Genomic DNA, 144179 nt, shown 5'->3' with positions numbered 1-144179 from the left:
TGACTGAACATTATGGTGTACGATAGCAAACTCTGGGTATTTAGTAACTTTAGTGGAAATGGTTTCTGATTCTTTATCCAATGGCATTTCTAATACAGCACTTACCCTAAAAATTTTCAGTACCTTTCTTGTGTATGGCTTCTGTTTTCTGGTGGCAATCAGTAGGTTAGTTAACTTCTGGAGCTTGTATAAGTTTTGCTTCATCCACATCTGACCTCTTCAGTTTAAACCATTTCGTAATTTTCGTTTGGCTGATGACTTGATTGTTTGTTTCTCACCTAATTGGTTTAAACCACACTGTTTGGCAGATGGCACAGCTTGTAACTTGTCTAAAGCACTTCTTAATCTCCGTTTGTTTGTCACTTATACTTTTTTCTTCACTCTTCTTTGAGATGCGAGTACATATTTTTTCAGCTAGTAATTTCTTTCCATTAGTCGTCTACACGAGACATGAGCTGACTATGTTGTGTATGTTGCTCCACAGCTATAACCTCTGTGACGGCAGAAGGTGAAAACAGCTGATGCGGCTTTGTGAAGACTTTTTAAGTACAATTTTTCTCAAAAAAATGATCGTCTAACGATACAATCATCAAAATTGGTTACAGTGTTTATCATTTTAGTAAAAACTGAACAATATTATTAGTAAAAAATGTAGTAACAACCAGATTAACTTCAAGCAGAAACCAAAATTGCTATACTTGATTGACAACTGCTTCTACTACATAGAATTTAAAAAAAAATGTAAGTTTATATTTTGTGTGTGTGTGTGTGTGTGTGTGTGTGTGTGTGTGTGTGTGTGTGTGTGTTTTACTGTAGTTGAATGTAAATCACTGTGTGTAAAAAAGAATTACTTATCACAATTCTTTAAAATTATAGTGGTTGGGGGGAGAGATGATGTGAATTGTCCAGATCTGAAGTAATTATCATTTAGCCGCAACAAAACTTGTCCATAAATGCGCACAGGTATAGATGCGTACACGTTAAGAACATTGTGGCATTCAATAAATGTTAATTCCTGTTAGTTTGGGTGCACGTCGTGGTATTTACCTTTTCTCCCCAACGATGTACAACAACATGGCTGCGGCGGCTATTCTCTCTTCAGGTTGACTTCATCTCCAAAAAGGTCCATTTAAAAATGCAAGCCCTTGTCACATTGGGAAGTAGAAAATAAGGTGTAGCTAGGTACGAGAATGAAAACTTGTGTCTTCTGCATATTGTAACTTTTAATTAAAAGAATACTGGTAGAGTGCAATTACATACGTCTTTATTGCACCAGCTCAAAAGACCAACAAGACACCGAGATATATATACGAGGGCGGTTCAGAAAGTAACCTCCGATTGGTCACAGTGCGGGTTGTGGGGGGAGTAGCGACGCCATCTGTGCGTTCACGCACTCAACAGGTCAGTTGGCATCAAGCCGTGGTCGAGTGAACGCCGTACCTGCGCTAGTTTAGTTTTTGTGGCAGTTTGAAATGTGTGCTGCAATAGAAAACCCCGCCAAATGTGAAGTGCGTGCTGTCATAAGGTTTTTTACAGCCAAAGGATATTCTGCAGCAGCTATTCATCGTGAGCTTTGTGCCGTGTACGGACCAAGAGTTATGAGTGAAGGAGTTGTCCGTGAATGGGTACGTTTATTTAAAAGTGGACGAGAAAACGTTCATGATGAAGGGAGGAGTGGTTGACCATCATTGGTGACTGACGAACTCGTTCAGACAGTTGATGCAAAAGTTCGTGAAAATCGACGTTTCTCAATGTCAGAGTTGTCTACTGGTTTTCCACTGATTTCTAAGACTCTCTTGTACGAGATAGTGACAGCAAGATTGGGTTACCGTAAGTTCTGTGCACGATGGGTGCCCAAAATTCTTACCGACCACCACAAAACTCAAAGAATGGCCTCTGCATTAGACTTTCTGTCACGTTATGAGGACGAAGGAGAACCATTGTTAAACAGAATCGTGACCGGTGACGAAACCTGGATTAAGTACGTGAACCCTGAGACTAAAGAACAATCAAAGATGTGGGCACATTCAAATTCACCTACCAAACCAAGAAAAGCCTCGCAAGATTTTTTCTGCCAGAAAACTGATGGCAACGGTGTTTTGGGATGCCAAAGGGGTGTTGTTGGTTGAATTCATGGAACGTGGTACGACCATTAATCAAGACGTGTACTGTGAAACAATAAAAAAGTTACGACGGGCTATACAGAACAAACGCCGTGGTATGCTGACTTCCGGTATCGTTTTTTTGCACGATAACGCCCGTCCTCACTCTGATCGCAGAACAACGGCCCTTCTTGAGTCCTTCAAGTGGGACGTTATCAACCATCCACCTTACAGCCCAGACCTGGCGCCAAGTGATTATCACCTCTTCATGCATTTGAAGAAATGGCTCGGGTCACAGCGGTTTGATGACGACGAAGAGCTCAAAGATGCGGTGACAGGCAGGCTCCAGGCACAAGCAGGTGATTTTTATGCAGAAGGAATTTCAAAGCGTGTGAAGAGATACGATAAGTGCCTCAATCGCTATGGAGACTATGTAGAAAAATAGTGCAAAGATGTAGTTGTAAGATGTATATATTAAAATATTTTTATTTAACTTGGTGTATTTTTTTAAATCAACCGGAGGTTACTTTCTGAACGGCCCTCGTATATATATAAACAAAGATGATGTAACTTACCAAACGAAAGTGTTGGTATATTGATAGACACACTAACAAACACACACACAAAATTCAAGCTTTTGCAACCCACAGTTGCTTCATCAGGAAGGAGGGAAGGAGAGGGAAAGACAAAAGGATGTCGGTTTTAAGGGAGACGGTAAGGAGTCATTCCAATCCTGGGAGCGGAAAGACTTGCCTTAGGGGGAGAAAGAGACAGGTATACACTCGCACACACACATATCCATCCGCACATATACAGACACAAGCAGATATATATACATAAAGAGGTACATAAAAATCGATAGTTTTGTTTTTAAATTTTCTGTCAACGTAGATGTAATCATACCTCCCTATGATATCTCTGCCACGTGGGGATGGTGCGACTTTTTATTGATATGTGTAGGTCATTTAAAGAACCTACACAATTGCAACCCCCCCCCCCTCCCTTGTCACCCCTTACCCCTTACCCCTCCCCATTTATTGTATACTGGAGTGATCCATATCACTGGTCGCTGGATGTCAGTATGCAGTGGTGGTGCATTAACACCATTTAACTTTTCTGTGCCTTAAACTCTTGGCCTGCCATTGTACTGAGACCTTCATTTGTGCCCAAGTTTACCTCATGTACTCTCAGAACATGCCATTACATAATGTTTGTATCTAATTTTGTTTAATGTACACTTTACACATTATTACTACCGCTATTTACAAAATAATAAATGAATAAATAAAGGTTGCATCAACAGGCACATTTGAATTCAGAGTCTGTAGTTTGATTATTGGAATTTAACTGCTGCTATTGCGGCATCGTCCAGAGTGCTCACCTCACATGAAATATGGTGCAGGCGCACTTGAGTTTGTTAATGCTGCTGTTAAGTTGAACTGTCCATGAATGTGCTACAGTTTCACTTGTTTACCAAAGTCAATAAAAGTGTTCATCCCTTTGCTGGAACATGGTGTGCTGAGGCTTGTGCATAGTGGAACCATTGATACTGTGGTGAGGAGGTTCATCATTTATGGCCCAGGCATTTGTTCCTCTCATAATCCACATGTTTCAGTGGTTGAACCAAGCTCACGCTGTCAGCATTCTGAGGCAATTGAATGGATTCAACGTAAGTCTCCAATGCCCTTATTCTTTTCCATACCACGTCTGTGGTAGAATGCTTTGTCGATACTCAAGTCCACTGATGATACTAATGTTTGATACTCTTCAGCACTGGCACACGGTTTTTACAGGAACACACCATTGAATTGCGAGTTTCAAACTTTCATAAAATGTTCGTTGCATATTTGGTGTTATATTCAGCTCTACATTACATCACAGGCTGCCACGTAATCGTGACTTATTTAGTTTCATAATCGAAAGCAGTCTTTCATGCATTTATGTTGATCAAAACATTGTTATCACGTTTGCAATCTCATTATATGGACGTGGAATGTTGAGCTTCGGGACAGTTTCAACACAGATGGATTTGGCTTATAAACGGGAAATACGTTGCAGATCGATAAGCTCCATCTGCAGTTGCCCAGGGGCGCTTTAAAATTAAATGCAAAACGGTCTCTAAAAGAGATCACAAGGAAATTTAGAACTGGCAGTGCGCTCAAATGTTTGGAAAACTATTTCTGTAATTCGTTTAACGAGACAGAAGTTTGTTCAAATTCATGTTTTCTTTAACACCAGTGAGTTTAGGGAAATGGACGGTGTTTTTTTTTCATAATTTATCACCCGCACAATGCTATTTTTTTAAACATATCCCCGTCATATCCAAAATAGATTATTTCTCACCTTGCAATATCTTACTGTGGGCAGTGTGCAGTCAAATCCACGTAAAATGCAAAGTCTTCAGCCCATCCTGGGTGTTCCAATTTTCTTTCCTCCTTTCATTTTTCTTTCATAAATTTAACAATAGCGGGTTTCAATTTGAAAAATCGTTTCAGGCATGCCCCTTGACTTAACCAACGTACTTTGAAATAATATAGTCCAGTTACAAAAGACCTGACACCCCTTTAATTTCCTGAACGGTTACAGATATCGAAACGAGGTTTCGTGCAATTGATAGTACCCTGAGGGGCACTGTTTTGTATGGATAATGCCCTGATATCAGGCATCAACCGAGATGTTGATACAAGTATGATTTTTTTTAATGGAAATGTATACTTTTCATAACTATATTCAGTAGGTCTTGGAAAGGCAGTTGCGATGATATAGCGCTTTTATTACTGACACTGAAGCCTTTCGCAAGAGAATCCGAGAAATGCACTAAAACTGGGAAGCAATGAGGCGAGAGTAGGCCATTGCTGTGAAATAACACCAAGCTCTCAGACCAGACTCAGCCGTTATATGCCGATGCAGCAAGGCACGCCTTCGCTACTAAAATAAAACCTCATTTTGTATACGACCTAGAAACACCTACGATTTTTTTTGTGAGACTATGGCATATGCTAGTTTCTGGCGTATCAGATGGGACTAAGGAAAGCTGTTTCAATTGTACATACTTTTCCAGGTTTTTGTTGGAACAACTACAGTTTTTCGAGCAGTTTTTCATTACTATTTTCACAGAATTTTCTTGACATTCGTCTCATAATAGCGTGTCTAACTTTTGCACATTGGTGTACATGTCAGCATGCAAGAAATTATGAATCATAAATGATCTGCTGACAGACAACACAGTTTTGTTAGTTCTGGGGCACAGAGAAGTAAACAGTCGAAAAGCTTAATACAACGATGTAGACTGGCATGACCATGTTTACAATGTAATATCTGATTCCGGATGACTCAGTTTTAGAATATTTCTCTCATTCTTTTGCAAGGAGTTTCTACTACAAAATTAACAAGCATTGTATCACTGCAGTCGTCTTCTCATGCGCTTTCGGATGCCGTTAAGAAAGTATATCATTCTCTTTAAAAAATTATACTTGCCTCATAATCACGATCGATACAAAAGTGAAGATTGTGTATTACACACCAAATTACGTGTCCCTTAGCGTGCTATCATTGGCCCAAAACCTAGCTTCGGTATCTAAAATCATTCACGAAATAAAAGGGGTATTACGTCGTGCATGACTCATCCTGAATATACTCCCTTTGTCAGAAATGTTACAGGACAGATTAAAAAAAATATAGAAAATTGTACTTCAGTTACCAACGTTTCTGGAGGTCTTGAAAGAAAGCAGGGAAATTTTCAACTTCTATGCTTGTAAGCTCATTTGTCACAGGCTGTCGTATGTATGTGATATCTTGATGGAGTTTTCTTTCAGTTGCATTCTTGAAAGGGCCTCGCTGCAGTTGCTTAATCATCGTCCACATTTCACTAGGGTTTTCCCAGCTTAACGCATATCTTATTTTTCACTCTTTGCTCAGAATCAGCATCGATTGTGTCACCAAAACTAATGCGCCAAGAATCCAGACAGGGTGTTGCTAAGCACAGCCTTGCCACATAGTGAGTTTCACGGAAACACGTGCAAGGTCATTTCGAGGACACACACATTAACATGAAAGCAACATTTGTTCCCTTTTGGTATTGCAAGCTCAGAAATAAAAAAAAGCCTGTCCTGGAACTTTTTCTGCGAAATGGATTAGTCTCCATACTCTTCGTACAGTTTCACTGAAACAGTTATACCTGACGGCATAGTAATGTATTCTACTTCCGAATATTTGCTACTTGATCCATCAATGTCATCACGTCAGCTACGTCTGCTAATTTAAAACAAAGTGCTTTTTGATGTACAGAACACAGAATCTCGTCTGCTAATCTTTGTAATTTCTGGTTCTTTCCTCGTCAACTAAAAAAATGGTTCAAATGGCTGTGAGCACTATGGGATTTAACTTCTGAGGCCATCAGTCCCCTAGAACTTAGAACTACTTAAACCTAACTAACCTAAGGACATCACACACATCCATGCCTGAGGCAGGATTCGAACCTGCGACCGTAGCGGTCCCGCGGTTCCGGACTGTAGTGCCTAGAACCGCTCGACCACCCCGGCCAGCCCGTCAACTAAATCTTTAAATTCTATCTGAGTGGTGTGTAATGTTCCATAGGAAATTTCTGCTACTCATATATTACTGCGACTGCATTATGGATATGGAGAATTTCAACCTTCTGTTCTCGTTCCCATCCACATCTTGTGACGATAGATCACTAGACTGCCTGTTTTTGTGCGAATAACCACTGGACCAACTTCCTTTATACCACGAACAAATAGCGAAGGATAAACAGTGCTTACACCAAGACCCTGGCGAGCTGAAGAAAGCCGTGTCGATCAAAAGAAGCCTCATCAAATGCTGGAAGGAAGTGTCGCATCGCTCTGCTGTATGAAATGTGGCGCTATACCGAGAGGGACCGAGCAAAGGCGAGACGTACCAAACTGTGACGAGACAGACCGAACCTCGGAGCGCTTGGAAGCAGCACATTGTGCAAAAGTGAAATTTTGCACGACTTGGTCGACCATGGTGTATAACAACTGACGCTCGGAAAACCGATATTTGATCAGAATAGCAGAGCCGAATTAGACAACGTGTGAATATGATAGTGAAAATGGGCCTCCGATATCTGGCGAGCTATGCGGGCGCGCGCGGGCCGCTTAGCGCTTACCTCCTCGCGGGACAGCGTCTCGTGTGGCCAGCGCGTGTCCAGGTCCTGCAGCAGGCGCAGCAGGATGCGAGTGTCCAGCGGCGAAGACAGCGCCTGCCGGCAGTAGGACGTCCAGCGCACAGCGGCCAGCTGCAGCTCCGTCACGTCGCCCTGGATTGCGTGTTGGTGCTGGATCGTCTACGCCACATGCGGCAGCTCGCCGCTCCACTCCCACGTCGGGCCCTGCGGGCACATCGCCGGCACCCGTCACTACAGACAATCTCACAGGACAAAATATCAGCCACCCCCTCAAAAAAGCTCAACTCGTCGCTTTGGAGCTCTGAAGGTGGCAGGGGTAAAATACAGGGAGCGAAAGGCTATTTACAATTTGTACAGAAAGCAGATGACACTTATAAGAGTCGAGGGGTATGAAAGAGAAGCAGTGGTTGGGAAGTGAGTGAAACAGGGTTGTAGCCTATCCCCGATGTTATTCAATCTGTATACAGAGCAAGCAATAAAGGAAACAAAGGAAAAGTTCGGAGTAGGTATTAAAATCCATGGAGAAGAAATAAAAACTTTGAGGTTCGCCGATATTGTTGTAATTCTGTCAGAGACAGCAAAGGACCTGGAAGAGCAGTTGAACGGAATGGACAGTATCTTGAAAGGAGGGTATAAGATGAACATCAACAAAAGCAAAACGAGGATAATGGAATGTAGTCTAATTAAGTCGGGTGATGCTGAGGGAATTGGATTAGGAAATGAGACACTTAAAGTAGTAAAGGAGTTTTGCTATTTGGGGAGCAAAATAACTGATGATGGTCGAAGTATAGAGGATATAAAATGTAGACTGGCAATGGCAAGGAAATCGTTTCTGAAGCAGAGAAATTTGTTAACATCAAGTATAGATTTAAATGTCAGGAAATCGTTTCTGAAAGTATTTGTATGGAGTGTAGCCATGTGTGGAAGTGAAACGTGGGCAATAAATAGTTTAGACAAGAAGAGAATATAAGCATTCGAAATGTGGTGCTACAGAAAAATGCTGAAGATTAGATGGGTAGATCACATAACTAATGAGGAAGTTTTGAATAGAATTGGGGAGAAGAGAAGTTTGTGGCACAACTTGACTAGAAGACGGGATCGGTTGGACATGTTCTGAGGCATCGAGGGATCACCAATCTAGCATTGGAGGGCAGCGTGGAGGGTAAAAATCGTAGAGGGAGACCAAGAGATGAATACACTAAGCAGATTCAGAAGGATGTAGGTTGCAGTAGGTATTGGGAGATGAAGAAGCTTGCACAGGATAGAGTAACATGGAGAGCTGCATCAAACCAGTCTCAGGACTGGAGACCACAACAACAACAACCTGTGTAGGACTTCTGCCAAGCTGTCATGTTACCCTCCACCGCTCTGAAGTATGTCATGCCGGCCAAGTGGTGGGTACACCTTCTGATCAAAAGTGTCCAGCATCTAGTAATGGACATAAAGGGCACTGCGCACACACACCAACCGACCGACCAATTTCCTGTACAGCCTACACACTTTACGACCTACTTTACTGAGTGACTACAGGGACAAAAGATGAACTTCTGTTGGTCGGCTGGCAGGGCAGCGCTACACATAACATAATTTTTTGGGTGGAGTGATTGGGGGAGGGAGGGGTTGGGTGAAATTGTGACGGAGATCATGCGAAGGGCTGGTGGGTCGGCTGTTGGCTGTGTGTGTGTGTGTGTGTGTGTGTGTGTGTGTGTGTGTGTGTGTGTGTGTGTGTGTCCCTTTATTACTCATGGGATATGACCACCCTTTAATTTATGATAGCTGGAATTCTGCTGGGGACATTTCCAGTGAGGTGCATGAATGTCAGTGAGGGAATGACAGTCTGTTCTTCTTCAAGTGCTGAAACCAGAGGTGGTAGTGATGTTGGATTCTGGAGCGAAGTCGATCTTTTAACACTTCCCAAATGAGTTTCATTGAGTTCAGGTCGGGACACTGGGCAGCATAGTCCATTTCAGGAATATTGTTATTCACAAACCACAGATACTGCCGCACAACAGGGTTTACTATCACGCTGAAACAATTATAGTCTCCGAAAACGTCCTGTGCTGAATGCAGCCTAAAGCTCCACAAAATGTCTTCATATACTTCTGCATATAGCGTTTTCCTAAGTGCAATGAGGGAACGACACCCTAAGCACGATAAACAGCCCCATATTGTAACATCATCTCTTCTGTACTTCTGTGTTGGAATTACGCATGATGGCAGGCATTCTACAAACCCTTTCATTGGATTTCCAAAGTATGTAGCATGGTTCCTCACTTCAAATCACCCCTTTCCAGTGATACACTGCCCAATGGCGTCATTCTTTACATCACCCCATGTTTTGCTTAGCACTAATTACAGAAATTTGTGGCTTGACAGAAGCTGCGTGACCATCGTACTCCATTCCATTTAACTCTCATTCATTGTGCTAGCTGGACTACTGGTAGTACTTTGGAACACACGAGTGATCCCTTCCACTCATTTCGTGTGGTTTCTTACAACCACCGTCTGCTAGGGTTGGAGGTCCTGTCCGTCAGTACATGATGTCTGCTTCATCTAGGTTTAGCTGTTAAGTTTCCTCTCCACTTCCACTGCACACTCCCATCGCTAGCAGTCGACTTGGGCAGCTTTAGAACGTCTGAAATGACCCTGATGGATTTGTTACTCTGGTGACATCCAGTCACTACGTTCGAGATCACCGAGCCCTCATGAACAACCCATTTTACAGTACTGTTTCTCTGCTAATAAGACAATGGCTCCCACCTCCAGTTACCCTGTCAAGTCTACCTCTCGTGACATATAGTCGCCAATTCCGCATCACATAGCGGTGTCCAGATACTTTTGATGAGATGGTTTATGTGCCAGTCAGTTATAAGGAACACCGCAGTAAGAAGGCTCTACATGGAGAAGTGACAGGATTGCAGTTAGTAGTAATCGTGTTTGGACTCTCCTGTGATCAGATCGTGAGTGCAGTCCACCGATTTGTTGATGTATCAAGACAGTAATGGTAGATCTCTCGCAGCCATGTAGTACAGCGTAGGAGCAACACTAGTAAGAAGACTTTAGCTGACATGGACCAGAGACAATTGTCATACACTACCAGATACAATCGGTTTCAAACATGACAAGGAATTGCTGCTCACAGCGAATGCTTTGGATCACTCTAAGTCACGTAGAACTGATACCAGACGGTTGTGTGACACTCCACTGCTGACCTAATTCAGGACAGTGCCTCTTTACAATGAAATTCTGTGTATGTGCCACTCAATTATCCGAAATTTGCGCTGTAAGATAGGTTGACGAGGTAATAGGACATGTACATGTGTTAAGACATTAGGCAGTAACTTGGATGGTACTAGAGGGAGCTGTAGAAGGTAAAAACTGTAGGTGAAAACAGAGATTGGAATATATGCACCAAATAATTGAGGACATTGTTCTTCTGAGATGAAGAGGTTGATTGGTGTATCATTGTGGATTGTCTACAAGGAATGGTGGACCACTCACAGTCATGTAACACATGTTAAGAGCAGCCATTGTTAAAACACCCTAACCGACAGTGACTAGTGACGAATGTCACACCTCGCCAATGACAATATTTTTCCAACCCGACAGAAATTGCTGCAGTCATTCAATGCAGACACGGATCCACAGTAGGATCCTAATGGGGGGGGGGGCTCTCAGTTTCTTACTTTCTCACCTCTCCCACCGGAAGGATCCAGGACTGAAAGAATGCAACAAGTTTCCAGCGAACCAACGTTGCGAATGGAACTGCATGCCATGGACTTTCGAAACGAGGTACTTCGCAAAAGGTCATTGCTCTCAGCGGCATGTGGAGTTGGACGTCTTTAATTGGAGAAACAACACAGTATCTGGGCAGTAGTTGACTGGAGTGCAATCATGCCATACTGAAGAGTGGAAGTTGTGGATCAGGCCGGAGGTGGTTCTGTGATGTTTTGGGGCAGTTTTCGCACCGTGACTTGCGACCATTCATTGCCATGAAAATAAACCACGATATTCATCTCTACATTATCTGTAATTAAGCATTACCCCTCTACATTTTGATATGGATATGCTGTGGACCCTCCCGTCTTCCAGGATGACAGCAGCCATTTTCACAGGGTTGTATTCTTATGTTCCTGGTATGACAAACACTCTCACTCCTCTCTGCAGATGACAGCTCTTGCAGGGGTGGATTCGTCAAGTGGATGTGGCATACCTGAAGAAAGTTCTGGAGCACATCATTGTGTGGAACTGAAATATATACCAAGCGAAAATTTGAGAAGTATAAATTAGAAGGACCGAAGATTTGGCTTCCTTTCAGCATCATCATGACTAGAGACTGTGCATAAACTGAGATGTGTGAAGGGTGTGAAGGGAAATCGGTGTATGCTTTTCAAAGGATCTATCCATGCAGTGACCTGAAGTGGTTCAGGGAAGCCACGAAAATCTGATCTCAGTGTGGAGCGAGTATTTGAATCCACCGTCCTCCCCAGTACGAGACCCTTACCTTCATCACTACGCCACTTCAAACGATCAGAAGTTGGGGAGAATTTGATCCTTTCAGATGAGGTACTATCGAAGAAGGTAGTAAAGTAGAGAGACGGGATACGAAACAAGGAGGTACTGAAAAAACAGCCGGCCGCAGTGGCCGAGCGGTTCTAGGCGCTACAGTCGGGAACCGCGCGACCGCTACAGTCGCAGGTTCGAATCCTGCCTCGGGCATGGATGTGTGTGATGTCCTTAGGTTAGCTAGGTTTAAGTAGTTCTAAGTTCTAGGGGACTGATGACCTCAGATGTTAAGGCGCATAGTGCTCAGAGCCATTTGAACCATTTTGAAAAAACAAATAGGCCCTATATTAAATCTATGGGAAAGCCTTACCAGTAGAATGGTTACGTTAATGGAACATTTGCCACGCAGGCCGCTAAAATTAATTTTGCGCTGGAAGGAATTAGAAATGGAAAAAAGTAATGTAGGTGTAGACAGATACTAGAACACGTGTCCTAGTACAAAGAAATTATAAACTTGGTGTTCTAGATACGTTGAAACAGACTTCGAGCGGTTGTAGATGGTATCTTGAGGAATACGTTGCGGGTAGAAACCCGTGTTGGGGAACGTCGTTCAACGACGCTAGAGCGCGCCGATGTTATAGGCGCTGGCAGCAAACGTGACTTTGCACGCTGACGGACGGTAGGCAGAAAGTCTCTTAATGTTGTTTGTTTATTCACTGATCGACTGATTACCGCGACCTTCAGTGGAGAAGGTGGAGCTAGCTGCTGCTTAGAACGGCTTTGTTTCCTATGAATACGATGCTCTGGTGCTTCGGTTGGTGGCGGTTTCTGACACGAGTATCCACCCGCAGTTTATTTTTCTCCTGGAACCCTCTAAAATACAGGAGAAAAATAAACTACAGATGGAAACCCGTGTCCGAAACAGTCATCCACCAAGGCAACAGAACATCGCATTCATTGGAGACAAGGCCTGTCTACGCAGCAGCTAGCTCCATCCTCTCCAATGGCGATCATGGCAATCAGTTGCGATCACTGAATAAGAAATAACATTGCGAGGCGTTCCTCTTACATTTCGTCAGTGTACAATGTGAATTTGCTGCCGAAAGGGTGCCCTAGTGGCAGACATAGGCTTCTATGACTTCGACGTTCTGTAGCTTCGTTGGATGAAATTTCTAGACACGTACTCCTATCCTCCATTTGTTCCTCAAGACACCCTCTACAACTCCTTGAATTTTGTCGCAACATTTCGGGGACACCCTGTAGAGATGAAAAGTAGTGCAGAAGATAGGAAGCGATGTAGGACTCCAAACCAGTCGAAAGACAGATGAATTAAAAAAACAGACAGTACTTTGGATACACAGCTGTACACCAGGATAAACTGAAGCAATACCACGTGGGAAGACTGTGGCTAAGGTCCTAAATTCTAAGCTTGTCAAGCAACGTACAACTGGTTCATGAATCAGTACTGACAATGTTTCGCGTCAATTGTTAAATGTGTGATATAATAACCAGAACATGTTTCGGGACTATGTTATTACTTTATAAAGTGGTATAAAGTAAGGAAGCAAATCGAAGATCGCAATACTACATACACTGAAAACCATGTAATTATATTGTCCTGCATTATACCATACCCTGATTGAGCCGTGCGCGGCTCGTGTTAGTGCCGTTTATTGCTTAACATCTTGTCTTTGCGGTACTGCCGTCCTGTTTCTTATTAGATTTACTGGCGTCACTAAGTTGCTGGCTTGCCTGCCCGTGAGTGGCACCAGTGGCGCTTATCGATAAGAGGACTGTCGTACTATCTTTAGAGCGACCGCTAGTATTTCCGGGTCGTCGTGTGTTGGGACGGAGCAGCAGTGAGGTCCGGACAGCCATGTACCTGTTATTGGAACACAGCATTCTGGACAGCTCAGGAACATATTTAGATAGTTGCATGTATTCTCTGTGGTTATCAAGATTAGTGCTGAACCATCTTTTTTTCTGATTCAGTGCTGGCAGACAGTAATTAACTTAGTTTCATGTAAGTACTGTGTGAATTATGAAATTTTTCCACCACACAGTGCTGCCTGCATATTACTGGATGTTCTGTGAGTAAATTTTCCACTGTAACTGCGAGAAATGCATTCGATTTTCCCCAGATAGTAGCATAGCTATATTGTTAAAATACTTTCCCCGGTTTTCAGAAAGCATGGGTGGTTTTTCAGGAATTCCATTTCTAATCTGTGCAATCGCATTTGAGCAAACTTTTTTATATCCTATTTTGAAATTTAATTCATAGTGTGTCGCACTTCGTAGATTTATACTTAGTCATAGGCTACAGAAGTGGGGGGGGGGGGGGGGGGAGGGAGGAGGGGGACGTCAGGGGACAGACAGCAAGGAGTTGCACTTGCCACCAACCCCCCCCCCCCCCCCCCCTCCCTCCCCACCATGAGCGTCTGCGATAAACTTCATCCATTTAAGAATTCTCACTAATTTCTGGATGTGTCCCGCATGTAATTCGTGACAGACTAAATATTGAGTGTCCTGTCAGTTATTTGTGCAATGTTTCATTCGTTATAATAAATACATCATTTGCCTGTCGTTTCGGAACACTGCTGAAACAAAGTACCTTGTGTTGCTTCTTTCGCCCCCTCATACAGCTGGAAATTAGTTGCGGTAATGGACAGTTCCGACTTAGCACCGTGTATACCTGTCTGACAACTGTCCGAAATTTTAAGAACAGCCCTTTCGTTTCTGGACATCGTGACCTTAACAAAATGTCTGAACTTTACCTGTTAAGGCTTGCTGAGACTTTAACAGCAGACAACTGGATTTCATATCCAAAGATTTATTTCATTTGCAGTATGGACAACATAACATCCTATACTATGTGTTTCTTTACTTTTGGTTTATCTGAGGGCAAACAATAATCCTAGGCTAAACACGATGGAAAATTGTGAATATTGAGGTTGAAATGGTGTTTGGATCTTTCTCAACTGCATGGTTGAGAATTTATACGCTGTATGACCCTGTCTCACTTCTAGTCACATAACTTGTGTACTCGAGTTCACGCATGTACACATGATCACTCCAAACCGAAGAGACGAAGACCATTTTGTTTGCATCATTGGCCTTTGATACGTGATTATGGGTATTCATGTCGGCTCTCCAGCCAGATCAGATGATGTTTTGAATCTGGAGCCCCGACATGAATACAACCAATTATTACGCCGGCAGAGATTACGGAATCACATGAAGATCCTCTACGGTGAGGGGACGTTTCAACTTTCAAGGGTATTTCATGAACTTCGTAAGAAGGGGAAATTACTGAGCAACCTCGCTTTTTGGCTGAGATGCTGGAATGAAGTTTTAATACCTAAATTTGCCAGAATTGTTGATTACATTGAGACAAGAATGGCCAACACCATTAAGAAGCGTGCTGGTTTTGCCTTACTAAGGGAGCGCAATAGTTTTATACGCGCACAACTGGATTTCATATCCAAAGATTTATTTTATCTGCATTTGGCAGTTTCAGCGCTGCTTCCGCTGCATCCTGGAATTGGGTCGACAGTTCGTCCTGGGCAATATCAGACTGGGTGTAGGCAAACGCCGTCAGTAGGAAATCTTCGAAAATTCAACGGTTTTCTTCGCAGTCTACACTGATAACACCCGTCGACATGTGATCAGTCTCACAACGAAAGAGTGAACGATGCTATGCCTGCAGTATTGGAACAGGAATTCAATTTTACCCATACACCCAGTGATGTTCCAATTACGGAATACATTTCTGCCGTTGAACAAGTCGTGTCCAGGTTTCCCGACCATCTAGCTGATGAGGTTAGGTAAGAGGTGTCTCAGCTGTGTCAGGTGCCACCCCCGCGAGGTAACATCTCGCTTTAAAGAGCCGCAATCCGGTCCTTCAGAGAAGATTTCGTAATTCCTCCAGCGGACAAGGCCAGTTCAACGGTTCTTCTTTTGCGGGACAATTATGTGCTTAAAATTTATCTCTCTCTTGCACACTTGGCATACCAAAGATTGCAGAACTATCCAACTCACCGTATAAAACCCAAGACTCTCAAGACTCTTCCAGTCATTAAAAGAGACTTCATTATCTGATGAAGTTCTGGGAAAAACGTCGACCTGGTTCTGCAGTCCAGCCGAGATTATACGGTTTGCCTAAGGTAGACAGGAAGTACTTTCTCTTCGGCTTTTTGTTAGAAATTTGGGCACTCCTACTTATAAGTTGGCTAAGTATCTAGCGTCCATGCTCAGTCCCCCTGTCGGAAATTGCTATAATCTTATTTCCAATTCTCTGGTTTTTATTCAACATATGACTTCTGAGTCTCAATCCCAAGAATTGGCTCTTTAGTTTTGATGTTGCGTCTCTGTTTTCCAAAGTTCCTCTTGAGGATTCTTTGCAGTTAATTTGTGAAAAATTGGACGAAGAAACAACAAGCTTTGTCGCCATGTGTTGATGTTGACGTATTTTTTTACTTAATGACAAAAGTTTTAAACAAACTGAGTGGCTATTGGGAGTCCATTATCCCCCGTGGTCGCCAATTTGTGGAAGATTGAGGACATTGCAACATGGTTCTTTAAACCAACTTGTTCATGGAGATACGTCGACCATACGTTTATGGGATGGCCATTTGGGAGGGATGTTCTGGATCGTTTTCTGTATCATTTTAATTGTGTGCATCCCAATATTGAGTTCATTATGGAAGTCAAAGAGGACGGCGAACATCCGTTTTTAGGTGTCTTGGTCCACAGGAGGGGTGATGGGACATTAGGACAGTTTATCTGAAGCACACGCATACGAACAGATATCTTTATCCATCAGGCAGTTATCAATCCTACCAACGCAACGAGGTCCTACTTACATTGGTGAAAAGGGTTTACGCTATCTGAGATGCAGACAGTTTGACGCAAGAACTGGAGACTGGACATTCGCGGGAACTAACAGAAGATACAAGCAAATCTGCGGAATTCCTACATTTTGCGGGGAGCATATCTTCAGAAACAGGAAAAAGTTTAAAGAAGTTTGATATTCAAAGTATTTTCCGTCCACCGCCTGAGACCACAGCTCTGCTGGGCTTAGTGAAGGATAACTTTGGTTCGAGAAAGCCCGGGATCTACACAATTCCCGCAGTTGCGGGAAAGCCTGTATTGGACGAACTATTCGTACGCTCCAGTATCGTTGCGTGAAGCACGATCGGCACGCACATTTAATTCAGCCAGAAAAATCTGAGTGTCTGAACATTGTCTTACTGAAAAATATGAAATGTTGTACGATGAGACAAGTGGTTGACCCTGCGTCGCTGTATTGGGACTGTGTAGTGGAAGAAGCCATTGGAATGCCGCTATCTAACAATACTCTGAATTGAGATAAGAGGTACCCTTTAACTAACAATTAGAACCTTGTTCTGTTTGATGTTAAGAAACACAATGGTCCCTGTTTCGGTCATCAGAAACTGTCAGTTTTTTATATCTATTGTTCCCACGAGCTTTCACCACCTGTGCGCTGTTGTGCCTGTCGCTAGAGGGCAGTTGTGTTCGCGCACGCGCGGTGGACCCACGGTCGATGGATATTTGTGTTCCGGCTGATAGTGCGACGGCTCACAGCCATAGTATTGTGACCAGATGACGATGTGTTCCACCTGGAGACCTGACATGAAAACAACCAATGGGGACGTTTACGGAACCTCAAATGGTGATTCTGCTGACCAATTCTATAGTTGTTTTTAACTATTATTCTATGTTCACATTCACATCAAGCATGTCAGAAGATGTACTGCTGATATACTCATGAGGTACGCTTACTTTCAAGGTACAGCTGCCATCTACATTTGAATAATGTTCGCTGTGTAGCTGTCAAGCGTTTGAGACAGGATAGGCTGTGTGTACTTCATGTGAAACTTATTTCTGCTGCCAAGGGTATTTAACTCCACTGGACGCTCTTTGTTGCTTCCGTACAAGGTAAAACAAAATTAACCACTCTGGAGCAACCCATACTCTAGCTACGCTACATATAAATCTGACCACAACCAACATTTCATTGGGGAGTTGGCAGTATTTCTAACTAGTCAAAATCAGCCTCTGATTATCACAAGAAGCAACTGCATGGAAAAAAGCGGGAATTTCAGAACATCCTTTAGTTACATGATTTGGCCTCACCAAACACCTGTAGTACTTTACTCGGAAGAAACACAGCAGTATGATGAATCTCACAGGATACTGAGCTACAAGCATGTGAATTGGGCATTGTTCAAGGAAATGCTTGAAAAGTCGTATCCCACAAATTCCCAAAATTACACAAAGCAGGAAACTTGTTGAAGCTGTCAAAGCCCTTACCACCGCAGTTCAGGATGCAATAGCAGGTACCATTACAGTACTTATACCACAAGAATGCTCAATGGCCCTGCTCCCAGAAATACAGGGGCCGATGTCAATGAGAGATCATCTCGGGAGATACTGGCTGTACAAACAGAATATTAGCAGGCTCCAGGAGATCATACGGGCTAAATTAAAACTTTTAAAACCACAAACTGGGACAATACACTCGCAGGGCTGCACACCACATGACCTGGAGTGTGGCAAATAGCTGTCCACTCCACCAAGAAGAAATACTACACACCAAGTTTACAAATACCTTACAGACCAGCATACTCCATGGAGGAGAAGCATGAGCTGATGACCAGAACACTAGCAACATCATTCACACTGAATCTGGCTCCTTCCAATCCAGCACTGCTACTTGAAATGGACCAGGAGGTTACATGGCTTGTAACCCAGCCCAAGTGCAGTGTAACAATACATACTGCTACACATGAAATTACACAGGTTATTAAGCACAAAACAGCTAGAAAAGCTCCTGGTCCCAATCACTTTCAAAACCGTGTCACCCAGGAGTTCATGAATAAAGCTATAGAGCATCTCACACATATGACGAATACCATTCTACAACATCAACACTTCCCTGTCCTGATGTTCAGGAAGCCAGGGAAATACCACTCCCTACCACAAAATTACGGAGCCATCAGCCTGCTGAGCTCCCTAAATAAGATTGTTGAGAAGATGATTCTCAAACATCTTACTATGCACTGCAACACCAATGACTCGCTGAGACTGGAGCAATTTGGATTCAGCAATCACCACTCCACAACACAACAACTCCTCCGCGTAGTAGAACATATTACACACACCCCCAACACCAACAAAGCTACAGGAGCGCTGTTCCCGGTCTTCAGTCATCTACAGCACAATCGTCTCATTCGCAAACTCTGCACTGCTAGTCTCTCCGACAAGCTCATACATCTTACACACTCATATCTCACCCACAGAAGCTTCAACACCGACGTTCAGGGCAAACAGTCAACACAACACAGTATACAAGTGGGAGTACCCCAAGGCAGCATCCAAGGGCCCCTCTTGTTTAATCTCTACGTCAATGACTTTCCAACTGAACAAAACACAATGGCAACCATCTACGCAGATGACACTACCATCCTAGTGCAAGACTGGAAACCATCAGGCATAATTCGCAACTGCAAGCAAAACTGCCTAGCTGGAATGACAGTGTGTTAAAGCAAATGCTGACAAGTGTGAAGCAGTTCTGTTCATTGACAAGCCATAACAACTGCACAAACATTAAGTGTTCTGGCATACCCACAAGCTCTGGAATGAAAATTAAGATCGCAAGAGCAAAGAAGGCAGCCAATAGCCCATTGGCAAGGACCACACCACGACGGGAGCAGGCCCCTAGACCAAGGGAATATAAGTGCCGCTCCTGCCAGCCTCGGCCACTCAGTATTTGGACAGGATTAGGACAGTATACGGACAGGCCTAGCGCAGAATGCTACAATAACAGTTATTAGTGATCCACAAACTGTGTGTCAAACTTGCACGAACATTGTATATAGCAAAGGACTCTGATTTATACTGCATGTCGCCTATTGCTTGCGACACCATTGTAAATTCCAGGTTAAGCATTGTCAAGCTTCTTATTTGTAATAAAAACTATTAATGTTGTTTGCTTGAATTGTTGTATAGCATTTTGAGAATGCAGCATCCTTTAGGCACCCTATACGAGATGAGTGGGCAGGACCCCACATTAAGACTGCAGACGAATAACACTACACACACGCCCGATACGTTTCAGTGTGAAAGTCAAACACTTCAGTGACAGGCCAACTGAGCAAATGCAAGGCTCAAACAGTGTTACTCTAAGCTCAGCAGGTAAAGCACACTGAATAGGAGGGTATCGAGGTCCGTGTACATGATACTGATTAGACCCATGATGATACATGCAGCTGCAGTCTGGGGTTACGTGGCTCTGACCGCCTGTGCTGCCTACAGGTGATACAGAACGAAGTGCACCACAGTCCACACACACACTGTCGACCTTCACAGAGAATACTGCCTTGAGACTCACACACAGATATTCAAAAAACTCACCACACGACTGTACAGGAACTTGAGACACTCTGACAATCACTTCATTCTTAACCTGGGAAACTACGACCACAACCATGGATGAAAACACAACTGCTGAAAAACACTTCTATCTAGGGACAATTAATCACCTGTGGACAGCACAAGCTCACAGACAAAATAAACACTGGTGAATCCCTGCATTACAGCAAAACTAAATGGCATTGCCAGCTGCAAATATCTAGCTGACGAACTGGCAATACGGGAAAGCAGTATTGCACACTAAACATAAACATATCCAACCAAACCTCTTTATGGCCAATTGACCACTTGTATAATGACCTTGGCATGTTACAAGTACAGATGCTGCAGGTGGCCCAGGAGACACTCAGGTGCACAGCCCAGGAGTACCCCTCCTCAATAGGACTGACACTCGTAAAGAGTGTTTTAAGCTGCGACAGTGGTATTGAGCATCGCACGATACCCAAAACTAACGACAACCTCACCCTTGCAGACAGAAAGAAACTGCTATTGCTCTTACTATCTGTCCAGACTATTGCAGAAGTTCTTTTCCTTTGGTGCTTGCCTCAGCACTTTTCTCCCTCTGCCCTTAAAACTGCTACGTTCTGCTCACTTCTTGACCACTTCTATCGCCTCAAAGTACCTGTATTAGTGGGTAATCCTACGGACAGCATCATGACCCCACATCCTGTGCACTTCTCAATTGTAACGAAGCAAACGGAGGTGATGGTAGAACTTTGGTGATGGTCACCATGTCAGTGTGGGTGTGGAGTAGCTTCGCCCTTTAAAGAAAAAGGCATTACCACGAATTGGACCTGGGTCCTCCACATAGCAGCAAGATATGCTGACCTCTGAGCTGCTCAAATGGACAAGAGAGAATTTAGCATTAATTGCAAAGTTTGCAACCATAACAATCACAATATAAATAATTTCCATAGAGAATATGCATTGAAGCTTAGGGTTAAGAAAACTGTTTTATATTCAGGTGCAACACCCTTTTAACATCTGCCAGCCGACATTAGGAGCAATCTGGAAATCCCCAAATATTCAAAATTAAAGTAAAAAATGTTTTATTAGCCAGTCCACCAATAATTTACCTGGATATGTGAATTTACCTATCTGTCCCACCTCAGATACACAACGCACAAACACTTTCTAACAGAAACCATATTTAGCCATGCAACATATTCTCTAGGAGCAGACAGGAATGGCAGATGGTTTATTCCACAGAGGGAAGCTGGCAGCAGCTTTGGAATGCCTTTTGAAGTGGTGATTCCACCTTAGTAATAGCCTATGTGCAGGTACGGTTGGTTCTCCACGGAACAGAAACTACTGTACTGGTCCCAACGTGGCATTGACAGCATAAAGGGCAGCAGCCCTGTAAAGTTAATTGTTTTGGTATCATTTTAGAAGTGTCAACTACATTTCATTTTTGATTATTTTATTTTTGTGATTTAGGAGCAGAAAACTATAGTGGTAAGTATATTTCCCACTGTCTTTAGTAAGCTGTTATGAGTTACTACTACATGTGAAAAAAAGGAATTTTCTGTTTTTATTTGACTATCTATTTTACAATCCTAGAAACTTCATTCAACACTACGTAAAGAAACGAGCTGAGACAAGTCACAATAGCATATATTGCAGAATGAAACAATGTGTTCTGTTGTAACAAGTGACAAAAGCACTGATGTCATGACAAACAGACACCAGTTGTTTAGCATATTATCACAAAAGGTCAACCACATCCAGAGGAGGTACAACATTTTCCCAAGAGCATAGTAAAACAACTAAATTAGTGGTAAGTATGGTCAGTTGGTGGTAAGTATCCTTTCCGCTGTCCAAAAAAGAAATTAATTTTGTGGTAAGTATATTCCCCTTGTATCATGGAAAAATTACTTTGGTAATAAGCATACTTCCCAGTGGCCTTCAAAACAACATTATTTGGTGGCACATATAGTTGCAACTGCTTCTGAAAGGAACAAGTGACATTTAATGACAATTAAAAGCTACATTTCATAACAGACAGAGAGTTCAGCTGGTGCAGCAAACTAACATCAGGTGCCAGGTGCATACAGAGCTCAGGAACTTCTCTCACAATATATCGAGCAAGGTGGCACAGTGGTGAGCTCACTGGACTCACATTCAGGGCGACTAACAGTTAAAGTCCATGCATTACTCTCCTGTGGCAACCTGTTCATCTCAGAGTAGCCCTTTCGACCTACAGCCTCAATTATCTGCTGGATGTATTCCAGTCTCTGTTTTCCTCTACAGTTTTTGCTCTCTACAGCTCCATCTAGTCCACCCAGACTTGGGTTTCCTGAGCTTTCTCTAAATCAGTATAGGCAAATGCCGAGATGGTTTCTCTGAAAGGGCACAATAAATAGCCTTCCCATCCTTGAAACAATCAGAGTTTGTGCTCAGACACTAAAGACCTCAATGTTTATGGGACATTAAACACTTATCTTCCTTCATTTCTCCTTTCTCAATATTCTTTTGTCTACCAGAAATCACTAAGTACAACTGACTGTGTAATGTAGGTGAAAGCGAACCTGCACTCTCATTTACCTTAGCAGAGTGCACTGTGTCTCCATTCGTTAATGGGACAGTGTGACTCACGTGGGCCGTACAGTCTGTCGACCTGCTGCAAAGAATCACTTAAGGCTTTTACTGGTCATGAGAGATATACTTAGCAGTAGCTGTGTTTCTTTACTGCATTTATGGGAATACATTGAACCACTCTGCATGCTCCTGGCATCCAGTGATAGTCCGCTGCACCAGTTTACTTTCTTTTTGTTATGAAACATAGCTTTTAGGGCTGTGAGAAGTATACAGCCCACCAAATAACAGTGTTTTAATGGCTCTTGGAAAATATGCTTTCCATCAAAATAGTTTCTCAAAATGGTTTGGGAAGTACACTTACTGTATTTACCCGAATCTAAGCCGCACTCGAATCTAAGCCGCACCTGAAAAATGAGACTAGAAATCAAGGAAAAAAAATTTTCTGGAATCTAAGCCGCACTTGAAATTTGTGCCTCGAAATTCAAGGGGGAGAAACGTTTTAGACCACATCTCCAAACCGAAACAAAGTTGGTCCATTGTAATATGAGACAATTTAGGTCGAATGAATGATGATACAGCTACAGTAGTTTGGTGCGTGTGGTAAACTTAGCAGTTAAGCTTTACCACGTAGTCATTGCTATGCGTCAGGCTCTCTGTCCGTATTTATACTAGAGAGCCTTTTTCACGTGCTTCGTCTGGTTTGAATTGATTGCTTATTTTTCTTTGATCTGATAAGTGCCGTTCTCTCTGTTATAGGTGTTTCCGTCAGTCTAAGCTCAAAATGCATTATCATACTGTGCCATGCATTGTTTGTCGCATTCTGATTATGCGTGTTTACAGCCTGTCACCGCTCGCGGGATGGCTTGCTTTTGCGCACGCTACCGCCGCTTACAATTAAAAAAAAAAAAAAGAGAGGAATCGTCTCATCAGCAAAACAATGGGAAGAGACTGCTATTTGTTGTTACTTACACTGCCACTTTCTTTGATAATGATCAACAAGAACCATATAATAGACTGCATATGATAGATGTTCCAAACGAAAGTTTAGCGAAAAATTTTCTCCGTTTGAAAATTTTTGCAGACGCCTCTTTAGTGCATTACATTCTGCACAGAAATTAGATCCATCTTAGGTTTAAAAATCTAGTCAGTTGCCATGCTTCATTTCCGACTGTATCACTATTCAGCATAGGAATAATACGAATATAAACATGACATGATATATATATTCTTCCGCGTTTGCTGTTGTCTCTCTCTAGTTTTGTAGTTTATTAGGAAGACAGGATTTAAATGAGATAGCAGGAAACACGTAGGAATACATGGCAAAATGTTTACATTCGAATTATTCTTATGGTGAAGAGAATACTGCATGTGATTCACAATTCATAAAAATTGCTATTAACAACCATCTCTTGTCACAGGTGGGACAAAAATTCAGAACGTAGACTTGGCCATATTGACAAACATCCCAAACACTCTTCCAGTTGGATTTTCGTAGTACATTGAAAGGCTGCAACATTCGGAGATGAAGAATACGGAATTTGTATTTACTTCATTGGATAAAGTATGAAAATGCAGTGGTCGAAACTTGGGGCAGAGAAAAAAGCTCGTCTTCCACCCCCCCACCCCCGTTTTTTTTTAATTTGTTTACTGACGCAGAGGTTTTGGCGCCAGTATTTATCTTTGTGCCTGCAAAGCATGCCTGTGTAGTGCTACAAATATTCGATGGCAGAAGTTAGTTGTGGCGGCACCTACCAACATTTTTCAGAACTTCCGCTTACTTTGCACTTGATTCTAAGCCACAGGCGGTGTTTTGGATTACAAAAACCGGAAGAAAGTGCAGCTTAGATTCGAGTAAACACGGTATTACACAATTATGTCTTTTGTGAATCTCGGGAAGCATACTTGCCAACCACTTAGTGGTTTTACGAAGCTTTTGGGAATATATATTACCATCTGTAGATGTACCTGGTATCTTGTGATAGTACACTGTACCAGATGCATAAAAATTGCTACAACAAATAGTTTTTGTTTGTTGTCTGATCACTACTATCGTCACCTGTGTAGTTGGAAAAAAAATTGCCTCATTTTCACAGTGGGAAATAGCAGCTCACAAAAGGGCTTTAGGAGAAATACACTACCACTACAGTTTTTGTCCTAAACCACAAAATAAAATTACAAAAATAAATAAATAAACAAACTGATCACATCTCCAATATAACATCAAAAAATTTGACTTTGCAAAGGGATTAAAGCGTTAACGCTTAAAGACTGCCCAAGCATCGTTACTTTACAGTAAGAATGTTTGTCAGCATGGAAAGTTACCACACAATTGGCAAACACTACAGCGACGTCATATGAACATTCCACAGCCTTTGCAGTAACAAAATGTTAAAAATCGGCACTACAGAGATTGCTCAGAGCCAACAACAACTGACGACTGCTAACTTCAAATTATAGCTGACAGGTAGTACCTCGGGAAATTAATGTAACTGCACTGTGACTTTTTTTGCAGCTAATGGGGAGAGCTGTGTTGACTCACACGGTACACAACCATCTCGACCCATTGAGTGGGGTCTCTACGTGTCCATTATGTACTACAGTACAAACCCCCGGGCAATGTAGTGCACAAAGAATCGTGGTGTACATGGAAACCGATGGATGGAAAGCGACATTCTTTTTAAGGAGCACTAGTGAGAAAATTTAGAGAAATGGCTGTTGACGCTGACTGCAGAACAATCTACTGCAACTAATGTACATTCCATGTAAGGGCCATGAAGACAAGTTTAGTGAGATTAGGGCTCATTCAGAGGCATATAGACAAGTCATTTTGCCCTCACTCTGTTTGTGGTACAACAGGAAAGGAAATTACTAGTGGTGATACAGGGTGACCTCCAGCGGAACTTGGATCAGTGGTATTGTATTCCTTTCACAATAAGTGAAGCATTTCTTTGATACCTGATGATCCTTGTAGAAGGGTGCGGAAATGACCAGGTACCAATGCATGTCTGAAGTGTGAAGACCCACAGATTCAGCACATAGTTGAGTCAGCCTGGTTTTGGTCTGGTGTCACCTATGGATATCAAATGCCTCTAATAACTAGTAAGTATAATTTGAGAGCTGTGCAGTATCAGAACTGAATCCTCCAGCCTACTGTCTAGCCAACATAATGTCAAAATTTCAGCAATGGGTCTCTCGACAAATAGTGCACTATGGCATAGGTCCTGTTCTTAGCATGCATTTATTGTAATTTCCTGCTTAATACAAAGTCCTAAGCAATTGGAAAAAGCACGGTAATTCCTGTATATAAGAAGAGTAAAAATATGGACCCACAACATTACAAACCAATATCCTTAACATTGGTTTGCTGCAGAATTCTTGAATGTATTTTCACTTTGATTTCCACGAGACAGAAAAGCTTCTGTTCACAAATCAGCACAGATTTAGAAATCATCGTTCGTGTGAAACTTGACTTGCCCCTTTCTCACAAGATATCCTGCAAATCACGGATGAAGGGAACAGGCAGATTCCACATTGTTATTTCCAGAAAGTGTTTGCCACAGTGCGCCACTGCAGACTGTTGATGAAGGTCTGAAATTACAGATTAGGTTTCAAGATATGTGAATGGCTCGAGATGACTTCTTGTGTAGTAGAAGCCAGAATGTCGTCCTTGATGGTGAGTGTTCATCAGAGGCAGGGGTATTGGGGTTATTCTCAGGAGTGCCCCGGGGAAGTATGATAGGACCACTCTCATTCTCTATACAGGGTGTTACAAAAAGGTACGGCCAAACTTTCAGGAAACATTCCTCACACACAAATAAAGAAAATACGTTATGTGGACATGTGTCCAGAAATGCTTAATTTCCATGTTAGAGCTCATTTTAGTTTCGTCAGTATGTACTATACTTCCTCGATTCACCGCCAGTTGGCCCAATTGAAGGAAGGTAATGTTTACTTCGGTGCTTGTGTTGACATGCGACTCATTGCTCTACAGTAATAGCATCAAGCACATCAATACGCAGCATCAACAGGTTAGTGTTTGTCAGGAACATGGTTTTGCAGTCGGTGCAATGTTTACAAATGCAGAGTTGGCAGATGCCCATTTGATGTATGGATTAGCACGGGGCAATAGCCATGGCGTGGTACGTTTGTATCGAGACAAATTTACAGAACGAAGGTGTCCCGACAGCAAGACGTTCGAAGAAATTGATCGGCATCTTAGGGAGCACGGAACATTCCAGCCTACGACTAAGCGACTGGGGAAGACCTAGAACGACGAGGACACCTGCAATGGACGAGGCAATTCTTCGTGCAGTTGACGATAACCCTGATGTCAGCATCAGAGAAGTTGCTGCTGTACAAGGTAACGTAGACCACGTCACTGTATGGAGAGTGCTACGGGAGAACCAGTTGTTTCCGTACCATGTACAGCGTGTGCAGGCACTATCAGCAGCTGATTGGCCTCCACGGGTACACTTCTGCGAATGGTTCTCCAACATTGTGTCAATCCTCATTACAGTGCAAATGTTCTCTTTACAGATGAGGCTTCATTCCAACGTGATCAAATTGTAAATTTTCACAGTCAACATGAATGGGCTGACGAGAATCCGCACGCAATTGTGCAATCACGTTATCGACACATATTTTCTGTGAACGTTTGGGCAGGCATTGTTGGTGATGTGTTGATTGGTCCCCATGTTCTTCCACCTACGCTCTATGGAGCTTGTTATCATGATTTCATACCTGTGCAGCTAGAACATGTGCCTTTACAAGTACAACACAACATGTGGTTCATGCACGATGGAGCTCCTGCACATTTCAGTCGAAGTGTTCGTATGCTTCTCAACAACAGATTTGGTGACTGATGGATTGGTAGAGGCATACCAATTCCATGGCCTCCACACTCTCCCGACCTCAACCCTCTTGACTTTCATTTATGGGGGCATTTGAATGCTCTTGTCTACGCAACCCCGGTACCAAATGTAGAGACTCTTCGTGCTCATATTGTGGACGGCTGTGATACAATACGCCATTCTCCAGGGCTGCATCAGCGCATCAGGGATTCCATGCGATGGAGGGTGGATGCATGTATCCTCGCTAACGGAGGACATTTTGAACATTTCCTGTAACAAAGTGTTTGAAGTCATGCTGGTACATTCTGTTGCTGTGTGTTTCCATTCCATGATTAATGTGATTTGAAGAAAAGTAATAAAATACGCTCTAACATGGAAAGTAAGCGTTTTCGGACACATCCACATAACATACATTCTTTCTTTGCGTGTGAGGAATGTTTCCTGAAAATTTGGCCGTATCTTTTTGTAACATCCTGTATAGACTGGTGGTCCAAGACATTATGACCTGCTTAATAGCTTGTTTGTCCATCTTTGGGACAAAATACATCACTGATGTTGCGTATGAGGGATCAGACGGCTTGTTGTTAGGTTTGAGGAGGTATGAAGCATTAGATGTCTGCACACAGGTCTTGTAATTCACGTAAATAACATTTCACTGATTTGCATACGTGGTAATGACGCTCGATAGTGATCCAGATGGGTTCTTTAGGTTTACATCATGCAAATTTGGCCACCAAGACATCAATGTGACGTCACTATAATGCTTTTCAAACCTCTGTAGCATGATTCTGGCTCTGAGACACAGACATTTACACTGCTGAAAGATGACATCGCTGTCGGGGAAGACATCAAGCATGAAGGGACATAGGTGATTCACAGCTGTCGGCATGTCTTCGATTACTACATGCAAGTGCAGGAGAATGTCTCCCAAGCATAATGCTGCTTCCACCAGCCGGCATCCGTGGTGTGCTGCACATTTGGAGCCGCCATTCTCCTCAATGATGGTTTTTGTGGAGACACCTATCAACCTGGTGTAGCAAAGAGCCAACAATTCCATTGATTGATGGTTTAATCCGAATGGTCCTGTGCCCATTGCAATCACAACTGATGATGTTGTTGGGTAGACATGTGAACATGTAGGAGTGGTCTGCTGTGGAGCTCCGTGTTCCAGAATTTACAATGAACAGTGTGCTATGGAACACTTGTGCGTGCACCAGCATTGTGCTCTTTCAGCAGAGTTGCTACAAATCACCGTCTATCCTACATTGCAGACAGACATGCCCTCAAACCCCAAGTACTGTGAAGCGTCATGGATGTCTAACCATTTAGCACCTAGTGATAGATAGCACATGAACATTTGACCAGCATTGCTGCTTTTGAGATGTGTGTCACAGGCTCAGCATAATAATAATCTGCCATTTATCATAATCACTTATCTCAACTGATTTTCCCATTTGCAGCCCATATCTTCCCTAAAGTAAGCCCCCATCTGTGTCTGCTCTATTTACATATTTTTGTTACCGCATCACATGCCCGCAATGCCACCAGGCAGCATCCAACTCGCAGTGGGCAGTGGTCATAATGTTTTGGCTAATAAGTGTACATTAAGGATCTGACAGCCAACGTGGCCAGCACTATGAGGCTGTTTGCTGATGACGCTATTGTGTATCAGCAAATGTCGCCATTGAGTGACTATAGGAGGATATAAGATGACTTAGACAAAATTTGTGATTGGTGAGATGAATGGAAGCTTATTGTAAATATAAAAAAAAATGTAGCTTAATGCAGATGAGAAGGAAAAAAAATCCCATGATGTTTGAATACAGCATCAGTAGTATGCTGCTTGACAGTCATGTCAATTAAATACCTAGGCATAATGTTGCAAAGCAGTAAGACATGAAACAAGCAAATTTGGTTGTAGGGAAGGCAAATGGCCAAACTGGTTTATTGCAAGAATTTTAGGAAAGTGTAGCTTATCTGTAAAGGACACAACACTAGTGTGACCCATTCTTTAGCATTGCTTGAGTGTTTGGGATCTGCATGACATAGGATTAAAGGAAGACATTGAACCAATTCAGAGATTTATCACCAGTAAGTTTGACCAGCACATAAGTATTATAGAGATGCTTCATGAACTCAAATAGTAACCCCTGGAGGGAAGATGATATTCTTTTCACAAAACACTATTAAACTATTTAGGTACCTCGTACTTGAAGCTGACTGCAGGACGATCCTACAGCCACCAATTTACAATTCATTTAAAGGCCACAAAGACAAGAGAAATTAGGGCTTGTACAGAGGCATATAGACTGTCGTTTTTCCTAGCACTATTTGTCAGTGGAACAGGACAAGAAATTACTAAGGTGGCTTGTGGGGTATGTACGTAATTTTAATCAGCACGATAGATACATTTTTGTACATGTTTACTTTCAAGGAACTTTGTTGTGCTGTTCTTTTTTAATAAAAACAAATACGAAGCACGTGCTTATTCACTCCATTCCTGGCTGATGAAAGTGTCTATTGCAATTATCATCTTTCTCATGTTCCCAGTACCTCGGAAACTCTCTGTCAATTGTATTTCTTTTTATTTGGCATTTATGGTGTAGACATCTTGGAATTCACGAGCATCTATTCTGTTATCAGAAACATTACATTCTCTTCAGACCATTATGCTGCTCAAAGATCTTGAGTTGAAGACAAAAGTTCACTGATGAAACACCAGAATTTAGCTCTTTCTCTCCTGCTCTCACCAATGCAGAGATAATGGAGACTTCGTTTGACAGTTCATCGAAAGACTGATAATGGGCAGAACACGAGTGAACACCTGTGAATGCTAACCAAATGCAACAGAATGGTGTCTGCTTGTGCTCAGCTACTGTTCAGAGCCACAGAGAATTCTTGTTCATTTGTGTCCGCTCCAGTGAAAAATGAGTTTCAGACCTGCAGTCCAGTCTTTTAAGTTTAGCAGGCAGATGGATCGGTCATATTTTGGGCCAGTATGGTATACAGATGTCTGACACATCTCATTTCGAATGAGGCTATTTGAGGGCTGTGCAATGTGATGATAGGATCCTCGAACCTACTGTCCTGTCATATAGTCGACGTTTGGATGATCGTTGGCTGTGTTACAAGATGACAATGCACAAGTACACCATGGGATACGAATGATGGAGGAAATCAAAGTCAAAATGAGGGCAGCTCAGTCTGTATTATTGTAAAATATTAGGAGAGAGAGAGTCACGGACATGATATGCAAGTTGAGATGGTAATCACAATAAGAAATACTTTTTTGCTGTGGCAAGATCTTTTCACAAAATTCCAGTCTCCAACTTCATCCTCCAAATGCAAAAACATTTTCATTTTCATAGCACTCACCTTCATAGGGAAATATGATCGTTATAATAAAACACAACAAATCAGAGATCACACAGAGCAATTAAAGTGTTCCTTTTCCCCACACATTGTTCAAGAGTGGAACGGTGGAGAAAAAGTATGAAAGTGGTTTGATAAATCCTCTGTCAGGCACTGAGCTGTGAAATGCAGAGTAGTCATATAGATGCAGACATTTCATATCCCATAAGCACGGTGGTTGTGGTGGTCTAGTGGGTAGCGCACTAGTCTCCAATCAGGGGGTCCTGGGCTCAATTCCCAATAAAACATAAAAGGTGGAGATTTTTCCTTGTTCCAGTGACTGCAGGGTGGCCCCAGGTGACGCCAACCTGTTATCAGATGACTCCTGGGGATATTTCCCAGGGGTAAAAGGAAGCTGGGGTGATAGGCCATAACCCTCTCCCTCCTAGTGCCACGGTGAACAAAGGCTGCACCCTACCTGCTGTCAGGACAACAGCCCAGTCACTGCCTGCCATCATAGACCTTACTTTAACTTCTATGTTGTATGCATCTGAACAATTACTTTAACACAGAACAAATACGGAAATGAACAAGACCAGAATAATTAACATATTCTGTTGGATTTTCTGTTGCGGCTATATCATAAATTAAACAACAACAGAAAGACATCTTCAATCAATTTTCTAAAATTCATGACATAAAAGTATTGTATAAATCATTAAAACTCTACTGTACTCTATCGAAATTGTAATACTCCTGGGTAGATGCCAACGTTAGCATGCAGCTAGAGCCAGTGTGGACATAGTTTTTAGGTTGTTGTCCACATCCGACTAGATGAATAGCAGACTGGTATGCACACCCCACATCAGTTACATGATCCTCAAACATTTTGAAAACATTCTCACACTTTCACACACGATAATATTAGATACATACAGATACAGGGTACATAACTTTCATCCTGGTGTGGGTTGGAAGGGGGGGGGGGGGGGAGGTGGCACGGAAAGGGCATCTGGCCACAATTTACCACTAATACTACCAAATCCACATTAACATGCTGAGACTGTGATAGCAGGGGATAAAGACTAAGAAAAAGTAAAATGTATCAAAGTTGTGAGGTAAAAGTCTGTGCCCACTGCCAGAAGAAAATTCACTCCAGATTTAATGTTGTAACAGTGCATATGGAGTACATGAAATGATCACATTTACATATCAATACTGCAAATGCTTCTCAGCTAGCATGTATCGACCCGTGCTAAAACACACACATTAGTATGTGGTGTAGCCCTCACTGGTGACAATGCAGGCACTGACTGTGGCATGCAGTCGATAGTACAGATGGCAAATACTGTCCTGAGATAAATTATGTCACACATGCTCAATCTGTTCACATAGTTATGTAAGAGTTGTTGGTTGACAAGTTGCACGAGTCACTTCTCATCCCATGTTCCCACATGTGCTCGGTTGGAGACAAACTCGTAGAACATGCTGGCCCAGGAAGTCACTGCTCATCTTTCGGAGAACACTGAGATTCGTGGGCAGCGTGTGGGTCAGCACTGTACTGTTGGAACAGTACATTACCTTCCAGTTGCAAGAATGCAAAAATAACGGGTGTAACATCATTCTGCATGTACCAAGTGCAGAAACACAACAGACGAATGAGAGTTGTAGTTTATCGCACCCCAGACCATAAGGCCTGGGGTGGGGCCACTGTATCTTGGACGAATGCACTCTACAAGAGAGTGCTCACCAGATTTATGTCATTTGCTGATACGACCATCACTTGTGTGGGAGCAGAATCTGCTTTCATCACTTACAACCATGGCGTGCCATGCTATCCTCAAAGAGATCCTCTGATGGCACCACTCGAGCCATGCATGTCAGTGCTGAGGCACGATTGGAAGACGGGATAGATGTGTGCACGTCCGTAACGCAACTGGCAATAACTGCTTCGCAACAGTTTGTGTTGACACATCTGGGGCTCACAAGACCTTTTATCTGTGCTGTGGTAGCCGTACGATCTGCAACTGCTGCCCTTTCAGTACAACAATCCTAGTGAGCATCTGTGCTGTGTGGATGTCCAGAACCTCGACTACGTGTGTGAGAATGTTCACGTGACTACTGATACTAGCAATGTTGCATAATTGACGCAGCACATCCAACTTGTGTGGCAATTCCCCCGAAAGGACCATCCTGCCACTCGGAAGCCCACAATTTGACCACTTTTTAAACTCACTCGTTGGCTATAAGAATCACAAGTGTGCCTTCCTGGCATGGTTGCCTGCTTGCTTCACATGTCTGCATCACACTGGCTGTGAGCATTTCATATTAAAGGGTAGACACATATAGCACTCTGATAGCTATGCCATTACACTATCTGTTGGCGGATGACACTGAAACCATTGCCAGTACATCTACTATTCCCAGGTGACATGTGTTGTCATCAGAACAAAATTGACATTGTATTGCCAGGTGTACAATATAAGCTGTATCAGCAGAAACATGTGACTAAAAAGATGCTAGCCTTACATTATTCTTGCACATTATCATTATCTTTGATGTTAATATGACAAGAAACATGAAAAATGCAATATCGAAAGTGAAGTTCATGGGAGAGATCTATGAACCGTTCAAAGTAAAGACAGGAGTGAGGCATGAGGAGAAAATAATCAGGACATGGGACAAAAGAGACAGATGGGTGAAGACTGAACCGTCGCCCTCCAAGTGCCGTGCCAAACAAAGACTGCACTCTACGTGTAGTCAGATCATGTCACACACCACACCATGGCTTGCGGAATATATATGCACATGTAGATAAAATGTCTGGCCTTTGCTGATGATATAGCCATCATAACAAATAACAGAAAAGAAGACAAAAAAGCTCTACAAACTACTTATCAAATCTCAGTCAAAACGGGACTACAAATCTTACATGAAAAAAACTTGTACATTGACACAATGTGAAGAGACAGACACCCACTAGTAACAAAGTATGGAACGATATCACATGAAGAAAGTTTCCAGTGCCTGGAAGAGATTACACAGAAAATGGGACTGAACTCAACATCCAATGAAAAAAGAATCACAAAACTACATAAGGTATTCAGACTTATATGGAACAATTATAACAAAAGAAGTTTTTCCATCAATGCCAAATTAAGACACTGTAGTACAGTAGTTACCACAGGCCTTGTACACCTCAGAACAACAGCCATGAAGGGAAGAACAAAAATCAAAGAGATGGAAAAACAGAAGGAAAGATCTACAGGCCAGTTCAGAGAGAGGGGATCTGGATAAACATATTGACAAAAGAACTGTACAAATACAAACAGAGGATTAAAAACAACACCAGGTAAAGAAGGACAAAGTTCTAGAGACACATACAAATTATGCACAAAAACAGACTTACCAAGAATATTTTTAATATAGTTATGACTAATAAAGTGAAAACCAACTGGGTATAGGAAACCATGGAGGACCTCAAGAAACTAAACATCTCCGCAGAAGACATCACAGACAGGAAAAAATACAGAGTAAATAACTGGAAAACAGAAATTTCAGCAGATATTGAAAGAAGGAAACGGGGAAGAACGGTACAGAAGAGAGGAAGAAGAATCACAATGAATATATGAGAAGTTTTTGAAAGACAAATGAAAGAGACAGAAAAAAACCTTGAAAATTGATGGTGCTTTACTGCTCTCCTAAAGGGGGTATTAATTAACAATAATTCAATATAATAATAATAATATTTGTTGTACTTTAGAAAACATCAAACAACAAGTACAAAAAATACTGGAACAAAATAATGTGCAATCAGAAGAAGAAGAAGAAAATACAGTAATGGACTCAAACATCCCAGAGCAAACAAACAAAGAACAACACGCATCAATTAAACAATCAGAGGAAAACGAAATCTTAAGACAGCCACCAGAACAAGCACAAATAGAACATGAAGTGACACACATGTTAGATATAGAAGAAAACTTTCAGCTGACATATATAGAATACAAAGACACAAATACAGACATTAGACCATTCTTGCAAAGACCGCCAAATAACCCACAAGTCGAAACAACATTAAAAACTATTAACACAATCATACACAACAAAATAGATGAAAACACAACTATGGAAGAGTTACAACTACTGGTTTATACAGGAGCACTCACTACACTAAATATACTCACTAGGCAGAGATCAGAACCAACCAACACACACAAGAAACCCACAAAACCAGCATGGCAACACAGGCTACAGATCAAAATAGAAAAACTGAGAAAAGACATCGGACAGCTAACACAATTTATAAGAAATGAAATCTCGGAAAGAAAACGAAAAAGGTTGGGTAAAATCTCACAACAAGAAGCGACAGAGCAATTAGACGAAAAGAAGCAGAAATTACAAGCATTAGCCAAACGACTCAGAAGATACAAAAAAAGTGAAAATAGGAGGAAACAAAACCAAACATTCAACACAAACCAAAAGAAATTTTACCAGACAATAGATAACAAACACATTAAAATAGACAATCCACCAAACATAACAGACATGGAACACTTCTGGAGCAACATATGGTCAAACCCGGTACAACATAACAGGCATGCACGGTGGATACAAGCAGAAACAGACACATACAAGATGATACCACAAATGCCTGAAGTGATAATTTTGCAACATGAAGTCACCCAAGCAATTAATTCTACTCACAATTGGAAAGCCCCTGGAAAAGATAAAATAGCAAATTTCTGGCTAAAGAAGTTCACCTCAACACATTCACATCTAACTAAATTATTTAACAGTTACATTGCAGACCCATACACATTCCCTGATACACTTACACGTGGAATAACTTGTCTGAAACCTAAAGATCAAGCAAACACAGCAAAATATCGCCCCATAACATGCCTACCAACAATATACAAAATATTAACTTCAGTCATTACACAGAAATTAATGACACATACAACACAGAACAAAATTATAAATGAAGAACAAAAAGGCTGTTGCAAAGGAGCACGAGGATGTAAAGAGCAACTGATAATAGATGCAGAGGTGACATATCAAGCTAAAACTAAACAAAGGTCGCTACACTACGCATACATTGATTACCAAAAAGCTTTTGATAGTGTACCCCACTCATGGTTACTACAAATATTGGAAATATACAAAGTAGATCCTAAATTGATACAGTTCCTGAACATAGTAATGGAAAATTGGAAAACCACACTTAATATCCAAACAAATTCAAATAATATCACATCACAGCCAATACAGATTAAGCGTGGAATATACCAAGGAGACTCATTAAGTCCTATCTGGTTCTGCCTTGCCCTGAACCCACTATCCAACATCCTAAATAATACAAATTGTGGATACAATATTACTGGAACATACCCACACAAAATCACACATTTGCTATACATGGATGATCTAAAACTACTGGCAGCAACAAATCAAGAACTCAACCAATTACTAAAGATTACAGAAGTATTCAGCACTGATATAAATATGGCTTTTGGAACAGACAAATGTAAGAAAAATAGCATAGTCAAGGGAAAACACACTAAACAAGAAGATTACATACTGCATAACCACAGCGACTGCATAGAAGCGATGGAAAAAACAGATGCCTATAAATATATAGGATACAGACAAAAAATAGGAATAGATAATACAAATATTAAAGAAGAACTAAAAAAAAAATATAGACAAAGACTAACAAAAATACTGAAAACAGAATTGACAGCAAGAAACAAGACAAAAGATATAAATACTTATGCTATACCAATATTGACCTACTCATTTGGAGTAGTGAAATGGAGTAACACAGACCTAGAAGCGCTCAATACACTTACACGATCACAATGCCACAAATATAGAATACATCACATACATTCAGCAACAGAAAGATTCACATTAAGCAGAAAGGAAGGAGGAAGGGGATTTATCGACATAAAAAACCTGCATTATGGACAGGTAGACAATTTAAGAAAATTCTTTATAGAACGAGCAGAAACTAGCAAAATACACAAAGCAATCACTCATATAAATACATCGGCTACACCATTGCAATTTCATAACCACTTCTACAACCCCTTAGATCACATAACATCAACAGACACGAAGAAAATAAATTGGAAAAAGAAAACACTACATGGCAAGCACCCGTATCATTTAACACAGCCACACATCGATTAAGACGCATCCAACACATGGCTAAGAAAAGGCAATATATACAGTGAGATGGAAGGATTCGAGATTGCAATACAGGATCAAACAAAAAACACCAGATATTACAGCAAGCATATTATTAAAGATCCCAATACCACAACAGATAAATGCAGACTTTGCAAACAACAAATAGAAACAGTAGATCACATCTCAAGCGGATGTACAATACTAGCAAATACAGAATACCCCAGAAGACATGACATTGTAGCAAAAATAATACATCAACAGCTTGCCTTACAACATAAAGTTATAAAACAACACAGTCCCACATACAAGTATGCACCACAAAATGTACTGGAGAATGATGAATACAAATTATACTGGAACAGAACCATTATAACAGATAAAACAACACCACATAACAAACCTGACATCATACTCACCAATAAAAAGAAGAAATTAACTCAACTAATCGAAATATCCATATCCAATACAACAAATATACAGAAGAAAACAGGAGAAAAATTGAAAAATACATCCAACTGGCTGCGGAAGTCAAGGATATGTGGCATCAGGATAAAGTTGACATTATACCAATTATACTATCAACTACAGGAGTCATACCACACAATATCCACCAGTACATCAATGCAATACAGCTACATCCAAACATATATATACAACTACAGAAATCAGTAATTATTGATACATGTTCAATTACCCGAAAGTTCCTAAATGCAATATAACACATACCATACAGTTGAAAGGAAGTGACGCTTTATCAAGGTCCACGTCACTTTCCATTTTTAACCAGACTTAACGTCTGAGGAAGTAAAGAATAACAATAATAATAATGACACTGTCTCTGTCTCAAGAAATTGATCTTCAAAGATCAGCTGAAGTTATCTCCCATGTCTTACTCTGCCTCTGTCCATGTGAATAACAGTAAAATTTAGGCTTATTTGGGAAAACAGCATCAAAGAAATTGTTTATTACAAATGGAACAACAGTATTATAGATTGCACATGACAAAGATTTATTGTCACAAATTGATGTTATCACCACTCTTGATAAATCCTGTTAATACAGTCCAATAAAAAATAACAACACCCGATAAATCTCTGTACACACGCCACATTACCACAAGTGAAAACTACATGGAGTGGAAACAGAGGGAGATACTACGACGCAAAATTGTTTCCATCTTATGACCTTCTTGTTGTTGCTGTGGTAGTCTGAAGATTGGTTTGCTGCAGCTCTCAATACTAATCTATCCTGTGCAAGCCTCATCACCTCCACCTCTACATATCTATTACAACACCCACCCATTTAAACCTGCTAGTTGTCGTGAAGTCTTGATCTATTTCTACAGTTTTTATACCCCTTCCCTTCCAACACACACACACACACACACACACACACACACACACACACACACACACAAGCCACCAAGGAAGAGCCTACAGCTTTGATTCAACCTCCCCCCAGTCATACCCTCATACCTCCCTAACTATGCTTTGTTCATTACTCCATCTTCCACAATCACTACGAATTCCTCCATCCTCCACGAGATATATACATCCTAAGCACCAATCCTGTAAAACTGTTGTCAACCTTTCTGCCACAACTCTTAGCCCTGCAGAAGTCTTGGTACTTTCTAAAGGCCCACCTTTAGCCCAAAACCTAAATTCAAGTGTGCTGGACTTGTAAAGGACCTTCTTTCCTTACCTAATCTCTGCAGCTGAAATTTCTTCAATGTGCATTAGAGAGGTATGAGGGTATGACTGGAAGAGGGGGGGGGGGGGGTGGGTGAATCAAAGCTGTAGGCTCTTCCTTGGTGGCTAGTGTGTGTGTGTTGTAAGGGAAGGGGTATAAAAACTGTTGAAATAGATCAAGACTATGCTCCAGACTGAATGCGGAAAGGCATAATCAGTCTTAAATGATGATGATGATGCATCCCACTAATAACAGCCAACAAAAACCTCACATAGAACCTTGCTTAAAACAGTTCCAGCCTCCCTCCCACCCTGAACCTCCCATTCCAGCCAGTCATCTCTTGGTTATCTTTCAGGAATTCGTCACTTCTAACCCGGCCTTACTTTCCTTTCCTAAATTCTCCCTAGTGAGACCAACATCACTCCTATGTAACACACACCTACCCATATCCTGAAAATCAATCCGTGCCTTATCATCTTCCCTACAGATAAAAGCTTCATCACAGTGTTCATGAATCATAGTGACTATGTGGCTGAGAGTCTTCACCAACTTTCTAACACCTCTGCATACAAACCTTACAACCATGATCACATCCTTGAATTCCAACAAGACTCCAGCAGCTCTCCAAGACCTTAAGTCCATCCCATAACCTGACTCCTGGATCTATCTCCCTCCTCACACCACTCCTTCCTTTTTACCTATTCGCCAAACTACACAAACCCAACTACACAGGTCTCTCCACTTGTCCAACTGTGGCTGGGTACAAGCCTCCCACTGAACATCACATGCAAACCATTGTCTGTAACCTCCCATCCTACAGTGAAGACAATGCTCACTTCCTTCACCGCCTTTCTGCATTTCCTGTTTTGCTACCACATGACTCCTTGCTGGTTACTATGGATGCAACATCATTTTACAACATCCCCCATGCCCATGGCCTCACTTTCCAAACATCCTCCTGATACCAAACCCACCACCTCTTTCCTAATCCCCCTACCCAATCACATCCTGGCCCACAATTATTTCACTTTTGAAGACCAAGTCACAGGGTGAAATGCCTAAAGCTCGCACCACAAGTATGAAGTGCTATTGATTTGCGGCTTTGACAGAATGGATTGGTTGTCAGGGACTCATTATTGTTACCCAATCAACAGATTGTAAAAATCCTTTCTTGTGCAGATGTACACTTTTTAAATGAAACTGTGCTTACTGACATTAACAAACTAAAAATATGGTAAATCAGAATGTCAGTGGGGTTTGTTGCAGGATTCTAGTACAAGTTGTCAATGAGATACAGTATTTTTAAAAGTTTCCACACCTATACTAGTTTGTGCCACTCAATCTGGGTAGTTGCTAGGTATGATGTTATCAACCTCTTCAACCAGTTATGCGGAAGTCATAGCCTAACTCTTAGCAACATAACAGATGAAACAAGTAGTTGATCCACATGTTACCTCTTGCACAATCGCATGTGGAAATGGCATTAATGGGGCAAGTGTCCTATGCATTCTCCATTGATATAGGTTTATCCCTTTCTATAAAGAGATGCATGGAATTGATCAAGAGAATTGTGTTAACTTCCATACATGGCCATTAAGACAGGATACTCCAGATGTATCATGTATCTTGTTTAGTGGTGAAGGAAATATTAACAATCGTGGCCTGGTAAAGTGCTGAAATAAGCACAATTGGTCTGTTAAAAATTCTCTTTGGCTGTGGCAGGTGGAATGTCAGCATCCTTGGAGTGTAAACGTGTGGTGTGGGGCAGTGAACCATCAGCTCATAGGCCCGTTTTTCTTAGAAAGAACACTGGATGTGCACGAGTATCACAGCCTCCTAACAAATCATCTTCCACGGATGCTAGAAGAGATTCCTCTGCAGACTAGGAGCAACTTGTGGTACCAATACGATGGCTGTACAACCCACAGTGCACGAAGTACAACATGGCTTCACAAACTGTTTACAAATCATTAGATTGGATGTAGAGGACCTGTATCTCGGTTGATCCATTCGCCAAATTTCATGCCTGCAGACATTTTTCTATGGGGAAAGCTGAAAGACTGTCTACAAGGGCATACCAACTACATCTGATGATATGCAATGATATATTACTGCAGCCTGTCGGATTGTCCCTGCTGAAATACTGGTTTGTGTGCAGCAGTCTTTCCATACCAGAATGGGAGCATATACTGGTGCTGCCAGTGCTCATTTTGAACACAGCCTGTGATGGTCAATTGTCTCATTACTGGTCGCAATCCACATAACTAGTGTATGGACTTGGACTGTTCTTTAGTGTGTGCTACCGCAGTACATTGTTGTACCACACATTATGGTTTTTCCCCATTCAATGCTCATGTGGAGTGTGGGAAGAATGATTCTTTAAATGGTTCTGTGCATGCTGTAATTAATCTTGCCTTCATGGTCCCTATAGGAGTGATACATATGCGGTTATTGTATAATCCCTAAATACCTCACTTAATACAGGTTCCTGAAATTTCATAAGTTAGGTTTTGTCATATATTTGGCGTCTATCTTCACTTGTCTGGCATTTCCAATTTTTAGTAGCTTCTTGATGCTCTCCCATGCATCAAATAAATCTATGATCAATCATGCTACACTATTTTGTATACATTCAATGTCTGCCATTAGCCTTATTTGTTATGGGTCATACTTAAGCAATATTCTAGAATGGGCCACACAAGTATTTTGTAAGCAATGTCCTCTATAGACTGATTGCATTTTCCAGTATCTTACCAATGAATTGAAGTCTGCATTCTGCTTTGCCTACAAGTGAGTCTATGTCACCATTTCATTTCATCCTGATATTTGAATGAGTTGACCAATTAAAACTGTGATTATTTGATAATGTAGTCATACAATACTGTCTTTTATTTGTTTTGTGATGTGCTCCAATTTACATATCTTTGGATGTTATGATCTGACTCAAATTTGTGCAGATATTTTTCGGGTAATAATTCATTATAGACAACTCTATCATCCAGGAAAAGTATGAGGTTCCTTATAATATCGTCTTCCAGAACATTAAGGTACAACATTAATGTAATGGTATAAATTACTATAACTGTATAAATAAGTTTATAAGTGTGTAAAATACATTGAACTATTTGTTACAACAAAATATTGTACCGGTATACTCAGCAAGATGTTAAATCAGCAGATAGCTACATTTTATGTTCAACATTTTGTGTACAGCATATATGCTGGAAAGGATTTATACCCAAATTAAATAAATCTGAAGAAATGGTAGTGTGTATCTGGAAAAAAAATCTGTAAAAACTCATACAGTCCAATTTGCTATTATGTCACTGTTACTGAAATATAATACAAAGTAACTGAATTCGATGAACATTCTCAGAGTGCAATATGCCTCAGAGTGAAATGCACAGTAATGTCAACATTATTTTTCAAGGCTATGTTTGTGAAAATGGATGAAAGCAAACCACACATTTTGTTCTCAATCTGCGGAAGCATTATGCACTGTGAAACACTGTACTGTTGTTATACATAAAAGCTGTCTCATTGCCAACATCTTTCCCCTGCTGGCTGTTCTACACTTCTCATCACTGATTCAACACATTGTAAGATATTTTATGCTGTATGACACCACAGTCCAATCTGGTTAGGATAGCATAAAAATAATATATGAATTTCAGTATTGGAACTGGAACAGCAGAACAGCTCTCATCACACTGGATATCAAATCGAGGTTGGATTACAGCCATGGGTACATCATTTCATGCTACTCAACTGTATGTCATATGTCAGAGTCCATCAACTGTAGTGGCTGGCGACTGGTGGCATACCCATCTCTTGGCATCCTGTGAACAGACGTTCTCCACAGGTGACAGATTTGAAGGAAATGCTGGATACGGCAACAGTGGAACACTCTCTGTATCGAGGTAGCTCAGGTGATGTGTAGTCTTGCATTATCTTGTTAAAAGATAACATCACGGAGCCCTTGAAAATAGGGCACAGCGATAGGCCTTAACAAAACACAAATGCAATGGCTGCTGTCCAAATTACTGGCTATGTGAACCAGAGGTTGTGACATGAATCCAGTTGCACCCCATACCATCACATCACGTGCTGGACTCACATGAGAATGACAGATACAATCTGGCCAGGTCTGTTGGCATCAGTGCCTCCACACACATGTACATCAATTGTGACGATGTTGCAGAACCGAGACTCATCCGATACGATGACACAGTGCCATTCCTGTGCCTGGCATTGTTGTCAGTTGCACCGCTGTCAGTTCACCTCTCTCTAGAGCTGCATTAAGGGCTTGACAGTCTGTGCTGCTCCAGATGCCATCACATTGTCTGTGTGGATATCTGTCTCACTGTATACAAGCCCACTTCCTGACTAAATGTACACAACTTCACTGCAGGATCACGTACGCATGAGCGAACACTTGTCTGCCCTCTCAGGTGCTAGTTGGGTGGCACTACTGAGGCCCTGCAAGGCATTTAGCATGGCCCTCCTGAACCTACCAATTCTATGTTCGCACAAAATGAGATTCTGAGCAATGCAAGCGGCAATATAGTGAAACAATAAACCAGATTCTCAGCAGACCATGAGCCTGCCACTGCCAAATCTGGAATGCTGATAAACATTTCTCCTTCTTCCATTATGCTTAACACGGTCTTCGTGTAAACAACCAACACTGAAATAGAATTTCTGAATGAGAAACCTGCTCCATATGCTTTTCTTGCATACAGAATATGCATGGGAGTGCTGAAAAGTAATGCCTCTGAATTTTTTATTCTGTTCTCAATATCGGTCGAGGTATGACACGTCACACATATTACTTGGTCAGCTTTTCCACTTCACTGACTCGTGGCACACCCCCCTCCCGCAAACAGATGGAGTCGCAATAGGCAGCCCACTCTGACCAGAGATTGTGAATATGTTTACGGTGCACTTCGAGGAAGAGGCCCTGATGTCATCCAAATGGAAATCCATCTTCTTCTTCTTCTTCTTCTTCTTCTTCTTCTGTTATGTGGATAACACACTTGTCATCTGGCCTCATGGAAGAGACAAACTTCTTGACTTCTTTGTACATCTGAACTCCACACGCCACAAAATCAAATTCACTATGGAGACCAAAGAAGAAGGAAGACTACCATTCCTGGACATCATAGTCAGGAGAATAACGGACAGCACCCTGTGCCACAGTGTGTATCTGACTCTATAAAACACATAAACTCAGTTCTCCCTATGGCACTGTGAATAATTTCAATAACAAAAAGTGAGATGAATGTTGCAGCGGATATTTAATTTCCTCTGTGGCTTTGCATTCAAGATCAGTCTTACCTGAGAGTGCAACATTACATCTTTGGTTAATTTAATTATATGTTCATTAGATTTTGGTTATAAGGCACGTTTTGGTGCCTAATGTTTCATCTCCAAATGCTGGAAACAATCCATGGAGGAAGAGGAGTATGTAAGACATTGGTGGACCAGGTTGGAAGAATCTGTGAATTTCAATACTCTGTAGAAGAGCTCAATCATTTGAAAATAACTTTCAGACCTTGTGGCTATTCTAACAGATATACATAAGGCACTACATTCTAAAATATTTGCATCTGTCACTGAAAAACAAGCAACTAGAGGAAAAGTTCTCTTGCCATTTGTAAAAACTGTCGCAGATCGTGACCTCCGAGTGCTATGAAGAGAAGGTATTGACGCAGTGCTTAAACCAAACTGAAGACCACAACAGCAGCCATACTCAAGTAAATTGCTATGCAGTAGTTTCAGTGAATTTGACAATGATGTGGCTGCTTTCATGGTGGCCCAGTCATATTGTGGGGTAGGGAATGCCAGTGACAGGGCTGGAATTGTAGGTGACACATGGATTTTTGGCAAAGCCTTGTATCAATACCTCCTTAATTATTGAGCTGAAAAACTGTAAAAAACATTCATACAGTAAAATCACACAAAAAAATTTCCTATTTCTGCAGGTATTGTGCCTTCTGGTTCTTTTTCATTACAGAAACATATTGATTCATGTTTATAAAGTCACAACTATGTCACTGTGATTTGTGTAACACACATTCTAGAACATGTTCCAGGAATGTCATGAAACAGACAGCTTTAAATACTTACTCTAGCTCATCTTTCAAGACTTGCATGCCAACAACAACACCATCTATCCAATCTGTTTTTATTTTACTTTCATGTAAAGATTTCTCCACAAAGGATATCATCTGCCATGTAGGCAGTGCAAGAGGAAATTCCACACTAACATTTGGGTAATCAAGTGGATTCTGTGTCTTGTCAGAACCAAGTACAATCAACCCAATTTCATCTTTACCACTGGTAAATATCTGGAAACATATTAAATGGTAAAAATAAGTTTTGTTTATAACAAGTTGTATACCAATAAAAACATCACACACAGATACTCTTAATAAAATTATTTAATTGGATAGATAAAAAATCTACTCATCAAGCAGTGGCAGAATACACACATAAAAGACTGTTGTGATAGGCAAGCGTTTGGAGCCAGTGACTCCTTCTTCTGGCTGAAGGGTTGCAGGGGAAGCAAGAAGGGTGAAGGAAAAGGACTGGAGAGGTCTAAGAAAAGGGGTAGATTTTGAGAAAGTTACCCAGAACCGTGGGTCATGGGTGACTTACCGTACAAGATGAGAAGGAAAGACTAATTGTTAGGGACTGCATCGGGCAAGATTCGGAAACCTGAGAGCTTAAAGGTGGAAGACAGGGTAATATGCAAGACAGAGATTACTTCTAAAACTGTACATGAGTTCATAAGAGTGAGAAGCTAAGTGTATTGTATGCAATAGCTGTGGGAGGGGGCAGTGAAAATAGACGATAAAGACAATGACATATGTAAAAAGCTAAAACTGAGTGAAGCAAAGAGTAATTACAGTGAAGAAAAGCTGAGACAGGAGAAAATAACGTAAATTATGGCGAGGTGGGTGGTGAGAATCAAGGACACGTTGTAGTGCTAGTTCCCAGATGCGGAGTTCTGAGAAACTGGTGTCTGGTGGAAGAATACAGGTGGCATGTGTGGTGAAACAAGTGCCGAGGTCACGTATGCCATGTTGTAGAGCATGCTCTGCAACAGGATATTGCGAGTTTCCAGTATATACACTATGCCTATGCCCATTTATCCTAACTGATAATTTGGTGGTAGTCATGCAGATGTAGAAAGCTGAACAGTGTTTACATAATAGCTGGTATATGAGATGTGTCATTTCTATTTTTCGCCTGATCCGCAGTTCTGGGTGACTTTTCCAAAATCTACACCTTTTCCTGGAACTCTCCAGGCCTTTTCCTTTACCCTTCTTCCTTCCCCTTCAACGCTTCTGTCTGGAGGAGCCATTGGCTCCGAAAGCTTGCCAATCACAACAGTCTTTTATGTGTATGTTCTGCTGCCGCTTGGTGAGTAGATTTTTTATCTATTCAATTAAATAATTTTATCAATAATTTATTGTTTTTGTTGTTATAGTTACTCATTATAACCTACTTAAAGTACATCACGTACCCTCCTCTCCACAATTCTTCGAACACATAGTTTTGCCTTTTGCAAAAAATCACTGCGTTTCTGTATAACATACTTGGAGTCAAAGTGTCCAACATCTATTACAATTATAAACAGAAGAAAGAAAGTCATTGTATTTATTGGCAGTATTACGCAATCAAATATTTTGAAAGAGTTCCAGTGGTATAAATTTACAAAATCTTACAAATAAATATATACGTTTATTCTTTAAATCAATTCTTAGCAATAACATAATAGTATAAATTGCAGAATCAATATAGCCAATTTTAATGTAATGACTGCAATACATATACAATATAACAGTGGTAAGTTATAACAAATGAGAGAGAGAGAGAGAGAGAGAGAGAGAGAGAGAGAGAGAGAGAGAGAGAGGCATTTAGACAATGTTTCATTACAGTGTGAAACTTATTAGAATTAAAATGAAGCCATAGTGAATTATTACATTCCAAAAATAATAATTATTGTGTTCTTTCACCCCAAAATAATACATTCATTAGGTAATATATACTTTTAATTTCAGAAATTTTTACAGCTCTGAACTTCACTGCTTCGATGAATTTATTACATGTGACAATGAATGAGGGTTGATAACACTGCTTTAGTCATTCAATTGTTCGTCATGTGATATTCGCAATGTTCTTAATAACTTCTTATGTAAAGTTCTATCATCAAAAAGGTAATCTACATAAGTTTTAAAAGTTGCGAATCTTTAAACAACAACTTGAAAATGGGTGTATCAGTATTTTGTATACATTCTAGCATTGCTAGATTTACTTTTAAATTTTAAAGTATATGAGCAGATTGAGCGACTTTCCATCCAGAAAATTTACTGTTGGCAAGACCTCACTACAAAGAAAAATGGTCTTTCCGGAGTCAAATGCTAAAAAATTCATAAATACCAGCATTGTAAGTGATACAAACAGGTATTAAGCAACGGGCATAAATATCGTTCTGCTTGATGAGAAAAAAAGTAGGTACATGAAAGAGTAAATTGGGTGCAAGGATTGAACATAAACTGCAAAGGTTAAAAAAAAAAAAAAAAGAGGGTCACTGCTCAAGAATTGAGAACTGCCCCCCCCTCCCGCCCCCCACCCCCCCCCCCCCCCATCCTTTTACAGGCTTACTTTCACTTTTCAGATGAGACCATGTCCCCCATATGTGAAGAAAATAGCCAATATGTAAAGAGAATTACAGATAAAGAGTTTTCTAGAATGAGATTTTCCCTCTGCAGCATAGTGTGCACTGATATGAAACTTCCTGGCAGAGTAAAACTGTGTGCTGGACCAAGACTCAAACTTGGTGATCGTAACCCCAGACCTGTGTTGCCGTTTTGGGAGGTAGATCTTGTATCTGGAAAGAGGTGATGACAGTTAGGATACTATGGGCGAGCAGCTGCCATCAATTTTTGATGGTGCAGAACCCACAATAGTGGAACTGCTGCCTAGTCCAAAGGCACCTATTACCAGTCTTACCCCACAATAGTGTATCGAATCCAGAAGTAATGTCGAAGCTGATAAAAAGTCATATGAGAGATTCCTGTAATCTAGGTGTGACTGCACCAATGCTGCATACAGCCATATCAAAGTAGAGTGGACCACACCGCTGAGGCATAGAAGAGCATTCAGGTGCGACCTACATGTCTGCTTTAGTTGGCAAAGACGGGGAAGCCATGTCAACTAGGCATCAAAGACCAGTCCTAAAAAACACAATGACAGAAATGCATAACGTAGGTAATGGCAGCCAAAAAATGGATGCTATGAGTGAAAGCCCAGGATTGTGCTTGGTGTATTGCTCCCTGCATTCTGCCTCCAGCAATAGCCATCACGGATGAACAAAAACGATGGGGACACCATATGTCATGCAGCTGCCGCCAGATCATTGATAGCCACAAAAAGGAGAGTGACACTCAAAACAGAACCTTGTGCAAGCCCCTTCTCCTGCAGGGGGAGATGCTACAGGAGGCACCAACCTGTACCCAAAAAGTGTGACATGGAAGAAAGTTCTGGATAAAAATCGGGAGTGGGCCATGGAGGCCCCACTCCTTTAAGGTGGCAAGGACATTATGGCACCATGTGGTATCATAAGATATACACGCAGATCAATGAAAACTGCAACAAGGAACTGATGCTGAGCAAAAGCTGTTCAGATAGCACACTTCAAGTGGACTAAATTATCTTCAGTAGAGCGCCCTTGGCGAAAAGCACCCTGGATCGAAGCCAAAAGATCCGGGGATTCAAGGACACAATACAGCCTTCGACTAACCATATGTTCAAGTAACTTGCAGGACACTGAGTAAACAATCTGGACGACAGCTGTCCGTTTGAAGAGGCAATTTATCTGATTTCAAAATTGGAATAACAGCATTTTCTCGCTACTGGGAAGAGAATTCTGCATTGCACCAGGGATGGTTAAAGAAAGGCCAGGTACACTGATGGAAAAATTTGCAACACCAAAAAGTAATTAATGTAGAGTAATGAAATACCAGGAATATATTTGTTGAGACAACGTATGTAAAGTGATTAATGTTGCAGGATCAATGTGAGTGTGAGATAAGCCACTGCAAGACATTGCTGAAGATGCCACTAAGTGAGACAAGTTCATAGAGAATTGCAATAGAAGGCAAAATCGTCAAAAAAAAGGGAGCCGGAGATGCCCAGTGGGAGACAGGCCATTATAGGGTTTATGGTGATAGCAAAGAGAATGACACTCAGAATGGAACCCTGAGACACACCATTTTCCTGGATAAAGGTGTCCGACAAGGCAGACCCTTCATGCACCTCAAAAACTCGGTCTTTTAAAAATGTCTGAAGGAAACAGGGTAGGTGGCCACGGAAGCTCCACATGTGAAGAGTATGGAGGGTACTAGCTCTCTAGCAGGTGTCATAGGCCTTCTCACAAATCGAAAAACACAGCGACAATATGGGATTTCTGCAGAAAACCATTCATGACATGGGTGGGCAAAATAATGAGACGGTCCACTGCAGAATGCCGTGTTGAAAGCCACACTGTGCATTCATAAAAAGTTGTGAGACTCGAGCCACCATATCATCCGGGCATGAATCATATGTCCCATCACCTTGAGAACACACTGGTAAGAGAGATGGAGTGGTAGCTAGAAGGAAGAGTGTGTGTGTGTGTGTGTGTGTGTGTCAGAAAGAGAGAGAGAGAGAGAGAGAGCTAATTTCGGCAAGAGCTAGATTTCCATCAATAAACTGAGTTGAAGCTGCTGTTGTGGTCTTCATCCAACTACTGCTTTGGTGCAACTCACCAGCCTATTCCTGCCTTTGTAAGCCTCTTCATCTCTGCATAGTATTTCAACCTAAATCCACTTAGAATGGTGAACCACCATTCAGAGAATAACTTTTTAACAACACAGTTTGACTTCTGTAAAGGCTTCTATACTGAGAATCCAACATAATATCTCACAAATTCAATTCCAGTAGAATTAAATAGTGGAAATTATCCCCTCTGTCATCTTGCCAAAGCCTTTGACTGTTTAGATTAAAAAGTTCTGTGAGGGGGAGCAAAAAAAGTATGGCATTAAAAGTCTTCCCCTTGCATGGATTGAGTTGTACTTTAACTACAGAAAATGGAAGGTCACATTAACAAATGATAAGACAGGAATAAGATTAAACTCAAAAAGGGAGAACATAAAATATGGTGTGGCACACAGTGTTTGCTGCCAAGTCCACAAAAATGATTTACTTGGGGCACTGGAGGGCTTTGGAAAAACTCTAATGTTTTGCAGTGTCACAAACTTATTGATACAAGATCTAAACTCATCCATACCAGAAACATCCAGGAGAATAACAGAACAGGCTTGTACTGATCAACAGATACCAGCTTAATGCCTAAAAACTTGTATTGTGCAGTTCTAAAGAAATAAAAGTGACTTACAGATACGAATATCAAAAGTAGGGATAAATGGGTAACTAGGCTCCCGTGTTCTAAGTTCCTGGAAATGCAGATACCACTCACATGTGAGACCAGCATGTGAGTCAGTTAACCGAGAAGCTCAGTTCTGCCCATTTTGTGCTTAGAAATCTCTTACTGTATCAAACTGGACAAAGGATTGCTAACACACTTTCACTCAGTTTACTCATATGGCATAATCTTCTGAGGTACTTCAGCTAAGCGGAAAAAAATATTTATTCTACATCTTGAAAAAGCTTCTTCAGGGACCCATGGATTCTCACACTTACATGCCTATAGAAGTTATATTCCCTAATGGTATTTGTGATTAATAACAAGAGTTAGTTTAAGATGAACTCAGCAATTCAGAACTGCAATACTAGAAGCAAAAATAATTTCCATATATAAAAACCTAAAATCAGGGTTGCCACAAGTTTCTCCAAGTGAAATTCCCTGATATTTCTCTGATTCCACAGGCACGTTTTAGAATTTTTTCCCGACAAATTTGGAGGTCTCAAGGGGAGGTGAAGACATAAGTCGACAAAAGAATGTATTTGTGATTAATAACAAGAGTTAGTTTAAGATGAACTCAGCAATTCAGAACTGCAATACTAGAAGCAAAAATAATTTCCATATAAAAAAACCTAAAATCAGGGTTGCCACAAGTTTCTCCAAGTGAAATTCCCTGATATTTCTCTGATTCGACAGACACGTTTTAGAATTTTTCCCCGACAAATTTTGAGGTCTCAAAGGGAGGTAAAGACATAAGTCGACAAAGGAATGTAAGGGCTTTGTATTTCTCTCCCATTTTGTTTTAGGGCGCAAAAACAACTAGGGTCATATGTGTCCATGCCAAAACTGTGAAACACAGAGATGAAATGAGGAGTTAAAAATGATTACATGTCAACGTTTAATGACAGAAGATAGGACAGCTACAATCAGGGATGTGGAGAAAGCTCTATGAAGTACGCAATAGGGAAATGGAGGCCCAGAACTAAAAATTAAATGGCCTTCACTATATTGCTACAACTGATAAGAAGTAAAACATGGTCGACAGCCCACGGATTGTTCACTAAAATGGCCAATAACTCAGATGGCAAACACAAACGGGAATGTGAACGGTAAAAAAAAAAAGGGCATCCCATCAGGAAACGGCAGACAGTTAAAAGTTGGGTGCAATGTGCACAAAGTAGTAGGGGAGCACCACTTAACAAATGGTGATGGCTAAAAAAGCAGTGCCCAATATGCAACCTAGTTAAAATGACCTCCTTGCCGCAGGAGGACTGAGAGGAGGTTGTCCAAGCCACTGGGAGAGGCATAATAACCCAGAGTTTATTCCTATGAATGGAGGACCAGTGGCGATGCCAAAGTGACACCACCTCCTGACAGAAAGCAACAAGAGATCATCAGAGGGAATGCAAGAATTATTGGGCTGAAGTATGAGGAATGCAGCTTTGGCAGCAGTGTCAGCAACCTCTTGGACCGATATGACCTGGAACCCACATAAACATCACAGTGGCTCCATAAAAAGTGAGCAAGTGGAAGCTTTCCTGGAACGGGTGCACTAAGGGATGGACATGTCATAGGCTTTCTCCAAATTGAAAGACACAGCCAGTCTGGGATTTCCACAGAAAACCATTCATGACATGGGTAAACAAAGTGGGTGATAGCCAGAAGGAAGTTGTTTGTCCTTACCGGGCTTAGGTGTGGGTATGACAGTGGCTTCACGACAGTGGCTGGGAAACATGCCCTCTGCCCAGATCCGGTTGTACGTTTTAAGCAAAAAGTGTTTGCCCACAAGAGAAAGGTGCTGCAACTTTTGAAAGTTAACAGTGTCTGGTCCAGGGCGGAGGATTGAGATGAAGTGAGAGCATGATCTAGCTTCCTCATAGTAAAGGCAGCACAGTAACACTCACGATTCTGAGAAGAGAAAGGCATTGTTCGAGTCTTTTCTGCTCATTTCCAATAGAGGTAGGCAGGACGATAGTGGGAGGAGCTCAAAATTTCTGCAAAATGGCGACCCAAGGTGTTGGAGATAGCAATAGGGTACACGATGATAGTGTCTGCTACTGTCAGGTCGAAAATTGGGGAATGGATCTTGCTCCCAGAGAACCGTCGGAGGTTGGTGCACACGATGGAAGAGGGGGGTGAAACTGTTAAAAGAACTAGTGAATGAAGTTCAGCTGCCTTTTTGGTTATCCCGAAGAATGCGAATTGCATTGCAGCTGGCTTCAGTCCACCAAAGGACTGGGACACAGCATGGTAAAGAGGAAGTGTGATGAATGGAATGTTCTGCGATGGTAAGGATAATGTTTGTAAGAAATTCCACCTGGTCATGACAACTGCGGAAATTGTGTTCGTTGAAGGTCACCAGGGAGGAGTAAAGTCTTCAGTCAGCCTTAGTGAGCTGCCATTTCGATGTACACGGAGGTGCGGTAGGAGTTAGCAAATGGATAGCACACAGGAAATGGTCGCTCGAGTACGTGTCAGAAAGAACGGACCGTTCAAGATTATGTGCAGGACGGGCAGTGAAGAAGGAAAGGTCCAAATGGGAATAGGTGTGTGACGAGTCTGAAAGCAACATGGGTGCTTCTGTGCTAAAGAAGAAAAAGTTAAGTTGATTAAGAATGGCAGCGAAGAGGGCACCTCTCGGATAGGTTCTGGAAGAGCCCCAAATGTGATGGTGTGCATTAAAGTCCCCAAGCAGCAGAAATCGGCGAGGAAGCTGTCCAATAAGCTGGAGGAAGTCGAACCTGGTGACATCGAATGACGGAGGGATGTAAATGGTAGAAAGGGAAATGCTCAAGTGAGGAAGGAAAAGACAAACTGCAACAGCTTGATGACAGGTAGTCAGGGAGATGGATGGGTTGACTATGAATGTCATCCCATAAGAGCGGCATGAGTCCCCCATGAGACAGAATTCCAACCTCGAGCGGAAGGTCAAAACAGACCAGGAAGAAATGTGAAAGCTCAAAGCAGTCGTGAGGATGAATTTTGTTTCCTGAAGACAGAGTACAAATAGAAGCTGCGATTCTAAAAGCAGTCATAAATCCTCTTTGTTGGATCAAAGGCTGCAAAAGTTCCATTGGAGGACAGTCACGATGAGGACAATAGGAAGGGGTGTCACCTCGGCAGCTGCCGAGTGCCAGTCTGCGAAAACTCGCTGCTACAGGGCACAGAGGCAAGAGGATCCTGCTCCATGAGGTCCTACAGAAGTGTCGGCTTTCTTCTGCTGTCGACATGAGGAATCCAGGGCATGTTGTCTGTAGTTCAACAATGCCTAGATGATCAGTACTGCAGTTCGATTACATCTGCATTATTACACTGTGCCAAGAAGGGCTCTCAACAAGGGTAGTGTCCAGGCATCGTGGAGTGAACCATGGCAATGTTGTTCGGACATGGAGGAGAAACAGAGAGACAGGAACTGTCGGTGACATACCTTGCTCAGGCCACCCGAGGGCTACTACTGCAGTGGGTGACGCTACCAACGGATTATGGCTCTGAGGAATCCTGACGGCAATGCCGCTGTGTCGAATAATGCTTTTCGTGCAGCCACCTTACATCACATTACGACTCAAACTGTGTGCAATGGGCTGCATTATGTGCAGTTTCACTCCACACATCCATGGCGAGGTCCATCTTTGCAACTGCAACACCGTGCAGCACGGTACAGATGAACCCAATAACAAGCTGAATTGGACTGCTCAGGATTGGCATCACGTTCTCTGCACCAATGAGTGTCACATATGCCTTCCGACGATTGTCAGAGATGTGTTTGGAGGCAACCCGGTCACGTTGAACTCTTAGACACACTTTATCAGTAAACTCTTCCGGGCTAAGTTGCCGTGGTCGATCTATAGAACTTCTTAGGGAGAAGAAGTTCTATAGATCGACCACGGCAACTTAGCCCGGAAGAGTTTACTGATAAAGACGCCGGCCGTGAAAGCCTACATGGAATGATTCTTAGACACACTGTCAAATGAGTGAAGCAAGGTGGAGGTTCCCTGCTGTTTTGGGTGGGATTATGGGGGGCTGATGCACACTGTTGGTGGTCATGGTAGGCACCATGACAGCTGTGCTATAAGTGAATACCATCCTTATATTAGAACAAATAAGCCCTCGGTCACAAATATTAAGTCAAAATTGACCAGGTTTCGACGCTACTATGAGTGTCGTTTTCAGAATTACACTAACTGTTCTAGAACATATTATGTATATAATACATTAATAAAATTAAAGTTTGTACTGACTGGAAAAGATGAAGTACAAACTTTAATTTTATGAATGTATTATATACCTAATATGTTTTAGAACAGTCAGGCTAATTCTGAAGACGACGCTCATAGTAGCATCGAAACCTGGTCAATTTTGACTTAATATTTGTGACCGAGGGCTTATTTGTTCTAATATAATTCTGACACGGGCACTGAACCTTAGCAGCTATGTTCAAAGTTTTATGAATGCCATCCTCCGACCAATAGTGCAGTCATATTGGCAACATATTGGCGAGGCATTCGTCTTTGTGGATGACATTTCGCATCCCCATTGTGCACATCTTGTGAATGACTTCCTTCAAGATAATTACATCACTCGACTAGAGTGGCCAGCATGTTCTCCAGACATGAACCCTATCGACCATGCCTGGGATAGATTGAAAAGGGCTGTTTATGGGCATGTGACTTGCCAACCACTCTGAGGGATCTACGCCGAATCGCCGTTGAGGAGTGGGACAATCAGGACTGACAGTGCCTTGATGAACTTGTGGATAGTATGGCACGACGAACACAGGCATGCATCAATCCAAGAGGACGTGCTACTGGGTATCAGAGGTACCCGTGTGTACAGCAGTCTGGACCAACACCTCTGAGAGTCTCGCTGTATGGTGGTACAACATGCACTGTGTGGTTTTCATGATCAATAGAAAGGGCGGAAACGATGTTGATCTCTATTGCAAATTTCTGCACAGGTTCAGGAACCGAGGGGATGCAAAACGTTTTTTGATGTGTGTGTGTATGTATGTATGTATGTATGGGATGGGCATCAGTTGTTTGGTAAGTGGTGCTTAGGTGTGTGTGTGTGTGTGTGTGTGTGTGAGAGAGAGAGAGAGAGAGAGAGAGAGAGAGTGGAGGGGGGGAAACTGTGGTTGGTAAGACCTTTTTCCTTTTTGGTAATGTAGTGGATTTGTTTACGGTTCATTGAGGTAATTTATGTTTGATTAATTTGGTATTATTTTTTGGGGGTATTTATTTGCTTATATCGGTGGGTTTTATGGAGTGTGGTCTGGTGTTGTTGATTTGTGGCAGTTGGTAGTATTGTGCACCTTGGTTGAGCTATATAGGTCAAGTGAAATTTGCAGTACCAGGTTTTTGTGTCTGGTTTCATGGTATCTCTGGCTATGTTTGAGCCGTATAGACCAAGTGAAAGTTTCAGTGTATGTGTGGGTTTCTAGTATCACTGTTTTCATTGGAGCTGTTTAGTTCAGGCAAAATGTATGATACCAATAGCTGTTATTCGCAGTTTTGGGGTGGGATGATTGTTGAGGGTTTGTTGAGGATTTTGTGTGCATAATTTTTGGTTTGATATTTATTTTGGAATGGTGTCATCATCCTTATTGTTGTGTGTGGTGATTGACACTGCCCAAGACCCCTACTTCGAGCGGTTCCCCCATTAGTTTCACTTTATTTCTGGTGTTAAATATTCCACTTGTTAGGGCCTGTTTATGTTTGTTCATGGGTGTAGTGATAGATGTCGTGGTCTCCATATTGAAAACGCTTGAAATAGGAGTGTCACCATCTTGAAGATGCCACGGGTTAAAGCAAATAAGAGAACAAGAACTTTTGGTAATCCCCTGCTGCCTATGTCTGTAAAATATGCTAACAACAAATTATGGCTAGTGCTACTCTGCTCAAATTGATAATTATGAAATTACTTGTAGATTTGTTATGTCAGGGGTAAAACAGCGATTTTGAAAATATCCACTGCTCGTCCTATACTATTTAGCTGCTATTTTTATATAATACTTCAAACAAAACATTCATGTAATGGGACGCAGACTACTGTCAGCTCTCTATATATGGGTAAAGTCAGGATCTATATAATAGTATTAGTATGCAGAATTTACGTTCTGGAGCCCAGGTATTCTTATAAATTATGGACACCTTGTCTCATGGGGTATTTTTTTACTTCATTTTTAAGGATTTGGGTATTTTTGTTTGCCTGTCCGTCTCTTGTCATACTGTTACACTTTTCTAGCAGAATATAAAGCTGTAATCTGAACCGTACGGAGAGGTGCACAGTCTACATGGAAATATGCCATTGGTACTTGAGGGAACATAGATATATTAATGCTTAAATTCACATCATTGATTTTCCACAATAGTATTTGTTTTATAGTCAGTTATAAACCAGCTTTTGGCATTCTGTGTCATCCTCAGACAATTTCTGATGATGTCCAAAAAAGCCAAAATCTGATTCATAACAAACTGTAAAATAAATGACTTTGATCATGCTGAGCACCACAGCTGAGACCAATATTAATGATTATATGTGTTATTACATATTTATCATGTTGCAGTTGGTTTCACTGATTGAACATCTTCAAATTGCCCATTTGTCTCATGACTTTACACATGTAGGCCACCTGAATATGTTTAGTGAACAAATCTGGTCATAACACAATAAATGTGTAATAATACAGCTTAGATGGTTATTAATATGAAATAAATATTATTATGGCACATCAATCATGTGTATTTCCAGGGTTGCCACATGTCCTGGAAATCAGGGAATTTCAAATGTATCAGGGAATTTTGAAAAGAGCACTGGAAAAATCTTGTTTTTGTCTCAGTAGATGAAATGGTTTGTTTACTGAGATGTCATGTGTCATCACTGGCTGGGTGCAGCTGAGTACGTGCGTAACTTCCGTACTCCCTTATTCTTACTGCTTCTCCCCTTTATACCACTCCCCTCGAATTGCAATCAGTACCACCACCACTTCTTGCCACTAGCCTAGCAGCTATCGACAAGAGACAGGGAGGCAGGAGGAGTGGTTATTTGAATCTGATTCTCAGAGATTGTTGACGCAGCAGCCAGAGGTGGTGATCACGTATACATGAGTTGTGTCTGGGTGACTGTCTGAATATCTGTGTGCTCTTGTTTTCTGACAAAGGGTATGGCGGAAGTTTAGTTGTGAGAATGTTATTGTCTTTTTTACATGCCTGGATGTGGCTCAGCAATCATCTTTACCGTGAGTTGCTACTATCCTCATTAGCGTTGATTCTCAGAGTATTTGTGCAACTCACCAGCTACACAACCGGCAGGCCGGAAAGGACAGAAGGAAGACTCCCTTGAAGACTTGCTACATCCCTCCAGCCAATCAACACATGAGTCTCCCTCTGCCAACTGGAAAGGCTCGAAAAAGTCCAACAAAGGCAAATGGTCTTCTGTTTCGCTGACCCAAAGATCCTCTTTGACGGTGTCGCCATGTGATACCTTCTCCTGGCCGGCCACCATTTCGCCAGTGTGCCCCACCAACCTTTCTTGTGCCCTGGATTCCTCATGTCGACAGCAGAAGAAAGCCGACACTTCTGTAGGACCACATGGAGCAGGATCCTCTTGCCTCTGTGCCCTGTAGCAGTGAGTTTTCGCAGACTGGCACTCGGCAGCTGCCGAGGTGACACCCCTTCCTATTGTCCTCATCGTGACTGTCCTCCAATGGAACTTTTGCAGCCTTTGATCCAACAAAGAGGATTTATGACTGCTTTTAGAATTGCAGCTTCTACTTGTACTCTGCCTTCAGGAAACAAAATTCATCCTCACGACTGCTTTGAGCTTTCACATTTCTTCCTGGTCTGTTTTGACCTTCCGCTCGAGGTTGGCATTCTGTCTCATGGGGGAGTCATGCTGCTCTTATGGGATGACATTCATAGTCAACCCATCCATCTTCCTGACTACCTGTCATCAAGCTGTTGCAGTTTGTCTATTCCTTCCTCACTTGAGCTTTTCCCTTTCTACCATTTACATCCCTCCGTCATTCGATGTCACCAGGTTCGACTTCCTCCAGCTTATTGGACAGCTTCCTTGCTGATTTCTGCTGCTTGGGGACTTTAATGCACACCATCCCATTTGGGGCTCTTCCAGAACCTATCTGAGAGGTGCCCTCTTCGCTGCCATTCTTAATCAACTTAACCTTTTCTTCTTTAGCACAGAAGCACCCATGTTGCTTTCAGACTCGTCACACACCTATTCCCATTTGGACCTTTCCTTCTTCACTGCCTGTGCTGCACATCATCTTGAACGGTCCGTTCTTTCTGACACCTACTCGAGCGACCATTTCCTGTGTGCTATCCATTTGCTAACTCCTACCCCACCTCCGTGCACATCGAAATGGCAGCTGACTAAGGCTGACTGGAGACTTTACTCCTCCCTGGCGACCTTCAACGAACACGATTTCCTCAGTTGTCATGACCAGGTGGAATTTCTTACAAACATTATCCTTACCGTCGCAGAACATTCCATTCCTCACACTTCCTCTTTACCATGCTGTGTCCCAGTCCTTTGGTGGACTGAAGCCTGCTGTGATGTAATTCGCATTCTTTGGGATAACCAAACAGGCAGCTGAACTTCATTCACTAGTTCTTTTAACAGTTTCACCCCCCTCTTCCATCGTGTGCACCAACCTCCGACGGTTCTCTGGGAGCAAGATCCATTCCCCAATTTTCACCCTGACAGTAGCAGACAATATCATTGTGTACCCTATTGCTATCTCCAACACCTTGGATCGCCATTTTGCAGAAATTTTGAGCTTCTCCCACTATCATCCTGCCTACCTCTATAGGAGATGAGCAGAGAAGACTCGGGCAATAACATCTCTTCTCAGAATCCTGAGTGTTACTGTGCTGCCTTTACTATGAGGATGCTAGACCACGCTCTCACTTCATCTCAATCCTCCGCCCTGGACCAGACACTGTTAACTTTCAAGTGTTGCAGCACCTTTCTCTTGTGGGCAAGCACTTTTTGCTTAATACATACAACCGGACCTGGGCAGAGGGCATGTTTTCCAGCCACTGTTGTGAAGGCACTGTCATACCCACACCTAAGCCCGGTAAGGACAAACAACTTCCTTCTGGCTATCACCCACTTTGTTTACCCATGTCATGAATGGTTTTCTGTGGAAATCCCAGACTGGCTTTGTTTCTCAATTTGGAGAAAGCCTACGACATTTGTTGGAGGACTGGTATCGTTTGTACTCTCTACACATGTGGCCAACTGCGCCATCTCCTTGAGGAATTTTTAAAAGACGAGTTTTCGATGTACGTATGGGGTCTGCCTCCTCGGACACCTTTATCCAGGAAAATGGTGTACCTCAGGGTTCTGTCCTGAGTGTCGTCGTCTTTGCTGTTGCCATTAACCCTACAATGGCCTGTCTCCTGCCGGGCATCTCCGGCTCTCTTTTTGTTGATAATTTTGCTATCTACTGTTGCTCTTCATGAACCTGTCTCATTGAGTGGTGTCTTCAGCAATGTCTTGATCGTCTTTACTTATTGAGCATGGACAGTGGCTTAAGTTTTTCTACTGACAAAAACATTTGTATGAATTTCTGGCAGCACAGCTGGTTTCTCCCACCATTTTTACATCTTGGGCGTGTTGCTCTTCCATTCATTGAAACTACAAAATTCCTGAGGCTCCTGCTTTATACAAAACTATCTTGGTCCTCCCACTTCATGCTCCCTGCAGCTTTTTCGATGGGTGTGAACCCTTCACCATCTTGGCTTCGTGCGGCAGCCCATCTTCACCTTGACCTTCATTCACTTTCTAAAGACACTGCACCAGGCTTGGTCTATTGCTTTCAGTTTCACGACCTATGCATGGAATTTTGCAGTAGTATCTTTGTGTACACTGATGGCTCTTGGACTGACCATGGTGTCGGGTGTGCCTTCAACGTCAACCAACATTTTTTGGTACTGACGTCCGGCACATTGCTCAGTATCTACAGCAGAGCTCTTCACCCTGTATCAGATCATCGAGTACATCTGCTGACATACTCTTTTCACTGTGTCACTGCTCACACTCTCTTGGCACCCTTCAAAGCCTCTGTGCCGTGTAGACTGTCCATCCCTTAGTGCACCGGTTCCAGGAAAGCTTCCACTTGCTCACTTTTTATGGAGCCACTGTGATGTTTATGTGTGTTCCAGGTCATATCGGTCCAAGAGGTTGCTGACACTGCTGCCAAAGCTGCATTCCTCGTACTTCAGCCCAATAATTCTTGCATTCCCTCTGATGATCTCTTGTTACTTTCTGTCAAGAGGTGGTGTCACTTTGGCATCGGCACTGGTCCTCCATTCATAGGAATAAGCTCTGGGTTATTAAGCCTCTCCCAGTGGCTTGGACAACCTCCTCTCAGTCCTCCTGTGGCGAGGAGGTCATTTTAACTAGGTTGCATATTGGGCACTGCCTTTTTAGCCATCACCATTTGTTAAGTGGTGCTCCCCTACTACTTTGTGCACATTGCACCCAACTTTTAACTGTCTGCCGTTTCCTGAGGGGATGCCCTTTTTTTTTTTAGAGTTTACATTCCCTTTTGGGTTTGCCATCTGAGTTATTGGCCATTTTAGTGAACAATGCGTGGGCTGTCGACTCTGTTTTACTTTTTATCAGTTGTAGCAATATAGTGAAGGCCATTTAATTTTTAGTTCTGGGCCTCCATTTCACTATTGCGTACTTCATAGACCTTTCTCCACGTCCCTGTTTCTAGCTGTCCTATCTTCCGTCATTAAACGTTGACATGTAATCATTTTTAACTCCTCTCTTCATCTTTGTGTTTCACAGTTTTGGCATGGACACATATGACCCTAGTTGTTTTTGCGCCCTAAAACAAAATGGGGGAGAAATACAAAGCCCTTACATTCTTTTGTCGACTTATGTCTTTACCTCCCCTTGAGACCTCAAAATTTGTCGGGGAAAAATTCTAAAACGTGTCTGTGGAATCAGAGAAATATCAGGGAATTTCACTTGGAGAAACTTGTGGCAAACCTGATTTTAGGTTTTTATATATGGAAATTATTTTTGCTTCTAGTATTGCAGTTCTGAATTGCTGAGTTCATCTTAAACTAAATCTTGTTATTAATCACATATACCATTAGGGAATATAACTTCTATAGGCATGTAAGTGTGAGAATCCATGGGTCCCTGAAGAAGCTTTTTCAAGATGTAGAATAAATAATTTTTTTCCGCTTAGCTGAAGTACCTCAGAAGATTAAGCCATATGAGTAAACTGAGTGAAAGTGTGTTAGCAATCCTTTGTCCAGTTTGATACAGTAAGAGATTTCTAAGCACAAAATGGGCGGAACTGAGCTTCTCGGTTAACTGACCCACATGCTGGTCTCACACGTGATTGGTATCTGCATTCCCAGGAACTTAGAACACGGGAGCCTAATTGCACATTTATCCCTACTTTTGATATTCGTATCTGTAAGTTGCTTTTATTTCTTTAGAACTGCACAATACAAGTTTTTAGGCATTAAGCTGGTATCTGTTGATCAGTACAAGCCTGTTCTGTTATTCTCCTGGATGTTTCTGGTATGGATGAGTTTAGATCTTGTATCAATAAGTTTGTGACACTGCAAAACATTAGAGTTTTTCCAAAGCCCTCCAGTGCCCCAAGTACATCATTTTTGTGGACTTGGCAGCAAACACTGTGTGCCACACCATATTTTATGTTCTCCCTTTTTGAGTTTAATCTTATTCCTGTCTTATCATTTGTTAATGTGACCTTCCATTTTCTGTAGTTAAAGTACAACTCAATCCATGCAAGGGGAAGACTTTTAATGCCATACTTTTTTTGCTCCCCCTCACAGAATTTTTTAATCTAAACAGTCAAAGGCTTTGGCAAGATGACAGAGGGGATAATTTCCACTATTTAATTCTACTGGAATTGAATTTGTGAGATATTATGTTGGATTCTCAGTATAGAAGCCTTTACAGAAGTCAAACTGTGTTGTTAAAAAGTTATTCTCTGAATGGTGGTTCACCATTCTAAGTGGATTTAGGTTGAAATACTATGCAGAGATGAAGAGGCTTACAAAGGCAGGAATAGGCTGGTGAGTTGCACCAAAGCAGTAGTTGGATGAAGACCACAACAGCAGCTTCAACTCAGTTTATTGATGGAAATCTAGCTCTTGCCGAAATTAGCTCTCTCTCTCTCTCTCTCTCTCTTTCTGACACACACACACACACACACACACACACTCTTCCTTCTAGCTACCACTCCATCTCTCTTACCAGTGTGTTCTCAAGGTGATGGGACATATGATTCATGCCCGGATGATATGGTGGCTCGAGTCTCACAACTTTTTATGAATGCACAGTGTGGCTTTCAACACGGCATTCTGCAGTGGACCATCTCATTATTTTGCCCACCCATGTCATGAATGGTTTTCTGCAGAAATCCCAGATTGTCGCTGTGTTTTTCGATTTGGAGAAGGCCTATGACACCTGCTAGAGAGCTAGTAACGTCCATACTCTTCACATGTGGGGCTTCCGTGGCCACCTACCCTGTTTCCTTCAGACATTTTTAAAAGACCGAGTTTTCGAGGTGCATGAAGGGTCTGCCTTGTCGGACACCTTTATCCAGGAAAATGGTGTGTCTCAGGGTTCCATTCTGAGTGTCATTCTCTTTGCTATCACCATAAACCCTATAATGGCCTGTCTCCCACTGGGCATCTCCGGCTCTCTTTTTTTTTGACGATTTTGCCTTCTATTGCAATTCTCTATGAACCTGTCTCACTTAGTGGCATCTTCAGCAATGTCTTGATTGTCTTTACTCGTGGAGCATCAACAATGGCTTTCGCTTTTCCACTGACAAAACTGTCTGTATGAATCCCACGAACGCTGACTGGAAATTTGTATGTCCGTCTGGTTATTTGACCTGTTGTGCTGCCATTCACAAACAGCATTCCAGGAGGTGTTTTCCTACAGGATAACACTTGCTCACATACTGCTGTTGTAAGCCAACATGCTATAGTGTGTCAACATATTGCCTTGGCTTGCTCGATAACCAGCTCTACCTCCCATCGAGCACGTATTGGACATCATCTGATGACAGCTTCAACCCATCCACAAACATCATTAACTGTCCTTATATTGGCCAACCAAGTGCAACAGGCATGGAACTCCATCCCACAAACTGACACATGACACGTGTACAATAGCGTACCAGCATTTGCATTTACATTTGCAGTGGCTTGTCTCACACTCCCATTGATCCTGCAACGTTAATCACTTTACATACGTTGCCTCAACAAATATATTCCTGGTATTTCATTACTCTACATTAATTATTTTTTGGTGTTGCAAATTTTTCCGTCAGTGTACCTGGCCTTTCTTTAACCATCCCTGGGGCAATGCAGAATTCTCTTCCCAGTAGCGAGAAAATGCCGTTATTCCAATTTTGAAATCACATAAATTGCCTCTTCAAACGGACAGCTGTCGTCCAGATTGTTTACTCAGTGTCCTGCAAGTTACTTGAACATATGGTTAGTTGAAGGCTGTATTGTGTCCTTGAATCCCCGGATCTTTTGGCTTCGATCCAGGGTGCTTTTCGCCAAGGGCGCTCTACTGAAGATAATTTAGTCCACTTGAAGTGTGCTATCTGAACAGCTTTTGCTCAGCATCAGTTCCTTGTTGCAGTTTTCATTGATCTGCGTGTATATCTTATGATACCACATGGTGCCATAACGTCCTTGCCACCTTAAAGGAGTGGGGCCTCCATGGCCCACTCCTGATTTTTATCCAGAACTTTCTTCCATGTCACACTTTTTGGGTACAGGTTGGTGCCTCCTGTAGCATCCCCCCCCTGCAGGAGAAGGGGCTTGCACAAGGTTCTGTTTTGAGTGTCACTCTCCTTTTTGTGGCTATCAATGATCTGGCGGCAGCTGCATGACATATTTTGTCCCCATCATTTTTGTTCGTCCGCGACGGCTATTGCTGGAGGCAGAATGCAGGGAGCAATACACCAAGCACAATCCTGGGCTTTGACTCATAGCATCCCTTTTTTGGCTGCCATGACCTACGTTATGCATTTCTGTCATTGTGTTTTTTAGGACTGGTCTTTGATGCCTAGTTGACATGGCTTCCCCGTCTTTGCCAACTAAAGCAGACATGTAGGTCGCACCTGAATGCTCTTCTATGCCTCAGCGGTGTGGTCCACTCTACTTTGATATGGCTGTATGCAGCATTGGTGCAGTCACACCTAGATTACAGGAATCTCTCATATGACTTTTTATCAGCTTCGACATTACGTCTGGATTCGATACACTATTGTGGGGTAAGACTGGTAACAGGTGCCTTTGGACTAGGGAGCAGTTCCACTATTTTGGGTTCTGCACCATCAAAAATTGATGGCAGCTGCTCACCCATAGTACCCTAACTGTCATCTCCTCTTTCCAGATATGAGATCTACCTCCCAAAACGGCAACACAGGTCTGGGGCTACGATCACCAAGTTTGAGTCTTGGTCAAGCACACAGTTTTAATCTGCCAGGAAGTTTCATATCAGTGCACACTATGCTGCAGAGTGAAAATCTCATTCTAGAAAACTCTTTATCTGTAATTCTCTTTACATATTGGCTATTTTCTTCACATATGGGGGACATGGTCTCATCTGAAATGTGAAACAAGCCTGTAAAAGAAAGGGGGGGGGGGGGCATTTCTCAATTCTTGAGCAGTGACCCTCATGTTTTTTTTTTTGTGCAATTTGGGTTAGTTTATGTTCAATCCTTGCGCCCAATTTACTCTTTCATCTACCTACTTTTTTTCTCGTCAAGCAGAATGATATTTATGCCCGGTGCTTAATACCTGTTTGTATCACTTATAATGCTGGTATTTATGAATTTTTTAGCATTTGACTCCGGAAAGACCATTTTTCTTTGTAGTGTGGTCTTGCCAACAGCAAATTTTCTGGATGGAAAGTCGCTCAATCTGCTCATATACTTTAAAATTTGAAAGTAAATCTAGCAATGCTAGAATGTATACAAAATACTGATATACCCATTTTCAAGTTGTTGTTTAAAGATTCGCGACTTTTAAAACTTACGTAGATTATCTTTTTGATGATAGAACTTTACATAAGAAGTTATTAAGAACATTGCGAATATCACATGACGAACAATTGAATGACTAAATCAGTGTTATCAACCCTCATTCATTGACACATGTAATAAATTCATCGAAGCAGTGAAGTTCAGAGCTGTAAAAATTTCTGAAATTAAAAGTATACATTGCCTAATGAATGTATTATTTTGGGGTGAAAGAACACAATAATTACTAGTTTTGGAATGTAATAATTCACTATGGCTTCATTTTAATTCTAATAAGTTTCACACTGTAATGAAACATTGTCTAAATGCCTCTCTTTCTCTCTCTCTCTCTCTCTCTCTCTCTCTCATTTGTTATAACTTATCGCTGTTATATTGTATTTGTATTGCAGTCATTACATCAAAATTGGCTATATCGATTCTGCAATTTATACTATTATGTTATTGCTAAGAATTGATTTAAAGAATAAACGTATATATTTATTTGTAAGATTTTGTAAATTTATACCACTGGAACTCTTTCAAAATATTTGATTGCATAATACTGCCAATAAATACAATGACTTTCTTTCTTCTGTTTATAATTGTAATAGATGTTGGACACTTTGACTCCAAGTATGTTATACAGAAACGCAGTGATTTTTTGCAAAAGGCAAAACTATGTGTTCGAAGAATTGTGGAGAGGAGGGTACGTGATGTATTTTAAGTAGGTTATAAAGAGTAACTATAACAACAAAAACAATAAATTATTTGTGATTGGCAAGCTTTCGGAGCCAGTGGCTCCTCCAGACAGAAGCGTTGAAGGGGAAGGAAGAAGGGTAAAGGAAAAGGCCTGGAGAGTTCCAGGAAAAGGTGTAGATTTTGGAAAAGTCACCCAGAACTTCGGATTAGGCGAAAAATAGAAACGACACATGTCATATACCAGCTATTATGTAAAAACTGTTCAGCTTTCTACATCTGCATGACTACCACCAAATTATCAGTTAGGATAAGTAGGCATAGGCAAGGTGTATATACTGGAAACTCACAATATCCTGTTGCAGAGCATGCTCTACAACATGGCATACGTGACCTCGGCACTTGTTTCACCACACATGCCACCTGGATTCTTCTGCCAGACACCAGTTTCTCAGAACTCTGCAGGTGGGAACTAGCACTACAACGTGTCCTTGGTTCTCACCACCCACCTCGCCTTAATTTACGTTAATTTCTCCTGTCTCAGCTTTTCTTCACTGTAATTACTCTTTGCTTCACTCCGTTTTAGCTTTCTACATCTTTCATTGTCTTTCCCGTCTATTTTCACTGCCCCCTCCCACAACTGTTGCATACAATACACTTACCTTCTCACTCTTATTAACCATATACAGTTTTAGTAGTAATCTCTGTCTTGCATATTACCCTGTCTTCCACCTTTAAGCTCTCAGGTTTCCGAATCTTGCCCGATGTAGTCCCCAACAATTAGTCTTTCCTTCTCATCCTGTACGGTAAGTCACCCATGACCCATGGTTCTGGGTGACTTTCCCAAAATCTACCCCTTTTCTTAGACCTCTTCAGTCCTTTTCCTTCATCCTTCTTGCTTCCCCTGCAACCCTTCAGCCTGAAGAAGGAGTCACTGGCTCCAAACGCTTGCCTATCACAACAGTCTTTTATGTGTGTGTTCTGCCACTGCTTGGTGAGTAGATTTTTTATCTATCCAATTAAATAATTTTATAAAGATTATCTGTGTGTGATGTTTTATTGGTATACAACTTGTTATAAACAAAACTTATTTTTACCATTTAATATGTTTCCAGATATTTACCAGTGGTAAAGATGAAATTGGGTTGATTGTACTTGGTTCTGACAAGACACAGAATCCACTTGATTACCCAAATGTTAGTGTGGAATTTCCTCTTGCACTACCTACATGGCAGATGATATCCTTTGTGGAGAAATCTTTTCATGAAAGTGAAATAAAAAGAGATTGGATAGATGGTGTTGTTGTTGGCATGCAAGTCTTGAAAGATGAGCTAGAGTAATTATTTTAAGCTGTCTGTTTCATGACATTCCTGGAACATGTTCCAGAATGTGTGTTACACAAATCACAGTGACATAGTTGTGACTTTATAAACTTGAATCAATATGTTTTTGTAATGAAAAAGTAACAGAAGGCACAATACCTGCAGAAATAGGAAATTTTTTGTGTGATTTTACTGCATGAATGTTTTTTACAGTTTTTCAGCTCAATAATTAAGTAGGTATTGATACAAGGCTTTGCCAAAAACCCATCTGTCACCTACAATTCCAGCCCTGTCACTGGCATTCCGTACCCCACAATATGACTGGGCCACTATGAAAGCAGCCACATCATTGTCAAATTCACTGAAACTACTGCATAGCAATTTGCTTGAGTATGGCTGCAGTTGTGGTCTTCTGTTTGGTTTAAGCACTGCGTCAATACCTTCTCCTCCATGGATTGTTTCCAGTATTTGGAGATGAAACATTAGGCAGCAAAACGTGCCTTATAACCAAAATCTAATGAACATATAATTAAATTAACTAAAGATGTAATGTTGCACTCTCAGGTAAGACTGATCTTGAATACAAAGCCAAAGTGGAAATTAATTGTAAGCTGCAACATTCATCTCACTTTTTGTTATTGAAATTATTCACAGTGCCATAGGGAGAACTGAGTTTATGTGTTTTATAGAGTCAGATACACGCTGTGACACAGGGTGCTGTCCATTATTCTCCTGACTATGATGTCCAGCTATGGTAGTCTTCCTTCTTCTTTGGTCTCCATAGTGAATTTGATTTTGTGGCGTGTGGAGTTCAGATGTACAAAGAAGTCAAGAAGTTTGTCTCTTCCATGAGGCCAGATGACAAGTGTGTTATCCACATAACAGAAGAAGAAGAAGAAGAAGAAGAAGAAAAGAAGAAGATGGATATCCATTTGGTTGACATCAGGGCCTCTTCCTCGAAGTGCACCGTAAACATATTCACAATCTCTGGTCAGAGTGGGCTGCCTATTCCGACTCCATCTGTTTGCGGCAGGTGGGTGTGCCATGAGTCAGTGAAGTGGGAAAGTTGACCAAGTAATATGCGTGACGTGTCATACCTCGACCGATATTGAGAACAGAATAAAAAATTCAGAGGCATTACTTTTCAGCACTCCCATGGATATTCTGCATGCAAGAAAAGCTTATGGAGCAGGTTTCTCATTCAGAAATTCTATTTCAGTGTTGGTTGTTTACACGAAGACCGTGTTAAGCATAATGGAAGAAGGAGAAATGTTTATCAGCATTCCAGATTTGGCAGTGGCAGGCTCATGGTCTGCTGAGACTCTGGTTTATTGTTTCACTATATTGCTGCTTGCATTGCTCAGAATCTCATTTTGTGCCAACATAGAATTGGTAGGTTCAGGAGGGCCATGCTAAATGCCTTGCAGGGCCTCAGTAGTGCCACCCAACTAGCACCTGAGAGGGCAGACAAGTGTTCGCTCATGCGTACGTGATCCTGCAGTGAAGTTGTGTACATTTAGTCAGGAAGTGGGCTTGTATACAGTGAGACAGATATCCACACAGACAATGTGATGGCATCTGGAGCAGCACAGACTGTCAAGCCCTTAATGCAGCTCTAGAGAGAGGTGAACTGACAGCGGTGCAACTGACAACAATGCCAGACACAGGAATGGCACTGTGTCATCGTGTCAGACGAGTCTCGGTTCTGCAACATCGTCACAATTGATGTACTTGTGTTTGGAGGCTCTGATGCCAACAGACCTGGCCAGATTGTACCTGTCATTCTCATGCGGGTCCAGCATGTGATGTGATGGTATGGGGTGCAACTGGATACATGTCACAACTTCTGGTTCACATATCCAGTAATTTGGACAGCAGTCATTGCATTTGTGTTTTGTTAAGGCCTATCGCTGTGCCCTATTTTCAAGGGCTCCGTGATTGTAGATTGTATTTTATTGGTCCTGTTGTCTACATAGCAGCTTATGCATAAGACATTGGACAAGTCAAGTTATAAATATACAGGCTGAAAGTAATTTCAAAGCATACATATTTAAGCTTACAATAATACACTTTACACACAAGTATTTATATAACACATTTCATAAATTTAAATATTCTTCAATGGAATAAAAGCAGTGACGCTGTAAATATGACTTTAGAGATTTTCCAAATGTATTGACCTCAGTGATAGCTTTTATGTTTTCAGGAAGTTTGTTATAAAGCTTAACTCCCATGTGAAAAGTACCTTTTTGGCACAGTGCTATGCTGATTTGAGTCATATGTAAGTTCCTGTTTTGTCTGGTAAAGTGCTCATGTATATCACAGTTTTTTTTAGCCTCTGGTCCTTGCCTATTACATTTAATTTAAAGAACAAAAGGGTTTCCATAATGTATACACACGGTAATGGGAGAATACCAGATTTCTTAAACAGGGGTTTACAAGAGTCTCTAGGCTTACACCGAAACAAGATTCTAATGGCCCTTTTTTTGTAGTTTAAAAGTGCTATTAGCTATTTTAGAGTTTCCCCAGAAGGTGACCCCATATCTAAGACGAGAATGAAAGTACGCATGATATGCATTCAATACTGTTTTCTCACTACAGCATGATTTTAATGAACAAAGAAGATAACGTGTTTTGGTCAGTTCTGCATTGAGACATTCAATATGCTTGTTCCATCTGATGTTACTCTGCAGCCAAAGTCCTAAGAATTTGGTTTCAGTACTGTTACCAACTGGTTCGTCATTGATAGAGACTGATGGGATAAACATGTCCTTGTTAGGAACATTGTGGAATTTTAGAGCAACAGTTTTCTTACTGTTTATTACAAGCTGATTACTCTGTGCCCAGCTGCTAAGTTGTTTTGTGACTGTGTTTACTGTCTGCTGTAACTGTTCATCGTCGTCTCCTTTTAGTAGAATCGTGGTGTCATTTGCAAATATGATTGATTTGTGTGCATCAATATTTAAGCTTAGATCATTTATGTACAGAAGAAACAGAAGGGGTCCCAATACAGATCCTTGGGGTACACCACATTTTATTTGTTTATAGTCAGATAAGTGATTAGATACAGTTTTTAGTTCAATATTTGTGTGCTTGACGCACACTGCCTGCATACGATTTGTCAGGCAGGAACTGATCCACTTGTTGGACAGACCTCGAATACCATATCTTTCTAGCTTTGATAGCGGAATTTTATGGTCCACCATGTCAAAAGCTTTTGACAAGTCAATAAAGACTCCTATTGTTTCCTGTTTTTTGTCCATCAGTTTTAGGATGAAATTGATGCACTCATAGACAGCAGTTGTCGTTGACCTCTTATTTCTGAATCCATGTTGTTCATTACATAGGATGCTGTTTTTATTTATAAATTTCATAAGTTTCTCATACATAACTTTTTCCAGTACTTTAGAGATGCAGGAGGAAATTGTGATGGGTCTGTAGTTATTTACATTGTCTTTATCCCCTTTTTTATATACAGGAATAACTTTTGATGTTTTTAACACATCAGGGAAAGTGCCTGCCTGAAGTGAGCAGTCGCATAAATGTGTGAGTACTTCAGTTAGGTTTGATGCGCTCTCCTTTAACACTGTTGCAGGTATACCATCAATACCTGCTGATTTGGAATTTTTTATTCCTTTTATTGCTTTAGCTACTTCATCTTGTGAAACAGAACCGATGTACATTGATCCTCTACATGTACTTATTTTATATTCATTTGCCTGGATGCTCTTAAAGTTTGATTGTAACATATTTTCAGCAACACCTGTGAAAAAGTTGTTAAATGTGTTAGCTACTTCTAAGGGGTTTGTTACTTTTTTATTTTTATGTGATAGTGTTATATTTTTCCAAGGTTGTCTGTATTCTCCACATTCTTTTTTTATAACACTCCACATAGCCTTTGATTTATTAGCTGAATTATAAATGATTTCATCATTATGCATTATTTTTGCTGCTTTTATTACTTTTCTTAATATTTTGGAGTATTTTTTATAGTATGCGCGTACTACAGGTGAGGAATTTTTCGAGTTACATATATCATGAAGTAGTCTTCTCTTCTGGCATGAAACCCTTATTCCCTTTGTGATCCAGCTGTTTGTTCTAGAGTTTCCCCGTATGGTTAATGTTTTCAGTGGGAATGCAAGTTCAAAGAAATGGGTTAATGTATCAATGAAAGTGTCGAATTTTTCATTTATATCATTCATTTTGTACACTCCTAGCCATTTTTCTTTGTGTAATAAGTTGTTGAAGTAGTTCACATTATGCTGATTATAGCTTCGATATGCTGTTCTAAAAGACATGTTGTTAATAATACTGCCTTGTACTTTTATGCTTAATATTTGAGCAAGATGATCACTAAAACCTGCATTGAAAATTTTTAGTGAGGTGTTGTGTAAACTCTTATTTACTAGAAACTGATCAAGAGCTGTTTGACAAGTTTCTGATACTCGGGTAGCTGCTTTTACTTCAGCCTTTAAATTGAAGGACGTTGCAAGGTTCAAAATGGTCTCCCTATTTCCACTATTCGTGAGGAAGTCAATATTGAAGTCACCACAGATTATAAATTCACAATCCATTTTATTTACTTTATTTAGCAATGACTCCATTTTGTTTAAGAAAAGTTCAAAATTCCCAGACGGTGATCGGTAAACTGTAGCAATAACCAGGTTGAACTGAGTAATTTTTATAGCTGCAATTTCATAATCCTTTTCGACATTTGCCCTAGTTAAGTCAGGTAGTGTAATAAAATCTACATTATCCTTTGTGTAAATTGCTACCCCACACTGTTTGCTGTTTTTCCTGCAGTAGTAAGCACCCAAGACAAATTTGTTTATTTTAGTATTCTGGATTAATTCTGGGTTAAGCCAGTGCTCAGAAATGCATAACACTGAGATATCATTAAGTTCATGTGTTAATAGAACGTTAATTTCATCGATCTTATTACGCAGGGATTGCACATTATGGTGATAAATTTTTAAATCGGGCGTATTCACAATTTGGTAATTGGGAATCATATTTACAGCATCACATACCTCTAGTTTAAATTAGGAATGTCAGCAGCGTTGTATTTTTGTTCTTCTTTCTTGTTTATTTTGTTTTCCTCGCTGTTGGAAGGATGTTCAGGAAGCTGATAAATTGTTCTATCCCTTACAAGTCTTTCTTTGATGTTATCTTTTAACAAGATAATGCAAGACTACACATCACCTGAGCTGTACTGAGCTACCTCGATAAAGAGAGTGTTCCACTGTTGCCGTATCCAGCATTTTCTTCAAATCTGTCACCTGTGGAGAACATCTGTTCACAGGATGCCAAGAGATGGGTATGCCACCAGCCGCCAGCCACCAGTCGCCAGCCACTACAGTTGAAGAACTCTGACATATGACATTCAGTTGAGTAGCATGAAATGATGTACCCATGGCTGTAATCCAACCTCGATTTGATATCCAGTGTGATGAGAGCTGTTCTGCTTTTCCAGTTTCAATACTGAAATTCATATATTATTTTTATGCTATCCTAACCAGATTGGACTGTGGTGTCATACAGCATAAAATATCTTACAACGTGTTGAATTAGTTATGAGAAGTGTAGAACAGCCAGCAGGGGAAAGATGTTGGCAATGAGACAGCTTTTATGTATAACAGCAGTACAGTGTTTCACAGTGCATAATGCTTCCGCAGATTGAGAACAAAATGTGTGGTTTGCTTTCATCCATTTTCACAAACATAGCCTTGAAAAATAATGTTGACATTACTGTGCATTTCACTCTGAGGCATATTGCACTCTGAGAATGTTCATCGAATTCAGTTACTTTGTATTATATTTCAGTAACAGTGACATAATAGCAAATTGGACTGTATAAGTTTTTACGGATTTTTTTTCCAGACACACACTACCATTTCTTCAGATTTATTTAATTTGGGTATAAATCCTTTCCAGCATATATGCTGTACACAAAATGTTGAACATAAAATGTAGCTATCTGCTGATTTAACATCTTGCTGAGTATACCGGTACAATATTTTGTTGTAACAAATAGTTCAATGTATTTTACACACTTATAAACTTATTTATACAGTTATAGTAATTTATACCATTGCATTTATGTTGTACCTTAATGTTCTGGAAGACGATATTATAAGGAACCTCATACTTTTCCTGGATGATAGAGTTGTCTATAATGAATTATTGCCTGAAAAAAATCTGCACAAATTTGAGTCAGATCATAACATTTCAATTTGGTCCAAAGATAGGCAACTGAGTTTAAGTTTTCAGAAATGTAAATTGGAGCACATCACAAAACAAAAAAAAGACAGTATTGTATGACTACATTATCAAATAATCACAGTTTTAATTGGTCAACTCATACAAATATCTGGATGAAATGAAATGGTGACATAGACTCACTTGTAGGCAAAGCAGAATGCAGACTTCAATTCATTGGTAAGATACTGGAAAATGCAATCAGTCTATAGAGGACATTGCTTACAAAATACTTGTGTGGCCCATTCTAGAATATTGCTTAAGTATGACCCATAACAAATAAGGCTAATGGCAGACATTGAATGTATACAAAATAGTGTAGCATGATTGATCATAGATTTATTTGATGCATGGGAGAGCATCAAGAAGCTACTAAAAATTGGAAATGCCAGACAAGTGAAGATAGACGCCAAATATATGACAAAACCTAATTTATGAAATTTCAGGAACCTGTATTAAGTGAGGTATTTAGGGATTATACAATAACCGCATATGTATCACTCCTATAGGGACCATGAAGGCAAGATTAATTACAGCATGCACAGAACCATTTAAAGAATCATTCTTCCCACACTCCACATGAGCATTGAATGGGGAAAAACCATAATGTGTGGTACAACAATGTACTTTGTCGGACAAACCCACAGTGGTTTATACAGTGTGCATGGAGACATGGAATCAGTTGACAGTAGCTGGGTAATGGTTCATATTGATTCCCATTTCCCTGTTGCAGTAGGTGATCTTATGCCTTTAATTATTTTTTCATTGCCATCTTAACTTGCATTCTTCAATTCAGTTTATTAACCCTTCTTATCTCTTTGTATTAGGGCAAATGTACAGTTAACTTTTGAGGAATTTGTATTTTCAATTTATCAACTGGAGTTTTGTTTCATATGCAGCAGCAATGTTACAAATTATTTGTTTCAGTTTCTTTACAATAATTTGCTGTTTCATGGGTGCCTTGAAGGAAATAAAAGATCTCGAAAGTGTCTTAATGACAACCGATGGCCTCATGTTGACAAGACAGCTGGTTGCCTTGCAGAGGGCAGGGCTTGACGGTCTGAACATCAGCTTAGACACCCTGCAGTCCCAACGCTACAACCAGATCACGAGGAGGAAAGGCTGGGAGCGTGTCATGGTTGGCATAAATCTAGCCTTGCAACTTGAATACGACCCTGTGAAGGTATTACTAGTGCAGCTGTCATCGCATGCAGACTTTCATAAACAAAATATATAAATCTGTTGTTAAGAATATCAATACAAGAATCACCATTTTAAAGCAGTATGCCCACACCCTCGCCCCCATCCCCGCTCCCACCCTCACCGCTGTCTCCACACTGCAGCTGTAAGTGAAGGAAGGTATATTAAGACAGAAGAAGTAAATTTTAGCTGACGATGCTAACAGTTTCGTAGTTTATACAACATAAAAAGGATGCCTTGCAAGTTTACCAATTAAAAATCTTATATTTTCCTCCCAAGAGAGTCTTATGAGACTCAAGATCTTTACAGTTTCTCTTTTTTTCTTTTGTGTCTTTAGTTTAAAATAAGTTTCCACTATTGTGGTGTTGTTTTGGTAAAAATACTCGGTTGTTTGGAAAAATTATTCTTAATTCTGTAGTCACATTTTTGTTGTGTCTAAGTACTACTGGTTTCAGTAGCAAGTGCCAGCATCAGTTCATCTTATTATCAAACATTTCTGTGCAAAATAAAAGCTGACCACTGTGGCCGAGCGGTTCTAGGCACTTCAGTCCAGAACCGTGCTGCTGCTATGGTCGCGGGTTCGAATCCTGCCTCAGGCAGGGATGTCCTTAGGTTAGTTAGGTTTAAGTAGTTCTAAGTCTGGGGGACTGATGACCTCAGATGTTAAGTCCCATAGTGCTTAGAGCCATTTGAACCATTTTGCAAAATAAAAAGCTTCTGTACAACTGCAAACTAGACATACCATTTTCAGGGTGCAGTTCACATCTATTGAAAGCACAACAGTGACCTTTACTTTTAGTAGATAAGACACCTACTGAGGTAAGTGACTTGATGACTGCACACAAGAAGTTGTCATTTATTCCATATGTAGCTACCATGCAGACTCATATTTTGTATTAGTTTGTCCTTACTCTTCCAAAAGGTTAAACCTTGTCTCTGCAGCCGCAGCTTCCTCTCTTCAGCAGTTGTCTTCATCTCCACGTGTGAAGAAAATCCCATTCATTGATCATATTGTTTAAGTAGGATGTTCTCAGTCATCCCCTTGTTTTCTTACCTACGATCTTGCCTTCAGAAATGTTTTTTAAAAGATTATCGTCTCCAGTTAAGTGTCCAGTGTATTTCGCTTTGCCCTGGCCTATAACTTTCAGTGGTTCTTTCTTCTCTCCTATTTCCTTTAATTTTTCTGTCAATACAGATAGTTCTTGTACTTCTCCTCCAGAACCACATTTCAGCAGGTCTGAGGCGAGCTTCCTTTGGCTTTTCTAATGTACAGATTTTGCATCTGTGTGTCAGAACACTCCACACAAAGGTCTTTACAAATATTTTCTTAATGTGGAAGCTGATATGTTTATTCAGTTGCAGCTTCTTCTTATTTTGGAAGGAACTCTTCACCTGTGCTATTCTTTTCTTGAATGCCTTGAAATATTGATTGTTTTCTTGCAAAATGCTACTGAGATATTGAATTTCAGTTCCTTTCTTGAGTTGCTCATTGCCTGTTCTTGTGTCAGTCCTACCTCCTCCTCCTTTCTTGTCTGTAGCCATAACTTTTGTCTTCTTTGTATTCATTTTTAGCTTTAGTTTTACCACTTCTTGATTTAAGGCCTGAAACATTTTATTTAGTTCCTACTCTGATTTACTATTGTGATGTCATCAATCTGCAGTGTATATGCATGCAATTAAGTTTCCATATCGACATCATGCTCCAAAAACCACCTAACTGTGTGTGGCAGGGGGTACGTCTCATGCCACCAACTGATCCCCTCTGCCTTGTTCCACTTGTGAACAGTGCTTGGGAAGAATGACTGTCAGAACACTTCTGTATTATCTCTAACTTCTCAAATTTTCTTCTCGTGATCATTTCGTGAATTGTATATGAGAGAAACTATTATGTTGTCAGACTCTTCTCGGAAACTACTCTCTCGAAATTTGGGTAGTAAATCTTTCCGTGATGCACAACTGCTCTCTTATGGCATCTACCACTGGAGTTGCTGAGCATCTCTGTAATGATCTCACAGCGACTAAATGATCCTGTGACAAAACACTCCGCATTTCATTGGATCTTCTTTCTCTCTTCTGTCAGTCTTACTGGGTAAGGACACAGGGGTAATTTACATTCACTTAAGATTCTTCCTGTGAATCTTAGTCTGGCATCTGCTTTTCTATTGCTGTTTTATGTGGTCATTCCACTTTAAGGTTGCTCTGGATAGTTACTTCTAGATATTTTATGGTAGATTCTGTTTCCAGCAATTTGTCATTAATAGTGTAGTTGTACAGTATTGGATTTCTTTTCCTGTGTGTGTGTGTGTGTGTGTGTGTGTGTGTGTGTGTGTGTGTGTGATATGTTACATTTATTTATGTGCAGGGTCAACTGCCAGAGCCTACATCATTCACCAATCCTCTGCAGGTCATTGTGCAAATTGATACTGTCTTCTGTTATTGCTACTTTCTGATGGACAAGTGTAGTACCTGTGAACAATATTAAGGAGCCTCTGACACTTTCTACTGGATCATTTATATACATTGTAAATGTAATGGTCCTATCACATTTCCATGGCGTATTCCAGAAATTACCTTTTGATTCTGGTCATCTTTTCTTTGTTGTTGTTATTACTTCCTAGATGAACATATTAAGGAAGTAAGGTGATAGAAGGCACCCGTATCTCACTGCCCTTCTGGTTTTCCTTCTTTCATATCCGGTTCAGTACTCTGACTTTAGTATATACTCAAAATTAATCATCTGTCCTTCCACTTTGGACATTACTTTAAGGAATGATGATATAATGGTAATCTGTTTATTAAACAATATTTTAACGATACACTATGCTTTCTGATCATATAGTGGCTTTATGATGGAATTTGATACTGAAATTAGTAATCATTAGACAAAATAAAAGTGAAGCTATAATAAAAGAAAGTAATATTTTGGATCATGTCAGTTGTTGTTCCAAACAACAGCACGTCAGGAATAGGTTCAAATGGCTCTGAGCACTATGCGACTTAACTTCTGAGGTCATCAGTCGCCTAGAACTTAGAACTAATTAAACCTAACTAACCTAAGGACATCACACACATCCATGCCCGAGGCAGGATTCGAACCTGCGAATGTAGCGGTCATTCGGTTCCAGACTGTAGCGCCTAGAACCACACGGCCACTCTGGCTGTCCAGGAATAGGTACTAAATTATTTGTCCGCTGATGACCTCACAGCTTAGAACACTAAAACACAAATGTTAATTGTTTGTTATGTGCCCTGGTAGAGTTTACAGCTGTTTACAGTTCACGATTGGTTGTTGGAGATTGGACATTACTCACATAGTGTATTTAGTGCACAGTGCAGAAAAAGGCAGTGTCCAGAAAAGTAAACAAGTGTAAAGGCAAAAGTTTCATGACAGGATGTTGTGTCACCATACTTGGAAGACAATTATAGCCAAAGACAGAAATTTAAAAGAAACTGGCTCATTTGAGCTGCGGAGACCTAGTCGAGGATTCTCAGTAGATAATTGTTAGCACAGTAGAATTTATAAAGAGACAATGTCAGTTCGTGTCAGGGAAGGTTGATTGGTAAGTATCTATCAGCTTTCTCGTAAAACTCACAATTTGAAGAATACACATCAAGGAAAAGGTAGAAGTCCAACAGTGTCAAATCTAGACAATAATATCAATCATCCAACAGTTTTGCAAAATCCCCAGTTGTACTTTACTTACTTACTTACTTACTAACTTACTCAGATTTGCTGTGTACCATACAAGGAACTGGTTTCCACTAGTTCACTTGATCAGCTGCCAAGTTCTCACCTTCCTCCAAGTTTGTGTCCATGGATTGAAGATTCATTGCAAAAGTTCCAGGTGTTAAAAGGTCTTCCTGTACATCTGTATCTGTCCATTGATTTCAACAACAGTGTTGATTTTGGGATTCTTCCACCTTACATGCGTAGAACATAACCTCCAATCCTCAGTCTTCTTTCAACAATAATTTTGTGCAGGCTGTGTAGACCTCTTATTCTCAGCACTTCATCGTTTGTAACTTGGTTGGGTTAACATCTTCAGAATTCATCTCTAGCATTGTTGGTGAAAAACATGGAGACTGTGTGCTGATTTTACTGACATTTTCCAAGTCTCACACATATAAACGATAAAGGAGTGCAGTCAAAGCTTTGTTGGCATATTACAGACCTAATTGCCATATGGACTGATTTTCCAGTTCTGCTGGTGATTTCTGCATCTGTGACCTCATTATTACATACAAAGCTACCGAGATATGGCAATCTGTCAACATCTTGTATTATCTTCTATTGCACTGTAATCGGGGAAGAGACGAGTAATTTCCACTTACTTTGCACATTCTGTTTACCTTATCCCTATTAATTTTCAGCCCTACACAATAGGGCATTTAATGAGAAAGCATATAAAAATTAACTTGATGCCTTCCAAGGAGATGGTCTCTACTTAGTCTCTGCTCCTTCAAGCCTGACTTTGTAAGTGTAGACCAGACATGGCTTAAATTCAGAGAAATAGTATCGACATCAATTAAGAGATATATACCAAATAAATTGAAAGGATACCAAATAAATTAAAAGGGTGGTGCACAAAATATGTCAAAACTCAGCTGCAGAAGCAATGAAAAAAAGCATGTCAAAATTTAAAAGAATGCAAAATCTCCAAGATTAGCGATGTTTTACTGAAGCTCGAAACTTAGGGTGGGTTTCAGTGCAAGATGTGTTTAATAGTTCCCATAGTGAAACTTCGTTTTGAAATCTGGAAGAAAATCCAAAGAGGTTCTGGTTGCATGTGTAGTACACCAATGGCAAGACACAACCAATACCTTCACTGCGCAATAGCTGTGGTAATATTACTGATGACAGTGCTACTAAAGCAGGGTTACTAAACACGGATTTCTGAAATTTCTTCACCAAAGACAACAAAGTTATTATTGCAGTATTCAAATCAAGAACAACTGCAACTGTGAGTAACTTAGTAGTAGCTCTCCTCAGTGTCATAAAGCAGTTATGTTTCTTTCAGAGAATGCTGATACAATAGCTCCATTAGAAATCATATATAGCCCTGGAGATTCTAAAAGGTATCAGATAGATTATATAATGGTAAGACAGAGATTTAGGAACCAGGTTTTAAATTGTAAGACATTTCCAGGGGCAGATGTGGACTCTGACCACAATCTATTGGTTATGACCTGTAGATTAAAACTGAAGAAACTGCAAAAAGGTGGGAATTTAAGGAGATGGGACCTGGATAAACTGAAAGAATCATAGGTTGTACAGAGTTTCAGGGAGAGCATAAGGGAACAATTGACAGGAATGGGGGAAAGAAATGCAGTAGAAGAATAATGGGTAACTTTGATGGATGAAGTAGTGAAGGCAGCAGAGGATCAAGTACGTAAAAAGACGAGGGCTAGTAGAAATCCTTGGGTAACAGAAGAAATATTGAATTTAATTGATGAAAGGAGAAAATATAAAAATGCAGTAAATGAAGCAGGCAAAAAGGAATACAAATGTCTCAAAAATGAGATCGACAGGAAGTGCAAAATGGCTAAGCAGGGAGGGCTAGAGGACAAATGTAGGGATGTAGAGGCTTATCTCACTAGGGGTAAGATAGGTACTGCCTACAGGAAAATTAGAGAGACCTTTGGAGATAAGAGAACCACTTGCATGAACATCAAGAGCTCAGATGGAAACCCAGTTCTAAGCAAAGAAGGGAAAGCAGAAAGGTGGAAGGAGTATATAGAGGGTCTATACAAGGGCGATACACTTGAGGACAATATTATGGAAATGGAAGAGGATGTAGATGAAGATGAAATGGGAGATACAATACTGCGTGAAGAGTTTGACAGAGCACTGAAAGACCTGAGTCGAAACAAGGCCCCTGGAGTAGACAACATTCCATTGGAACTACTGACGGCCTTGGGAGAGCCAGTCCAGACAAAACTCTACCATCTGGTGAGCAAGATGTATGAAACAGGCGAAATACCATCAGACTTCAAGAAGAATATAATAATTCCAATCCCAAAGAAAGCAGGTGTTGACAGATGTGAAAATTACCGAACAATCAGTTTAATAAGCCACAGCTGCAAAATACTAACACGAATTCTTTACAGACGAATGGAAAAACTAGTAGAAGCCGACCTCAGGGAAGATCAGTTTGGATTCCGTAGAAATACTGGAACATGTGAGGCATTACTGACCTTACGACTTATCTTGGAAGAAAGATTAAGGAAAGGCAAACCTACGTTTCTAGCATTTGTAGACTTAGGGAAATCTTTTAACAATGTTGACTGGAATACTCTCTTTCAAATTCTAAAGGTGGCAGGGGTAAAATACAGGGAGCGAAAGGCTATTTACAATTTGTACAGAAACCAAATGGCAGTTATAAGAGTCGAGGGACATGAAAGGGAAGCAGTGGTTGGGAAGGGAGTAAGACAGGGTTATAGCCTCTCCCCGATGATATTCAATCTGTATATTGAGCAAGCAGTAAAAGAAATAAAAGAAAAATTCGGAGTAGGTATTAAAATCCATGGAGAAGAAATAAAAATGTTGAGGTTCGCCGATGACATTGTAATTCTGTCAGAGACAGCAAAGGACTTGGAAGAGCAGATGAACGGAATGGATGGTGTCTTGAAGGGAGGATATAAGATGAACATCAACAAAAGCAAAACGAGTGTAATGGAATGTAGTCGAATGAAGTAAGGTGATGCTGAGGGAATTAGGTTAGGAAATGAGACACTTAAAGTAGTAAAGGAGTTTTGCTATTTGGGGAGCAAAATAACTGATGTTGGTCGAAGTAGAGAGGATATAAAATGTAGACTGGCAATGGCAAGGAAAGCGTTTCTGAAGAAGAGAAATTTGTTAACATCGAGCATAGATGTAAGTGTCAGGAAGTCATTTCTGAAAGTATTTGTATGGAGTGTAGCCATGTATGGAAGTGAAACATGGATGGTAAATAGTTTGGACAAGAAGAGAATAGAAGCTTTCAAAATGTGGTGCTACAGAAGAATGCTAAAGATTAGATGGGTAGATCACATAACTAATGAGGAAGTATTGAATAGGATTGGGGAGAAAAGAAGTTTGTGGCACAACTTGACCAGAAGAAGGGATCGGTTGGTAGGACATGTTCTGAGGTATCAAGGGATCACCAATTTAGTATTGGAGGGCAGCGTGGAGGGTAAAAATAGTAGGGGGAGACCAAGAGATGAATACACTAAGCAGATTCAGAAGGATGTAGGTTGCAGTAGGTACTGGGACATGAAGAAGCTTGCACTGGATAGAGTAGCATGGAGAGCTGCATCAAACCAGTCTCAGGACTGAAGACCACAACAACAACATATAGCCACTCATTTGATAAAGATCCATACCTAGAGACTGAAAAGTTGCTCAGGTCACACCAATGCTCAAGAAAGAAAAGAGGAGTAATCTACTAAATAACAGACTCAAATCACTAATGTTGATTTGCATTAGGATTTTGGAACATATATTGTGTTTGAATATTATGAATTATCTCAAAGATAATGATTCATTGATAAATAGCCAAGATAGATTCAGAAATATTGACCTTTTAAAACACAGCTAGCTCTTTAGTCACACAAAGTAATAAGTGCTGTCGACTGGGGCTCTCAAATTGATTCCATATTTGTAGATTTCCAGAAGACTTTTTGAAACAGTTCCTCACAAGTATTTTCTAATCATCTTGTGTGCCTATGGTGTATTGTCTCAGTTGTGCAACTGGATGTGTGGTTTCCTGTCAGAAAGGTCACAGTTCATAGTAATTGATGGAAAATCGTCAAGTAAAACAAAAGTGATATCTGACATTCCTCAAGGAAGTGTTATAGACCACCTGCTGTTGCCGATCTACATTAACAATTTAAGAGAGAATCTGAGCAGTCCTCTTAGATGATGATATCATTTACAGTCTTGCATATCATTTACTGTCTTGTAAAGTGATCAGATGATCAAAACGAACTGCAAAATGATTTAGGCTACCTATCCATATGATGCAAAAAGTGGTAACTGACCTTAAATAATAAAAATTGTTGTCATCCGCATGAGTAGTAGAAGGTATCTACTAAATTTTGGTTACATGATAATTCACGCAGATCTAAAGGCTGTGAAGTCTATTGAATACTTAGGAATTACATTTACAAATAACTTAAATTGGAATGCCCACATAGATAACGCGGTGGGAAAGCAAACAAAAGACTGTGATTTAATAGTAAAACATTTAGAAGGTTAGGATTACTAAAGAGACTATCTACAACTATACTTGTCTGTCCTCTTTTGGAGTATTCTGCATGGTGTGAGATCCTTACCAGATAGGACTGACAAAGGACATCATTTAAAAGTTCAAAGAAGGGCAGCTCATTTTGTATTATTGGGAAACAGGAAAGTGCATGCCACAGATATCGCATGTGAGTTGGGGTGGCAGTCATTAAAGCAAAAGCATTTTGCTGGAGCAGGTTCTTAAAATTTCAATCATCAATTTTCTCCTCCGAATGTGAAAATATTTTGTTAGAGCCCTCTTACATAGGGAGAAATGATCATTGTAATAAAATAAGAGAAATCAGAGCTTGTACGGAAATATTGAAGTGTTTGGTTTTCCTCAAATGCTGTAGGGGAGTGGAATGGTAGATAAATAGGTTGAGGGTGGTTCTCTGAACCCTCTGCCAGCAATTAATTGTGAATTACAGACTAGTCATGCAGATATAGATAATGTAGATAGGCTTTCAATATTGTGCACTGATTCTCTAATTTTATACATTGCTCAAATACTTTCGTGGGGCTTTGGAGTGACCCCTTCAAAATAACACTTTACCAGTCTTCTTAATATGTATTTTGGTAACCCGGTTGATAAGAAGTTACAACAATACTCTCTTATTACTCCCCAGTTTTGGGTTTTATTAATGAACAAAATCGCCGCAGTGTTCCATAACAATTACGGGCTGAAGTTTCCTGCTGATGGAACCAATATGATTTTCTGTGTTTCTGAGCATACAGGTTGTGTATGCTGTTTGGAGCCTGTTGTATGCTGAATCAAATGTTTTTATTGTTGTGATCTTCCATCTGAAGATTGGTTTCATGGAGTTGCCCATGCTAGCTTATCCTCTGTGACCCTCTTCACCTCTGGGTAACTACTGCAGCGTACAATAACTTGAACTTGCTTACTGCAGTCAGTTTTTGGTCTCCTACAGTTGTTACCCCCATTATATTCACAGATGACCACATATTGTGGAAATTGCATATTGTAATGTAGGATGCAACAATAAGGTACAGAAAGTTTCTGTTGAAAATTACGAATTATTTAGGAATAAAGGAGATGGCTCACCAAAAGGCAGAAGCACTGTCTCATCGATAGGCACACGAACAAAAGGTATGTAGAATGAGATTTTCACCGTGCAGTGGAGTGTGCACTGATATGAAACTTCCTGGCAGATTAAAACTGTGTGCCGGACCAAGAGTCAAACTTGGGACCTTTGCCTTTCGTGGGCAAGTGCTGAGCTATCCTTGCACGACTCACGACCCATCCTCACAGCTTTACTTCCACCAGTACCTCGTCTTCTACCTTCCAAACTAAAAGGTACGTTACTTGGCGAGCTTCCAGAATGCACTTTCTTTTTCTAGCTGTAGGGAAAACATGTGCGCTCGCCCACACACACACACACACACACACACACACACACACACACACACACACACACACACACACACTCTCTCTCACATGCGCATGCATGTCTCCTTATGCTGTGGTCGCTCAACTGCCAGCTCTTTACTGGCCCATGGTGAGTGTTCTGGAGTGAGGTGGGGCTTTAGAGTGGGGTAGGATGGGGTGGGTTGAGGCAATGTGAGAGATGGAGAGAGATGGGAGGGGTTTGGAGGGAAGCATTTAGTGGCTCGTGGGAGAGTGGGGAGCCATCTGTGGGCTAGCTAGGGGTGCAGGTAGAGGGGTCAGGTGACAGACAGCTGGGCACTCATAGACTAGGGTGTGACGTGAGATAACAGCACACAACTAGCTGATTTGCGAGGGGGGAGAGAGGGGTGTGTGTGTGGGGGGGGGGCTGGGAGTTAACTTGGATTTAGGCCAGGAAGTAAAGGATGTGCTGTAAGTATGGCTACGAAAGTTGAGTATTCTTAAATAAGATCAGCTGGTGCCAATGTATTGGAAAGTAACTGGCACACAGAGTGCAATTGTGGCTCCTTTTTCTTTAAAAGTTTTAAATAGTCTGCAGAGCAAATTGAATTAGGAGGATCAGGCATTTGTGTGGGTCTAGGAAAGTAAATTGTAGAGCCAGATAAAAGGCGCACAAGACAGGAGGGGTACTACTACTCATCACTGCTGTATCGTGCTACTAGTACATGTCAGTGTGAGTGCACCGAGAGTGGTGTTGCCGTACATGCGTCTTTAAATTGGTCACCGACTGATCATTGCAGGCTGGCTGCTGGAGGCCGTCTCTGGGAGCCAAGCGTGCCGTGCGGTCCCTGCCGTGCCATCTGCTGGTGACTCGCACATATATTAGTGTGGAACAGTGCTGACTGACTCTCTGTGTGATTCTAGTTTGTAATGTGCACATCAGTGTTCTGTGTCTTGTTGAGTCCTTAGAGGCACATTGTTCGGAGGTTATTATTAAAGCCATATTTGTGCGACTTGGATCACACTTCAGTATTTATTTATTTATTTATTTATTTCTTGTTCCATAGATCCAGTTAGTGAGTCAATCACAAGGATATGGAACGTGTCAAATTGTACAGGTTTCAATTTAAACTATACAAGGGCAATTCAATGGCAAATTGTACATAGTTTAAGTAAGACATACTATAAATAAAGTAACAGATACAATATCAGCTAGATAACATAACAACCATTTGACAGAAAAAGGAGTTTCAAATAAAGGTTAAAGGCAAGAGCACAAAGTTAAATCAGATATTAGGCCTACAAGAGTAAATACATGTATAGCCAATCTGTTGTTACAAAAAGTGAGCTAATTCCCAAATGCACAATAAAATCAATTGAACTACTTCTAGACGCAATAAGTTTAGTGATGGTATACATTTTCTTTCAGGTATTCATCCACAGTATAATAAGATTTCTCTGTCAGGTAATCTTTGAGAGCTCGTTTAAATTTTGGCAGTTCTGTATGAACACATTTGATATGTAGTGGTAGAGCATTGAACAGCTTAATGCTGGAGTAGTAAACTCCTTTTTGTACCAGAGTGAGACGTTTCATTTCTAAATGTAGATTGTTTTTGTTTCTGGTGTTATAACCATGGAATTTACTGTTGTCTTGGTAGATGGAATAATTTTTGCACACAAAGGTCAGCAAGGAAAAAATATACTGTGAGGCAGTTGTTAGGATACCTATCTTCCGAAACAAGTGCCTGCAAGAGTGTCTTTGATTAACCCCACACGTTATTCTGATTGCTTTTTTTTTGGATGGTGAAAACTTGTTTTGCAAGTGGTTGGTTCCCCCAGAATATGATAGCATATGACATCAATGAGTGGAAGTAGCCAAAGTAGGCAACCTTAATAGTGTCAACTTCAGCCACTGAAGAAATTACCGGTAGTGAAAATGTTGCCGAGCTAAGTTTTTTACATAGATGAAGAATGTGAACTGACCAATTACATTTACTGTCTATGTAAGCACCCAGGAATTTTGTTTCTTCAACTTTCTGTATTGGTTGATCTCTACATTTTATGTCAATTTCATTGGGATTACTTTGTGATGTATGGAACCTCATATAATGAGTTTTATCTGCATTGAGTGAGAGACCATTTGAGGAGAAACAATTTAAGATGTCATTAAAAACAGTAGTTGTAGTTTTTTCAAGATCATGATCAGTCAAATCGTCAATTAGAATTGTGGTATCATCGGCAAACAGGGTAAATTTGCTGTTTGTCTCAGAACAAAGAGGAAGATCATTAATAAAGATGAGGAAAATCAGTGGGCCCAAAACGGAGCCTTGAGGCACACCACACGTTATCATGCCCCATTCAGACGAGGCAGGTTCTCCAGAAGAGCCATTTAGCATTACAGTCTGCTTCTGATCCTGTAGATATGATTGTAGCCACAAGCCAACAGTACCACCTAAACCATAGTATTCTGCCTTTTTCCAAAGAATTTGGTGGTTTACACAGTCAAAGGCTTTCGTAAGATCGCAAAAAATACCCACTGGAGACATTTTTTTGTTAATGGCTTCCAAAACTTGGTTGCTGAAAGAGAATATTGCCTGTTCAGTACAAAGACCGGCACGAAAACCAAACTGATTTTTGCTTAAGATACTATGGAATTTGAGATGGTCTACAATCCTCCTGTGCATGAGTTTTTCTAGAATTTTCGAGAAGGTAGTTAATAGGGATATTGGGCGAGAGTTTGTAACAATGCTTTTATCCCCTTTTTTAAAGAGAGGAATCACTACAGCCAACTTAAGTCTGTCAGGGACAATCCCATCTTGTAGGGATGCATTGTATATGTTGCATAAGGTGGGACTAACAAATTTATAACAGTGTTTCAGTATTTTACTAGAAATATTGTCCACACCAGCAGAATTTTTGTTTTTTAATGATCTAATTACTCTTATGACTTCGCTTACAGTAAATGGAGATAAGGATAACTGTGGGATTCTGTTGCTAATAGCTTTCTGTAGGAGGGACAATGATTCTTCCATAGAACCATTACAGCTTGTCTTCTCTGCTGCTCTCAAAAAGTGGTTATTAAATATTTCTGCAACCAACTCAGGTTTCTTTATGATACTGTCCCCTGTTTTAATCTCTACCTGAGACATGTTCCCTGTTGTCCTGCCAGTTTACCTCTTTATTACATTCCTTATAGTTTTAATTTTATTTTCTGAGCTTTCAATTTCTGATTTTATGCACATACTTTTAGATTTATTTATAACCTTCTTGAGAATGCTACAGTAAAGTTTGTAGTGTTGTCATTTCTTTGGATCATTACAAGTCCTGAGAGAACTGTATAACATCCTTTTTGTTCTACAAGATGTTGTTATCCCTGTAGTGATCCAAGACTTCTTGGCATTGCCTATATGACTATTTCTAACTACTTTTTTTTGGGAAAGATGGACTCAAATACAGACATGAATTCATTTAAAAATGAATTGTACTTTTTGTTTACATCTGTTTCCCTATCAACTCGGCTCCAGTCTATCTCTTTTAGGCTATCACTGAATTTTTTAAGGCCCTGTTCATTTATTATCCTAAAAGATTTCCAAGAATGCTCGGAACTGTTGCACACACTGATGTAATTGAGCCTAAGCAATTGACCACCATGATCAGAAAGGCCAAGGATTGGATGTACAATGATCTCATTCCATGTAGACTTACCTATAAATATATTATCTATCAGACTTTTACTGTTAACAGCAACCCTAGTTGGGAAATCTACTATTGTCATCAGATTATAAGACTCCATTAAATGTACTAAATCAGCTTTACTATTGCTCTCATTTAGGAAATCAACATTAAAGTCACCAGTAATTATCAAGTTCTTGGACTTTGAGTACAGTATGGATAATAAAGAATCTAAGTGCTTAAGAAATACATTCAAATTCCCTGAGGGAGATCTATACAGTGCTAACACTACAGCCGTGAAGTCATTTACAGTAATCTCAACACCACATACTTCAATTTGTTGCTCTATACAATGGCTCTTTAAATCTAATGCATTGTAAAATATGTTGTTTTTTACATAAATTACCACTCCACCTTTTTCCATGATGGTTCTTGAGTAATGCGCTGCCTGACACACAGTATTACTTGGTTAGTACATCACCACAAACATATGGACCGGGACTGTACATGCTTTGACAGTTTGCTACGTCTCTCTCTTCTAGGACTGACATGGTAGCTGCCTTGCATTTCTTAATGACTCTGACCTTGTCAACCACAAACTGAATCTTAGTACAGTCATGATTTCCCTGAAGAGATTACATGACAGCAGAGACTTGTAAAATTGTGTTACCCATTTCTCTAGCCAGTGAAGATTCATTCTATACCTTCAGATACAGTGTCATTTAGGAGTAGAACAGCAAGAAATACGTAGCTCCTCTAACAGTAATGACAGTTTATCACCTCCCAACACTACATGTGCCAATGTTTCAGTGCATTTTTGAATATGTTTGTTAACAGATTCATCAACACAACAAAAATTTATGATCTCAGTAGCATCTTATTTCTTAACTCATACTTTACTATTCATCAGAATCTTCATCGCTGCTCTTTGATTCGTCAGAGCTCCCTGCTGTACTTTGTTTTATTTCATAGTCAGAATTAGTTGAAATACCACCTACCGTATTTACCCAAATCTAAGCCGCACTCAAACCTGAAAAATGAGACTCGAAATAAAGGAAAGAAAAAAAAAAAAAATTCCCGAATCTAAGCCACACCTGAAATTTGAGACTCGAAGTTCAAGGGGAGAGAAAAGTTTTAGGCCGCACCTCCAAATCGAAACAAAGTTGGTCCGTTGTAATATGAGACACAATTTAGGTCGAATGAATGACGATACAGCTACAGTAGTTTGGTTCGAGTCGTAAGCTTAGCAGTTAAGCTTTACCAGGTAGCCTTTGCTATGCGTCAGGCGCTCCATCCGTATTTATACTGGTACCCTTCCTTTTTCATGTGCTTCATCTGGTTTGAATCAATTGCTTATTTTGCTTTGATCTGATAAGTGCCGTTTTCCTTGTTATAGGCGTTTATGTCACTCTAAGCTGAAAATGCATTACTGTACTGTGTCATGCATTGTTTGTCGCATTCTGATAGTGCGTGTTTGCGGCCTGTCGTCACTCGTGGCATGGCTTGCTTTTGTACACGCTACCGCTGCCTACAATTAAAAAAAAAAAAAAAAAAAAAAAAAAAAAAAAAAGAAGAGAGAGAAATCATCTCATTAGCGAAACAATGGCAAGAGACTACTATTTGTTGTTCCTTACACTGCTGCTTTCTTTGATAATGATCAACAAGAACCAAATAATAGACTGCGTATGATAGAACATGTTCTGAACGAGAGTTAGGTGAAAATTTTTCTCCATTTGAAAATCTTTGCGGCCGCTTCTTTAGTACATCAAATTCTGCACAGAAATTAGAGTCATCTTGGATATAAAAATCTAGTCAGTTGCCGTGCTTCATTTCTGACTGTATCACTATTAGGCATAAGAATAATATGAATATAAACATGACACGATACGTATATTCTTCCGCGTTTGCTGTTGTCTCACTCTAGTTTTGTAGTTTATTAGGCAGACAGGATTTAAATAAGATAGCAGCAAACACGAAAGAATACGTGGCAAAATGTTTATATTCGTATTACTCTTATGATGAAGAGAATACTGCATGTGATTCACATTTCATCAGGTTCCTATTAGCAACCGTCTCTTCTCACAGGTAGGAAAAAATTCGGAACATTGAGTTGGCCATATTGACAAACATCCCAAACAGTCTTGCCGGTCGGATTTTCGTAATACATTGAAGTTCTGCTACATTCGAAGATGAACAATACGGAATTTGTATTTACTTCGTTGGATAATGTATGAAAATTGTCTTCCACCTTTTTTCTTTAATTTATTTACTGACGCAGAGGTTTTTCCGCCAGTATTTATCTTTGTGCCTATGAAGCATGCCTGTGTAGCGCTACATATATTCGATGGCAGAAATTAGTTGTTTCAGCACCTACTGACATTTTTCAGAACTTCCACTTGCTTTGCACTCGATTCCAAGCCGCATGCGGTTTTTTGGATTACAAAAACCAGAAAAAAAGTGCGGCTTAGATTTGAGTAAATACGGTACATCCTCTCCTTTGGATTCAACTTCTTAAGTATTATATTTCAAGTCAACACCTGCTAATCTGTGAGACCGAAATGATGAGCCATACTACTCTATTTCACTGTACCTGTATGTTTCATTTGTATAACATTTTATTCCATCATAGATGCTGCACTTATAGTTTCATATATGCATTGCAGCAGCAGACACAATAAAAGTAGCAATCAGCAGTGCTTAGTTTGTTGAATGGGTAAAAAATATGCCATTGTCCCAGTTCCACATATCCCCAAAATTTGATTCTGCCAAATTCTGTACTCTCTGAAATCGAATGTTTAATCCAAAGATGAAAGTGAACAAGTTTGATGCAGTATTGCTAATATTGTTTATTACTCATCTTGCTGAATGAAGTGCATACCGTATCCTTTCTGAAAGGTTTGCAGAAGTAATGCACATACCAGTTTTCTAAAAACTTACATTGAGATTGTGCTCTCCTTCCTCTTGTACAAATTAGTAGAGCCCTTTGGATTACTCCACAATATGCCTCTTGGCAAGGTGGTAATGACAGTATTATGAAAAGGATAGATTGGCACTCACTGTATAGTGTAAATGTGTTGCTGGCAGGGGGGGGGGGATGGGGTGGGGGGGGGGGGGGGGAAAGGAACACCACCTATTATTAAACACGTAAGCTTTTGGTGCAAACCCCCCCCCCCCCCCTTCCCTCACACACACACACACACACACACACACACACACACACACACACACACGCACACGCACACACATGCGCGCAAATGCAGATCACACATACATGACCACTGTCTCCGGCTGCTAGGGCCAGACTGGGAGCAACTGTGCATCATGGGAGAAACAACGGTTGGGTGTGTGTGTGTGTGTGTGTGTGTGTGTGTGTGTTTTTTGTCCACTTTGGAAGAAGTCTTTCTGATGGAAAACTTACGTGTTTAGTAGTCTTTTTGTTGTGCTTGTCTGTGACCTAACATCTCCTGTATACAGTGAATAGCAATGTATCTTTTTTATAATATGGTCATTACTCCAGCCTAGATTTCTATTGTTTGTTTCCTTTTAAGACCTTATAAAGACAGTTACTGACAATTTCTTTTTTCTTATTGGAGAAAAGTAAAACCATATGGGGGCCAGACGTAGATTGTAAATGAATATGGAATAGAGTATTTTTATTCTCCCTGTATGCAGTGTCAATAACGTCACCTCACACACTTCATTTCTGGCAGCACCTCCTTCTCAACACATGACTGTCCCCCACCACCTCACCATAGTCTTCAAGTTATATCCTATAGCACTTCTGGGTGGACAAATAGATGAAGGATGTAGTTTAAAACAGTATAACTAAACTTAAAAGTCAAACTGCCCTTTTATAGAGACTGCCATCATTATTTAAACATACTAAACAACATCAAAACAGTCGAAAGAAATTTTTTTTCAAAAGAGCGGAAAATTGTAGTGAAATTCATGAGAGGATTGTTTTAAATTGTTATATCTTAAATCAATAAGTATGTCAGCATTTCCCAGGATTTTCTGGCTTAATTAAGACTAGGTCATGCCACCACAGTGGTCAGACAGTGGACTTGACTTCCAGAGGACAACGGACCCAAATCCCATCGGGCCATCAAAATTTGGGTTTTCCTTGATTTCCCTAAATGATTTAAGACAAATGCTGGGATGGTTCCTTTGAAAAAGATGACATTCGGCTGAGGAAGTTAATTTCTGTGGCATGTCTGATGACACAGTGCTGGTGGAAGCACGAGTATTTCAGAGCACACCATTCATTGCACATTGTTAAACATAGGGCTCTGCTGCAGAAAACCCCTGTATGTTCCCATGTTGACAACACAGTTGAATTACAATTTCTGTGGCTCAGGAGCATTGAGATTGGGCAGTGAATCAATAGAAATGTGTCATCTGGTTGAATCATTCGAGTTTCGCATTACACCTACTTGACGGTTTTGTGCACATACACTGTCAACAGAGTGAATTGGTGCTTGAAAGGTGCACTTTGCTACAGACTTAGGCCAGTGGGAGCAATATTATGCTATGGAGGACATTCACCTGGTCTTCTATGGGTCCTGTGGTAGTAACTGAAGGCTCCATAACAGCTTTGTTCTGTGTGAACATTATTGTGCACTGTCCGCACCCTGTCCCTAATGAAGGTGACATGTTTCAACAATATGACTTTCAGTGTCACGAGGCCAGAATCAAATTCACCCCTTCTGAATCTGATGGAATACATCTGCGATGCTATCAGATACCAGTTCTGCACCCAGAAACCACTGATCTCCAATTTATGGGAATTACATGACCTGTGCTTAGACATGCGGTGCTGCATAATGCTGGGAACATACCTCACATAATGCTGGGAACATACCTGAAATTTGTTGAACTTGTCCCACACAAAATCACTGCTGTATTGTGTTCCAACAGTGGACAAACACATTATCAAACAGGAGGTCATAGTGTTTTGTCTCATCAGTTTATATATTCAATGCTTGAATGAAAGGTGTGCTCTTTTCCTTTTTTCTGCCATTGCGTGTATGTGTAAAGCGGGATGTTCTACCATTTGGGCTTGTTTATATGATGGCTGTCAGTATTACCACCTGCACAGATACTAAATGCTCCTTTTCTGAAGACCTTTTATCTTGAGAACACTTTCAACTTTGTTTCACAAATGGCAGCACAGTTTCATGTAATTGTTAAAATAACACTTTCAGCAAAAGATGTGTGCGTTGGAGTGGGGAAAAAGATTGGAGATGTATGTAGTTTAATTTTCATAAATTGTTAAGAAGGTTAACAGCTTGGCATGCTAAGATAAATTCAGACATTCTCTAAAAAGAGAGAAAAAGATTAATTTAACAGAATCAGTGAGGTATACAAATATAACAACAGACTTGTAGAACCATTATTTTGTAGGTTAGATTAGATTAGATTCAGCTTTTGTTCCAAGACCCAAAACATGAGACGATTCTCATGGGTGAGTAACATGCCAGAAAGTATAACATAAAAAATATAAAACATTTGAATACCCTGATCATTTGTCAGGAGATTGTCAAACTAGGTGAATACAATACAAACTGGAACAGCTAATATTTTCAGAATTGATACGCTGTCAGACTGAAACATTGTTATGCACTATTAATAAATTTATCAAACAAAAAGTACATAATCTTGACTGTTGTGACAAAGTGCTCTCAGAACTGAAATCTAACAGACATTCTTATTTAAGCTGGCCTAACAGCCACTGTTAAGATATTCATCTATTGAGTAGGATGAGTTACCTATCAAAAAGTCTTTCAAACTCTGTTTAAACCATGCTTTATCTGATACCAAGTTTTTAATGGTGTCTTTCTTCCACAGATAAATTGTGTTGTAATGCGAGGTTTTAATGAAGATGAAGTGTGCAGTTTTGTGGAGTTAACAAAAGAGAAAAATGTTGATGTAAGATTTATCGAGTACATGCCTTTCAGCGGCAACAAATGGAATGATGGGAAGATGGTCTCATTTAGTGAAATGGTCCAAATAATTAGAAAGCAGTGGCCTAATTTTGATCCTCTGCCCAATGGGCCCAATGATACCTCAAAGGTACGTCCAGTATTACATATGAACATACATTGAAAATAATTTAATGTTTATGACTTACTACCAATCACAATAATACTTCACATCTGCTGGTGGTATGAGAGATGGACTGGTTTAGTTACATATTTCTCATCCCATTCAGTAAGTCTGTCCTGGCCTGGGTTTCTCTGCAGCTTTTCTACAACTCTCCCCATTTCCTAAACCTTGACAATCCTTTTCTTTCTTCCCTTTTCCGTCCCCTTATTGTTTCTGCCAGAAGAAGAAGCCACTGGCTCCGAAAGCTTGCACATTTCCATAACTTTAAGGGGAGTTAGAAGGGGAAAACATTCTTTTTCACTTTTTCGGGTTTTTACCTGATTATAAAATTTGCAATTTTCCAAATAAAATGATATGTATATTACTTATAAACTTGCGTGGGAAGTATTATATTTTATTTTCTAAAATATAATCTACACTAGTTGAAAATGTTAAAATTTTTACACGCATTACTTCAAGACCTAATAAAATCGGTAATTTTTTATATACAGGGTAGTCCATTGATCGTGACCGGGCCATATATCTCACGAAATAAGTGTCAAACGAAAAAACTACAAAGAACGAAATTTGTCTAGCTCGAAGGGGGAAACCAGCTGGCGCAATGGTTGGCCTGCTATAAGGCGCTGCCATAGCTCAAACTGATATCAACTGTGTTTTTTTAAATAGGAACCCCATTTTTTATTGCATATTCATGTAATACGTAAAGAAATGTGAATGTTTTAGTTGGACCACTTTTTTCGCTTTGTGATAGATGGCGCTGTAATAGTCACAAACATATGTCTCATAATTTTAGACGAACAGTTGGTAACAGGAAGGTTTTTTAAATTAAAATACAGAACATAGGTACATTTGAACATTTTATTTTGGTTGTTCCATATGTGATACATGTACCTTTGTGAACTTATCATTTCTGAGAACGCATGCTGTTACGGCGTGATTACCTGTGAATACGACATTAATGCAATAAATGCTCAAAATGATGTCTGTCAACCTCAATGCCTTTGGCAATACGTGTAACGACATTCCTCTCAACAGTGAGTAGTTCGCCTTCCGTAATGTTCGCACATGCATTGACAATGCACTGACGCATGTTGTCAGGCATTGTCGGTGGATCACGATAGCAAATATCCTTCAACTTTCCCCACAGAAAGAAATCCGGGGACGTCGGATCCGGTGAACGTGCGGGCCATGGTATGGTGCTTTGACAACCAATCCACCTGTCATGAAATATGCTATTCAATACTGCTTCAACCGCACGCAAACTATTTGCCGGACATCCATCATGTTGGAAGTACATCGCCATTCTGTCATGCAGTGAAACATGTAGTAGTAACATTGGTTGAACATTATGCAGGAAATCAGCATACATTGCACCATTTAGATTGCCATCGATAAAATGGGGGCCAATTATCCTTCCTCCCTTAATGCCACACCATACATTAACCTGCCTAGGTCGCTGCTGTTCCACTTGTTGCTGCCATCATAGATTTTCCGTTGCCCAATAGTGCATATTATGGCGGTTTAGGTTACCGCTGTTGGTGAATGATGCCTCATCGCTAAATAGAATGCATGCAAAAAATCTTTCATCGTCCTGTAATTTCTCTTGTGCCCAGTGGCAGAACTGTACATGACGTTTAAAGTCATCGCCATGCAATTCCTGGTGCATAGAAATATGGTACGGGTGCAATCGATGTTGATGTAGCATTCTAAACACTGACGTTTTTGAGATTCCCAATTCTCACGCTTTTTGTCTGCTACTGATGTGTGGATTAGCTGCCCCAGCAGCTAAAACACCTACTAGGGCATCATCATTTGTTGCAGGTCGTGGTTGATGTTTCACATGTGGCTGGACACTTCCTGTTTCCTTAAATAATGTAACTATCCGGCGAATGGTCTGGACACTTCAATGATATCGTCCAGGATACCAAGCAGCATACGTAGCACACGCCCCTTGGGCATTTTGATCACAATAGCCATACATCAACACGATATCGACCTTTTCCGCAATTGGTAAACGGTCCATTTTAACACAGGTAATGTATCACGAAGCAAATACCGTCCGCACTGGCGGAATGTTATGTGATACCACATACTTATATGTTTGTGACTATTACAGCAGCTGGCTGGAGTGGCAGAGCAGTGCTAGGCGCTACAGTCTGGAAACGCGCGACCGCTACGGTCGCAGGTTCGATCCTGCCTCGGGCATGGATGTGTGTGATGTCCTTAGGTTAGTTAGATTTAAGTAGTTCTAAGTTCTAAGGAACTGATGACCTCAGAAGTTAAGTCCCATAGTGCTCAGAGCCATTTGAACCATTTTTGACTATTACAGCCCCATCTATCACAAAGCGAAAAAAGTGGTCCAGCTAAAACATTCATATTTCTTTACGTACTACATGAATATGTAATAAAAAATGGGGGTTCCTATTTTAAAAAAATGCAGTTGATATGAGTTTGACCCATGGCAGTGCCATCTACCAGGCCAACCATAGCGCCATCTGGTTTCTCCCTTCAAGCTAGACGAATTTCGTTCTTTGTAGTTTTTTCATTTGATGCTTATTATGTGAGATATTTGGCCCGGTCACTATCAATGGACCACCCTGTAGAAAGCTGTGGATTGCTGTGTTATAAAGGTTAAATTATGTGTTTGTATTGGTAGCACTGTCAAAAATAGTATCGTATCTTTTCATAGTATAAACATGCTTTGTATATCGAAGTGCTAACATTTTTCTGAGGAATAGTGACGAATAGACTGGTAAATCTCTCAAAAAGTATGACTCCAAAATGAAGTGTTTTTAAGAAATGTGGGTTTCATGGTAATAAATTTTTGAATAAAGAGAAACATTGTGTTCAGCATGTGGTGTGTGAAGTTACAGACAATGAAATACTCGCAAACTCATGAGTATCTAGAGAAACACCCATTAGTGCTTCGAAGATTAAAATAAAACATAGTGATAACACAGTTATCTCAAAACAAAACTCATGTAAATGGTAGGTTAGGTTATATTCTGATACATCTACACATCGTAACAGGGGTGTTATGTGAATGTGTGTGCTGTATGTATGTGGTGGGCCAGTTAGTTTACATGAAGACATTGAGGTATCAAATGGACTAGCCAGGAAACTTATCATTAGTTCTGCCAGTTGTAAATATACTCATTCATTTTGGAGTTCTGATAAGTGTAAAGATAATTATTTTGAAATAAATGTTAGGTGGTTTTATGGATTGAGAGCTATTGGCAAAGGACACACTGCAGCAGAAACAATGTGTGTCGTGATGTATATGCCACGCCCACTTTGTAAAATGGACAAGTATGCAGGATTTATTGGAGCTGCTGTGAAATCCACTGCATGTGAGTCAATTAAGGGTGCTGCAAATGAAGCTGCTGAAATAAACGATGGTATGATTGACATATCAGTAGCTTTTGGGGCACTTGGTAGAAGCGCAGCTGAAGTTCTAAGAATTCTGTTGCTACAGTGACCAGTGGTGGATACTGGAAAGCTAATAGATTTCCAGTTTTTAACCAAACATTCTTATAAGTATAAATCAGGGAATGAAGAAGGGCATATCTGTGACAGAAATTATGAAGGACAACTAGTCGTACGGAGGCCTGTGCAGCTGTTGAAATTTATAATCGATCTGTAAACTAAAGGGGAGTGTGTTACACTAAGTTCTTTGGTTGTGCAGACTCAAATGCATATAACAGTGTAGTAGCCACTCAGCCTTATGGTGAGAAGCTTATCACAGAACTGGAATGTGTTGGTCATGCCCTCCTGGATCTGGTTCATGGTGCAATTACCGCAATGCCCAGTACTCAAACAGGTCATACAGCCATAAACATTATATCCCAGCAGCAGTTGTGGATATCATAAAACCTGTTTACAGAGACCTGGCAATCCTGAATTATTGAAGAAGTGTCTGCATTGTCAGACTCAAAATCCCAATGAGTCGTTCAATAATCTTATAGCGTCAGTGTCGTCGTAACTGCCGTCTGCGTCACGTCTGCTGTGCAGCGAGCTATGCTGATTTAAGTATTAACTCTATTTTTCTTACTTGTAACTTCTTCTTCCGTGTGTTTTTGCTTTTAGGAAGCTTTAATTGTCGAGTGCTACTAATAGTGTTCCATAGATTTTGTGTTTGTTTTGAATACAGTCAGAGAAAGTCCGTTTAGTCAGCCATAGTGCCAGTAGTGCTAGTGTTTGTTTTCAATACAGTCCAGAGACAGGTAGTGCTATTTTCATTGTTTTCTACAGGAAGTGTCTAGTAACCACAGTTTAGTCAACTATCAGCCGCCTTTAGTGAATTAGCAGTCTAGTTATAAGTTGATTAACTCTCTACAGTAAATTGATTTCTTAAGATGGATAGGATGTGAGACTGCTGTGTACGGACACAGGAGGAGCTGGCCACTGTTCGCAAACAGCTGAACGTGTTGATGGCCGCGGTTAGCCGTCTTCAGGCAGTGGTGAGTCTTGTGCGTTGCATGGTACACCCCAGGTGTTACATGCTTCACCCACTGACCCTGCTGTCGACACATCTTTGCGGATACCGGGCGCGGTTGTGCCACCCTCTTCCCAAGGGGAGTGGCGGGTTCAGCGGCGTTCGCGGCGCACGAGGTGGAGGGTCAGTGTGGAGGCTGGCCGTGTGGCATCGCCCGTTCTGCCTGTGAGTGGACATGTGGCCACTCCTTCAGCAAGGTCCGAGCAGGCACATGGGGGGAGGGGTTTATTAGTTATTGGGAGCTCCAACGTTAGGTGGGTGATGGAGCCGCTTAGGGAAATAGCGGAAAGGTCGGGGAAGAAGGTCAGTGTTCACTCTGTCTGCTTGCCGGGGGTCTCATCCGAGATGTGGAGGAGACCGCGCCGGCAGTGATAGAGAGCACTGGGTGCACCCGACTGCAAATTGTTGCTCATGTCGGCACCAATGACTCCTGCCGTCTGGGTTCAGAGGTCATCCTCAGTTCGTTCAGGCGGTTAGCGGAGTTGGTGAAGGCGGAAAGCCTCGCGGGGTGGAATCTGAGCTAGCTATTTGTAGTATCGTTCCCAGAACCGATAGTGATCCTCTGGTTGGGAGCCGAGTGGAAGGCTTAAACCAGGGACTCAGACGATTCTGCGGAGATCTGGGGTGCAAATTTCTCGACCTCCGCTATCGGGTGGAGAAATGTAGGGTCCCCCTGAATAGGTCACGCAGGCACTACATGCAGGAAGTGGCTACAAGGGTAGCGGAGAATATGTGGAGTGCACATGTGGGTTTTTTAGGTTAGAGAATTCCCTCCCTAGGCCCGACAAGACACCTCCTGAGATGCGGCAAGGTAGGAGTAGACAAAATGCAACAGGGAATAACAATATTAATGTGCTAATAGTAAACTGCAGGAGCGTCTATAGAAAGGTCCCAGAACTGCTCTCATTAATAAGCGGTCACAATGCCCACATAGTACTAGGGACAGAAAGTTGGCTGAAACCAGATGTAAACAGTAATGAAATTCTAAACTCAGATTGGAGTGTATACCGCAGAGACAGGCTGGACAGTGAAGGGGGAGGCATGTTTAAAGCAATAAGAAGTGCAATAGTATCGAAGGAAATTGACGGAGATCCGAAATGTGAAATAATTTGGGTGAAGGTCACGGTTAAAGCAGGCTCAGACATGGTAATGGGATGTCTCTATAGGCCCCCTGGCTCAGCAGCTGTTGTGGCTGAGCACCTGAAGGATAATTTGGAAAATATTTCGAGTAGATTTGCCCACCATGTTATAGTTCTGGGTGGAGATTTTAATTTGCCGGATATAGACTGGGAGACTCAAACTTTCATAACGGGTGGCGGGGACAAAGAATCCAGTGAAATTTTTTAAGAGCTTTATCTGAAAACTACCTTGAGCAGTTAAACAGAGAACCGACTCGTGGCGATAACATATTAGACCTTCTAGTGACAAACAGACCTGAACTATTTGAAACAGTTAACGCAGAACAGGGAATCAGTGATCATAAAGCGGTTACTGCATCGATGATTTCAGCCGTAAATAGAAATATTAAAAAAGGTACGAAGATTTTTCTGGTTAGCAAAAGTGACAAAAATCAGATTTCAGAGTACCTGACGGCTCAACACAAAAGATTTGTTTTAAGTACAGATAGTGTTGAGGATCAGTGGACAAAGTTCAAAACCATCGTACAATATGCGTCAGATGAGTATGTGCCAAGCAAGATCGTAAGAGATGGAAAAGAGCCAGCGTGGTACAACAACCGAGTTAGAAAACTGCTGCGGAAGCAAAGGGAACTTCACAGCAAACATAAACATAGCCAACACCTTGCAGACAAACAAAAATTACGCAAAGCGAAATGTAATGTGAGGAGGGCCATGCGAGAGGCGTTAAATGAATTCGAAAGTAAAGTTCTATGTACTGACTTGGCAGAAAATCCTAAGAAATTTTGCTTCTATGTCAAAGCGGTAGGTGAATCAGAACAAAATGTCCAGACACTCTGTGACCAAAAAGGTACTGAAATTGAGGATGATGGACTAAAGGCCGAAATACTAAATGTCTTTTTCCAAAGCTGTTTCACAGAGGAAGACTGCACTGTAGTTCCTTCTCTAGATTGTCGCACAGATGACAAAATGGTAGATATTGAAATAGATGACAGAGGGATAGAGAAACAATTAAAATCACTCAAAAGAGGAAAGGCCGCTGGACCTGATGGGATACCAGTTCAATATTACACAGAGTATGCGAAGGAACTTGCCCCCATTATTGCAGCAGTGTACCTTAGGTCTCTACAAGATCGTAGCGTTCCAAAGAATTGGAAAAGGGCACAGGTCATCCCCGTTTTCAAGAAGGGACGTCGAACATATGTGCAGAACTATAGACCTATATCTCTAACGTCGATCTGTTGTAGAATTTTAGAACATGTATTATGTTCGAGTATTATGACTTTTCTGTAAACTAGAAATCTACTCTGTAGGAATCAGCATGGGTTTCGAAAAAGACGATCGTGTGAAACCCAGCTCGCGCTATTCGTCCACGAGACTCAGAGGGCCTTAGACACGGGTTCCCAGGTAGATGCTGTGTTTCTTGACTTCCGCAAGGCGTTCGATACAGTTCCCCACAATCGTTTAATGAACAATTTAAGAGCATATGGACTGTCAGACCAATTATGTGATTGGATTGAAGAGTTGCTAGATAACAGAATGCAGCATGTCATTCTCAATGGAGAGAAGTCTTCCGAAGTAAGAGTAATTTCAGGTGTACTGCAGGGGAGTGTCGTAGGACTGTTGCTATTCACAATAGACATAAATGACATTGTGAATGAAATTGGAAGTTCACTGAGGCTTTTTGCGGATGATACTGTGGTATATCAAGAGGTTGCAACAATGGTAAATTGTACTGAAATGCAGGATGATCTGCAGCGAATTGATGCATGGTGCAGGGAATGGCAATTGAATCTCAATGTAGACAAGAGTAATGTGCTGCGAATACATAGAAAGAAAGATCCCATATCATTTAGCTACAATATAACAGGTCAGCAATTGGAAGCAGTTAATTCCATAAATTATCTGGGAGTACGCATTAGGAGTGATTTAAAATGGAATGATCATATAAAGTTGATCGTCGGTAAATCAGATGCCAGACTGAGATTCATTGGAAGAATCCTAAGGAAATGCAATCCGAAAACAAAGGAATTAGGTTACAGTACACTTGTTCGCCCACTGTTTGAATACTGCTCAGCAGTGTGGGATCCGTACCAGATAGGGTTGATAGAAGAGATAGAGAAGATCCAACAGAGAGCAGCATGCTTCGTTATAGGATCATTTAGTAATCATGAAAGCATTACGGAGATGTTAGATAAACTCCAGTGGAAGACTCTGTGGGAGAGACGCTCAGTAGCTCTGTACGGGCTTTTGTTGAAGTTTCGAGAACATACCTTCACCGAGGAGTCAAGCAGTATATTGCTCCCTCCTACGTATATCTCGCGAAGAGACGATGAGGATAAAATGAGAGAGATTAGAGCCCACACATAGGCATACCAACAATCCTTCTTTCCACGAACAATACAAGACTGGAATAGAAGGGAGAACTAATAGAGGTACTCAAGGTAGCCTACACCGTCAGGTGGCTTGAGGAGTATGGATGTAGATGTAGATGTAGACCAAAAAATGTTTTTCTTGTAATGAAGACACTAAAGTGGGGGTGAGTCATGCTGTTATTGCTTTTAATGATGGCAACATTGGTAGCGTGAAAGTGCTACAACATATGGGAATTAATTCTGGAGCAAACTGCATCAGAGAATTTGAATGGATGGACAAGGTTTGCAATGGTAAAGCACTGTATGCAGCACAGTTGGCCACTACGGAGTCCAGAAAGAAGAAAACAAGAAAAAACTTAAAAAAGGTCAAGAGGATGATATACAGTATGGTGCAGGGTGCTTCTGAGTGACTAAAAATAAAATGTTAAGCATATATTGGGTTACAGTCTATTAAAACTTTAAAAACTCTTCTTGAAAATTTAGATTTTCTCTTGCATTTTTCCCTAAATCTCAGAAACTACTTCGAGTAGCGAATTAAAATTTTCAGGGAGTAATAACATACGTATTCTGAGTCTTCTGAACTAAAAGAAGAACATAATATTATGCATAAATAAAATTATTTAGAATAACATACAAAAAAGTACACAAAATTTTAACTGTGTAATTAAAAAATTGCATTTCCAAAAGCAGTGGCTGAAATGCAATTATTGTAAGACTCAGAACATATAGTCTAATGTCCTGTAAAAGTTTCTTGTCAATGGCTACAGTTGTTCCTGAAATACGGGGAAGTTAAGTCACCAAATTTAACATTGTCAGGATAGGCCGTTCAAACTCCCCTTAATGCACATTTTCTCCTTCCTCCACTTGGTGAGCAACACATTTATAGTATTTACACAACAGCAGTAGCTATTTTCTTACAATTTCTTTTTGCAGGCATACCATGTCCCGGGCTTCAAGGGACGTGTGGGATTTATTACCTCAATGAGTGAACACTTCTGTGGCACGTGCAACCGTTTACAGATAACAGCTGATGGCAATTTGGAGGTGTGACTCTTTGGGTATTCAGAGATATCTCTCAGGTGAGTGATGAAACATAGAATAATCATGTCCAAGTGAAAATTCATGCGAGGAAACCATAAAATTACTAGAAGACTGACAGACTGATCAGTATTTTACCTTCAGGAGGTGAAATTCCAAAACTTCTTATAGACACATTCGTTCCTCTTGTCCTCACATTAGTTGTGGAGTCCGAGTGACCTTTCAGACCTTCAGAAACTTATCCCTCTTTCCTCTCTCATGAAGGAACTGATAGTTCCAAATGCTGAGTATAGAATAATACTTTCAAACTGTTTGCCATGCACATTAGGTATGTGGTTGGTATATGGAAGAGATAAACTGCAGTTAAATCCAGCAGGTATGAAATGAGTAATCTTTTCTTGAAGTTTTCAGCTTGCACCCTCCTCCCTCCCAGACATACAAACCAGATACCTCTAGCTAAATAATTTGTGAGTATATATAATTTGCCTCTGTCAACATCATGTTACACTAACCTATTTGTGAGATTAAATTAAAGGAAAGTAATCAGAACTGGAAATTATGTAAAGACATTTTTGGCTATGTCCCTGTGTTGTATTAAAGTTAACATAGTATTTCTGTCCATGTGATGGTAACTATGATTCGCCAGCCACCGTTGCCGAGCGGTTCTAGGTGCTTCAGTCCAGAACTGCGCGACTGCTACGGTCGCAGGTTTGAATCCTGCCTTGGCTCAGATGTTAAGTCCCATAGTGCCCAGAGCCATTTGAACTGTGATTCATGATTATCAGAGTCTATATGTTCCAAATAAAAATTGGAACTTCATGTGTATAAATGTACAAATTATTAGACAATGGGACCAACAACTGACACTTTTAAATTGATGACTAGACGAAGACTTGGCGATAAGTTTGTTTCAGGACATGGTAAGGGGGGTGAGGGGTGGGAAGAATCAGCTCTCTCTTTGTGAGCATACCAGAAATCCTTTATCAACCGAAGGTAAAATAAGATATAAAAATACAGGGTCAAACAATTAATTTAAGTATCTTAAAAACCAAATGACTAATAAAATTGGAAGCTAAGAAAAGTAAGTTCATAGTAAGTAGGGTGAAACACAGGGGGCTGCAACATATTGCCATTGTTGTTTGACTTGTCTATCAAAGAAAAAAGAAATGGATCAAAACAAAATAAAAGTGAGAATGGAAATGTATCAGAAGCAAATAGGAATAAGCAAGGAACATATTCTTTAATTAAAAAAAAAAAAAAAGACATGTGAGGCAGATGTTCCTACAATTTTATGTTCAAAGCACAGCAGCCTGTGAAAGCAAAATATTTATGACATTGAAAAAAGAAAATCAGTGAGTGAAAAGTGTGTGTAGGTGAACTGTGGTGAAAGACTGGATATTGGAACTTCTGTTATGCTGCCCAGTATTAGTTGACTTGGTAGTAAAGGAGCAAGTTTGCAAGGGCAGATAACTGTTTGGCTACGTAAAATAGAGTGGGAGTATGGAAAAGCTAGTCCAAGATAGGATGAAAAAGATAACAGCAACTTAAAAAATGAACCCCATGAACCCCATTCCCATCTAGTGAATGCAGTGGTTGACAATATCTTGTGACATTCACCTATAAGGCTCAAACAATAATTGCTAAATAAAAATACAAAATGTTGACAAGACTGTATCTAAGCTGTCACTCTCTTTTGAAACAAGGGTGTTTAAACCAACAAACACGCAGGAAAGCATGGACAACTCACACACTAGAGAAGGATGGGCAGTATCATTGAAGGAGTGAGCATGAACCGTGTGGAATATGTGTGGTACAAGTAAAAAAAAAAAAAAAAAAAAAAAAAAAAAAAAAAAAAAAAAAAAAAAAAAAAAAGTAATGATAGTAAAATTCCAATCCCGGGAGCGGAAAGACTTACCTTAGGGGGAAAAAGGACAGGTATACACTCGCACACACGCACATATCCATCCACACATGCAGACACAAGCAGATATATATATGTCTGCTTGTGTCTTTATGTGTGGATGGATATGTGCGTGTGTGCGAGTGTATACCTGTCCTTTTTTCCCCTTAAGGTAAGTCTTTCCACTCCCGGGATTGGAATGACTCCTTACCCTCTCCCTTAAAACCCACTTCCTTTCGTCTTCCCCTCTCCTTCCCTCTTTCCTGATGAGGCAACAGTTTGTTGCGAAAGCTTGAATTTTGTGTGTATGTTTGTGTGTCTATCGACCTGCCAGCGCTTTCGTTCGGTAAGTCACCTCATCTTTATTTTTATATATAGAAGTTTATTATTTTATTTACCGGTCTTGCAGTTTCCTTGATTTCTTGCAAAGTACAGTTCAATGAAAACCTACCATATTGCATAACAAGTAGATGAGTATAAACTTCAGAATAGCATCTTCGCCATTAAATGACCTATGTTTTCTTTACTAACAAGAGAAGGGACAGAAGCAATAAACACAAAATCAGAACTGCTTTTGCTTGATTACAGCAGGGACAATAATTTTTAACATCTACATTTACAACAGATCATATTTACAAAATGTTTTCGAAATTTGCTCTGTTTGCTCAAATGAATGTATTGCACTGCTCAATAATTCATTTACACTCAACCCCGACTGCTGCACATGCTGTGGGGTGTGTCATCTGGTTATGTCATATGTTCAGTGTTTCTCACCAATTTTTGGGGTATTTTGAAATGTACAAAAAGGAAAATGCAGAAAGTTATCACATTTTGCTGCACATTACCTGCGTCACAGAAAAATAATGTATACAAATCTTCTCAGATTTGCCACTGAATAACTTTGTCCAAGCCTCACAATATTTCACCAACACAACTGTTCGTCATCTTCAGGTAGTGGTGGGTCCTGTCATCACTGCTGCAAGATGTGGCTGGTGATATTCGCACAGCAGAATTGAAATTTGTCAGGCTAGAAGCAGGAGTACGAATGTGTGGACAGGCACTCCCAGTTGGATGTAAATGCCATTCATAGTAGCCTTCTGCTTATGTGTTGTGGGCAATGACTGCACTTCTGGACACTCGTGTGGTTAAGAGCTGAATTAACTCTCTGCAAGGTACTGCATCAGGTCATACATCGGAGGATCTGGTTTCTACTGTTTTAATTTCATGGCAGTCAGTGCTGGATTCTGGGCAGTGCTTAGTCAAAATTCCATATTCCTGTTGGTAAGATTGCCCACCGTATGGATACATGCCTCATTCTTAAAAACACAGTCCTAGAGTGATGATGCTGAGGATAAAATTTCAGTCCTCTTGGGAAACGTGTGGTGCCCTGTATTCAGGCAGTGCTCTACTACCATTAATTTACTGGGTGGCATTTTTGTCAGCGCTGTTGAACACAGTGTTCTTGCACAATGTGAGGTGTCTGCCCTATATAAGGTTTCCCATAATGGCATCAGATCTTATATATGATCTGTGTTTTCTAAGGTCAAGATTGTCTTTAACTGAACACAAACAATTCCTTAGTTTTGCTGGTAGACGAAAAATACACTTGATTCTGTTTCTCTTAGCGATTCTTTTAATTTTGAAAACATGCCACTGAAATATGGCAAGAAAGCCATTTGCAGTGCTTGTCTAAGTATCTTCATTTACATCCCTACACTGAACTTGCTTTGCTCAGAACACATTGCAAATCTGTTTACAAGAATAAACATTCTGCTGGAACACTGTTCTTAGGTGTTACAGTTCACCAGGCAGACTGTCGGTATCTGAAATCACGTGTGCTCTATGTGCCAGGGAGTGTAAGACACTACCACATTGTGCAGGGTGACGGCAACTTTTGGACCTCAAATATAACTCTGCGTGTATCAGTTTGCAGTAGAGACTAAGCCCCAGTGCTATGTCAGCTTTTCTTCTAACCGTGACATCCAGGAATGGTAAGCTGCTATCTTTTTGTACTTCCACAGTGAACTGAATATTCAGATGGAGCGAGTGCAAATGCTGCAGGGACATAGGTAGTGTCTGTATTATGTGGGCCACACCACAAATGTCTCTTCAGCATTCTGCCAGAAGGAGGAATGTTGGATATTTACTAAGGGAAATAGAGGATCTCCCATGGGAACACTGTCCACTTGATTAAAGTAGTTGGTGTTACATAAGAAATTGGATGAGGTATGCACATGTTTAAACAGCATCACAATTTCTTTCTCAAACTTGCTGCTAATAACCTCTAATGAGGGCTGCAGGGGCACTTTTGTAAGTAATGATATAACATTTGAGCTAACTAAAAGATCTGAAAGTTCTAGTTTAAGCATCTTCAGGTATTCTATGAAATCCTCTGAATTCTAAATATGATGGTCATAGTCATCCACATGATAAATTTCAAAGCTGTCACGTGGAAATTGCCAGTTGCATCTTGCAGCAGTGATGGTGGAAATCACCACCACCTGAAGATGCCAAAATGTTGTGTCACTGAAATATTGAGGGAGGGACTTGCATAATGTTATCTGGTGGGAAACCCAAAGTGTTTTTGCAACAGATCTATTAGGCAAGCCTGAAAAGTCACATATACTCCAAGCAGTAAGTACCTGTTATAAAATGGTCACATTAGTGAGCTTGGCAATTAATTAAGAGTTTATCAATAAATTTGGCTTCATTTTGCAAGAAATTGTGCTGTGTTCCAGTACTCCCTCTTCAACAAAACTAATGTCAGTTTCTGCTCCACCTCTTCAGCCCGAGATCCTATGTATACTCTTGAGCATTTGTGTAAGATACCTGTTTATTTATAAAAATGAAAGTAACTTCTATCATGACTTTCCCATTCTTGTCCAGTGGGTTTGTTATCCTGCTGTTGCCTACTGCAGACTACAAGATTACTGTTGAAGATTTCTGCAAAGTTTTTCTTCCGTTTTAGTGTACCAACATTTCACTGTGTGGTAATTGCCTGGTACTGTTTAACGGGTGTTTTAACTGTTGTTTCAGAGATGCAATACGAAGCAAATGCAGTGAGGATGACTTGCTTGCCATGATTGGGGCAGCAGTGAGAAGAAAGAAGAAACAACATGGAGGTAAGATACATTACAGCAAATGTAACTCTGTAGATAGAAAGAAAATTTCTGCTTAACAAGTCATAGCAAACATAAGAGCAAAATAGAATGAAAAGCAACAGTGATAGAACCTCTGTTTTTTGTGTAAACTTGGATTTAATTTTTTATTTAGTATTCATTCTGATTAATGCCCATTGGTCAACAGTATATTTCAGCCCTAGAATTTGGTTCTGCAAGGTCCACCAGATAACCATATATGGCTGTTGTAACTCCTTTATTGGACTTCAGAAGTTTTCCAGCAACAAATCTTTTTTTTTTTTTTTCTTTCTTTCTTTCTTTTTTTTTCTTTTTTTAAAAAAAAGCTAAAATGCAGAAAACATCATAAAGCAAACACTCACAGAAAAGCATCAGTGTCCTTGAAGCAATGGAAACTCCAGTAGGAATATCAACAATGTTGGAAAAGACAGATTACTACTTACTGATGAAGGCTGTGGCTGAAAGCTTTATGTAAGTGTCTTTTAATTCTTCCCATCTGCAGCCTAAGGTATCTTCTTTATGGTAAGTAACAGTCTGTCTTTTCCTTCATTATTCATTAGTGTTCTTTTTTTTTATTGCTGTTTAGCAAGCATCGTGTGGTATATAAGGGATGTGAATAGCGTCAGATGTTGAATCATCACTCTGGAGGATATGAAGGTGCTGCATATTGGTGTGAGACAGCATTATCTGATGAGAGTTTGAAAGAAACCTCATTGTGGATGTCCATTTGGTCCCCTGGTTAAACCTTGCAACATCTGTATTTTTGGAGTATTTGGATCTGACAGTGGCCTGATGTTGGAAAGTAAGGGCTTACTCATCATCAATGTTCCAGTTGACTACATCAGACCACTACAAGAGAGCATCACTGTGTAGTGTACTGAGTACATTGTAACCTGTTCACGTCTGTGACTGCCATCTGAGAACAAGTACAGTAAACTCTCGTGCAGCTACACTTTTGGCTAGCTAGATTGACACTTGACAAGTTTCAATTTGCGTGCACCTGGAGCCAAGCATTTGCTGGTGTTTTTTGGCAATCTACTGCTAATCAGTGCACTGGTGCGTGTCAAAAGTCCAAGTATCGTCAATTCGTGCGTGTGTTGGTTGAAGCTCTAGTGTGTTTCTTATTCGTATTGCATGGTTTCATGCCACTGCCATCTATTGGAACTCCTTGGAAGTACAGTACATACAGTATTGTTCTATGGAGCACAACGTAGGCCTGTCGAAACTGACAATTAGAGTGCGCCACCTAACACTTTCCACTTGTTGTCGGTACATCAAAGCTGAGTGTTTAACAGTGAACGTACAACACCCTGTTGTGTTGCCACGTGGGCTTGGGTAGAACAGAGGAAATGGCATAGATGTATCGAATGCTTTCATTTGATGGCTGCCACAGCCTGGTTTCAAAAATCAAAAGTTTGTCTAGTGCATCTCGAGTGTTGTCAAGTTGTGCATTTGTGTGTTTCTGATTTGAGGTTTTGTGCTCCCACTATGTGCCTTAAAGTGTCCAGAGATAAAAGGGGCCAAAAACCATAAAGGACTCAGTCGAGTGTCTGTAAAAAGAACACTGAACGTGACTACGGGCACGTAACATAAAATGAATGTGATCTTGTTGGAAAAAGATCATCACACTTTGCAGAGAATTGATGCTGGTGAGCCACCCACAAAAGTTGCTGCAGAGTAGGAGTACAATTACTGATCGGAAGACAAATCGATCAGGAATTGAAAAATTTTTGTTCCATCCAAGCATTGGGCAGCGCAGTGAAATCTTGAAAAACAATGAGAAAAGGTGCACATCCTCAGTTAGAAGAGGCATTATTTTTGTGGCACGAATAAATAAGAGCCAAAGGTGTGTCAGTTTCAGGTCCTCTAATTTGTCAAAATGAGCTAATGAGCTGATAGAAGGAAAGAAGCAAGAATTCCTCGGAAGTAATGGCTGGCAGGATCATTTCAAGAAGCAGCATGGCATCCATGATATTGCCATCAGTGCCAAATCATTATCTGGGGATGAAGCTGCTATGCTGATTTTAAGAAGAAACTGCACACAATCATTGACAAAGGAGGTTATACTGACAATCAACTTTACAAATGTGATGAAACTGGGTTGAATTACAAAATGCTGCCAACGAAAACCCTTGCCTCTAAAGAAGAAGAAATGGCTTCCAGATACAAAAAAATCAAAGAAAGATTTACTGTCCTCGCTTGCAGTAATGCCACTGGCAATCATAAACTGTGTCTTACTTTAATTGGCAAATCCAAAACACCAAGAGCATTTAGACACCAACCAACCAGCTTTCCCACTGAGGTACACGAATCAGTCTTAAGGCATGTATGAACAGTGCCGTGCCATCTTCAGAGAGTGGTTCCAGGCAGAGTTTGTTTCAGCTGTAGTAAATTACATGGAAGGAAAAGGACTTCCTTGAAAAGCGCTACTTCTTGTGGACAATGCTCCTTCTCACCCAGGTGATCTGCAAGATGGGGACATCAAAGTTGTATTTCTTCCACAAAATGTCACATCTCTATGTCAACCGATGGACCAAGGTATTCTTGAGGTGATGGAAAAACATTACAGACACAAGATGCTGGAATACTTAATAGGTGTGATTGATGCTGCAGATGATTTTGTGGAAGCTCTTAAAAAAATTGATGTTTTAAGTGTCATTCATTGATTGCTGAAGCTTGGAATCTAATTCCTCCAGTTCCTCTTGTTAGGTCTTGGAAAAAACTCTTAGATCGTAAGGCAACCTAAGTGGTGGGAAGGAGGAGACAACACCGAAACTCAAGCTGACATAATTTTGGTGAATTTACTGGAGAAGCTGGTTGTAAAGACACACACTTCGAAGACATTGAAGAGTGGATGGAAAATGGCATTTTTTCATGTGACTGAGGATGAAATCGTCCAAATTGTAACCGATCATAAAGCGTTAGAAGACTATGTTTCTGATGATGAATCAAAGAAAAATATTCCTCACACATTCTGTTACGAAGTGATCCAAACTGCCCTGGAGTACATCAGCCAACAGGAGGAGACGATTTATCCTGAAATAGTTTGATTTCAACGTTGGAGATGTATTGTTGCAGCAATAGTTTCTCAAGCAAAAAGAAAAAAAGACATTCGTGACTTCGTTACCAAAAAATAAACTCTAATGAAGCATCCTAGAACTTCTATGTCCATAACTTAAAAAGTTTTTTTTTTTTTTTACTTTTCTTGAAAGTTCCTCTGGACAGACTTTTCGTTCCTTTGAGTAATCTCTAGATTTGTTTCATAATTTTGTTCAGTAGTTTATTTTTTATTCAAAAGAGTAGGTAATAAAATTAAAACTCCTGTTTTTTCCTGCTGCCAAATAAGGGAGATTTTTTCTGTAAGAATGCAAAATAAACGAGCTTTGTTATACAGCATTTAAAAACTTTGAGTTTTCAATCATAGTTTGGTGCCTTTTTAACATGTCAACACAATTTTTTCAGTAAAAAAGTGTAGGGTTATTTGCAACCATATCAGTAATGTTTTACATACCCTACGCACGTTTTACGATCGTATTTCGCAATATTGACGCAATTTGGAGTGTTCACATGTGAAAACAGGGGGACTTTGATTTATCTGGAATTTTCGTTATCGGAACTGACCACCATCCTGATCATTTCGGATAAACAGGAGTTCACTGTAATAGTCTCCTTGCAACATGCTGTGTCATACAGCTAGGAGCAGCCAGACTATGGAATTGCCGTCCTGCGCATAGGCTGCCATTAACACCCAAGCAAATGACTGCATGTGAAGTGGTGCCATGATCAAGAAGTATGGACTGCTAATGAATGGCGTCACATTATGTTCACTGATGAGTCCCAGTCCTGCACTGCTCCAAATGACTATCGTGGAGAAGTTTGACAGTGACCCGGGGAGATGGGGAGAGGTCCCATTCTTCCACATTTTGGGGGGGGTGGGTCACAAAGGAGTCCCATGGTGTGGGGAGCCATTGGGTATGACTTCAGGTCACGGCTTGTAATGGCCGTGGGAACTCTGATGGTACAGCAGTGTGTAATAGTATTGTGGTGCTATTTTTCAACAGGCCGGTGCTTGTCCACATGTAGTGTGTGTCTCTTTAAATTGTCTGTGTGATGTTGATATACTCCTGTGGCCAGCAAAATCCCCATATCTGTCCCCGATATAACATTATGGGACCAACATGGACGTCAACTCCATCCCACTGCCTGTATCCATGATTGCAATGTCCAGTTACAACAGTTGTGGATCACCTTTCTCAGGAGGGTATACAGCAGCTATACGACATCCTCCCGCACTGTCCAGTCCAGACAGGGTGCATTGCTGTATTGATAAGTGGGCTCAAACTGATAAGTTCTGTGTAAATTTGACTCTGTTTTGTTATCACTGAAATAACATCACATACCCTCTAAATTAGCTATGTTTCAATTTGTTTTCTCCCCACCTTCTGAGTGTCTCACTTTTTTTCAAGCAGTGTAATTTAAGACAGACATAAGAATATGAAAATGGGATGGCATATCACATTGCTATTCAACTATGCCCCTAAGAAAATTGTAAGACAATGGAGAAGAGCAGGTGCACTATTACACTGACTAGAACGTAAACTTAAAGATAGAATTATATTGTGTAACCTATACCGATGACATAATACTAATTGACAAAAACATCACTGATATGCTAAAGCAATTTGAAATATTAAGGGAGCAAGCTAGGAAAATTGGACTACTAATTTCACCTGGAGAAAAAATTCTTGGCTGATACCAAAATGGCACTGGGTGAACTTATATAGGCAATGACATAGTATTCGGTGTTAAATAGTTTAAATAATTTGGTGAAAAAGACCACTGAACATCATAATGAAAAGAAGGCCATAGAATCCAGACTTCAGAAAGTACAAACTGTCTCTCAGTTAACTAAAAGTATTTTTCCTGGAACTCTAAAATCTAACATTGTACAACAGTGATCAAATTAGAATTTCTTTATGCATGAGAGAGACTCTTTGTCCAACACAAGACATGAAAACAGCAAACTGAATTAGAAGAATGTAAAATTGTAGTAAAAATCTTAGGTCCAAGAATAAAGGATGGGATACATCACACAGAACCCAGTGTGAAATCTCCAGGCAAATTCCTAAAAGCTCTTGTTACAATGTGTCTCCAAGGAATCCAACTTGTGGGACATACAGAAAGAATGTATCCAAACAGGCAGCTCATTGGATTCCCACATACTTGAAAAATAAGATCCTACTGATGAAAACAAACAGGAAGAGACCTTAAGAAATTGGAATCACCACATTTACAGTATTCTGATGTAGTGATGAGTCACACAGAGTGCAGTTTCACAGTAGCTTGATCGATGCTTGTACTTGTGTATGTAGTATATGCAAGTGTGTACAGCGTCTATTCTGGTGTACTCACAATATGCTAATTTAGTGGCCGAGCAGTAAACCGGATCCCTACTCGGTTCCAGTGTGCTGTGCTAATTATTCTTCTTCACTTGACATTTATGCTTGGAGCTGCAAGAGAGGTCATTTTCCAGATAGTGCCACAAAAACAACAAATTCTCAGATATCAGTTTAACTTACACGCTTCAACATCATAGACAACATTTCACATTAATATGTTGCAGAGCAGTAGATTAGTGTTAAAATTGCCAGAGTAAACATTGTTCTCCATGTGACAGATTGTCAAAAGATGTCCAAAATCGATAAATTTTATATCTCTGCACAGAGAAGCAGCTGGTTGCTCATTGTCATCTGTGGTGCTAATCAATGGGTCGAGCTCGTTGCTGGCACAGCGCCACCTCAGAGTAAGTGGCCCCTCATCCCAGCAGGTGTCGATGTTTAAACACCCGTATAGCTCCCAAGACTTACTGCGTCTGTGGATAACTCCATCTCTGCACAGAACTTCCCACATTTCCCACACAGTGGGCCCTCGTGTCTCTTACACACAATAAATCTTCAAACTTATTTCATTGGCTAAGTTAAATTTCGAGTGTGATGTGCTATTTCGTAAAAAATAGCAAACGGTAGACATGGATGTTATTGTGACTCTTTCCTAAGGCAACATTTGTGTATTACACTTGGAGAAGTGCACTGCAACATAAAACAGTAGACCGTAAGTTCAAACAATGGAAACTCCAGGTTGGAATATCAGCAGTGTAGGAAAAGATAGAGTGCTAATTACCATAAAGATGGCACGTTAAAATGCAGACAGGCACAGTTAAGACACTTACACATAAGCTTTTGGCCACAACCTTCATCAGAAAAAGAAATAGAAATACACACCATTCATTCACACAAGCAAGCACACCTCACACACACATGACCGCCAACTCCGACAGCTCAGACCAGAATGCTAGTCTGTAAGTTTGCTACACAATAAAATAATTATTCTGAGCTACAAGAAAAATGGAGTCAAAGAACTAAACAGCTTGAAGAAAAAAAAGGGAAGCTCCCTGAAGCAACGTAGTTTCACGAGTGTGCATACCAGTGGTAAATTATGAGAGTCGCAACTCTCTGAAATGGATACAAAGGCCACCAGATTGCATTAGCTTTGTTTGTGTCTCGGATTGTTACCAAGAATGGTAGGAGCTATAAGAGATGTGAAGAGTGTAAGATGTTGAGTGATCCCTGTGAAGGACACAGATGCCCTGTACTTCTGTGAGTCAGCATTATCAGCACGCAACAAAATTTGAAGGGGCCTAATTGGGTGTCTCCATTTGCCAGGCTGATTGAATTATGCAATATGCAGATTTGTGAGTCATTCAGATGTGGTAGTGGCCCCATGTTGGACTGCTTGGGAACGTAAGGGTGGTGTGCTTGTCAGCAAGCTTCCGGTTTACCGTGTCTGACGAGCCCATGGGAGAATTGCTGTAATGTACGCCGAGCACATAGTAACCCTTTCACACCTGCACCTGTCATGTGACCAGCAGTGAGACATTCTGCAAGACCCGCGATGACAGTTGTCAGTGAGTATGACAACGACATAGGGAGAGGGCGTGTGGGGCAGCATCGGATATGACTTCAGGTCACTCTGACAGCACAGCAGTATGTCATGGACATCCTACATCCTCATTTGCTACCTCCATGTCCAACGGAGTTACAAGAGACAGACCAGTGAAAACATATCCAGTTGTTGACTCACAAAACGGTTTTGAGCTGTGACGCATGTAGTCTTAAGTGAATCATTCATACAAAAAGAAAAGAAGAAGAAGCTAAAGTCAGAATGTGAAAAAATTGGAGAATGGAATAGATATTTGAAGACTTCACACTTGAAACTCCCAGTTTTCCTATTGTGAAAGTGCCTTTGTGACCATATGCATTTCACTGACAATAAACTTTTTTTTTCCCCCTGGGTCTTGGCTCCATATTTTTTCATCCAGTTGAGTCAGAATACTTGCATTGTATTTGTGAGGTATTGTTTCAGTCTTGCAAGCTAATCTAAAATAGAAATCCCTTTTGCATCCTAGAAAACAATGACCACTCTTTCTCTCCGATTAAGTCACCTTGGCTATTTTTGTGCAACTGCTGTTTCATTTCATCCACGGGAACAGATTGGTGCATAGAATCAGTTGTGTGTCAGATTGTCCCAAATTGTTTTTCACATTAGGTTGTAGTCAGGCTTCAACAGACATGCCACTCACTTTCTGGTATGGCCACGGCATCAAATGTTTTGCACATCTTTTTAATTACTGATCTTGCAATATCACACTGTGTTCTTTCTCAGCATTTTCATATTTGATTGTAATTCTAGGAAGTTGTTCATGAGTCATCTTACAGAGACATATGCTACATATGAATTCAGCCACCCATTCCTTAACTGTTGACTATGAAGGAACTCCCCCCATGAACCATGGACCTTGCCATTGGTGGGGAGGCTTGCGTGCCTCAGCGAGACAGATGGCCGTACCGTAGGTGCAACCACAACGGAGGGGTATCTGTTGAGAGGCCAGACAAACATGTGGTTCCTGAAGAGGGGCAGCAGCCTTTTCAGTAGTTGCAGGGGCAACAGTCTGGATGATTGACTGATCTGGCCTTGTAACATTAACCAAAACGGCCTTGCTGTGCTGGTACTGCGAAAGGCTGAAAGCAAGGGGAAACTACAGCCGTAATTTTTCCCGAGTACATGCAGCTCTACAACTTGACTAGAAGAAGAGATCGGTTGGTAGGACATGTTTTGAGGCATCAAGGGATCACAAATTTAGCATTGGAGGGCAGCGTGGAGGGTAAAAATCGTAGAGGGAGACCAAGAGATGAATACACTAAGCAGATTCAGAAGGATGTAGGTTGCAGTAGGTACTGGGAGATGAAGAAGCTTGCACAGGATAGAGTAGCATGGAGAGCTGCATCAAACCAGTCTCAGGACTGAAGACCACAACAACAACAACATGAAGGAACTGACTCCTAATAAGTAAGACGATGCCTGTAGAAAAGTACAACAAAACAGTAATCTCAAAAAAGGACAGGATAGCCAGTACATTCTGTAGGACATATTAAAAGTGATTGGTAAAAGAGACTTGGTGTGTTAAATGCAGCTTTTGGTTACATGATAATTGAATTGGATAGATAAACAATCTACTTGCTAAGTGGCGGCAGAACACACACATAAAAGAAGATTATAATTAGGCAAGGTTTCAGAGCCAGTAGCTCATTCTTCAGGCAGAAGGGTTGAAGTGGAAGGAAGAGGGGTGAAGGATAGGTCTAGGAAAAATTGTAGATTTTGAGAAAGTTACCCAGAACTGCAGATCAGGGGAGACTTTCCAGATGGGATGAGAAGGAAAGACTGATTCCACATCTACATACATACTCCACTAGCCACCATATGGTGCATGGCAGAAGGTACCCTGTCTCACTACAATAGTCTGAATAAAATTACTTGATAGTTGACATCAATCACTTGCCGCAACAATGTTGCCACATTGGCTACCAGCTACCGTTTGGTTACAGGTGACAACAAACAAGCGGCTCACTTCACAAATTATGTTAAACGTTTAACACAGAGCAATTTTTCTAGTGGCTGGTGCAAGGTATGTCAGAAATGTTGGATACTCTGTCGACTATTGATTTAAAGTGACCAGTGACTGAACTGGGGAAGACGACCCGTTTTGTATCCCTGACTGTAAACTTGTGTCCTAACCCAGCTGAGAAAATTGTGGTCAACAGTCTGCAGCAGTACTAATATCATGATCGCTTTGTTCATGGCGATTAAAGCTAACGCTTAAGGGTAAACTCAAGACAACAAAAACTCAATTTCAGGGCTGAAAGCAAATTAAAATTTCTCCGTTTCATTTGTTACCTGTAACTATCCTTACTCTAGCTGCACATGCTGCCATGTTAGAAACCAGTGAACAGTCCATGTGGGCACTTGTTCGTGGATTATAGATGACTGAGGCAGATTCCAAATGAAGAAATAGTGACAGGAAGAAAAATAAGACCAAATAGAACAGTCAAAACAATGATGAAAAATGATGCAGCAAAGTATTAAAAATAAAAAAATACATTTAAACCAATTAATTGAATGAAAATAATAATCACACTCTTTTGGTTAGATTTAGAAATAAAAATTTTGCTACATTGATGAGATTCAAACCTACGACATGCTACACATTAGATTAATCTGCCAACCATTGTGCTATGCCACAGCACTGCATGAAGTATTTATATATGTGAATGTAGTGACCCAGTTGCAACTATGAACTGCAACCTTAAAAATTTCAGTTTCACACAATGTAGTGAAAAGCTTATCTAATGTAAGATGATCTCTGTGAATATGATAACTATATGTATGATACTGAATTACACCTTGTGCTGAGTTATTCGGTAGTGTTTGGTTAGTGCTATGAATGAAATGTGTGTCTTTCATTAGCATTGTTAATGTGTGTTGTTTTTGGTGTAGCTATCGCGTGTCATGAAATACATAATAAAAGTGTCGGGCTCGTAATTCGGGATACAAATACATCAAGAAAGAATGCTGAACCAGGAATTGGAAGTGACTGGCCAATTTTGGTGGAGTTTGGCAACAGCAGACAGTTCAAGTGTGACGCTGACTACTCTTATTGGCGTTTGAAGTGCCAACTATCAAGTAATTTTATTTCAACTGTAGTCAGTTCCTTTTCCGTTCCATCTGCCAATCGATTGAGGAAAAAGTGAATGTCTATATGCCTCTCTATGAGTCCTAATTTGTCGTCTCTTATCTTCGTGGTCCTTACGCATAATGTATGTTGGTGCAATCAGAATTGTTCTGCAGTCAGCACAGTGTTCCTCAAAATCCCTCCAGGGATTCCCATTTGAGTTCCAGAAACATCTCCATAATACTTGTATGTTGTTGTTTCGACCTACTGTTAACAAATCTAGTATCCTGCCTCTGAATTACCCCAATGTCTGCTTTAATTCGACCCCTTGTGGATCCCAGACACTAGCATCCTATATCTGATGTCCATCACAGCTGAGCCACACTGTAGTAAAATCCACCCAACAAACGAAAGATGATTAATCGCCCTCCCTACCATGACCCTCACAAGTTTGTTCCATTTCATATCACATTGCAACGTTATGTCCAGATATTGAAACAATGTGACTTCATTCATGACACTACTAATGCTGGATTCTGGCATTATGGATTAGTTTTTCCAACTCATCTGCAGTAACTTATATTTTTCTACATTTAGGGTTAGCTGTCATTTATCACACCAACTGGGAACTTTGCCCAAGTCATCTTTTATCCTCCTAAATCACTCAACGATGACACCTTCCATACACCACAACATCATCAGCAAACAACCACAGATTACTGTCCACTTTGTCCATCAGATCAGTTATGCACATAGAAAATATGAGTAATAGCGCTCCTATCACACATCCCTGGAATGATCCTAATGATACCCTAGTCACTGATGGACACTCACCGTCGGGATAATGTAGTGGGTTCTATTACTTCAGAAGTCTTTGAGCCACTCACATGTCTGGGAACCTATTCCATGTGCTTGTACCTTTGTTAAAAGTCTGCAGTGAGGCACTATGTCAAATGCTTCTCGGAAATCAAGAAATATGGAATCTGGGTTTGTGAATTTTGTGATGGCAAAGTTAGAGGAGCAATGCATCTGCATTAAATTTTGCGTGAAACTCAAGAAAACCTTTACACAGACACACCAAATGATGCAGGGAGCCTATAGCGATGAGTGCTTAAGCCATACTTGGTGTTATGTATTATTCACACGTTTTAAAATGGCTTTACAAAAGTCAAAAATAATCCTTGTTCAGGACGCTCTTAGATGTCCCCTGATGACGCTTGTGTCAGGAACGTCAAAGAAATTGTGTGTGGCAGTCGAAGATACACTGTCTGAGAGATTGTAGAAGAATGTAACATTTCAATTGGATCATGTTATGAAATGACACAGCATCTTGGAATGCATTGTGTTGCCGCCAAGTTCATTCCACGGCTCATGAGTCAAGACCAAAAAAACTTTTGGATCTCACAAATGAGAATGAGATGTTCCTTGCGAGAATAGTATGACCCCTGCAGACTTCTTTTTATTTCCAAAGTTGAAAAGGATGAAGTTTTGCTATGGTAGATGAGATAAAAGAAAATTCGCAGACGGCACTTTATGCGACCCAGCAAGATGTGTGTCAAGACTGCTCCTGGAAGTGGAAATGATATTGGGAGCAGTGTATCAATTGTGGAGGAGAGTATTTCGAAGGAGACAATCCATAGTAATTAAAAGATAAGCATAGAAAATTTTATGGACAAAGTTTTGGAATTTTTTGAACAGACGTCGTATGACAAAAGGGCATGCTGAGTTGCCCATGAGCGATGCTTTGTACTGATTTGTGGACATAAACTTATTGGTTTCTATGAAACTGATTAGATTCAAACCCAGAATATGTTCAAGAATTCTGCAGCAAACTGATGTTACGGGTATTGGTCTGTAATTTCGCGGGTCTGTTCTTTCGCCCTTCGTATATACAGGAGACGCCTCTGTATTTTTTTCCCCAGTTGCTGGGTCTTTCTGCTGGGTGAGAGATTCACAATAAATACAAGCTAAGTAAGGGTCCAGTGCCATATAGCACTCTTTGTAAAACCAAATTGAGATTCCATCTGCAACTGGCGACTTATTTGTTTTTAATTATTTCAGGCGTCGGGGATGCTTACGAGGGTGGTTTGAAAAGTTCTTGAAACAGAATAGAAAAAATGTACTTATGTCACTGAAACTTTTTTGTTTTTCAAGGTACCCTGCTTGTAGATTAATTCACTTGGTCCAACAGTGTTCCAATACCTCGATCCCATCTCGACAATGATTTTCCTCCAGGCCTATAAAATAGTTGTCAACTCAGGCTATCAATTCTTCATTTAAGTGAATCTTCATCCACAAAGAAAAATTTTAAGTTTAGGGAAGAGGCACGTGTGGCAACAATTCATACCTTAGTTTGTGTAATTTTACCATGGCGATGGTACATGCATGCGAGCGTGCATTTGCTTGATGCTAGACGACTTTCTTCCTTATTAAACCTGGCCTTTTTCGCATATCATTTGTTGCAATTTGTCCAGAAGGTTAGCATAGTATTCTCCAGTAATTGTTTGCCCAGTGGGGAGATAATGTACAAACAGAATCCCCTTCTCATCCCAGAACACTGATGCCATGCTCTTCCCCGCTGAAGGAATTTGGTGGCGCATCCCAGAACACTGACGCCATGTCCTTCCCCGCTGAAGGAGTTTGGCGGCGGAGATTCAGCATGTTTCCACTGCCTTGATTGTTGCTTTGTCTCTGGGGTATAGTAGTAAACCAAAGTTTCCTCGTGGTCACAAACCAGCACAAAAGATCTTGTTTGTTTCTCCTAAAACAGGCCAAACATTGTTGTGATATGTCCATTCTCATGCGTTTTTGACACAGCGTCAAGAGTCGCGGCACCCATCTTGTGAATACCTTTCAGATGACATCTGGCAAGCGTGAGCAATTTCATGCACTCTAAATTGGTGATCCTCCTTGATCATTATGCGGACTTTTGCAATGATTTCTAGAGTAGTGACACGTTTTTGCTGACCTATTCATGGATGATCATCATCTAAGCTCTCCTGACCAAATTGAAATTCATTTATCCACTTGGCAACAGTTGAAGACAAAGGAGCAGAGTCCCCTGGTGTTTTCTGGAAATCGGCATGAATGTCCTTCACTTTCATACCTTTCTTTATGAAGTATTTAATCACTGCTTGAATCTCGACCCAACCCCCCGTCCCGTACCGTCGCGTCTTTGCAGATCACTGCACAGGAACAACAACAGAGCCGTGTCACTGCCACAGCTCTCTTCCAAGAGCACTGACATGGGACGGGTTTACAGGCAACAGTCCAACGAATATCATGTGAACAACTTGTGCTAGTGCTGGCCTCTTGTGGTGATTGTTGTTAGGTGTCTTTGTGCTATTGTCAAATGACGGTATGTTTATATGATTCTCTTGCATGAATGATTTCTTAAATGCAAAATTTAAAACATTTATCTCCTACTGCCACACCAGACTGGTCAAGTGACTTGATGGAATTCTTTGACTCACTTAGTGATTTTACATAGGACAATAAATTCCCCTGCTTCTCAGCCAGATCTTTTGCTGAGGTATGACAGTGGTAGTAACCTTTCCTTGTTGCCATTTGGCATTCTCTTTTGAACCAAGAGTGCAGTAGCTTTTCCTTCCTCAGTATTTTCCAAATTTCATTGTTAAACCGCAGTGGCTCTTTTGCATCCTTAATTCGTTTACTAGGTACAGACTTGTTGAGAGTGCAATTCACGATCTGTTTAAGCTTTGACCATAATCTCTCTACGTCCATCTTAATGGAACTAAGTGATGTCAGTTCTGTCTAAGTAAGATGCTAACATCTGCTTATCTGCTCTTTCTGGCATGAACATTTTCCTAGCCTTCTTGACTGATTTATTAATTTTTGTAACCTTAGTTGTTATTATGTTATCATGATTATTAATCCCCATCTCTATGCTGAAGTCATTGATGATATCTGGCCTGTTTGTAACTACAAGGTCTAAGATATTTCCATTGCATGTGGCATGGCAAACTAGGTGCTCAAGACAATTTTCGAAAACCACATTCAAAAGTGCTTCACAAGATTGACTGCACCCCCTGCAATGAAGCCATAGGCTACCATCTATACTCAGTAGGCTAAATTCACCTCCAACTAGTATTGCATGATCTAGGTATTTATGTGCTACTGTCTGTAGACTTTCTGTGAATGGCTCCAAAACTGTCATAGCAGAACTGGGTGGCTGATTATCCATTAATTAACGTGATTTCACCTAGACTTGTTATACGCAACCAGATAACTTCACTGTCACAATCAGCTTTGACCTCAATAGAGACAATGGACACTCCCTCTCCTACAGTGTCTAACCTGCCTTTCTGATATATATTCCATTAATCACTAAATATGTCAGAGCTTTCTGCTCTCGGTTTCAGCCATCTCTCAGTCTCTGAGAATAATTTGAGTGTGATACTTTCCTGGATGGCAGTAAATTCGGAAACTGTGTTACAAGTACATTGACAACTGATAAAATTTTGACAATCTACACTGGAGTGAATTCAAAAGATAAACCTCAACCAACATTGAATGTATCTTGGTGATAAAGAGCCCAAATAAATAAATTGATGATTTTATTCCATTTCATCTGATTGAATGAAACACACACAGCATAACTACTCAGAAAACAACTATAGTGCTGATTACATTTACTATCATACATGTAGCACTCTGAGAACATTTCACCTTGTCATAGTAGTCCTGTGTTTTGGAACTAGGCAGTGCTTCATTTCACAAAGCGAAAGGAATAGCTTGTGTAAAAAACAAAAGAAGGGGAAATAGTGGTTGCTGGTGTTTTTAACACTATCATTCAATTTAGTTCCTATTGTGAACTTTGCAGCTAGGATATGTAAATGCTCTGAGACTGCTATTGATAATATCTTTATGAACAAATCTAGGGGAAAAACATCATATCACAAAACCAATAGTAAATGGACTATCTGATCACGACGTGCAGCATCTTGTGTTAAATGTTGAAACTTGTCAGGATAAAAAAATATTAAATCTGAGTACAGGAGGATAATAAATAAGCCAGAAATTGAGGAATTCAGGAAATTGCTCAAAGACATGAACTGGAGAGATGTTTACCTGACTCAAATGGAAAATGCAAAGCATTTATTAATAAAGTTACCTCCTCTTTTGAAAATTGTTTTCCCCTAAAGGTAACTCAGATCACACAGAAGTCAAAAGATAAACCATGGATTATACAAGGAATAAAGATATCATGTGGGGCAAAAAGGAGACTGTATCTACTATCTAGGAACGTTTCTGATATTAGAATTGTAATGCATTACAAAGAATACTGCAAAATATTGAATCAAGTAATCCAGAAATCGAAGTAGCTTTATTAAGAGAAAATGATAATTGTATCGGGCAACAAAATAAGAACTGTTTCAGATATAGTGAAGACAGAGAGAAGTGGGGCCAAAAAGGAAGTGGAACAGATAGCTCTAAAAGTAAATGAGACTTTGGTAACAAGTGCATGTAGTGTTGTAAATCTCTTAAGCAAGACTTAATTTTTGTTACTGACGGCTCGGGGTTATCAGGTTCGGTGAATGGTGCAATGGAGTATCTGGGACCAGTCTTTGAAGAACATCGTGTAGAACCTATTCGAGGAACTTTGAATTCCAACCATTGCTTCTCAGTATACTTACTCCTTAATGAAATTTGTTGCAAGTTATATATCTATATTTCCAACAAGTAGCTCAATACATATTATCAATACTAGGAATAAGAAAAATCTACATAAAGACCTAAAATCACTTATGTTGGTCCAAAAGGGGGTCCAATATTCAGGAACACACATTTTCAATAAATTACCAGCAACCATTAAAAACTTGGTTTCAGATAAAGCACAGTTTAAACAGAGTTTGAATGACTTTTTGATAGGCAATGCCTTCTACTCTATAGATGAATATCCTAACAGAGACTGAAAGGCCAGCTTAAGTAAAAATATGTTAGATTTAAGTTTTGACAGCACTTGGTTGCAACAGTCAAAATTAGGTATTTTGTGTATGATAAATTTATTAATAGTGCATAACAATGTTTCATTCTGACAGCGTATTAATTCTGTAAATATTAGCTTTTCCAGTTTATTGTATTGTATTCACCTATTTTGACAATCTCATGACAAATGATCAGGGTAGTATTCATTATATTAAAATGTTTTGTGTTATACATTCTGACATGTTCCACACCCTCGAGAATCATCTCATTTTTTCGGTGTATGTAATGAAAACTGAATCAAATCAAATCCAATCACCATCTCTCATCATGTAATAACTTCACTTCTTCTTCTTCCCTTGTCGTCTCCTGTTTTTCCAGTACTCGTCCATCTCCTCCTCATGTTTTTCCCCCTTTATTCTATTCGTGTTGTTCTCAATCCCCTATTTCTTCTGCATTGAAAGCCTTTTATTTTTATTTACTTATTTTTTTTATTGAGGTGAGTCTCTACGGACTGCGTGGTAACAACCGACTTCACTCTAGTGTCCAGGTCTTGTTCTTGCTCCAGCTTTGACTTCCTGCCAGTATCTTCTGAGCCCCTGCAAGAAGTGCCTTTTTATGCTCTTCAGATAATGGTCCTCACTGTCTTTCGGATGTTGATGCCATGTTAAAACCTTGGTAGTTGGTCACCAATCTTCTAAATTTGTTCCTTTCAGGAATTTCTCTCTGAGATACCAATCTGCTTAAGATCTTTTTCACATTTTTTGAACCATCTCGGCCTCGTTTTCTTAGATGGGATGAAACTCCATATTCTTTTTGTTAGTCGATCACCGTCCATTTTCATGAGATACCATAAAATAACAATCATTTCTTCGTAATGGATGCTGTGATATTTTCTGTCTTGCTGCACGAGTCCTCATTTGCTCTCATTCGCCATTGTCCATCGACCCATCTATTACCTTAGGATTTTCCTTAATATCCTACACTCACGCTTTTCCAGCCGCTCAGCTTACCTTGTCTATTCGTGGTCAAAGATTTGGATGCTTATAAGCCCTCAGGTTTTACAACTGTATTATAATGTTGGAACTTGGCCCATATACTCATAGACTTTTTGTTATAAGTATTCTTTGTCAGTTGGTATGCTTGGTCTAACTTCCTCATCCCGACAATTGCTTCTTCTTTTAATCCATTCTCCAGGTGGATGACTTCACCAAGATACCTGAAATTCTTAACTCATCCAATTTTTTCCCAGGTTGGTTATCATCCATTCAGGTCCATCACAGATGTTCGTCATATGTTTTGTCTTTTGAATAGAGATCTGGAGTCTAACTTTTTTCAGCAATTTCTGACAGCCTATTTATCTTGTTGACTGCTGACTCTATGTTGTTAGCAAAAATGGCTAGGTCAGCCGCAAAATCTAAGCAGCCAATGCATACCCCTTTGTTCTTAGGACCAAGTCTGAACCACTCTTCATTTGTTTCTCCTTGGGCTAATAACTTTCTCCACTCTTGAATGACCTTTTCCAAGACACAATTGAAAAGGTTCAGATACCTCACCCATAAATTTAATTTTTGACACTGTGTTAGTAAGAGTTTGTTTGATCAGCTTTCTTTTCCAAAATATTCATTACTGCCTGTCAGTCGATGGAGTCATATACTTTCTGAAAATCAACAAATATGACCACATAGTTATTTTTCCAATTTTTTTTGTACCTGATCATGCTCTTCAGGTTAAAGATCTGTTCTGCGCAAGAATCGCCCTTTCAGAAACCAGCTTGATAGTCCCCAACCAGTTGGTTACAATGATCTTCTATTCTATTCTGTATCACTTTGGAGAGAATCTTATATGGAACAGATACTAATGAGGTACCCTTATAGTTATTGACATTCTATTTATCACCTTTTTTGTGTATACGATGGATTAAAGCTGACTGCCATTCAGTTGGTATCATCCCAGCTCTCCAGATCTCCTCAAAAAGTTGGACTAGTATATCTAGAGTTTCATTATTTGCCAGCTTCAGTAGTTCCACCACTATTGAATCCTCTCCAGCTGCCTTATTATTCTTAAAGTTGTTGATGATCTCTTTGGTCTCCTCTTTACCAGATGGAGATGAGGGGTAGTTTGTGGATTGGGGCACATACAGGGAATCTTTCTTTCGGTTCATCACAATTAAGTAGGTTTTCAAAGTAACGAGACATTATCTTGCAGTTCTCTTTGTTGGTCAGGCCGAGTGTGGTGTGCGTACTGTAAGACCTTCAGTACACACACCATCAGATTATTTGACTTGTTGCTCTAACGAAGTAAGCGAGTGTCAGCAATATGTCTCGTGGTCTTATCATGGCATGTTTATCTTCTGCCATTAGGTCAGACGATAGAAATGCCACTTGCACACTTAGAGTAGCAGATTGATGGTGACCAACTTTAAATAGAACTTGATTAATTTTCACACACATTTATTAAAATAATAACAAATATAAAAATTATTTAACTTGGTTCTGGATGCTATTTACAATTGACAATCTGAAGTTCCTTTGGTATTGGTACGTTAATCTTATTCTTACATATATCTCGGATACTTGACAAAAGTGTCTATACATTTATCTTCATGGCTATGTACAGGAATATGGTAATCTTATTAGGCGCAGACTGGATCTTGACTATGGACTGGCACAGACAATTGTAGAACTCGTACAGACTGGTACAGACTAATGCAGACTGGTACAGACTAATGCAGACTGGTGCAGACAAATGCAGACTGACTGATCGAAGGTCTTTACACCCGTTATAATACCTCGCACGTTCATGTATCACTGCGTGAGTGTGATGCGCGAGGAGAAAGTGTTCTATGTTAGCAGCAATCTCATTGGCTGCGTTACATATTAATACGCGGATCGGCGGAAGCAGAATTTGGTCCGTCTCTATGGCAGCACCATCTCGTAGTGGGGAGATGGACGAGTGCTGCGCCTGCGCTGTTGTGCTTAGCGGGGCGCACTCTAGTGGGAAATTTGTGTACGCGCTGAATATGCGGAACTATGTACACAACACTGAGCTTTCCATTTTCGTCTCTAAAACAAAAACTAGGGGCTTGGTATCCTTTCAAATTCGATTTGAACGTCTGATAGAAATCTCTGACATTGTTTATCTGGAAACGCTGATCGATCTGTTCTAACTGCTGTTTCTCATGCAGTAGAGTTCTGGCTGCATATTTTTGAACTTCATGGAATACATCAAAATCATCAGGTCTCCTGGTAGAGTTCCACTATTTCCATGCACTTGCTGTTTGGGCCACCACCTCACCACAAACCTCATTCCACCATGTATGATTCCTCTTTTTAGCTGTCAGGATTGTAGTATTAGCTGCTTGTTGGATCATGGAGGCAATGTCTGCCCATTTATGGGATTCAACTGTCAGTTACTGGTGGCATTGTTCCATTACGTTTTGATTGATTTTGAGCTTCGCAGTATCATATTTATGAAATTTATTTCCGGTTTTCACAGTCTTATTGAGAGGGATGAAATTAATTTTGATCTTGGAGAGGTGATGATCCTTTTACATTCAGTATGTTATCTGTAAAAAGGTTTCTTTCTATTATTTCTGATTGTTTGATGTTGTTTCTTTCTTATTTCTGTAATCCATGCTATCATTGATTCCTTCTTCCAGAACTACTCATTCAGTAGAGGTCTCTAAAATAAGATTAATCTTCTTTTAGCCATTACTTCTGATATTTTCTCAAAATTTTTGTATATCTCCTCATTACTTCTCATTTTCCAGCCATCTGTAGCTTGTATTGCAACCATTATTTTCTAATAATGCTCCTTTGTGGAACCTCTGTTCTGTCCAGCTTATAGTTCATCATTAGGCATCCTCATCCATGTAAACATCCTGGTCATACCACTGTGGGATAGTGTTTAAATTTGTTTTTTTTAGTTGTACATTTCTTGTTGTAAATATCCTTTGTCAAACGATTTGCTCTCTCCAGTTTGCTGACTCTTGCATCTACTGTTAATTCTTCTAGTCCATTTTGTTGTACAGTTTGTCCAATATATTTAAATTTACTTACTAATGCTATTTTACATTTTTGTTTTTCTAAGAATGTTGATGCATTGTTTGAAATTGTCATCAATGTTGTTTTTTCGTCTGAAATTTTGGGACCAGCTCTCTTTGCTATTTCTTCCAAAAGATTTCTTTTAATAACTGTCTGTCAGATTTTTTGAAAGTATATCAGAATCATCTGCAGAAGCCAGGCAGTTTACCTTAATTCCATTTGTTTTTCGTCCTAAAACTATTGGTTCAATTTTGTGATTTTTTTTCTCCAAATTCCAATAACTTTCTATTTTTTCTAGAATGTAGTGTTACAGTAAAGGTGATAAACTGTCCCCTTGTCTAACACCAGTTTTTATTTCAAATGGTTGAGATACTTCTCCCATAAATTTAGCTTCAGTCACCCTATTTGCTAGTGTTTTGAGGATTATGTTTGCTTTAACACAAAATTCTTTGATGATTTTACCCATAATTTCTCTGCCTACCAAATCAAATGTTTTCTTGAAACCAATACGTGATACTATTATTGGTTTGGTGATTAACAGTCTGTGGAGAATTATCAATTTTCTAATAAACATCTGTTCTGTGCAGGGTCTTCCCTTTCTAGAGCTCCTTGAGATTCTCCCAGTTATTTGTCTAAAGTTTCTACAACTCTGTCCAGAGAATTTTTGATAATATTTTGTATACCACTGGCAGAAGTCAGGCATCTCTGCAATTGTTGACATTTTGTGTGTCCCCTTTTTTTCATAGCTGTGGATTAATGCTTTCAATAATCTCTTCAGCTTTCCAAATGTTCTCAAACAGCAGTTGTAGATCATTTGTGTGTTCTGACTATTTCAATAATTTTGCTGTAGTGGAGTCTTCATTTGTTGCTTTGAAGTTTTGGAATGATTTGATGGCTTCATGAATTTATTGTTCTGTTAGTGGAAAATCTTCCTCCAGATGTTGTGGGACTGCTATTATATATTGCTACAATGTGCTGTTATTGTTATTGTTGTTGTTGTTGTTGTTGTTTGGTTGCCTGTTCTTCAGCACTATCTTTCTGTTTCGTTTATCTATTTGCCACCATTTTAGCCCATTTACCGGTATTTTCAGCTTGTTCTTCACTTATTTGACCTTTTGGTGGCTCCTCTTGAAGAGATCTTATTTCTCAGCATTTAAAATTACATCATCTGCTGCTCTTTCGCATCTGAATTTCATCATGTCCAGTCTAGTTTTTTCATTCATTTAACCATCCATCTTCCATGACTCAAGATCCTAAATTTTCATCCTTATTTCTTGAACAGTCTCATTTCTCTTTTTACATTTTCCAGATGAAGAAACTTTTGGTCCTCAAAGCTAAGATTAGTATCACTTTTTTTTATTTGTTTCTGCCTATGGCTGCTATATCTCTTTAGTTAGAATATTTTCTCTCTCTGTATTTGATTATAGTCTAAGTCTGAATATTTTTATAAGTACATTTATTGCTGTAGCAATGAGTAAAATAAATTGTATTGCACTGCCTGTAGCATGTAGCACCATTTTGACTGTTAGTCCTCTTGCTGTACAAAAAGTAGCTTTGATGATTACTTAATGCAAGTATTTTGTAAGAGCTGTGGAATGGTTAGTATCTGTTTATATTTTTCTGATTAATTCAAGCTCGTCAATGCACATCCTGTGTTAAGGAAATATTTGCACTGAATTTACTGTGTGTTAAATATAAGCAGTGGATCCATTGGGGTAGTCTTTTTGGTAGAAATATGTCAAGGTGAACAAAACAGGAGATGGTGAAGGAAGAGAGGGAAAAGATCAACATTTGCTTCTCATCAGCAATATAACTGGGTTGAAACATTCAGTGAAAATTATCTGTGACAGGAAGTTGTCAGAAATACATTTTTTGAAGAAACTTTATGTTTGTATAAGCATTTATTAAATTTAAAAATTGGATTTCATGTGTTAATACAAAAGATAATGTTTTGCATTGCAGGCATGCTGAACCTGTCAAAGATGAAGAATCGGCCAATGATTCTTATTGGAGGATAACAGTATGTATAACTTAAACTTGAGATTCTTGAAAATAAAGCTAGTCAGTATTTCTTAACAGTACTGATTTAAATACATCTAAAAGATCGCTGTTACCTAAATGAAAGTTGACGAGCAAAGTCTTAGTGGACATTTGTATAAATTTGTCATAGGTGTTATTTACAAGAAGAGTAAATAGTTTCAATAGGAATGTGGTGAGACATTTAACAAATGTGATGACCACACATTAATAGGACCTTGTAACACTACCATTATGATATTAGTATGCTTTTATGTAAATAACAGAAACCCTGTCCCTATGTTGCCACGTATAACCCTCTTACTAAAATTTAGTTTAGTTTCCAAATAAAATACACTGTGGACGGATAGTCCTGTTTATAGGAAAAGATAATCAATAGAGTTATCCTTCTTACAGGATTTACCGTGTGTTGCATCTAATGGATAAGTAAATTGGACTATTCACTTCTTTTCCTAAGATCTTACCCAGTGGCTAGATAGAAACACAGTATGAATAATAATATACTGAAGCTAGGACAACTCATTTCCAAGTTCATTTAGTGGTTTAAAACATGTACTTAATGGTCACCAACCTATCCTGGCAATGAAATAGTGAAGTATTGGAGAAGCAGAAATGTGAATTTTGCCTACTTTCTTGCTACTGTTTAGTTTGGCTCTTCGAATAAATTACCCCACTTAAACAATTTTGGGCTACATCTTTATACATTATGATTTAAAAAAAGAAAAAGCCCAGTAGATAACTTCAAGGAAGGTAAAAAAAATTAGCCGGGGATGGGGGGAACAACCTTTAGAAAAGCACTTTCCATAATCAAGAAACTTAAATACTTAGACACTAAAGCACACACTTTTTAACTGAACATTTCACTTAAAGAAAACCTCTTTCTTGGTGGAATTTACTTTCAAAAGCTATTATTCTTTGAACTAATTCTGTATAGCCATCTAACAGGTTCTAGTAACTTGGCTTCACTCTGATTGAATTTTATGTAAGCAAACTATAACACTTTGCAATAGTTAAGAAAACATTTTTATTATTTACACTAAAGCAATTTAAATGGTGCCTCTTTATATTAACTTGGCACTTCACTCTGATTGAATTTTATGTAAGCAAACTATAACACTTTGCAATAGTTAAGAAAACATTTTTATTATTTACACTAAAGCAATTTAAATGGTTCCTCTTTATATTAACTTGGCACTTCATAAGTCTGTAAAACAGGACACTCGGATCAATCAAACACCAGGAAGGAACCCTATACAGATGTATGATTAGGATGAAATGACAGGGTGAGCCAGTTTCCGTAAATTTCAAGAATGATTATTAAATCACAGTTTAAATTAATGGTTCATGCTGTACAAAGGTAAAAATAGAAAAAAATCTTATCTGGTGGCTATAGGCTTGGGTTTGGCAAACAGTTATGACGGCTACACTACCCACACTATGGCCTGCAAGTTTCTTGCTGTATGGGCTCAATTTCTCTTCTTGGCTTCATTCAGTTTTACATACAGTAGCTCAACAACTCGCAGCTATGCTGTAAGCTGTTTGCAGTCTTCAACCAAGGCATTTTTATGAAAATTTGCAGGCAAAGCTTCTGCTCCACAAAGGAGTTACCTCAATCACTGCTGCCTACAGACTGTGTGACTTACTTCCCACACTTGCTCAAGGTAGCACGCCAATTCGCCTTTCGCACCTTTTCCACTCCCCACAGCTATTTTCGTTTCAAACAAAAGCACACTGGCTTTTACATAACACCTATTTCTTACATTGTTCCTAAGCATGACCATTTCTTAAATTGTCAAATTTACATCAACATGAACAATTTATACACACAAATATTTTTAAATACAAAATGTTATCAAAACATTATTTAGACCCTTGGTATCCTTTGTAGAGGACTTGGGCAGGTTTGTCCCATCCTAGTACACATTATTTTGTTACCTCCCTTCAGATATTCCATTTAGCTACATCTACAATAATTCCCAATGTTCTGCCTTTTGAGGTGTCCAGTGCGGGTTGTTTTTATTTTTTATTTGATATGCGTATTCCATAGATCCGTACATGCGAGTGATTCGCCTGGATGTGGAACGTGTCAATACAATTGTACAAATACAATTAATGCTACAGAATAGTAATATAATTCAATGATATAGATATTACAAGCTGTCATTAAACTAGTATAGCAATTCTCAACATAACATTATAACTATAACATTAACACTATAACATTAACATAATATTGTATCATCCATCTAATAACTAAGAGACTAAATACATCTATTATTAAGGGAGGGCATTACTTCTGGAAAAGAATTCATCTAACGAGTACAGTGGATGGTCGAGCAGGTATTTTTTTAACATACCTTTGAACAGCGTTTCATTTTCTATTGTACATTTAATATAATTAGGCAATGCATTAAAAGTCTTTATAGCCGCATACTTTACTCCCTTCTGTACAAGTGTTAAATTTTTTAGTTCAACATGTAGATCATCTTTACCTCTAGTATTGTAGTTATAGTATGAACAATTTGTTTCATACTGAGCATAGTCTTTATTAACTACATTCATCAGAGAGTATATGTACTGACATGTTGTGGTCAGAATACCTAACTGTATAAAAAGTTTTCTACATGAGGTTCGTGGAGGAACCCCACACATGATTCTGACTGCTCTCTTCTGAGCATTTAAGATTTTTTTTGAGGCTGGTGAATTACCCCAGAATATTATTCCGTAACTCATTAATGAGTGAAAGTACCCAAAGTAAGACGATTTTAAAATGTTGATGTCCCCAAAATGAGTAATTATTCTTAGAGTAAAAGTTGCTGATGAAAGCCTTTTTAGAGTAAGGGACACATGCTGTTCCCAGTTGAGCCTACTGTCAATGTGAACCCCCAGGAATTTAGTGGATTGCACCTGTTCTAGTTCCTGGTTGTCATGAGCAATTACTATACTTTCTAGAGTTTTATTTTTGTGTGGAACTGTATAAAATTAGTTTTTTTAATATTAACTGAAAGAGAATTAATTGAAAACCAAGCTGTAACTTCTCTGAGTATATCATTAACATCAGTCTCCATATCAGCAGTAGACTGACCATCAACGACAATGCTTGTATCATCAGCAAACATTGTGAATTCACAATTTTTACTAATGGACAGGGGTAAATCATTAACATATATTAAAAACAGCAAGGGTCCAAGGACAGATCCCTGGGGAACTCCATGCTGAATTTTGCCCCATTCAGAATCCACTAGATTAGGAGATCCTTTGTTGCAGCCATGTAGAACCACCTTTTGTTTCCTGTCTTGAAGATATGATTTTAGCCAGTTACCTATAGGCCCTTTGATTCCGTAATGATAGACCTTCTCCAAGAGTATCTTGTGGTTTACACAATCAAAGGCCTTGGAAATATCACAGAAGACACTAACTGGTGACTTCTTACTATTAATAGGCTCCAAGACATCATTTGTGAGTGAATATATGGCACACTCTGTGGAAACCCCTTTTTGAAAACCAAACTGTCTGTGGTTAATAATATTAAGTTTATCAAGATGTGCCACAATCCTGTTATACACTGCCTTTTCAAGAACCTTTGAGAATGTTGTTAAGAGAGAGACAGGACGATAATTTTTTACATCTGTAGCATCGCCAGACTTGAAAAGAGGTCTCACAGTGGCATATTTCATTCTCTCTGGAACAACTCCCTCATAAAGAGACATGTTGCAAATGTGAGCAAGTACTACACTTACATCATTACTGCAGGCTTTCAACAGTTTATTAGAGATGTTATCTATACCTGAAGATCCTTTACTTTTCAATGAGTGAATTATTTTTTTTATTTCATTAACAGTTATGGGTGTTACATTTATATCATTAAAACATTGTGGGAGGTTAAGTTTCAGAATATCTAAAGCTTCTCTTAGGTCACCACTGAACCTATTTGAGAGGTGACACTTAGAAAGTGGTTGTTAAATGTGTCTGCTATCTGTTTACTATCAGTTATTTCCAAATCGTTAATTTTTAGGACAGCAGATTTTTCATTGTCAGATGGTGAAGTACCTGTTTCCCTCTTTATTACATTCCAAATCGTTCTGATTTTATTGTTTGAACAGTTAATTTTAGATTGCATGCACATACTTTTAGATTTTTTAATGACTTTAGTTAAGATTTTGCAGTATGTCCTATAATATTTCATCTGCAGGGGATTATTGGATTGTCTAGATATTATATACAGTTCCCTTTTTCTCTGGCATGATATTTTTATGCCCTTGGTCAGCCATGGTTTTTTGCTTGATTGCCTGTTCTGTAGTCTACAGACCTTTTTTGGAAAGACATTTTCAAATATATCTGATAATTCATCAGTAAATAAATTATATTTTGTATTAACATCATTTGCAAGATAAACATACCTCCAGTCAGTCTCCCGAATGCATAATTTGAATTTTTGGATATTTTCCTCATTCATGTTTCTAATGGTTTTCCACTGTGCACTAGCTTTGTTCTGATTTGTATTAAAGTTGTCAATTGTGAGTATTTGCCCATCATGATCAGAGAGTCCATTTATGACTTTTTCAACTTTGATGTGATTAGTTTTACTCATATCTACAAAGATATTGTCTATTAGAGTGCTGGAAGTGGCAGTAGTTCTTGTGGGAAAACTGACAGTGGAGACAAGGTTGTAGGTATGCATTAAGTTTGCAAACTCTGTCTTAGAAGATGAGCTTCCTAGGAAATCTATATTAAAATCTCCAGTCACTATAATGTCCCTATTTTTTCTTGTGAGATACAATAGCACAGAATCTAATTGTTTCATGAATACTTTAAAATTACCAGATGGAGCCCTGTATACTGCTACGATTACCAGTTTCTTGTTACCTTCTACTATTTCTGTGACACATGCCTCAAAGTCTTTCTCTACACAATATTTCTCTACATTTATTGTATCAAAGGACAGGCTGTTTTTCACATAAATAACTGCCCCACCTTTGCACATATGCTTTCTACAAAATGAGGTAGCTAAACCATAATTTGGTATATTGAGCATTTCAATGCCAAAAGTGATATGGTGTTCTGTCAGACAGAAAATATGAGCACAATTTGCGCCTGTTGGTTCATCAATATTTACAATAAATTGGTCTAACTTACAGAGCAGGCTTTGAATATTTTGGTGAAAAATTTTGAGCTCATTTTTAATTACATGATTAGTTGTGGTGTTACCATTGCTAGGACTGAGTTTTATTACTTTTGACATACCAGTATTACAGGAACAGTTTTCTGCAGGGAAGAGGGAGCTGTTGTGCTGGTAACACCCACATTTGTTGTTATTAACTACATTACTTACATTCTGATTGGAACCTTCCCCCTTCTGCCCCAGTACCATAAAAAATCCCCATTTGCAGCTGAGGACTTTCTTGATCTCAGGCACATCCTATGTGGAGCAGCTGCAGTCACTACTGTGATCCTTTTTGCCATAGAGGGTGGATCTCCTGTTGGTGAGGTTTCTACACTGTCGGCTTATACACTTGATCCTGTGGGGGTTGGTGTTGCTGTTTCTGCTATTGATGACTGTTCTTCCTCCTTAAATGCTGCTGCTTCACAAGTTGGCGGTGGACTAACGTTTCCCACTTGAGTTGTAACTGCTGGTGCTGTCTTGCTTTTGTATAAAGGACCTGTTTGTGTTGATTCACATACAGGTGCTGCTGCATATGAAGTCTTCCCTTCAGCTGTTCCATTAGGTTTGAAGGAGTATTTTGACGACACTGTATGTGTTTCTTCCAATGGTACAGTTTCAATGGACACAGGTGCTTTTAGAATGATTGGAGGAGTGGTGTTTTCAAATAGTTTGAATGTTTCTGCTAATAATGCTTTAGCGAGTACACGTTTTCCTAGCCAGTTCCTGTGCATTCCATGCCGAGTAAAATGGTTTCTCTCTTCGGAATTACTGTCCAAAAACTTCACGTCCTTGAATGCTTTGCATACCTTTTGAAACATTCTGTTTGTGAATTTGATTTCATTATTTACACATGAACTGTTTATTAGGTCATGTCTATATGGGATGCTAACGATGATTGTTTTTCTTGGCGAGATTCTTTCCAGTGCATTTCGCAATGCTGTGATTGCATTTTTCGACTCATTTTTATAAACATCGTTAGCTCCAGCAATAATTACACAAACATCGTTTGGTTGAGGGCTTAAATCTTTAATTATTTGCTGGAAAGGAGCCCCGGGTTTTACTGTGGCAGTAACGGAAAATTTAGATTGCATATTCGTAAGAATAGTGGCTAAATCTCATCCATGGCTGTCTGCAAAGATATAAACTTTTGGTTTTGTCTCGTCTTCTCTCAATAATTTCATTTGTCGGTGTTTCTCTTGTGCAATGGGCGCAAACGAGTTTTTCGTAACTATAGCAGATATTGGAGCACTTTGAATTTCAGTAACGGTTTCTTTGAGAGTGTTGTAGTTTTCACTTTGTACATTTTTCACAAAAGGATTAAAATCGAAATTCAAAGAATTAATTAACGATTCGATGTCATTCATATATTTTTTAGCTATTGCAAGTTCTTCTTTCAGCACATCAGAGATGAGTTCTTCAGTACCAGCATTATACATCTTGACTGCACTTTTTCGACCACTGCACTTAACAAAGCCACATACACAATTCGGATTTATCACTTTTCTGTTGTTCATACACGATAGATGGATCCATATATGTGAAAAAGAGCACAAACAAATACCGCTATGAATACTGTTTTGGCAGACTATGCACTTTAAACTAAATGTAATACGATTTTCTACGGCACGATTTACTACTGCTTGCATACTCGACGCCACTTCCTGGGTGTATTGTATCGAGTTAGCTTTTTCAAATTTCCATGTGGGTTTATCAATGTATTTTGTAACTGATATTTCAGCACCAATGATAACTTTTGTGAGCCAATGTACACTCCTTGAAAAATGTTTCAGTACCCACTATTGAGTGATTCAGTGGTAATTTGTTCTCATCAGTGGAAAAGATGGATGGGTAAGGTTTTGTATCAGTTTCCATCTGCCTGCCCAAAACGTTTTAAATTCCTTGGCATCAAACTTAGATAATTTCTTGTGTGTTGATCCATTCGAACAATGGTTCTCTATGTTTGTCTCTATTTATGTATCTCCGGGTTGTGTTTTGGAATTAAAATCTTAAACATATACGTGCTGTCTAGTTGCTGTGTGTAAGACTAGTGTCAGACACTTTCCGTTAGGTGATTTGTGGACTGATGTAATAACCAGGCCTTTGAGTTTTATTCTAATTACTTCTACATCACTAATTTTCTGACAGCTTAAGCCAGCATAATCCAAGAGCTGTTTCTTTTTTCATTTATTGTGGTAGCACCTAACAATTGAGAGGAGTATTGATATTGCTTTATATTGCGTAATCTTGCATGTAGCTTCTGAATTATCACCTAAATGCATTTCCTATAGAGCTATAATACTGATGGCATGCTCATCATCTAATTTGCTTTGGTAACTGCATTTGTCACTTGTTAATCCTACGTTAATTTGCATAATATGGACACCTTGCCTGATAATTTTTGACTGTAAGCTCTGAGAAGTGCTGGACCATCTTTTGTGTAGAGTTTTTGCTGTATGCTCCTGCAGTCACACTGCCTTGGTGGACCATCTCGGGGGTTGTCTACATGCCACACAACAGTCTTTTTGGTGTCCCGTGTGAATGATTCACTGGTAAATATCCTGTCCCATACACTTTTGTTTGTAGACAATACTTCTGTGTTAGCTGAAAATAGAGCCAGGAAGCAGTAGTCTCAGTACCTCAGAGAATTAGTTTCAGGTAAAGTATATGGATCTAACATATCTAAAATGCACATGGTTTAGTTTGGAAACCACACAAACACCCAAATGTACACACCCGCAGTAGCTGCACGGGGTGGGGTGGGGGGGTTCGGGGGGGGGGAGGGGGGGGCAGAGTGATTGGAGAAGACAGTACATTGTCTGAATGGGAAAAGATTGGTGGGTACAGAAGAGAGAAGGGAAAAGGTGAAGTGATACAGTGGGAAACAAATTAGCAGAGGTTTAGGTCAGGTGGATGGCACTAGATGTGCTGGAGAGACAATTTCCACCTGCGTAGGTCAGAGAAACTTGCACTGGAAGGGAATATCCAAATGGTATGTCTAGTGAAGCAGTTGTTGAAGTGGTGTACAGCCTCTTGGCAACTGCAATGTCAAGTCTGTGGTTTGCCACAGTTTGGTGCTGGACATTACTGCGAGTGAACAGTTGGTTACTTGTCATCCCTACATGGAAAATTGTATGGTAATTGCAGCATAGCTGATTTTTAACAGGTTGCTTTTGCACATGATCGTGCCTTTTATATGGTGGGAGATTCCTGCGACTGGACTGCTGTAGGAGGTGGTGGGTGGATCTGTGGGACAGGTCTTGCACCTGGGTCACTCACAGGATTAGGGGTGGACAAGGATGTTCTCTAGATTGTGTGGGCAGTGGAACATTACTTTGCAGGAATAGGGTAGTATCTTGAGTACAGTATACCCCATCTGAGATAGCCAAAGCTCCAGTGAAGGATGTGGTTGAGCTTTTCAAGGCCTGGGTGATTAGATGAGTGCTGACCATTGTCTGGTTAGCAGGGTTACAGGTGTGAAATGAGGAGATGGCACGGGAGATCTATTTATGAATGAGACGGATAGGATACTGTGGCTCTGGTAGTGCTATTGCCATATTTAGACAACTCCTGCTTTCCACTGGGGATAGTGAGTCCACGTGTGACAAGGCTGCATGGAAGAGCCTTTTTGACATGGAATGGGTGACGGCTGTCAAAGTGGAGGGAGGTACTGTTGGTGGTTGGTCCACTTGACATGTATTTATGGATATCGATGTCTAGTGATATGGCGCATTGAGTTGAGAATAATCAGGTTAAGATGATTTGGGAGTAGGTTTTTAGGTTATGGAAGAAGCAGTCTATACCATGAGTCCAGATCATGAAAATGTCTCAATTACTCTGAATCAGACAATGGGTTTTAGGTGTTGACAGGATAGGAAGGACTTCTCCTGATGGCCAATATAAAAGCTGGTATAGGATGGCACCATGCGAGTACCCATGGCAGTACTACAGATTTGTTTATACAGGGATAATCACTTAAAACCTGCACCACAAACATTGCAGAAATGGAAAGTGCTATTGATGTGTGGTTTTCACAGAATGGATTGGTAGTTGGGGGCTTATGCTAGTAACCAACCAACAGGTTGTAGTGATATTAGAAAGTGCATTTTTTGTGCAAACATAAACTTTTTTAAATGAAACTATGCCTATCGGTATTAACTAAAAGTAGGGTAAATTAGTCTATCAGCGGTGTTTGTTGCAGGAGTCTAGTGTGAGCCATTCATGAGATATCATATTTTGAAAAGGTCCCACGCCAACACTTGTACATTAGCTGTAAAGTTCCCACACCAACACTTGTACATTAGCTGCGGTAGCACACACCAAAGAACAGTCCAAGTCCATACACTAGTTATGTGGATTGTGACCAGTAATGAGACAATTGATCATCACAGGCTGTGTTCAAAATGACCACTGGCAGCACCAGTATATGCTCCCATTCTGGTATGGAAAGACTGCTGCACACATACCAGTATTTCAGCAGGGACAATCTGACAGGCTGCAGTAATACATCATTGCATATCATCAGATGTAGTTGGTATGCCCTTGTAGACAGTCTTTCAGCTTTCCCCATAGAAAAAAAGTCTCCAGGCATGAAATTTGGCGAATGGATCAACCGAGATACAGGTCCTCTGCATCCAATCTAATGATTTGTAAACAGTTTGTGAAGCCATGTTGTACTTCGTGCACTGTGAGTTGTACAGCCATCGTATTGGTACCACAAGTTGCTCCTAGTCTGCAGAGGAATCTCTTCTAGCATCCGTGGAAGATGATTTGTTAGGAGGCTGTGATACTTGTGCGCATTCAGTGTTCTTTCTAAGAAAAACGGGCCTATGAGCTGATGGTTCACTGCCTCACACCACACGTTTACACTCCAAGGATGCTGAGATTCCACCTGCCACAGCCAAAGACAATTGTTAACAGACCAATTGTGCTTATTTCAGCACTTTACCAGGCCACGATTGTTAAAATTTCCTTCACCGCTAAACAAGATACATGATACAGCTGGAGTATCCTGTCTTAATTCCCATGTATGGAAGTTAACACAATTCTCTTGATCAATTCCATGCAGCTCTTTATAGAAAGGGATACACCTATATCAATGGAGAATGCATAGGACACTTGCCCGATTAATGCCATTTCCACATGCGATTGTGCAAGAGGTAACATGTGGATCAACTACTTGTTTCATCTGTTATGTTGCTAAGAGTTAGGCTATGACTTCCACATAACTGGTTGAAGAGGTTGCCTAGCAACTACCCACACACACAAACACACTGTAAGCAAACAACATCATACCTAGCAACTACCCACACACACACACAAACACACTGTAAGCAAACAACATCATACCTAGCAACTACCCAGATTGAGTGGCACAAACTAGTATTGGTGTGGAAACTTTTAAAAATACTGTATCTCATTGACAACCTGTACTAGAATCCTGCAACAAACCCCACTGACATTCTGATTTACCATATTTTTAGTTTGTTAATGTCAGTAAGCACAGTTTCATTTAAAAAGTGTACATCTGCGCAAGAAAGGATTTTTACAATCTGTTGATTGGGTAACAGTAATGAGTCCCTGTCTACCAATCCATTCAGTCAAAGCCGCAAATCAATAGCACTTCATACTTGTGGTGCGAGCTTTAGGCATTTCACCCTGTGACTTGGTCTTTGAAAGTGAAATAATTGTGAGTCAGGATGTGTTTGGGGAAGGGGATTTGGAAAGAGGTGGTGGGTTTGGTATCAGGAGGATGTTTGGAAAGTGAGGCCATGGGCATGGGGGATGTTGTAAAATGATGTTGCATCCATAGTAACCAGCAAGGAGTCATGTGGTAGCAAAACAGGAACTGCAGAAAGGCGGTGAAGGAAGTAAGCATTGTCTTCACTGTAGGATGGGAGGTTACAGACAATGGTTTGCATGTGATGTTCAGTGGGAGGATTGTACCCAGCCACAGTTGGGCAAGTGGAGAGACCTGTGTAGTTGGGTTGGCGAATAGGTAAAAAGGAAGGAGTGGTGTGAGGAGGGAGATAGATCCAGGAGTCAGGTTATGGGATGGACTTAAGGTCTTGGAGAGCTGCTGGAGTCTTGTTGGAATTCACGGATGTGATCATGGTTGTAAGGTTTGTATGCAGAGGTGTTAGAAAGTTGGTGAAGACTCTCAGCCACATAGTCACTATGATTCATGAACACTGTGATGAAGCTTTTATCTGTAGGAAAGATGATAAGGCACGGATTGATTTTAAGGATATGGGTAGCTGTGTGTTAGATAGGAGTGATGTTGGTCTCACTAGGGAGGATTTAGGAAAGGAAAGTAAGGCCGGTTTAGAAGTGATGAATTCCTGAAAGATAACCAAGAGATGACTGGCTGGAATGGGAGGTTCAGGGTGGGAGGGAGGCTGGAACTGTTTTAAGCAAGGTTCTATGTGAGGTTTTTGTTGGCTGTTATTAGTGGGATGCATCATCATCATCATTTAAGACTGATTACGCCTTTCCGCATTCAGTCTGGAGCATAGTCTTGATCTATTTCAACAGTTTTTATACCCCTTCCCTTCCAACACACACACACTAGCCACCAAGGAAGAGCCTACAGCTTTGATTCAAACCCCCCCCCCCCCCCCCCCCCCCCGCCTCTTCCAGTCATGCCCTCATACCTCCGTAACGCACATTGAAGAAATTTCAGCTGCAGAGATTAGGTAAGGAAAGAAGGTCCTTTACAAGTCCAGCACACTTGAATTTAGGTTTTGGGCTAACGGTGAGGCCTTTAGAAAGTACCAAGACGTCTGCAGGGCTAAGAGTTGTGGCAGAAAGGTTGACAACAGTTTTACAGGATTGGTGCTTAGGATGTATATATCTCATGGAGGATGGAGGAATTCGTTGCGATTGTGGAAGATGGAGTATCGAGCAAAGCATAGTTAGGGAGGTATGAGGGTACGACCGGGGGGGGGGGGGGGGGGGTGGGAGGGGGTTGAATCAAAGCTGTAGGCTCTTCCTTGGTGGCTAGTGTGTGTGTGTGTGTGTGTGTGTGTGTGTGTGTGTGTGTGTGTGTGTGTGTTGGAAGGGAAGGGGTATAAAAACTGTAGAAATAGATCAAGACTTCACGACAACTAGCAGGTTTAAACGGGTGGGTGTTGTAATAGATATGTAGAGGTGGAGGTGATGAGGCTTGCACAGGATAGATTAGTATTGAGAGCTGCAGCAATCCAATCTTCAGACTACCACAGCAACAACAAAAAGGTCATAAGATGGAAACAATTTTGCATCGTAGTATCTCCCTGTTTCCACTCCATGTAGTTTTCACTTGTGGTAATGTGGCGTGTGTACAGAGATTTATCGGGTGTTGTTATTTTTATTGTACTGTATTAACAGGATTTATCAAGAGTGGTGATAACATCAATTTGTGACAATAAATCTTTGTCATGTGCAATCTATAATACTGTTGTTCCATTTGTAATAAACAATTTCTTTGATGCTGTTTTCCCAAATAAGCCTAAATTTTACTGTTATTCACATGGACAGAGGCAGAGTAAGACATGGGAGATAACTTCAGCTGATCTTCGAAGATCAATTTCTTGAGACAGAGACAGTGTCATTATTATTATTGTTATTCTTTACTTCCTCAGACGTTAAGTCTGGTTAAAAATGGAAAGTGACGTGGACCTTGATAAAGCGTCACTTCCTTTCAACTGTATAGTATGTGTTATATTGCATTTAGGAACTTTCGGGTAATTGAACATGTATCAATAATTACTGATTTCTGTAGTTGTATATATATGTTTGGATGTAGCTGTATTGCATTGATGTACTGGTGGATATTGTGTGGTATGACTCCTGTAGTTGATAGTATAATTGGTATAATGTCAACTTTATCCTGATGCCACATGTCTTTGACTTCCTCAGCCAGTTGGATGTATTTTTCAATTTTTTCTCCTATTTTCTTTTGTATATTTGTTGTATTGGGTATGGATATTTCGATTAGTTGTGTTAATTTCTTCTTTTTATTGGTGAGTATGATGTCAGGTTTGTTATGTGGCGTTGTTTTATCTGTTATAATGGTTCTGTTCCAGTATAATTTGTATTCATCATTCTCCAGTACATTTTGTGGTGTATACTTGTATGTAGGAACATGTTGTTTTAAAAGTTTATGTTGTAAGGCAAGCTGTTGATGTATTATTTTTGCGACATTGTCATGTCTTCTGGGGTATTCTGTATTTGCTAGTATTGTACATCTGCTTGTGATGTGATCTACTGTTTCTATTTGTTGTTTACAAAGTCTGCATTTATCCGTTGTGGTATTGGGATCTTTAATAATATGCTTGCTGTAATACCTGGTGTTTATTGTTTGATCCTGTATTGCAATCATGAATCCTTCTGTCTCACTGTATATATTGCCTTTTCTTAGCCATGTGTTGGATGCGTCTTGATCGATGTGTGGCTGTGTTAGATGATACGGGTGCTTGCCATGAAGTGTTTTCTTTTTCCAATTTACTTTCTTCGTATCTGTTGATGTTATGTGATCTAAAGGGTTGTAGAAGTGGTTATGAAGTTGCAGTGGTGTAGCCGATGTATTTA

General features: G+C 40.2%; 1 pseudogene; it reads left to right on the top strand.

Moving 5' to 3' along the window:
• Nucleotides 1-74617: 74617 nt before the first annotated feature.
• LOC124592029 lies at nt 74618-130428 on the top strand (annotated as a pseudogene).
• Nucleotides 130429-144179: the final 13751 nt, after the last annotated feature.

Source organism: Schistocerca americana, unplaced genomic scaffold (assembly GCF_021461395.2).
Source record: "Schistocerca americana isolate TAMUIC-IGC-003095 unplaced genomic scaffold, iqSchAmer2.1 HiC_scaffold_89, whole genome shotgun sequence".
NCBI classification, from domain to species: domain Eukaryota; kingdom Metazoa; phylum Arthropoda; class Insecta; order Orthoptera; family Acrididae; genus Schistocerca; species Schistocerca americana.
This window is presented reverse-complemented; position numbering and strand designations above follow the sequence as displayed.